At 46.0% G+C, this 144179-nt stretch overlaps 2 long non-coding RNA genes across 2 annotated transcripts; one reads left to right on the top strand and one right to left on the bottom strand.

Annotated features, from left to right (window-relative positions):
* Nucleotides 1-63615: 63615 nt before the first annotated feature.
* On the bottom strand, nucleotides 63616-69532 carry LOC109281473 (uncharacterized). Its single transcript, XR_002088128.2, has 3 exons — nucleotides 69217-69532; nucleotides 66686-66761; nucleotides 63616-64720 (listed from the first exon to the last, which is right to left on the bottom strand). It is a non-coding gene; the product is annotated as an uncharacterized LOC109281473 (long non-coding RNA).
* Nucleotides 64671-130595, top strand: LOC132250963 (uncharacterized). The gene is made up of 4 exons (XR_009462742.1): nucleotides 64671-64773; nucleotides 66704-66781; nucleotides 100136-100290; nucleotides 126544-130595. It is a non-coding gene; the product is annotated as an uncharacterized LOC132250963 (long non-coding RNA).
* Nucleotides 130596-144179: the final 13584 nt, after the last annotated feature.

Here is a 144179-nt window from a genome sequence, read left to right as displayed (position 1 = left end):
ATTTTCTAAAAAGGAATTCCAAAAGGGAATAGCTATATTTACATTTTTAATGGAACCCATTTATTAAAAACCTGCATTGTAAATTCAGGGAATTTCACACAACGACAGAGCAAAAGAAACCCCATAAATATTATTTCCAGCGAGCAACCGCGATTTCCAAATAAAACTGCTTAGTGTGGGAGACTGGATGGCTCAGTGCAGAGGTAATGGGGAAGGGAGGCTTCCCTCCCACCCTACATTTCCAAAAGCAATGCAACCTGATTTAGGACAACCCTAAGCAACAGAGCGTCCAACTGGGAGAAGTGAGCTCTTTTTTTCTCTGCCATCTCCAAGGGTTTTGTAAAGGAAGAGGAGTGTTACTATCCCATTTCACAGATAGGAAAGTGGAGGCAAGAGGAGCAACTCACTGGAGATCACAGGCAGGAGCAAGAACTGAACACCCTATTCCCTTTTCCTCCATGGCCAATACTGAACTAACCACAAGCCCCCTTGTTCTTACCTGGATTCAGGTAAGAAGGCACTGAATGGCAATGGCTATATAGCGCCGTGGGTTTACTCCTGCAGATCTCTCAGTCACTTGCTCGGACTTGATCTCTCCCTAGGTTCCTGCATGTCTCCCCTGCTGCTGTCTTGTATTAGCTTGTATCTGGAACCCAGGGCAGATGTTACTCTTAGATACAATATCAACCCTTCATTGATCAAAATGAGCTAATGGTTATGTTCTAGGTAGGGTTTTTAGGGGTCTTCCAAGCTACAGGGGCATGGGCAGATGACACACTCAAGCAGACACCTTAACACTCCCTTTCCCGCAGGCTCTCCTGGGGTAGCAGAAGCCTTTCATCAGGAGGTTATCTACCCAACCCTTGGGAACTCCTTGCTTTCCGGCCAACTTCACGTCCAGAATCCTGCCCTTTGCTGCCTGCAGACTCAGGCGGACACCTCTGGGCTTGTTTGCTCCTGCTGCACGGTTTCCAGTGTTTTGTCCCTAACCCCTGTTCCTTCCAGAGGAAAGATGACATTATAGAGCACTGTGGTGGGCCTAGCTCTTCCGTAGCACTTGTCCTTGGTAAGTGCTTTGAGATCTATTAAGAGGTCAACATCATTTATCCAGATGGGGAAACTGAGGCAGGGCTTGCCTATGAATGCAACATGCCACTGGCAGAGCTGGGCTTAGAAATCTCAAAGTTTCCTGCGGGCCAGTTGGAAGCTCTGCCCACTGGGTATCACTACCCGTCCTGTTGTCTGGCTCTCAGGACCACCCCGCTCTGACCCTGCACCACCCACCAACCCCAGCACAGATGCCCTCTGCTCTCCCTACCCATCCTGCTGGTTCGTTGTGCCTCCTTCACGCTCTCCTTACAGACCTCAACTGAGATCTCTTCACCTCTTTTAGCAGCATTGCAATAGCCGGGATGGCCCGGGGAGTATGTGAGAAGCAGGATGTGTTTGCTAATGTCCTTTGTGACCCAAGGAAAACCATTTTGTGCCAGAATACGTGTCCAAAGTCTCTTCCAACTGCACACTCGGTCCAATAAACAATACAAATACGGCCCATTGGTCCCCCTGCTTTACCTGTGCCAGGTTAGGGTGTTAAGTCTTATGTCACGTCAGGGTTGACTGTGTAGTGTTGCTAAGAGGTTAGACAGTGGATTTGTATGGGATGGTTTGGATAGGGTTGATCCTGCCTCAAATGACCTAGATGACCTCTAGAAGTCCTAGATGACCTCTGGGTGTCCCTTCCAGCCCCATTTCTCTATGATGCAGTGAAATCCTGCTTCTTAGCATCTTTGGAAGTCTCTCTGCCTCTCAATTTTCCCCCCTTAAAACATCCATAACGCCGCTCTAGTATTTAACCCCAATAATAGCCAGTGAGGAAGAGGGTGCCCAAAACAAAGGTGCTTTACCAATTGACTTCAGCAGGAGACTAACGGGAATAGTCATACCTCATTGATATTGGACGGTCTAGGTGAGGACTCTGCTTTCTGAGGTCTGTGTTGACAAGAAGGAGGTGCCTGGAGGATTTTTAATGGCATTGGCATACTCTGTCTGAAACAGCCGCTGAGCCTTGGGATGGCACCAAATGGGAGGAAGCAAACCCCTTTGCCAACCAACGTGCCATGCTGTACATTCATAATTGGCTGCATATTATTTACTAAAGGACCTTGCTTTTCATTGCTTCTGGTTGTATGATTTCCGGTTATACTAGGCTGTAATTATGCTAAGCTATAGTTCAACTAAGATATTGCAAAGGAGCTTGGGAATAGCAGGCTCTTCTAAGTGCTGAATGACTTGATAAAAGACACAGGGAGGAAAAAAAAATGATTCAAAGCAAAAATAGCAGCTGAACAACTCAAGGATTAAAAAGGAAGAAGTCGTTAGTAAAATAGAGATAGCAGAGGTGAGATGCCAATGCCTGAAGCTGGCAAGGGATGAGCTGCGGGTGTTCGTACTTGGAAAGGAGACATGTAAGAAAAGGGACATTTTGGCAAAGAGAGATAACTGGCACAGGGTGGGGACATCCCACCTATAAATATGAGGGTTGTAAGACTTGCCCCTCATGGGGACATAGTGGGTATCAGCTGCACGTAATGTGCCACTAACCAGAGTCCCAAGCAGTTTCGCTGAGCTGGTCGTATTGCTGTGCACACCTACTAGTGCGTTGTCCTAAGAGACAGTCAACCTCTCTGAGCTCTCACCACCACACACAGATTCAAGTCATAGTATCATAGAAAATGAGGGTTGAAGGGACCTCAGGAGGTGACATCTAGTCCAACCCCCTACTCCAAGCAGGACCAGCCCCAACTACGTCATCCCAGCCAAGGCTTTGTCCAGCCAGGTCTAAAAAACCTCCAAGGATGGAGAGTCCACCACCTCTCTGGGTAGCCTGTTCCAGTGTTTTACTACCCTCCTACTGAGAAAGTTTTCCCTAATATCCAACTTCAGCTTCCCTTGTTGCAACTTGAGCCCATTGCTCCTTGACCTGGGCAGCCTGGGCACCAAGAGGCTGGGAGCACTCCCACACCCACACCCCGGGACAACACCGGTTGGGGGAGAAAACTCCTCTAGCCAAACAAACCCTGGTGGGACAGAAGGATAACACATCTGCAGAGGCAGTCCCTGGCCAACTGTCAAATTCCTGCATTGTGCTTTCAGCACGCGGCCAAAATCAATCGCTTCCCCAGTGCCGGCGAAAACTGAGACGGCGTCCGAGATCCTGAACTCAAGATAGGTGGGTGACTGCATTTGCTGACCTGGAGTTTGGTGTTCAGCATCCTCATGGTAATCAGATAACAGCCAGTGCTCGGACCCAATCCAAAGTCGGCTGGCACCAATAAAAAGACTGCTGTTGATTTCAGTGGGCTCTGATTTGGCCCCTTGGGGCATTTGGAAGGAAAGAATAGATGGGGTATTGCTATAGGGCTTGATTCTGCAAGACACAGGAGCAGTCTTGAGCTAGCAAAGCTCTTAAACACATCAGTGTCCCCTCAGGCAGCCTCGGGCTCTGGTTCAGCAAAGCCTCCTAAGCAGAGGTTTAAAGTCAAGCACATGCTTACCTCTATCCCTATTCATCATGAAGCCTAAGCAAAGAGCCTGCTGATCTCACTGGGATGGCAGCAGCCCCTTAAATGCATTCCAGAGCTCAGCTGCATAAAGTGTAAAACCTGGATTGCAGCACAATTGCTTAGCAAGATCAGGCTGGTACAGACCCATAAGGCATTTCCTTTCTTCCAACCCACCTTCCACTGCTTCCATAAGCCAAAATACTTGTGAAATGGGGAGAGAAATCTCACTCTCAAGTTGTTACGGGTGTTTTTAGCCTGAGGAGAAATCAGGGATTCATCTTAACCCTTCTGCAATGAGTACAAAAATCCCAACATATATCATATCATATCATATTTAGGTCAATGCCTAGCTCTTCTATAACAGTTGTCCCCAGTAAGTGCTTTGAGATCTATTACAAAGTCAGTATCATTTATCCAGATGGGGAAACTGAGGCACAGAGAAGGGCATGGCTTGCCTATGAATACAGCACATCACTGGCAGAGCTGGGACAAGAAATACCCAGGACTCCTAAGGACCAGATTGAAGCTCTGTCCATTGGATCTCACTACCTACCATGGTGTCTGGCTCTCAGGACATTCCTAACCATTGCCATTTTCTATATATAGAAAAGTGAGCTGGCAAAAATCTGATCCTTCCTCCACAAGTTTGCACAGAATTTGGTGACAAAGGCATTAAAAAAAAAAAAAATCCAATAATTGAAAGGTGGTGACACAAATTCACTGACCCCATAACCAGCCAAGAGGCTTTGGGGCAACGGGGTTTTCTCCTCAATATTTTAAACTTGCAATTCCAAGCCCTGATGTAGCAGAGCACTTTTAAACGTGTGGATGAGACTGTTGCTTGCAATGAGGACTTATTTGCTTGCTTAAGAGTTTTGTAAAGGATTGAAGCATGTGGTTAAATCAGGCAGTAGAGTTAATTCTAGTCTTGCAGCACGTCGTGGTTTTGGGAAATGTCAGCTCCTGAACTCAGTGGTTTTTTTTATAATAGAATTCAGTTTTCGCCCAACAGGAGAGAACATTTCTAGCTTTGTATTGAACGGTTTGGAAGTTACCCCTGAAACCTCAAAGCCAGAAGGGAGACAAAGAACCCCTACTTTTTGAAAATCTTTTGAACATCAAGGTAATGTCGTGATTGAGCACACAAACACTTGGAACTTAATACCAGGGAGGATCAGTAGCAAAGAAGGAAATAACTGGAAAAAAAAAACCCTTATCTAGATAAGGAAATCAAAGGCTGCAGGCACATTAGTGTCAGCCATTAGGGTGTGAAATCAGGCTAGGCAAGGAACTTGGATAAAGAGCTGTTCTGTGTCCCGTCCTCTCCAGTTTTGTATCTCATATTGGTTTATACAACGAAGAAGCATAACATCAGTCCCATGTTGATAAGTCTTATAGAAGAACTCTACAACAATATAAGTAATAGCATCCTGCTTGACACCAGCATTGTGGAGTGGTTTGCAACATCATAAAATTGTAGAAAATGAGGGTTAGCAGGGACCTCCGGAGATCACATCTAGTCCAACCCCCTGCTCCAAGCAGGACCAGCCCCAACTCCATCATCCCAGCCAAGGCTTTGTCTACCTGGGTCTTAAAAACCTCCAAGGACGGAGATTGCACCACCTCTCTGGGTAACCTGTTCCAGTGCTTCACCACCCTCCTAGTGAGAGACAGTTTTTCCCAATATCCAACTTAAACCGCTCTTGCTGCAACTTGAAGCAAGGTAGGAATATGCCAAGGTTGTCTTCACTCACCATCACCAGGCTTATTTAATTTGTACCAGGAACAAATCATTTCAGATACCTTAGAGAACTTCACTGGGACAGTGCCAGTTGGAGGATGAGAAACGAACAACCTGGGTTGTGCTGATGACATTGATGTCATAGCTGGGACCGCAAAAGAGCTTACGGTAATAACAGAAAGGCTGCATAAGGTTACAAAGAGACTTTAGCGCGGAGAAGAGCAAAGAAATGACAACATCAGTCAATAGCAGTGATCAGTAAAAAAAATTGGTAATGAGAAGCTAGAAATAAGTAACACACTTTAAATGCCTTGGAGCAACCAGCGCAGAAGATGCTACATTAGAAAAAGTAGTAAAAATGAGAATAGCCCTTGCCATTGGACAACTAGGAAAGCTGAAGAAAACCTGAACTAGCAGCAACATCACAATGAAAACTAACCTCCACCTACTATATGCTGTTGTCATTTCAACAAGTCTCTATGGCTGCAAAACCTAGACTCTCACTAGGGCACTGGAGGAGCAAACTGAGACCTGTGAAACGTGGTGCTTCAGAAGACTCCTATGCATACCTTACACTGCACACAGAAGAAATGAATCTGTGAAAGATGAAATCAGACAAGAAGTCGGCAAATACGAACCCATACTCAAAATCAGAAGAAGAAACATGCAGTGGTTTGGACATGAAACAAAAGGCCAAGCATCCTTACCCATACCATCCTGCCAGGTGCTGTGGATGGAAGAAGAAAAAGAGGAAGACCTAGGAAGAAGAGGAAGACCAGGACAAGCTAGACAACCAACAGCAATGACTGAATGGGATTAAAAGTGACTGATTGTACAAGCAGTGCAAAAGACTGGAAAGAATGGAGGAACGTTGTCGCTATATAGGTTTCAATATACTGGGAGAAGACAACCCAGTATACAACCATTTAACTGTTACCAGTAGCAAAGGGGAAGAAGTTTTTCAAACCATTTGAGGCATCCCCTACAGTACTGGGGCAAAGAAATAGTAGCTACAATGCTGTGTTGGCTACAGAAAGCTAAAGGAAGTCACGGAAGGACTCTTATTCATCACCACCAATAGATTATACCTTACAGACTCTAGCATCTAAGTTTCCATGCTTATTTTAATAGTGGGTAACAGCAAAAAGAAACGAATCCAAAGTAAAGGAGGGAAATACTCAAATTCGTAGTGATTCACCTTGATGAAAAAGTGAAACACATTCACACTATAGCAACTCACAGCTGAGGCAGAAGTGGAGAAGCTAAGCAGAACCAAACAGAGCTGAAAACTTATAATTAGGGTCCAAGCTGATTGATTTAGGCAGCACAGGACTATAAAAGGGCCCTACATCTACTAGGCCATGCTTCTTTAATGCAGCTATTTCTGTGCTGGACTGTTTCTTGTTAAGTCTTTGTGCTGGAGCTGGCACGTCTGTAGCTAGTCCGTGATATGCCTAAGCCTCCTGAGCTGTTGCTGATCCCAAAGCCGTGCAAGCGATTTCCGAAAAGGTACCTTACCAAGGGCATGCTATTGGCCTGAATACACTTCTGCTGCGGTTGGCTGGAAATCTTTGGATGCGTGGTGTTTCACGGTAGACTTTGATTCGTCAAAGCCAAACTGTTTAGTGGGGATGTTTGTAGTAGAGGAGATTACAAAAAAATGGAGTTTGGGGTCAAAACAGAAAGAAGCAGACCTGACTATCCTAGAACAGCTGATGGCCCTCACCTGGCCTCAGCTGCTAGCAATTAGAGCCCTGCCCTAAAAACCCTGCATGCCTTTGCCTACCTAGGTAGTAGTTAGCCTTGATTGCTCTCTTTCATGAGCAGATGTGGAAGCTTAGCAGGGAGAAAGGACTCCCCTTCCCATCCCATCAATGTCTTCAACTTCAGCACTTCTCTTAGCCTGCAAGAGGGTGAATCCCCCATGACGTCTTCCATGGGGAGGGAAGACTGGCCGACCCTGGAGTAGCTGACGGCTCAGTCTTGCAGTCACTTCCCTGTGATGAGGAAGACTAAAGTCCATCTCTGTTTTGTCTAACTTAATACTGGGATTTAACACTTCGCTAGGCAGATCCTGGGATCCATCTCTATGTAGCAGGTCTCCCGGAGCTTTTCCTGCTGAACCTATTGCATTTGGAGTAAAATGACTAGATTGGTACAAGGACTTGACCCCCAACTTCTTCCGCAGCACATGGGTTGTGTGGTCAGCTGCTTTCCTGGGGCTTTTTTTTTGGAGGTTTCCATGAGGCTTCAAAGACCAGGAAGCAGTTTGAAATGCCAAACTTCCTTGCTTCCTTAGAAAGAGAAAGCTCACCCAGCTCAAATCTCCCCTGACAAAGAAAATAAAGGCTGAGCAGAACTGGCCAGCTTGCATGGTACATTTGTAGAGCTCTGCTCCAATTATAGAAAGTGACTTTTGCTGGTGTACCAGGATTGCAAACCCATTGCCCAGGCAAGTGAAGATGACAGATCATCTCATCGATCCACAGAGTCTGCTGCAGCATATGCAGAGTTGATTGTCCACGGTATTCCCTGCAACTAGAGAGGGTTGGATACAGTTACCCAAAGCTATTGTATTATAGACAGGACAGAAAGGGATGTGTAATTCTGGATGCTTCTCCAAGCACCTTGCAGACGCTGCAGCAACTCTCTGTATAGAGGAGCAGCACTATTGACCCCATTTCACAGTCACAGAAACTGAGGCATGGATGTCAAGTGAGTTGCCCATGGTTACACAGCAGGTTGGTGGCAGAGCCGACAACCTAATAGCCGGGAAGTTCTGCTCCTCCCCAGCTCTGGAGTTTGCCCCTACAGTGATCACACACAGTCTCTTCCCTGCTGCCCTGCCTCCAAGCTTGGATTTCTTCTGTGGCATTTTGCAAGTTCTCCTTACCCTCCGACTCCTGGCTACTTCTCAGGTTCAGGGATTGGGATGCCCCTTCTCTTCCCCTCAATACCATGGAGGGACTGAAGCTCGGCTCCTGCCAGCATGTGCCAGGGTTGCCCCTCTTTGATTTATGGTCCTCGTAACCTGCCAGCAGGATTCAAGGACATGCACCTCATCAGGGCTCCTTCCCACTCTATGGCTCTCACCCACCAACCTCGTTACTGATCCTGTCTAATCGCTCCCTGAATGATCCCAGTCTCCTCTTCTTAAGTACTGCCTCTGAGTGAATCACTGGATGTGTCTGCAGCCTGGTATGTGCGGGGGTGAGGGGAGATGCTTTCTAGCATCTGGCTTTAATTACCATTCTCTCTTAATTGCCTTCTGTGGTTTTAATTATTGATAGCACTGGGCTGGAAAGAGCCACCTGGCATGGATTCGCTCTCCATGTGGATACCCGCATGCCAGTTCCCCAGCAAGCACCCTCTGCTCTGCTCAAGCTCGCCGAATGCTTTTTCCAGCCGCTTCTGTTTCCCCTCAATTTTGTTGAAGGGCCTAGCTGGTGGCAGATTGGGAATGTCAAATCAGTCTCTCTCTCATCTCTCAGGACCAAGCTAAAATCCTGTCATCGGGCCTTGGGTCATTCTCCTTGTGGGCCAAATGTTAGTCCAAGCTAATGGTGATTCTGATACAGTCCAAGGAGTGAGGGGTCACCTAGAAACATCTGTAAGCCCAATGAGGCAAGCAATGTCTTTATTTTGTCTTTGTACAGCTCCTAGCACAGTGGCCTCCTGCACTAAGTGGGACTTCATGTCTTTACAGCCATACCAATAATAAAGGGTGATTTTTAAGGCTCATTACCAGAGGATGTTATTGAAGCCAAGCACCTCATATGATTCAGAGATACAAGGCATGTCTACACGTGCTTTTACATGCTCCTAAACTTAATGTGCATTTGCCTAATGCACATTAAGGTGATTTAGGTGGAATGTCTACAAGTGCACACACTAAGGCACATTAACGTGGTTTGCGGACCAACTTGGGACTCAAGTTAGTCCCACGTCAGCCTGCATGCCACGTTAATGCACCTTAGCATGTGTAGACACGCACCAAAAGTTAGGACTAAAGTTAGTCCCAAGTCAGTCCACATGCCATGTTAATGCACCTTAGCGTGTGCATGTGTAGACATGCACCTAAAGTTAGTCCCAAGTTAGTCAACATATACAGCATTCATGCACCTTAGCTTATCTACATGTGCATTAAGGCGTTTTAGCTATTCGCACTTAAATTTTATACCTGCTTTTGCAGGTATCAGATTTAGGCAAGAATAGCTTAGAATTGCCATTTTAAGGCATATTAGGGGCATGGATCTACATAAGGTCAGGAGGTCACATCTAGTCTAACCCCCTGCTCCAAGCAGGACCAACTCCAACGAGATCATCCCAGCCAAGGTTTAAATGTGTGGGCTGGCTCTGAATGTCACGCCATGCACCTGATCACTGGAACAGATGCATCCAGTGCCCTGGGCTTATGGGTGGAGTTCAGCATTATGAGTGGAACTTGAATAGTAATAATATAGATGCCAAAGAAGGCAAGAGAAGGGTGAATGCAGGTAAAAGCAGCCTGATGAGGTCGAGTGATGTGGGGCAGAAGGGACCAGATGTCACAACTAAGGGGACAACTAGAATTTGCTAGCCTGTAACGTATCTGGGAGCTGGCACCTCGCAACCCCTGACCTTAGCGTCTTTGGGAAGGTGTCCTGAGAAAATAATCAGAGGTGCTTGACAGCCAGACCAAGACTTTAGCCTGAAGGGGGAAATTCCAGTGTATAATTGTTTTTTTGGAGGGTGTGTTGGGGTTGCAAAATGCCCGCTGTCCAGCAGAGGTCACTGCCTCCCAACGGTTTGCTGCCGCTTTCCAACCTCTTCTAGAGAAAGGGACTGTGCTACGTGGTGCTCTGCGTGTGCATCAAAATGGGTTTGGGGGACTGTGTTACAGGTACTTCTGTGTGTTGGAAGGCACAAACCGACTGAGCGTGTTCAGGCCTCTCACGCTAGCAGTAAGCTGCCCGCTGGAAGGCAGCTGTTCACCTGGCCAGCAGTAGAAGTGAGTTATCTGATCATCGGGAAGGGTGCTGGGGTCTCCACTTTGGTTAGGAGGCTGGGGAGGGGATATTTGAGCATCAATGGTTTCCTTGTCTTTGCTCGAGTGTGCTCTTTCTTCCACTAAAAGCCATAAAGCACTAAAATGGTACCTCTCTGCAAACTTTTGAGAACAAACACCCTTCGTTGGGCTGAGGAAGCGTCTGCAGTTGGTCTGTGCTTTTGGAAGACTCCCCAGGGCCACCCTTTCCCCCTGGAAGAGCACAGACCAACTGCAGACGCTTCCTCAGCCTGATGAAAGGTGTTTGTACCTGAAAGCTTGCAAAGATGACTTTTCCAACTATTTTAGTCCATCTAATTATAAAAAAAAGTCAGATTTACCCAAAGAACCTCGTCTGCCTATGGTCCTTAAGCCAACACAGCTACAACCTACACCCCTAAAATGGTACCAGCATTAATGGTTGTGTACATTATAAGGGGTCTGGCTCCTTTAAAAGGCTAGGCGTAGTAACAGAGGTCTTTAGTTTAAGAGAAAAGACAGATCTTAGGAAAATACAGACACAATTCCTCTAACTTCTGAAGGGCAACTTGGCAGAAACAGTTTGTATAGAGCCTTTACTGTCTCCTCTGGGCCTACTGATTAGCTCAGGGATGCCAAACATATGGCCATGAGCTGGATCCAGCTCTCATGATATTGAGTTTGCCGGTGTAGTCTGAGATGAATTTCTAGCCTTCATGTTGGCAGAGCGAACTTCCCAATGTCATTATTAGACAGTGTAGCAATGTTTATTAGACAGTGTAACAATGGCTGCCTGAGTCTGCAGAGAGCCTGACATGTTGACTCTGAGATCTCAGCTCCCTGTTGATCTAATTGAAGTATCTGCTTCAAAGCTCAATGATATATCAGGGTCAAAGTTAGGTTTTCAACCTGTGTCCATTCAGGTGCGGGGCAGGATGAACAGGGATAGGTGCGTCAGTGAAGTTTGTGGGCTGTGAGCTGGCAGTTCTGCTGGGATGGAAATGTAGAGTGGGGACAAAGAAAATAAAGAAAGATAAGCTAGAGGAGAAGAAAGGTGGAAACAAAGGGTGGGAGCAGTGGGGACTGAAAGGGAAGCAGATCTTCTCTCTTTCTCTCTCATTGTGACATCTGTTCTTATGGCCAGTTCATTCCTGTCTTTCCTGGCTGTGTCCTTCCAGCTCGACCTTGGCTTTCCTTTTCCTCTCAATTTTCTTATTCCACTCCCTTCTTTAATGGCAGTCAGGGGTCCTGCCATATACCGGTGGTCCCCCCTCCAGTTGTAGGGCAGGTTGCTTTGTAACAACACCCTAGCATTTTCTACATCTGCTTTGATGTCCATATCACTTTGGCTCAATGTTTCATCTGGCCAGATGGCCTTCCTGATGCTAAGCAGACTGGCCCATTGAGCTGTGGATATACCAGCAAGACATGGGCCATCAATGGCTAGATTTTTAAAGGCATTAAGTTACCTGGTCCCTAGCTCAGTAAGTTTTCTTGTGACATACAAGCCAGTTTTCTCTCCTTGATCTCCATTTAAACCTCCCACTGACTTCAGTGTGTGCCTGCATTTAAGTGCAGGGGCATACAGTCTTCATCTTATACCTCAGAGAATTCAGCCTTTAGCTTTGAATCACACACACTCAAAAGTTCACACACTCCTACTCAAAAGTCAATACGTTACAATAAGAGTTGTCCGGCATCTGCTGAATTTTTGTTTTTTTAATGGAAAGCTACCTTGAAATTTAAAAAGAAGAAAAGATTTTGTTAGTATCTGGAGTGCTGTGTCCAATTTTGGGCCTCACACTTTAAGAAGTGTACGGACAGATTGGAAAGTGTCCAGCAGACGGCAAGAAAAAATTATTAGAGGCCTGGGAAGCAAGATTTATGAGGAAAGCCTGAAATAACTAGAGTTATTTAATCTGGAGAAGAGAAGACTGAGGGAGAATTTGATAGCAGTTTTCTAGTACCTACAGGGTAATTGTAGAGAGGATGGAGATGGACTTTTCTCTGTGGCTGTAGGAGACAGGACTAAGAGCAATGGCCTCAAACCGCAGCAGAGGAAATCTAGGTTGGAGATTAGGAGGAACTTTCTGACCATGAGGGTGGTCAAGCCCCGGGACAGGCTACCTAGAGAAGTTATGAGCTCTCCATCCCTGGAAATGTCCAAGAGCAGGTTGGACAGACACTTGGCCGGGATAGTTTAGATAAGGATAATCCTGTCTTGAGCAGGGGGCTTGACTAGATGACCTTTACAAGGTCTCTTCCAGCCCTACTTTCCTATAATCCTAATGCCATTGTTTTCAAGTGTAAAAATTTGGACAAGGGAAACACCAATCTTATACGTTAGCAGTAATTTCTCCTGGGTTTTTAGCCATGTCTCATGTGTAACAGAGCACAAGCTGTGCTGTTACTCACAGGGGCATGGGCAAGCAGCAGAGCAGCTTGCAAGTGGCTGCACTCCCAGTCAGGCACAATTGCCTGATTGGGAACAAGGCCCAGCTGTTTGTGATAAAAGGGGCAGGGGATGAGGTCCCAGTGTGGGGTCGAGAGGACCAAGAGGGTCCCAAGCCGGGCAGGGAGCCCAAGGAAAAGGGAGGGGCTGGGAGCCCCAAATGAGTGAGATTTAGAGCCCAGTGGGAGGGCATGGGATTAGATGCCGGGTGTTAGGCCATCTGCGAGGCATGGGACACAGTATAAGGAGAGGTTTGGAGCCATGTATGTAGGTCCTTGGCATCAGGGCAAGTAAATAGGCAGCCTCCTGCTGGGTTAAACATCTTCCAATGAGTATCATGAAAGACGAGGTAGGCGGGCAGTTAGCCCAGAGACAAGTGGGTGGGTCAACGACTCGACCGGCCCTGGGACGCCCACTTGTTACTCCATGACTACTGGCTTGAACAGAGCTCACTTGTTTAAATCCCTGGACAATTGCAGGCTCAAAAAGATGTGCATGCAGGTATATTGCAACTGCACGTGAAAACTGGGTATCCGTGCTCCTGCCCGACTGGCCAGTTGCATGCAGGCAAGAATTTGATGAGGACCCTTGTGCCCATCAAACTTGTATTGTTACCAGGAGGGGAAGGGCAGTAGTTCTTCCCCTGGAAAGGATTATTCTAGTGACTCAAGTCACACCATTTCATGGGAGCGCGGCGGGCACTGCTGGACTGAGACATGAGGTTGTAGAACTTACGGGCATTTCCCAAATGTCATTTGCTTTAGCTCTATATTAATCCAGTTACTAACATTTGAGCCATAAATGTGCTTTCTCCCTAAATTTTCTCAAAAATCACACTTTCTGCTTGGCTTGCTATTTACGTTTCAAAACTTCGACTGAAATAAATCTGCTGGAATTTAAATTTTGACCAGATTTTTTTTTTCCCCAGCCACCTTTTTCAGGTAGAATTTTTGGCTTTTCCACAAACATCTATGGTGATCTGAAGATACCTGCCCGATACCTAATTCTGTGTTAAGAAGTAGGTAAGATGATGCCTTTTGCTTAGTTCTTTAGGACAGAGCCTGTCTTTCACCATGTATCTGTACAGTATACTTCATAGGGCAGCACTGACTCTGATGGTAGTCTTCAGGTGTTACTGTGCATTAAATAACAAATTCAGTTATTGGAGAATCATTGGTTAGGCTGCAGCATTGAAGAGAAGGACCTGGGAGTTACAGTGGACACTAACCTAAATATGAGCTAAGTTTGCTCATATTAAAAAAAAAAAAAAAAAGCCAACAGCATCCTGGGTCATTTGCAAGTCAAGAGATGTGATTTTTCTGCTCTGTTCAGCACTGCTGAGGCCTCACCAGGAGTCCTGTGTCCAGTTTTGGGCCCCTCACTTCAAGAAGGATGTGGGCAGCTTAGAAAGAGTTTGGCACAGAGCAGCAAAAGTGATTGGGAGCCTGGGAAACAAGACTTATGTGGAAAGGCTGGAAGAGCTAGGGTTATTTAGCCTGGAGAAAAGAAGACTGAAGGTAACAGTTTAGTCCATATGGAAAAAATTTCCAAATGTCATTTGCTTTAGGTCTATATTAAGCAAGTTACCGATGTAACTACCTTCTGGGTGATTATAGAGAGAATGGAGATTGGCTTTTTCTCTGTGGCTGTAGGGGACAGGACTAAGAGCAATGGCTTCAAGCTACAGCAGAAGAAACGTAGGTTGGAGATTAGAAGGAGCTCCCTGACTAGGAAGATGGTCAAGTATTGGAATAAGCTACCAAGAGAAACTGCAGGATCTCCAACCTTGGAAATGTTCAAGAATAGGTTGGACAGACACTTATCTGGGGTGGTTTAATCAGGGATGATCCTGCGTTGAGCCGGGGTTGGAATAGATGACCTTGAGGGCCCTTCCAGCTCTACTGTCCTATCATCCTATATTGAATGTTGAATTGCTTAGAGGATGAAGTGATGTTTAGTTTTGGTAAAAGTGGGGCTGAGCAGACTCGGGCAAGTATAGCTTTTGTCTGCTTTAAAGGAGAGGGAGAAAGAAACAGTGCTCAGAGGGGAACATCACTAGATTGCAACTGTTATGTCTTCAGGCTCCTGTAGTGATACAGGACAATTAGCCGGCTCTCACATTATCCCTGAATGAAATGGGTAAAATGCTGCTACAGGAGCCTGCAGCCATAATAACGACCTTGGAGCAGCTTCTATCATTATCAGTTCATATCGATCCAACTGGAAACATGTTGTCCTGGAGAGTGATTTAAGGGAGAGAAACTCCTTTCAACTATTTTGAGATTTAAAAATTAAGAGTGGCTTGAGTTTGAAGGAGAAGAAAGGGAATTGGTTGTTTTTGGGTAGGATTCCTGGAGAAGTGACTGCTGAAACATCTTAGCAGCAAGAGGGCTCTGCTAAGAAATAGTCCTCCATCAGACAGGAAGCAGCTTGAGGAAGTGCTTTTTATTAGGTCGTTGTAACCAGTTAGCAGGGAGTTAAATCCCTACGTAGCATTAGAGTGATGATGAAAAGGAAAGGGAAGAAATCCCTTCTCTCTTCTTGGCAAGTGCCCTGTGCTGAGGAAGGATGGCTCTTGGGACTACTGGCCTGCAACATCAGAGCTCTGGGTTCAGGCCCTACCTCTGTCCCAGCCTTTGTCCTCCAGTGTCCCACTTTCTGGCAATGGGGTGGTACCTCTGCTTTTCTCAGCCTTGTCATTTGACTGAAGTAGGGCCCTGACTGTGGAGGTAGTACCTCTAGTGTCCCATTAGGAATGTCTGTTCTGCACTGCTGAGGCCACGTCTGGAGTACTATGTCCAGGTTTGGTCCCCACACTGCAGAAAGGATGTGGACAAGTTGGGAAGAGTCCAGTGGAGAGCAAGGAAAATGGTTCAGGGTCTGGGGCACATGACTTGTGAGGAGAGGCTGAGGGAATTGGGCTTATTTAGTCTGCAGAAGGCAAGCCTGAGGGGGGATTGAATAGCAGCCTTCAGCTTCCTGCAGGGGGTTGCAAAGAGGATGGAGCTGGACTGTTCTCAGTGGGGGCAGATGGCAGGACAAGGAGCAATGGGCTCAAGCTGCAGCAAGGGAAGTGGAGGTTGGATATTAGGAAAAACTGTCTCACTAGGAGGGTAGGAAAGCACTGGAACGGGTTACACAGAGAATTGCTGGAGTCTCCATCCTTGGAGGTTTTTAAAACCTGGCTCAACAAAGCCCTGGCTGGGATGATGTAGTTGGGGCTGGTCCTGTTTTGAGCAGGGGGTTGGATTAGATGCAACCACTTGAGGTCCCTTTGAGCACTTATTTTCTGTGGTTCTATAAGGTAATCTATTCATGAAGGCGTTTATCTCCTCCCTGCAGAGCGAACTCTGGGATCTTTCTTGTCTAATCGCTTCCCACTCTTTTTATCCATACATAAAACGTCTCCCGTGGGTTTAGTGGAGTGTGCAATCCTGCTTAGCTGTCTTGTCTTTGGCTTCAACTCTCATGTGCTACTTTCACTCAGGCTTATCACCTCTCTATTTTTTCAGTGAGGCCACAGGCCAAACCATTCCAGTGCTGGTAGTCCTCCAAGGCCTTCCCATATTTCCCTCCATGTGCTCAGAAGGAAATATAAGAGCTCATGATTCATTGGGAAAGTGTCAGAGTCGCTCAGCTTCCTGTAGCCAAAAGACCCATGAGAGATGTCCTCCTAAGACCTAATGAAACTATGTCAGGGAGCTTAGCAGCTATGAGGTCTCCGTGACTCGGGGTAGGACTTTGCAGTGCGGCTGAACACACCTAGGGTAAGCTCACCCAGGAGTATTCAAACCCAGGCATCACACACCTCAAATCTCCAAAGGTGTATCCTTCTTATGTAGGCTGCTTTAAATCTGAAGTACCAGATATTCTATCCATGTGAAAATCTGAAGGTAACATTTGTTATTGCAGATTCAGGGTTCTGGGGTTTTTTTTTCCAATCAATAGAAACACATGCTTTAAATATACATATATATATATCCATACAAGTCAGACAGGCTCTTGGCAAAGCTCATTTTAATTGAAGTTCCTTTGCTCAAACATATTTCATTTTGGAGCCTCATGCGTCTCCTCAGCCCTTTTCCTTCTGTGTCAGTGTGTGTCCTCCAATAAGCCAAAATGCCAGAAGCAAGACACAGAGGTTACATTTCCAGTGATTTAGGGGGACTAACAAGGGATGCTGTCTTGGTGGTATGTGGGCTGTGGGCTAAAGTAAGGGATGCCTTGGAACATTCAGCTTAAAATGGGGGTGGGAATCAATCCGGGCTGTAGCACTTCACTTATAGGGATAACGAAATCAGGAGAGAATGCCTCGATCCTCTTGTGGTAAAGCTGTTTGAGAGGTAACAGATCAGCTTCTGCTGTTGAGGCGGGAAATATTTGCCACAGAATCTTACTCCCGTGGGACGCTTGGACATGTGACGTGGGTAGAGTCCTTCAGGGTTGCATTCAGTGCCCCCTAAATTGAAACAGTGAGTTTTTAATTGAAACGGTGGGTTTTATTTTTCCATCATTGTACACATATCATTGTCCTAGCAGTCACAGGTGCTTGCTGGAGGCAGAAGCGGCGAGGGGCCCTGTGACGGGGGAAACTCCCAGGCCAAGTCACGGTACTGGCCTCTCCACCTGTCTAGGGCAGTCTGCCCAGTCTCGCCTGCCATGCCTTGTTAAGATAGTGGTTGTAAAAATGCGGGAGGCTGCCTATTATTATGTCAGGATGCTCTTTGCTCCCACTCGTGGCTGGGCCAAACTCAGCCCCTTGAGACCTCAACCCCCTGAGACCTCAGACGCAGGTCTCATACATTCATCCTTTCTATGCCCCATTGGGCCTCTCTCACTCTACCCGCTCTCACTGGGCCTCTCTCACTCTGCCTGCTCTTATTGGGTCTCTTACATGCTCCCTCTCACTGAGTCACGCTCACTCTTCCCTGCTCCCTTGAGCAGCTCCCGTAGGCCATCAGGCTTGCCTACTCGCACTCTTTGGCTGGCCTAGCGCACAGCCTCTCAGGCCTTCTCGTGACCCTCATCTGAATGGTGGTCAGCCAATTCACTTTTCCCTGGGTGGAGTTCTGACCCAATCCCCTCTCCAGGTAACTCATCACTCTCACTTACTGGCTGACTAGTGCCTATTAGTCACCCACTCAGCCTCTGGCCCACTTGCAGCCTCAGGCATCCAAGGACTTACCTGAGCCTAACTGTCCCTGTCCTGGGGCCTCAACACACGGCCCCATCTCTGGGGCCTTAACTCGCTCACCCTGTGGGCACTCGGCTGTTCTCTAAGCTTGTAGCCCCAGACGCTCCACCCCCTTACTGGGGTAACTGCTCTGCCCCCCTCACTGGGGCTTATACTCCACCCCTATTCTGAGGCCTTGGTGTCTTACATCCCCACAGGCTCAGGTGACTCTACCATGGGCATATCAGGCATTCCTAACTGCCTTTCACTGGGGAGGTAACTGACTTCACATTTCTGGGGAGCTCCCCTGCTGTGAACAGCCCCACCAGACCACCCTTCCCCAGCAGGGTGCAATTTTTGGTCTTATCCAGGACCAAGAAGGCCTATCTGCCATGGTCTAGTTCTCTCTCTCTGGTACCTGGATGTAATCCTTGCTCTCCTGGACCAATCTCTAATAGTGACTCCCTCCATGTGGAATCCTCCCCTCTAGAGGCTGGATTGCAGCCTCCTACATTGCAGCCAGCCTGCTGATTGACCTCTACCCTCTGTTGGCTCTGATGTCTTCCCCTTCGAGAGGACCTTCAGCCCATATAGGCTCTGGCCTTGCCTCCAGGCCAGTTGGGGTTCCAGATGGCTCTCTGCAGCCCTGGCCTGTCCCTCGTGGTGGGCTCAATTGCCCTTTGGCCATATGGCCCTGGCCCCTTACATGGACTGGTCAAGGGATTAGAAGGCCAACATGGCACCCACTGCCCTCCATACCCTAAAGGGGGTCCCGCTCTAGGCATCACCATAGAGCCAGCATCCCATTTGGGCTGCCCTAGTGCCTGCAGCAAGATTGCCTGAGGCCTATTTCTACTGGGCTTACATGAGCCCCCTGGTTTCACCCCTACCCAGGGCTGTCCTGGCCCTTTTGTAGGCCTACAAGCTGTTAGTCACCTTTGCTAGGATGCCTCTGGGCCTCATCCTTCTCCTTGGGGATTGGGACCCCACTGGGCTCCACAGGAACCTCCTGCCATCCCTATAGTTCCTCCCTTATCTCCGAGCTCTTCTGTGAGCACTGAAGGTGCTCTGCCACAGGCCCGATACTTTTTTTTTTCTTTTCAGCAGAGCCTGTCTATCTCTCCCAGGGCTGGGGGGGCCAGTCCTTCTTTTGGAGACAGCAGTGATATTCCCAAGGGCTGGCTGGGCAGGCTACTAGCAGGCTGGGTGCTTCCTGAGCTCAGAGGTTCCCAATCCAATTCTCCCCTGAGCTCACCCAGGCTTCCAGTGCCTTGTGCACTGTATCTGCCACCTTCTCCAGCCACCAGCATACCCAGCCACCATCCTGCCACCTCCCCACAGTGTCCCAGGGGCAAGCCAGCCCATTTCTGGGTGGCCCCAGTTGTACTGGTGGCTGCAGGCACCTGCTGAAGGCAGGAGCAGCAAGGGGCCCAATCCTTTTTTTTTTTTTTTTTTTTCAGCAGAGCCTGCCTGCTTCTCCCATGGCCAGGGGGAAGTTGACAGATTAATGGCTGCAACGTTCCATGTTGCAACAATGCAAACTAAACTGCATCAGCATGTGGTTTAGTTTCTGACAATGCAAACTCATTTAAGACCCCCAAAACTCGCATATGTATAAAGTGTGACACCATTAAGCCAGACAATGAGAAATGTTCATCACGTGTACATGGTAACATCATCATGTGTACAAGCACCCTTGGTGACCTGAGAGGCAGTTGTTCCTGCAATTCCCTGTCACAGTGATCCTGGGTTCAATCTGCAGATCTAATAGAAGTGTAAAAGGGGAAGTAGACTGCAGCTTGCTGCAAAGAATACACTGTTTTAAAATGTCCCCTGAGTACTCTGCTTTTCTTTCATCTGACAGAATGCAGTACAGTCATTGGAGGCCGTGATGGGCAAACTGCTAAAAGTTCGGCTGGATACTTTAAAGGTCTCCAGAGGTGGTTTGGTATTTTGAAGAGAACTGGCTGTCTTGTGAAGTTGCTGTTCCCTACCCCAATCCTGTTTGCAGATGGAAATGCAAGAGACAATTGTCTTGATATCATTGGGGTTCTGAGGGATAGACAGGTCTGGAAAATTGGAGTAAAGGAAAATGTTAGTCAAGACTTTCAGACCCTTCAGAAAGACGTGTTTCATTTTTTAAACTATTTACGAGTTCCGTGTCTTCTTGTAATCAGAACAATACTCTGCTTTTCTTTATAATCTTTCTGTTCCAAGGGTTAAACAAACATTCATCTATTAAACTTGGAAACATCCCCTGTGAAGTAGGACACATTGTTCATACTGGTTGGGCACTTTTCCTATCCCCTTTCTCCCTTTCCCTTTCTCCCTCTCCCTTTCTTTAATGTCCACAAAAAAGTCAAAAGTCTTTAATTTTCATAGTAATATTCTTCAGAGATTGTTTTCTATAATGCATTAAAAAAGCTAAAAATTTCTTGGCACACATTTTTTTTTTTCCCCCAACCAAAAATAGCATCTTTTCACACGCAACGAATTCTGCCAAAATGTCATTAAAAAATCCTATTTTCTTTCCACAAATAGATTTGGAGGGGAAACATTTGATTCACCCTATTTATGAGTCCTGTTTACAGATGAGGAGGTAGCATGAAGAGATATTTAAGTTTTTACATAAGCTACAAAATCCAGTCTGTGTTAGATGGGGTTAGACCTATTTGGACCCCCTGCTTTGCAGCTCAGCGATTCTCACCTTGACACAACACCCTCTGTCTAGACACGGCATGTCTACAGTGGCCAATGCCTTCTTGGACAAACTGATTATCTTACTTGTTTTCCCAATGCTGAACGCTAGTTATGTGTCTGACAGCACGCATGTATCTGACTCAGTCTGGGCTCAGCTGAGATAAATTGCAGGGACAAACCTAGGTCATCAAACCCCACTTGGGCAACGATGGAGAGATGTCTTGTGTTCAACCACAAGGTACTGTCTGGTGATGCTTAGAGAACCACTTAATATTAAATACTGCTTTCTTCCCTAGTGAAGACAAGGCCCAGGCACAAGGATTTCTTAGGGTGAGATTACACATTACAATTAGACCGCTGAAAACCTGAACAATTGCACATTACGGCTTGTTAACAATAAGCTCCAGGTACCTTAGTTATGCTACTTGGGGCAAGAATTATCTTTGAGCTGTGCTACCCAGCTTCGGTTAAGTTAACTCCTGGCTGTTCATCTGAGATAAAATCTCCAATTTTTGGTCCTCCAGTATCCCAGGTGAACTAGCTATCATCCAGGACTCGACAGCCCTGGACTGACAGCTGAGGACAGCCAGGCAGCAGGTGAGTGAGGCGGGAGGGGGAAACATTGAAGAGGGGACAGGGAAGGGGGCTTCTAGTGTCCAGCCATCTTATGATTTTTTGTCTCCAAGTTCACTTTTTAAAGATGTTGAGTCATTTCCCTTGAGCAAGAGGATAGTGAGGTCAGAGAGGGAGCAGCTATTCTGTGAGAAGTGTGTTCCTAATGATAGGTATGTCTCTGTCTTTTATGTTTTTGTTTTTTGTTTTTTTTTCTGTGAGACAACCAAGGACTTAGTGACATTGGCTGTAGGCCACGTTATAACCTACCCAAGTCCTGAATTCTTCCCCCACATTGAAAAAGTGATAATGAGCATCCTTCCTCTTGGTAGGCCTTGCTCTCCCATTAATCAGGTTCTTTTCTTCTGCTCATGGTTTGCCTGCAACTCCTGGGAATATCTCTCCCCACCCATCCAACTCTTTGGGCCCTGTGCTGGCTTTTCTTCTTGGACCTGAAGGATATCTTGCATTCGAAAGCTTGTCTAACTCTATCCCAGCTTAGTCCAATAAAAGATGTCCTGAAGAGATCCTTGCCTCTTGCATAATTCCCAGACCATCATGGTTACAGCATCACTCTAACACTACCATACCAAGTATTCTCCGTCAGGTGAAAGCTGCAGGACCTGAGTATCACCAAGAAGGGGCAGCACCTCCAGATCTCTCAGGGCTTTTGATTAAGACAGCTTCCAGTACCAGCTTCCCCTCCCAGTTTGTCTTTTCCACCATGTGCTCCATCAGCATCTGACGGTAGCAGCTTAGCACTTGCATCCATGCCAGAGACTGCTAGAGCCCATCTCCTTCCTTGCAGGGACATGCAGGCTGCCTGCTTTTCCCGTGCAGATGCTGCCTCCGGAGTCAGCCGTGTTCTCCATATCGCCCTCCTCTGCTGCACTCGTTTTCCTGGCAGCAGGGACAAGCTGCCTTATTTTAAAAATTCCTCCCTTCCCAAGCCGGGAGCTCATTTATAAATTTACAATCTCAGGGGCTGCTCCCCTGAGCTGCCCACCCTGCCCCCAGCATCTCCCTGTATAAATCACTTCTTGTGGTCTGCCGCTCAGTTGGAAAACTAACAAAACGGGTCTATAATGTCACCAGCATCTCATTTAGTCGATTTATGGTGCTGGCCTTAAGTGCTTGCTGCTTTACAGTGCCTGAGCTCACTCCTCAGTAACTCCCCCTTTCCTCCCAGTTTTCATCCCTGGGATGCGGCTGTCCAATGGCTCTCTCCCTGTTGGCAACTGGGTGCCCTCTCATGTCTCTCCCCCTTAGGGGTGCCGATCCTCCAGGATTGCCCTGGAGTCTCCAGGAATTAGATATAAATCTCCAGGAGACTGCTGAGAGTCACCTGGGAGATCAACGTTTGGGCATGCATGAAAATGAATCTGATTTATGGAATAGTCGAATGGGTTTTTAAAACGTAATCGTCATGTGCATTTGCCTTCCTGATGTAAATCTACGCACTGTAATCTGTAGCTGATTGGGATGAGCTGATCTGGCTGGGATGATGTCATTGGGGCTGGTCCTGCTCTGAGCAGGTTGGACTAGATGTGACCCCCTGAGGTCCTGTCCAACTCTCTTTTTCTCTGATTTTGATGATTTGACGTACACAACCTGTGGGCACATTAGAGTGTCATGGGCACGTTGGCATTCTGGAAACCTCCCAGAATAAATTCAAACAGAGTTGGCGATCCTACTCCCCCCGCTGCTTTTCCTCTCTGTGGAGGGTCTCAAAGCACTTTCCCAGCCCTTCTGGTGAGGCAGGCCAGGGCAGCAGCCTGGTCTCAAATGCATGAGCAGCCTGAGGATCAAGTGAAAGAAGCCAGCTGTTCCTCCTTCCCTTCACTTGATCCCTATGCTGCTCATGCATCTCAGACCTCCAATAAAACTAAAGAACTTTTAAAGAGATTGATCAGACCCATCTGGTCATCCTCACAAAGTACAATAAACAGGCACAAGCATGTGTAACAAAATGCTCCAATGCGGTGTAGAGACCGGGAAAGGAGATCTGGTCATCCTGTAGGGATCCACTGCAGGATTTCTTCTTGGGGTACATTGAGTGCTTCACCCAGTCTATCTAATGGATCGTTCTGTTGTGATCCTGTAGGATCTCTTGGCCAGCATCTTGTTCTCACATGTGCACGTGTCAGGTGGAGAGAACAGTGACTGCAGCGGTGAGCCCTCATAACCAGCTTACCTGCATGCAGGAATTACACGGGCCAAATTTTGCAAGTAGGTGTTTGCAAGTCAAGGCCACTTTGCAAGTATGTGTTTGCAAGTCAAAGCCACTGGCAGTCCCTGGGCTGTACCTATTCCATATACTGTTCTGCAGACACCTTGGCATTGTTATTTCAGGCAACTCATGGAGCTTTCCTTGTTGTTAGCCTTGGAAAGCGTAGCCCTTAAGATACCGCGTAAAGCTGATTTGTGAGAAAAAGTGGCCTGGGGACATTGGAGGTCTGGGTTTTGTCTTCAGAACCGATGAATGCTGCCTCTCATCACCTCGGACAACTCATTTAGGGTGCTGAAGTACGTGCGTGGGGCTCTGGAAATCATGCAGGTGCTGGAGTACGTTGCTGAAAAGGGGCCTTAATCTCAGTCTGAATGATCCATTAGCAAAAACGGGCTAATAATACTTTCTGCCTCCCACTCCTGACATTGTCCATCGGGACTCTCCAAGATAGAGGCATCTCTTAGCAGGTTATGCATGGTGCCCACAAATGTGGGGTAGCAGCATAGGGTGGCTTCAGTGATACAAATAGTGATGTTTGAGATCCCTAAAATCTTTCTTTGGAGCTTTCTGGAATTTGTGTATTTGAGACAGTCTGGATTTCTGAGCAGTTTTTTTGTTATTGTTGTCTTTGATGTATTAGTCAAAAGAGATTAACTGGTTGGACCAATGCACACACCCACACGCACTGTTTTGGATTAACATATGTGTGTATATATACACACATACACATATGTATATATGTATCAATCTGAATCAAATACTTGCTCCTTTGTACAGCCCTAATCTACATGTATATGTGTGTGTATGTATGTGTGTGTGTGTGTGTGTATATATATATATACACATACACACACACACGTGTATATGTGTGTTTATATGTGTGTGTGTGCGCGCGCTGTTGTGGAGAGACAAAAACAATGTCACACATTATTGAGGAGTGTCCCCTCTACAAACTAGGAGGCAGATTAATCACTTTGAACTCAATTAACAAGGAGGATATTGCTTGGCTCCACCGATTTGCATTCACTAAATAAATATATAAACGTATGAGCATGTATTGTTTTGTTCATCTTTTTAAGGTATTTCCAAGAAAAACAGTGCCTAAAGTTTAATTAAACAGCACTAAATTACAAATGGAAAACCACTGTCAATTGAAAAAAAAGAAAAAAAAAGAAAAAAAGCAGAGCAACTCCCACCCCAAGCCCTCCTCTTTTCCAGCATAAGCCTTCTGAATTGCATGCGAGGGATAAAAGAATTATTGAGGATGCTAAACAATGGAGCACTTATTCTGCAATAATCAGGCGTGCGGACTGAGGAGTGTAAATCTACCTGAGTGAATCACGAGCTGCCCGGGCGTTGCTTGCAGCCGACTTCTGAATATAGAGAGCTGCCTTGCTCTGTGCATCAGTCACATATAGGAGGCTATTCCAGGCAGCTAGCTGGGAGAAGGTCTTGGGGTAGGACAGCTTGGTGGCTTTACATAACAAGGTCCTCAGTGCCTGGCAGGGGAAGAAGGTAGTATGAAATCAGTAACAAAGCCCTAGAAACTATCTATATTCAGCATCTGTTCATCTTCCCTGCCTTTTACCTAATCTTTGGGTTTGGATGCACCTTTTTTTGTTTTTCCTTAGGCCTGAGCACTGGACTGGGGAAGGGACCAGAGGGAAGATTATGATCAAATGGTCATCTTGTATCATTTATAAAAAGCTGGAGGCCTTTTCCTCTTAAATATGCAACCCTCCACCCCGTATAACTTCTTTATCTAGGCTTTTCACTTCAATCTCAGCCGCTATCTCTCCTGATTAAATGACCTAAACAGATCAAGGCTACCACCTCTGAAAGTAAATTCCTGCTACTCCGTCGGAAAAGAGAACTGAAGCCAAATGCAACTGGGAGACAGAAAGTGAGGGACTTCTCAGGCCAGCACCATGCACAATATTCTTCTGTCCATTTACTCTGCATCTCCCAAAGCAAAATTCCCTTTGACTTCAGTAGAAACAAAATCAGATCCTTATTAGTAACCTGCATCTTTAATACCTAATCTACCAGATCTCATTTGCTTAGTTTCTCTACAGCATTTCAATCCTTCAGCTGTCTAGCTTCTCCTGGGATCAGTTCACTAGTTGGGTAAGGAGGCATTTGAGCTGGAAATGGTTGAAATATTTTCAGTGGTTTTTTCTCTCATTAAAAAGAAAGTTTGATCAAATGTCACATTTCATTCCTTTTTAAAAAATTGATTGCCAATGATTTTCTTTTTAAATTTCAAAATTATTTGACGTGTACACTTTGGGATGGTAAGAATCATCCCAGTTTCTCTTTGGTTTGTATTTTTCCAGTGTTTCCCCACTTAGAACATTACATTTTTAAAAGAGATTTCTGAGGAAGGGACTGTGCTTTCTTCTCTCTAGCTCTCCCCTCCCCCCGAAATATATATATGAAAACTTTGTGGATGGTTTGTTCTTTGTTTTGTTTTTAAAGTTGGTAAGCTTCTGGGAAAAACAAAAAAAACCTTGAATTTTTTTCTAAAAATAAAAAGAGCTGGTTTTCCATTTTGTTTCAGATGAAGATGTTTGAAATGTTTGAAAATGAAAATTTCAAAAAAAACAACATTTTTTTTTTCTGTAAACAGTAAACCCACAACATTTTGACTTGAAGTGAACACAAGGGAAATACCATGCTGTTAGGGCTGCTTGGAAAACGTCTACCCCAATGCAGGCAGACAAGGTTAGTTGGGTAAATCTGGTATCTTTTATCAGACCAACTCAAATAGATGGAAAAATTCTTCTTTGCAAGCTTTCGGGTACAAACGCCCTTCGTCAGGCTTGCGATGTTTCCTCCGCCTGATGAAGGGTATTTATCCCTGAAAGCTTGCAAAGGATTTTTCCAACTATCTGATTTGGTCTATTAAAAGATACCAGCTTTACCCAAAGAACCTTGTCCACCTATGTCCTTAGACCAAGACGGCTATAACCTACACTCCTGTACCCCAAAGAAGATCATTTTGATTTTTTTTTTGAGCCCAAAACCATTAGTGAAATATTTCAGCTGAGAACCAAAACAGCTCCCTTCATCATAACCCCCGTGAGGCACTGTGAGGGCAATGGTTTGGGGGCCACCTCCTCCTCTGCAGAATAATCGAAAACAAAGGCTGGAAGGGAGCTCGGGAGGTCACATCCAGTCCAGCCCCTTGCTCCAAGAGGACCAGCCCCAACTACATCAGCCCAGCCAAGGCTTTGAGAGTTGGACTAGATGTGACCTCCTGAGGTCCCATCCAACCCTCATTTTTGATGATTCTATGATTTGCCTGCCCGGGTCTATATTTGGGGTGCATGACAAGAATTAAATCTAGTTTTATTCAGGTTGGCAGTGCATGATAGGAAATGTGGTGCAATGGTGGCGCCTGGCCTGGGGGGAGAATGGAAGCAGGAGGAGCATGTATTATGCTTCCCAGGAGGCACTTGAAGCAGGGTGTCCACATTAAAATATTTCAAGTTTTGGGAGCTTCAGTTAAGAAAGAAAATCGGCTCTTGCACAGGCAGCAGACGCTCTGCTCTTGAGAGGGTGTTGCTGGCACACAACCAGCAGATGACGGCAAAAGGAGACAGTAAAACCCCAAGATGTAGAAGCAGAGAGAGCATCCCTGAGGTTGTCAGGCCTAGCCTTGGAGAGCTACACCTGTCTCATGTTCGCCTTCGAGCCAGGCTCGTAAAGCCGCAGCATTTTGCCTTCTGGCCCTCTCAGCAAATGCAATTTATTCTGGAGGGGAATCTCTCTCTCCCCGACTCCTTTCATGTCGATGTGAAAGGCAGGTCAGCCCCAGCCATCCCTCCGCGGCTGCGGTTTGATGCCTTGGGTACATGGTGATAACATTATGCTGCTGAAAGGCAAAAGGGTGATTAATGGGGACATAATGAAGGTACGTGCTCCAAGAGGAATGCTTAGGTTCGGTATCTTAATGATCTTTTCAAAGGCACTATTGTTGCTAATCCCGAGGTTAACAATTTGTCCCTATGAAGTGTAGAGATAACGATCGGTTGCCAGGTCTCTGTTGAACCCTCTGACTGTGATTATTGAGGAGGCAGATAAAAATCGGCTGCTGGGACTCGTTCAGCGTGCTGGCATGCCATCAGAAGGCGCCCACTGCTAGAAACACAAGGGAGATTCCCCAGCTCGTTACGCGGGAGCCTCATCAGCTTCTGTTCCTACCCAGAAGCTTTCTGGGCCTGGATGATGCAGGTTCGGGGCACAATCACGGAGAAGTGAGGCTGGAAGGAGGTCAGATCTAGTCCATCCCCTGCCTGAGACAGGATCAGCCCTGTGCAAGCCATCCTCTACAAATCCATTGTCCAACTCTTAGTAAAACTGCCTGGTACAATGCACACGGTTGTCCAACTTCCTGCTGCTGCAAAGCTGGTCAAAATATGCTCAAGAGATTGCAAGAAGAGGACCACACCTCGTAGCTGCAGAGGAAGGCACAACCCCTTGCAGTCCATGCCAATCTGACCCCAGGATAAAATCCCTTCCTGACCTCAAATATGGTGTTAGGTCTGACCTGAACAGAGGGGTAAGACTCTGTATCCAGGAGCTTCTGGGTTTACATCCCAGCAGGAGCAGCGGCACAGCTCACTCATAATCCGCAGCCTTGCCTGCAGCCAACACCCGATGTTTCTGTTGCAGTTTAAATGCATTCCCCCTCCCCAGGATGAGTCTCGTTGTCTCATCTTTAGCTAATCATTTCTAAACATTTTTTAACCCACAATGTCTTTCTCCACAGCTGCAAGTAGAGGGCAGCTCAAGAGATGGCTGTGGGGCTTGCTGAGTACCACCAAGAGATGATCCTTGCACTCACAAGGGCCATGCACACAAGCCAGGCCAAGGAGATGGCTTAGCCACATGCCTAGACAACGCACAGCCTCTGGTACTCGATGGCTAGAGAGCCTGAGCATAGTGCGGAGGAACCTCCTCGGGGCTGCTTGCGCCCAACCCAAGCTCAAGCATGGGTGAAGCAAGCATGAGTGGGTGGTGCTGATCTCTTTGGCACTCCTGGGTTTGCTCCAGGGGCTGGAGAAATGCAGCTTTGGGAAATGTAGATGTGATTCATCAGAGTCTGCTCCAGTTTTATACTGGGTTCATTCCTTTGGCTTCACAGTGGTGATTTTATTTATGGTGTTTTATTAGCAAGGCTTCTGTATCTGGGAACTGTAGGCCTGGAGATACTAAAAATCATTGGCTTTGATACTGCTGGAGTTATTATTAACCAGTCTGACCACCACTTTGGTCCCCCTCCAGCATATCTGAAACTCTCTTTTGCCCACACCTGCACTCCCAGCAGCGTGCACATGGACAAATGCAATGTATGAAACTGCTCTCATGAAGTCCATGGACCACCTCAATGTGGGCCACGCTGGTGTGGATGGAAATCACGGCTGACTTGAAACGATTCTCCTGCATGTTAGTGGAGTATGTAACCTAAGTAGAGTCTGACATGGTCAGGGCACGGAGGGGAGGCTTCCACAGAAACTCAGGTACTGCGGGAAATGTCGGCCATGGACCAGGTGGATTTTTATTTACTTATTTTTTTTCTGGGGAGACAGCAATGGCCTTTCAGGGAACCCAGCACTAACCTGTTAGAAGCCAGCATAGGAAGTCAGTGGAGTTTTGCACACTGATAGCAGGTTAGGATTTGGCCCACCGCATTGTGCTAAAGATGCCAGGTAAAATCTTGGCTTCTCTGGAAACCAACAGCAACTTTATCACTGACATCTCAGCTTTTGCATTTCTACAGGGGCAACCACATTTAAGAGCCTAGCTACAGTTAGGAGACATGGGGTGCATCTACACAAGATGGTTTACTGCTCAGCAGGGCAAATTACTGCGCAGTAAATGGCCGTGTTTACACGTGCAGACACTTACTGTGCAGTAATTGGCTGTAACGGTGAGTAAATTTGCTACCTGCAAATGCAAATAGGAAAATTTACTTGTGATTAGTAGCTGTACAGTAACGCACATGGTAGGTGCCTGACTGGGAGCACGTGCTCCTGGGCAGCTGGAGCCGGGAGATTGCTCCCTGCACCCCAGATCTGCCTGCTGCAGGGGTGGGCTCCACCACCGGTGCCTAGGTGGGGACAATGTCCCCCTCCCCAGCAGCAGGGAGCTCCGTGATCATCTCCCAGTTCCAGCTCCACAGTTGCGAGACTGGCACTGGGAAATAAAGATCTCCCAGCCTGACTCCGGTGGTTTTGGGGTCCAGACTGGGACATCCTTATGGGATGGGACATCCTTATGTCCCAGTGCCAGCTTCATGGTTTTGGGGCTGGCACTGGGACATCTCTTAGCCTGGGTCCTGCAATTGTGGAGGCTTGGAGAGGAGGATCTCTCAGTGTGGACCCCAAGACCATAGGGCTGGATCTGGGAGATAAAGATTTCCTAGCCTGGGCCCTGCAACTGTGTAGCTGCCGCTGGGAACTCCCTGGGGGACATTGTCCCTGCCCAGGCAGCTCCTGGGGGCAGGGAGCAATATCCTAGTCCCCTGCTACGAGACAGCTGTCTCCTGGCCACTGGGCTAGCACCCGGGGGGAGCCTAGACCTCCTCCTGGCTGCTGCAGGGGCCAGTTGCAAGGCCTCAGTGCAGGAGAGCAAAATGTTCCTTGATTATTTGCACGTGTAGATGCACCCCCTGGATTTTAAACTGGAGGAAAACTTAATGAGATGTCCCTCCTTTTCAGCCTATCCCCTCTCTGGGAATTGCAGGAGAACGCAGTATTTTTCTCATGTCCTTTTCTCAAGAAGGCTGTCAGCCTGGCTAACGTACCAAAAAGTAGGACCCCCCAGTCTGAAGCATGGATGTCAAACCACTCCACTCAACTTAGAGGGGGATGGAGGCTGCATGGGTACTATACTAACTTCCTCCATGCTGGGTTTTTCATCTTCTCAGTGTGAATTTATGGCGGATGATTCAGAATCTGAATGGGTGTTTATTTTCCTTTTTTCCTATGATACTCCACACTGCCTATGTTCCAGGAAACATGACATAGCTGTTATTGCTAGAAATGAGTTTGCTGCCAGTGGTTTACGTTCACAACTGGATTTTGAAGGAATTCCTGGCACGCCTCCCTTAGAGAGGTATCATTTTCTCCCTTGCAATATTCCTGGGCCTGGTTGTCCTGCTCCTTGACATGACAAGCAAATGGAGAATTAAGTATTGCTTGGGAACGGTCATTGCACATATTTTTGTCTCCTGTTTTCACTCTGGTTATTCTCCAAAACTGCTTCATGCTAGATTGCAATATACTGTAACCTTCATGGGCCAGATTCGAAGTTGGGGGTAAACTGGCATAGCTCCATTGACATTGGTGGGGCTGAATCCCAGCTGGTGTAAATCAGTGCAGCTGTCCAGAAGGCATAAGTGCCAGTCCTCAGCTTATACAAGCCATTTTCTGAAGTTTACAGTGTATTCCTATCTGGCAGTAGGCCATTTTAAGGAATAACTCAACTGAACGGGGAAAATTAAACATATGCACTTAAAAAAAAGACTGGCTGTGATGGGTGACTTCTAATGGTTTTCCCTGTTCATTCATGGGATATCAGAGGCAAACTAAACAGCTGAAGGAATCTTGTATGGAAGAATATGGTGCTTTCATGGAGGAGGGTATCTATTCTGGGGCTTTGTGATGGGGTAGATACACTGGTCCCAAAGCTCTTGATGTAAAAGGATTTGAAAACACACACATGACTATTTCAGTGTTTCTCTATCTGGATTCTACTTCACATTTCTTTTTTTTTTACTATAAAACATGCAAAGGAAGCAAATGAATCATTTTATCCACCGCCCAGAGTTGATTATCCTTTTTTTCTGGCCCTTTTATTTTCGACAATGACTTGTCATTTGCATTTGGAAACAATGCAATAAAACAAGAAGCCGTAACCAAAATTGTTCCTTTGCGTTCCTTTAGATCAGCACTATTTGCCACTAACCATGGTCCAACTGAGTCCCTGGGAAACGGCAGGTGATCAAGAAATGGAAAGCTAATTTTGGAGGGGAAAAGAAGTCATTTCCGGCTGGTCAGAGTTTCAAAAGGTTGGAAATGGATTGGATTTGCATTCACATCACATCACAGAACAAAACAAAAATTCAAAAGCTATTCCGAAATATCAAAAGGGTGATGTTTTCAGTCAAAACAGTGTATAATTTCACAAAATAAAATACAAATGGCATATTTTTGCTTTGAATTTTCCAGGGAAAAATTGGGGGGAAAAATAATTGAAAATGACTTATATTCTACCCTATAAGAGACATTATGATGGAAACTGATTTTTTCTTTGGGGAAGTTGTTTCAATTGGAAATGGTTTTGGTTTTGTTTTGTTTTTTTTTTTTGTTTTTCCCCCCTTGCAGCAATGAATACAAGGAAATAGACCTTTTGTTCATCGTCCATGGTTTTCAAGATGCTTTACAGAGGAAGGAAGTCCTGTTATCCCGTTTTTGTAGATGAGGGGAGATGCATCATACAAAATGGAGAATGCAACTGAAGGCCTTGAGTTTGCGATCCATTTGAGGATCTGCATTTTGAGAGATTTCATTAGGGGAACATTTTTGCATGAGTCCTCGAAGGCCTTCAGGTTTACGAGTACTCAAGGTCAGCCTGGGTCGCCCTCCTGTCCTCAGGTGTGGATGCTTTACCCCAGAGTTTGGTATCATCAGCAAACTTGGCCAGTCTGCTTCTGACTCCAATGAAGTTGTTGAACAGTACGGGTCCAAGGACAGAGCCTTGGGGGACCCCACTGGTCATAGGGCACCACAACTATTGACTTCCGTCAACCACCACTCTCTGGGTCCCATCACAGAGCCAATTCCCCAGCCAGCAGATTGTGGTGGAACCAAGGCCACAGTTGTCCAGTTTTGCCAAGAGGTGATCATGGGATACCAGATCGGAGGCTTTTTTGAAGTCAAGATATATGATATCAATCTCCTCTCCCTTGTCCAGGTGATAGGTCACCTGGTCATAAAAGGAAATGAGATTGGTCAAGCAAGGTCTAGCTGCAACAAACCCATGCTGGCTATCCCTCAGGATCTTGCCGTCAGCTAGTCTATTAAGGATGGCCTCCTTGATAATCTTTTCCAAGACCTTGCTCAGGATAGAGGTCAGGCTGATGGGCCTGTAGTTTGCTGGATCCACTTTCCTCCCGTTCTTGAAGATAGGCACCACATTGGCCTTCTTCCCATCTTCAGGCACTTCACCAGGGCACCAGGAGCTCTCGAAGATCCATGCCAGGGGCTGGGCTATAATGCTCGCCATCTCCTTGAGTACCCTGGGGTGTAGATTGTCAGGGCCGGCTGACTTCAAGGTGTCCAGCCTGTCAAGGTGTTCCTTCACGAGGTCAGCATTGATGGAGGGCAGGGGATCTTCCTCACCTGGGCCTCCCTGTCCCGTAGTGGGCGTGGGTGTCCTGTTGGACTGATGAATGACCGACGCAAAGTACCCATTTAATAGGTTGGCTTTTTCTTGGGCGTGGGTTGTCAGTTGTCCCATCTGGTTTAGCAGGGGTTCAATGTTGCCCTTGCTTTTCCTCCGGCTCCCTACATATCTGAAAAAGGACTTTTTATTGTCCTTGATACTTGTAGCTAGCTGGAGTTCAGTCGCAGCCTTGGCTTTCCTGGTTCACTCCCTGCAGGTCCGGACCAGTGCAGAGTATTCCTCCTTGGAGGTGGATCCCATCCTCCATCCTTTGTCAGCCTTTCTTTTTAGCCCCAGGAGGTCTGCTAGTTCCCTGCAGAGCCGAGGGGGCTGCTGTGTACTTTTGCTGCCTTTCCTCCAAGACGGAATAGCCTGAGCTTGTGCATTGAGGATCGCTTCCTTGAGGAGCAACCACTCGTCCTGAACTCCCCTCCCCTTGGGGTCATGGTCCCTTAGGGCCTCACCAACAAGCCTCCTGAGCTTGTCAAAGTTGGCTTTCCTAAAGTCAAGGACTTCTGTATTGCTGACTGACTTGCTAGCTTTACGGCGGATGGTGAAGTTGATCAGCTCATGGTCGCTGTCGCCTAGCTTCCCATCAATCAGTAGGTCACTGATTAGGTTTTCCCTGGTTGCCAGTACCAGGTCAAGCAGCGCTTTACCTCTCGTTGGCCCGTAGACTTCTCGAGTCAGATAGAGCTCATCCATGGACATGAGGAAGCTTTGCAACCACTTGGATTTAGCTGAGAGCTCTTCCCATGAGATGTCTGGGTAGTTGAAGTCTCCCAAGACAACCATGGAGCGGGAGCATGTGGCCTCAGCCAATTCCCTGGAGAACTCCTGGTCAAGCTCTTGACTTTGGGTGGGAGGTCTGTAGTAGACTCCCACCATCATGTCCCCTTTGCCGTGTTCCCCACGGATTTTAACCCAGAGTGTCTCCAGCCGTCTACCCTGGTTGCCAGTATCGGCTTGGAGGGAAGCATAGGTTTCCTTGACAGAGAGAGCTACACCACCGCCCCTTTTGTCTACTCGATCTCTCCTGTACAGGGTATAGCCATCTGTACCCGTGGTCCAGTCATGGGTGGAGTCCCACCAGGTCTCCGTTATCCCTATGACATCGTAATTATTTGTGTTAAGCAGGAGGACAAGATCCTCCTGCTTATTCCCCAAGCTCCTGGCATATGTGTACAGGCAGCCAAGTGTCCCCTTGGAGGCCCTCGCCTTGCCCACAGATCATTCCAGGGCTGGGGCAGGGGTGGGCTCCCTTAAGTGCCTTGGCCTGCGGCTTTGCAAGGGTTGCTCAGCAGGCCAGCAGTGGCGGCAGTCCCCCCATCCCCCGGTGGGCTTAGTTTAAAGCCCGGTGAAGCAGGTCATCCAGTCTGGCTGAGAAGAGCCTCCTCCCCAGGGGAGAGAGGTGGAGGCAGTCTCTTCCCAGCAGCTCGCTGCCTCTCTCACCAAAGAGCAGGCTGTGGTCATGGAAGCCAAAGCCTTCCTGATGACACCAGCACCTCAGTCTTTGGTTGACTATCTGGATCCTCCTCTCCCTCCTCAGCCCACTGGGAGGATCAAAGAAAACACCACCTGTGCCCTCAGACCCTTTAGTCCTGCTCCCAAATCTCTGTAGCACCTCATGACCCAGCTGGGAGCACTCTGAGCCATGTCATTGGTGCCCACATGGATGAGGAGCATGGGATAGTGGTCAGTGGGATGGAGGACTTTAGGAATCTTCTCCGCAATGTCTTGGATGCAGGCTGCTGGGAAGCAGCAGACTTCCTGAGCTAAGGTGTCAGAGTGGCAGATTGCCCCTTCCATCCCCCTCAAGATGGCTGGTTATGTCCAGGACATAGTCTTCCTGGACTTTAGGAAGGCCTTCGACACTGTCTCTAACCCCATCTTCGTTAAACAATTAGGTGTCTGTCATGTCGACACCTACACAGTCAGATGGGTCACAAATTGGCTGAAGGGCCGCACCCAGAGAGTGGTGGCAGATGGGTCATTTTCGACCTGGAGGGATGTGGGCAGTGGGGTTCCCCAGGGCTCGGTCCTCGGGCCCGCACTGTTCAACATCTTCATCGGCAATTTGGACAAGGGGGTGAAAAGCACCTTGTTCAAGTTCACAGATGACACTAAGATGTGGGGAGAAGTGGGCACGCTAGAAGAGAGGAACAGGCTACAATCAGATCTGGACAGGTTACAGGGGTGGGCAGATGAGAACAGGATGGGTTTCAATAAGGACAAGTGCAAGGTGCTGCACCTGGGGAGGAAGAACCAGCAGCACACCTACAGGCTGGGAACTCCCTTCTCGCCAGTGCAGAGGCAGAAAAGGACGTTGGAGTCATTATTGATTCCAAAATGAACATGGGCCGACAGTGTGGGGACGCGGTCAGCAAGGCCAACCACACCTTGTCATGCATCCACAGGTGCATCTCGAGCAGGTCCAAGGAGGTGATCCTCCCCGCCTATGTGACACTGGTCAGGCTGCAGTTGGAGTACTGCGTCCAGCTCTGGGAACCACACTTCAGGAGGGATGTGGACAGCATGGAGAGGGTCCAGAGGAGGCTACTCGCATGATCAGGGAGCAGCAGGACAGACTCTACAAGGAGAGGCTATGGGACCTGAACCTGTTCAGCCTCCACAAGAGAAGGCTGAGGGGGGACCTGGTGGCTGTCTATAATCTTGCCAAGAGGAACCAGTGGGAAATGGGAGAGTCCCTGTCCCCCTGAGCACTACCAGGGATAACAAGGAATAATGGCCATAAGTTGTCTGAGAGTAGATTCAGGCTAGACATCAGGAGGCGCTACTTCACTGTCCGGGCGGCTAGGAGCTGGAACCAGCTTCCAAGGGAAGTGGTGCTGGCTCCTACCCTGGGGGTCTTCAAAAGGAAGCTAGACAGCCACCTAGCTGGGGTCATTTGACCCCAGGATCCTTTCCTGGGGTCGGACTAGATGTTCTGCTCAGGTCCCTTCCAACCTTATCAACTATGAAACACCTCTCCCTTTTGCAGGCAGGTACGTCAAGGCATAGTTTTAATGCCCATGTTTGTAAAAGAGCAGAGCAGAATGGGTTCCCAGTTGTTGTAAATCACTGCACTGTTGAAGTGAATGGGGAGAGACCGAATGGACATGTGCTTTTTGCCATGCCTAAGTCAGGTTTATCCTGGAGTTGCCAGTTCTCATCGGCATATATATTTTGAGCACTGTCTTATTGGGGACCAAAGCTCTTTGATTCCCGTTCAATGGAAATGGAAAAATGAAGGTGCAACTTTCCTGTAGCCAGCCATAATTTGCATGTTAAACTCTGGCTTCTTCCATGAGCACACATGGGATATGTAGGGTCTGTGCTACATGCAGCCAGGCTTCATTTACATCCATCTCCATGTCGTTTCATGAGCGCTTCAGGACTTATTACTTGGGATGTTTTTTTTCATCTGTTCTTTGGAGCTGATTGGGACATGTCTGCGTGTCAAAAGATGGATGTGTGTGTGAACTGAGGAAGGTTACCGCCCTGCTGTCCGTGTCAACGAGATCAAAACATGCAGTGGATCCCAAGGTGGACTGAAGAAAAGTTCTCTTGGAGGGTATAACTCAGACCTAGACATCAATAGATGTCTTCCAGCTAAGATCTTTGACCATGGACTTGTTTTATTTTGTACAGCAGCTAGCACAAATTGTCCTAGAGGCACCATGGAGGTTGCAGGGGGAATAGACTATATGCATCATCATATAATCAGGGGTCTAGGTTGTAGCCGTGTTGGTCTAAGGACATAAGCAGACAAGTTTCTTTGTGTAAATCTCATCTCTTTTATTAGACCAACTCAAATAGTTGAAAAAAAAAATTCTTTGCAAGCTTTCAGGTATAAATATACTCTTCGTCAGGCAGTTGGTGTGCACTCTTCCTGGATGAAATGAATAGCAAATAATGCTCCTTTCATGTGGGAGTTGCTTATTCTTTAGTCAGAAAGCTACTAAAAGAAGCAGGGAATCCGGGTGCTTGATCACGTCTCATTCAGCACCTATCTGAATGAGTTAGTCAATAAAGTGAGACCCGACCCTGCCACTTTTTTATCTTTCCAGCATGGTGCTAGCACTGGAAAGATGCAATCTATAGGGCCAGATTGTTACAATTTTCTTTTGATGAATGCCTGGCTTTGGTTCGGCATGATAGCAATTAATAATAATGACAGCAATGCAGGGAAATATTTTTATTGGGCCCAAAGGGCGCATGGCATCCTGCTCAACGTCATAAACAACATTGATCCAATAAGACAAACAATAGATTGGGCCCATTTGTCATTTGATTGAAGTTAAATACACACATCTGTCCTCAGGATGGGGGAAATATTTGAAACACAAATAGACAAATGAGAAGGTTTTAATTACTGTTAAAATATTTCAGTGAAAGAATTATAGGGAAAATGGGGAGAGTGGGGGGGAGGTTTGGATTCTACAAGCAAGATGAGAGCAGCAAACCCAACGCCATATACAAATCGGACCAGATGTTGTATGATGTTGGGATAGATGTTGTATGAAGTTAAGAATTTCTTTCACGATGCATTAGGTGTTATCAGTCACTCAGTCCTAATCATAATTCTTTATTACTAAGGGATTGAAAACTAGTTAATTGTCCTCGGGTGTGAGGGAGAATTGCGTCATCCTGCTTTTTCCAAATACAAGACACATATTTATTGAATATTTATGCCTATTAGTATCAAATTTAACCATCTCCATCTAGTCCTGAGTCCTTTCTGGCGGTAGGATTTCTTTTTCCCTAGCCTCTTTAAAAATTCCTCCTTGCCCTTATCCTACCAGCCATGGATGTTCCTTTATGCCTTTACCTTACCTTAGCAATTTTCTACACTTTACAGCCTCTAGTTTTATATTGCATGCTATCTGCCTTCCCTTTCTCCATTTGTTATATTTATATCCATATGCTATACATACACGATATCTATTGAGTATGTGTATGCATATGCAAATATAATATGTAGCAAATAGTTACAATAATAAATATCTGTTACTAACTGTCCTTACTTCTTCTCTTTTTCCATTTGTTATATTTATATCCATATGCTATACATACATGATATCTATTGAATATGTATATGCATATGCAAATATAATATGTAGCAAATAGTTACAATAATAAATATCTGTTACTAGCAGTCCTGACTTCTTCTCTTAACTACGTTGCCTTCTAGAGAGTGAACCACTTAGTTGAAGAATCGTGGCTTTCTGGCCATTTGATATACACTTAACTCCTAATTTTGATTCACATTTGTCTGATTTCTTTTTCTTAACCATCACTTTACCTAATAATTGACCTCTGCATTTGGGAAATTAGCCCTTGCAAAGCACCTAGGGTCAGGTTCTTGGCTTGTATAAATCCACCAGCTGGATTTCCTGCATCCATGCCCAGTGTTTTAAACACTGATCAAAACAAGACATAGGTCTTTTTTACTGAACGTTGCATCCATCAAACTCAAACCACTTTTCAGGGTGCAAGCAGCATTGCAGGGAAACTGAGGTATAGAGGAGGAATTGCTTTCTCTCAGCTGGCAGAGAACTAAGGATTAGAGTTAGGTGATGTGCATATTGTGTGGTCTATCCTGTAGGACACAAAGCCAAAGGACAGAGCAGCCAAGGGATTTTGGCTTTAGTAGCAGCGCCTGAGTGTGAATGAAGGGCATGAGTCTAGCCCTCTGCAAAGGCCAAGGCAGTGGACAATCAGATCCATTGTACCTAGATGCAGTGACATATTTAAGCTGTCACATTCCCAAGGATGCAGGCCCTGTCATAAACTACCTCATATGTAACATGTCTATGTAATGTGAACTTTTTCCCCTTTGCCTATAAAGTACTCGTATTTCCCCATTAAACTGGGCTAGGTTTGGGGAGGCATAAAACACAGCCTGGTGTCTCTAGCAAATTTCCTGGCAGGAGCAGTGAAATATAACCCTGAGCAGGTAGCTTCTCTTTGAAGACCTAGGGAGGGACCTTCTCAGGCCGTATAGTCTTGTAGGATGGGAAGGACACAGAGTGCTAACAGGAAGGGCCTCTTCACATGAAGAAATGGAAAGACGATGTCAAACTAACAAATGACTTTGACTTCCCACTGCCTGTGAGTGTTCACTTGGAAGCCCTGGAGTACCGTTCATTTATGATTAATTTCGAGCTCATTTCTGGATATCTGATTTGAGATTTACATAAGTCTTGCCCTTCCCCTTTAGCACATGAGCTAAGCTGGAATGAATCACATCCAAACCTGCAGAGAAAGCTGACACACGATGGGCGTGTGGTGTTCCAGGGTTTGTTTTCCTTTCCGGCAGCCAAGGACACAGAAGTGCGGCAAGGGAGGATGATACCCAACACACGACATCAAGTCTGAAGGTGCAGCTAGGGTGATACCCAACACACGGCATCAAGTCTGAAGGTGCAGCTAGGGTGATACCCAACACACGGCATCAAGTCTGAAGGTGCAGCTAGGGTGATACCCAACACACGGCATCAAGTCTGAAGGTGCAGCTAGGGTGATACCCAACACACAACATCAAGTCTGAAGGTGCAGCTAGGGTGATACACAACACATGACATCAAGTCTGAAGGTGCAGCTAGGATGATACTCAACACACGACATCAAGCCTGACGCTAACAAAGACACCATCTTCCAAGCGAGGTGGCAGGTCGGAGACCAGGTCACCATCCAGAAGGTAATGAGGCAGTGTGCTTTAATGGAGAGGACACTAACCAAAGAAGCAGGAGATGTAGTTCTCTTCCTGACCTTCCATCCACCATAAACCAAGCCAGTTTGCTTGTTTTCTCCAGTGAGGTTACGAGCTTTGGAGCAGAGACTCACTCTTCCTGTGGACATGTGCAGAGTTGAGCACAACAGGCCCTGAGTTCAGTGAGGGCCTCTGGCATAATATAAGCAATAGTGCAAAACACTTGGGATTTAAAATCTGGGGGGGGGGAAGAATGTAGTGTTCATCAGGCTGAATAAATATAATCATGCATAAATGAGAAGAACTAAATGACTTTTACTGTGGAGCAGTAGGCAACCTTCTGCAGACCTTTGATCTTTACTTAACCAACTTCTGAGAGGCCATCTCCCAATTCCTAATTTCTTCAGCCTTCTAAGTTTGGGAGCACCTCTAAAAGATTACTCCTATCATGAATGATGCATGCCCACTAGAGGCTGGGGGTAGGGGAGCACAGCGAGCTCCTGCAGGCGGCAGTGCTGTCACTGGTGGGAGCATGGCGGCGGCCAGAGGTGAGCTCCCACAGGCAGCCGCAGCAGTGTCGGTGGTAGTGCTGGGGTGGTGACCACCCACAGATGCCACCGGGGGTGCACAGGGGGTGTACTGCCATGCTCAGGGGTGTACGTGCACCCATGCGTCTTGGAGAAACTGGCCAATTGTCGCCTTGGGTCCTCTACGATCCACTGGCTGGAAAATTGGCTCCAGGGTCGGACCCAGAGGGTAATAATTGATGGAAGTCACTCATCGTGGTGTCCTGTGACCAGTGGGGTCCCCCAAGGCTCTGTCCTTGGACCCATACTGTTCAACATCTTCATTAAGATGTGGACACTGGAGTCAGAAGTGGACTGGCCAAGTTTGCCGATGACACCAAACTTTGGGGCAAAGCATCCACACCAGAAGACAGGCGGGTGATCCAGGCTGACCTGGACAGGCTCAGCAGGTAGGCGGACGAGAATCTGATGGTGTTCAACGCCGATAAATGCAAGGTTCTCCACCTTGGGAAAAGAAACCCATAGCATCCTTATAGGCTCGGCAGTGCTATGTTGGCTAGCACTATGGAAGAAAGAGACTTGGGGGTCATCATTGACCACAAGGTGAACCTGAGCCTGCAATGCGATGCTGCGGCTAGTAAAGCGACCAAAACGCTGGCTTGCATCCATAGATGCTTCACAAGCAAATCCCAGGACGTCATTCTCCCCTTGCACTCGGCCTTAGTGAGGCCGCAGCTGGAGTACTGCGTCCAGTTTTGGGCTCCACAATTCAAAAAGGATATGGAGAAGCTTGAGAGAGTCCAGAGAAGAGCCACGCGCATGATCAGAGGTCAGGGAAGCAGACCCTACAATGACAGGCTGAGAGCCCTGGGGCTCTTTAGCCTAGAAACGCGCAGGCTCAGGGGTGATCTGATGGCCACCTACAAGTTTATCAGGGGTGACCACCAGTATCTGGGGGAACGTTTGTTCACCAGAGCGCCCCAAGGGATGACGACTAGGTCGAACGGTCATAAACTACGACAAGACCATTTCAGGCTGGACATAAGGAAGAATTTCTTTACTGTCCGAGCCCCCAAGGTATGGAACAGCCTGCCACCGGAGGTGGTTCAAGCGCCTACATTGAACACCTTCAAGAGCAAACTAGATGCTTATCTTGCTGGGATCCTATGACCCCAGCTGACTTCCTGCCCTTTGGGCGGGGGGCTGGACTCGATGATCTTCCGAGGTCCCTTCTAGCCCTAATGTCTATGAAATCTATGCACACCCCCTACACATCACCAATGACTCCTCTCCCTACCGGGTGTGGAGTGGTGGGAGAAGGAAGAAGAAGCCTGGAGACTTCTATCAGTGTAGAGGAAGGGTTGGGTTACAGACCATCAGCTAGTCTTTTCCACACTGCATTCAAGGAGAATCAGGAAGGCCCCTATCCTAGCAAGTAACTTCTTCATAGCTCAAAACCGCAGTCTTAGCCTGATATCACCTGACTTTACCTACCCTGACTCCCTCACACACAAAACTTCATCTTCCAGGGCATCGATTAACCTCTAACTATAGAGAATTAGGAAGATATTGCCTCCTCAGGCAGGTTATTCCATTAGTTTTCAACTTCAAGGTATCTTGCATTTTGCTTCTAAAGCCACTGATTCTGGCTAGTGTCAGAGACAGGATACTAGGTTAGATGGGCTGCTTGATCTGATCCATTTGACAGTCCCTAGACTGCAGTAGTGTGAGTCTCTTTTTGTTGGGGAGGAGGATGAGATGCCTGAGACATGGCAGATTAGTAGCTAGGAGAGGTGATGCTTTTAGCTTGGGAGTGCAAAAAACCTAGCAAAGGTCATACCAGTTCTGCTATATTCAGGTTCTCCCTGATGCTTTCTTTTGAGGTTGACCATTTACAGGTGGCTCTAGACCTTTGGCAGGTTTTAGATGTTCTGAATGCTGATGTTATGAGGCCACTTTTTAATATGGCCTTTGCGTAGGCTTACAGTGATGCAGCTGGCTTGCAAAGGTTCCCGGTATTGAAGCTCTGTTGCAATTCACAGTGGTCCTGAGGAGGCACCTTACCTTTCCCTCCATCCCTAAAGAGTCACCATGTGTTAATTGTGCTTGGATCCCACTGAGTTCCTGTCAGCAGCATTGCGTTCAGCTCTGAGGAGGGAGAAGGAAGTCTGCCACCACCCACCTTTTGCCCAAGAGCTTCGGGGTCAGAGCCCTTGGCCAGGAAGCGGGGGATCTGGCTTCTAGCCTCTCCTCACCCTATGGGGATTGTAATCTGCATCTCTCCTCTTCCAAGAGAGTACCCTAATCATTAACTTACAGCGTAGGCTGAATGCGGGAAGCCTCCACCCCGCCTGTTTTGGAAACTATTGGGTAACCCCATAGAAAAGCAACCAGAAAAAAGGTAGCATGTCTCTAGCCTGATGGTCACAGCAATGGGCAATTCTGATCCCTGCTAGTAGGACCTCTTATGCATTTCATGTTATAGTCATCGATTTAAAAAAATCCCATAAAAAGGTTCTCATAAATGTAACCCTGGGAGCAGGGGCTGGGTTTTACAAAACAGGCCAACCCTCCTAGTGAAGAAGCAGTTTATCCCTGACTTGAATAAATCAATGATCCCCAAACTTTCTAAACCAATGGGCCACTGTCAATCCTCAACATTTCTCCTGGATCTCACTGTATGTATGCCCATCACCAATATTTTAAGTGGAAGTGAGGTGCGGCATTTGTATCCTCTGACCTGCCCCTGTGGCTTGTGGATCACAGTTTGGGTCATGGGAATAGGGGCAAGTAGGACTGGAAGGGACCTCATGGGTCATCTAGTCTAGCCCCATGCTCAAGGCAGGAACATCCCTGACTAAAGTCATCATCCAGTGTCTGACCAATCTCCTCTTGAACATTTCCAGGGACGGAGAGTCCACAACTTGTCTAGGCAGCCTGTTGAAATGCTTGACCACTCCTAGTGAGAAAGTTCTTCCTAATGTCCAGCCCAAATTTCCTGTGCTGCAGTTTGAGGTCAGGGGGTCAGACTTGATGCTCTGTTCAGGTCCCTTCTGACCCTAGAAACTGTGAAACTAATTGCTCCTAGTCCTGTCCCCTGTGGCTTCAGAGAACTACTGCAATAAATCATACTGATAAAAGTGCTTTATTTGAATGGTGTAACTTCTTCTCTTCTAGAGGCTTTGATGGAATAGAAGTGTTGTTTGAACCAAATCCATACCCCAACCGATGTATTTATGTGTATAAGATCCGTAATATAGGGTAGTGGTTGTACCAGCAAAAAAGCATTCCCATAACTGGTGTTTATTTCTGTTGAGGGCTGGGTTTGTCCAAAGAATTATTTGGCTGAGAAAAGTCTGTATCTTCACGTAGTCTTGCTGGCACAGGTTACTCTACAGCTCTACTAGTAAATCCTTTTATGTGCAGACAAGGTCTAGAGCAGTTGTTTTCCACCTTTTTTTAGACTCAAAGTACCTTTTGTTAGACTCAAGGCATGTCTTGGAAAAAGCCAGCTCTTAGTTTTCACTTGTGGAAAAGTAATAGAGCAATTCTTCTGTTGCAAAGCACCCAGAAAGAACATCATTTTTTTAGCACTAAGAATTCCTATTTGAAATCTCCAGGTTTATCTGGTGAATTGTGTTTGTATGAGTAACAACACTAACATTGAATGGCACCCAGCAGTATCCTTGAAAGATTTTAAGGCATCCCAGGGTGCCACAGCACCTAGGTTGAGCATGTGTTCTAGCTTAAATGAAACTAGAGCTGGTGCAAAAGGGGACAAACTTGCTTATTTCATGGATATATCCCTTGTACTCTTCCATTTCAAGGACCCAAAGCTGCTTAGCCCTTATTCTTTAGAAAACAGAATATGAATAGTATGATGTCAATCCAAGGGGGAAATCATAGTGGTAGCACATGTGCTGGCAGGTCTTGTTGCAACAAGCCGTGAAAATAGAGTCTACCTTCAATAGGAAGGGTCACTAGCTACCTGTGGTAGCAATCACAGTCTGCTCTGGTTCTTTGCATAGCATAAGGACTTATATAAGACTGCCATTTACTGGGTCAGACCATAGGTCCATCTTGCCCAGTATCTCGTGTCACATTGGCTCAGCAGGCCCCATGGTGCTCCCCACCATACCATGTTAGCAGGCTGCGGGATACCACTTCTGGACAGCCCATCACCACCAGCTTGCACTTTGCGCCCTCCACCAACCTGTTCTTGCATCTTGCATGGATACCAAGTGGCGGGACATGCTTGGTGAGGATCCCCAGTAGACAAGCATATACTCCACCCTGCATGCCACTGGGGACTTCAGTTAGCAGCTCCTCCATGGAGCATCACCATGGGCGTGTATCTGGCATAGTTTCTGGACTCCCCCAACACTTGCCTCTTCTGTGAGCAGAGGGAGACCCAGGCACACACCTACATGGAGGTCACCAGGCTGCAGGCCCTCCACCACCTTCTCCAGAATCTCCTGATGAGGTTCAGGTTGCACAACTCCCTGCAACCTTTTGCTTATGCACTCCTTATCAACGACCCCACCAAGTCCTGGGAGTTCCCGGTCCCTCTCCTCCTGGCCCTAGCCAAGTTGGCAATATACCTGACCGGGATGCAGGACCTCTAGTGGGAAGGACCCCCTGGAGACTGCAAGGACATTTTCCTGTCCCTGATCCATTTATGTTTCCAAACGATTTCACTGGGCAATGTCCATTGGGTCTTTGGACTTGTTTGAGTACTGTCAGGTGTACCCTACTCAGTGCCTCCCTTTGGTGCACTCATTTTGAACCTCTGACCTTCATTCCTGTCCCAGTCTTGTTTTGTAGTTATCTCAAGTGATCAATGATAGGCCCTTAGTGGCCCCATTTATCAAGGGGAATTATACCTCTACTTGGTTGGCTTTGGTCCTTGTTCAAGAATGGCATATCAAAAGGCCTATCACATAGTGGCAGAGAAGGGATGCTGCAAGAGAGAGTGATCAGGGTATAGCCAGAGGATGACCAGCACCCTTAAGGGAAAAAGCTGCAACCCTGTCAACTTAAGACACTTAAATTGAGACAGGGCAAAGAAATGCAAAATGTACTATACAGGGTCTTCATAAAGTCCCTTTTAAACTTTAATAACTTAGGTTGTAAGTATGATGGAAACAATCTGTAAACGACATTTAAAAGCAAATTTATTAAACTTTTAGGACAACTACAGTACACAATGCCAGACTTCTAACCACCATTCATCATGGTACGGTGCTCAATCCGATCTTCCAACTCCTTGAAAACGTTTCCCAGTTCCTCTTGAGTTACTGCACTAATTGCACTGGTGATCCTAGCCCTAAGGTCCACCAAAGAACGTGGTTTTGACAAGTAAACTACACTTTTAACATGTCCCCATAGAAAGAAGTCCAATGGCGACAGGTCAGGTGAACGAAGTGGATAACTGGTCCACCTCTGCCTATTCACTTCTCTGGGAAAACGGCATTTAGGAACTGTTGTACATTCAGAGCGTACTGGCATGGAGATCCATCTTATTTAAGAATAAATTCATTATTACTTATGAAGTCAAGCATTGTGTATCCTCATTGTCCTAAAACATTAATACATTTGCTTTTAAATGTCATTTACAGATTGTTTCTATCATACCTACAACCTACGTTATTCAAGTTTAAAAGTGCACAAGGACTTTATGAAGACCCTGTATATCTCCGTGGAGATGCTTTTACTTGCCAGGGAGTAGACTAAATTGGAGGTAATAGGGCATCTCTGTCTTGAAGTTTCTGCTTCCATAGACTACCCAGAATGGTTGAGTTATAAAAAAACCTTTCTTTATATATGGGGCAGGGGAAGGAAAACTGAGTATACTATGTCTGCTTTCATGAAGGCATAACCTACTTCCTCTTCGCCCAGCATGGGTGGAAAAAAACAGGCAGATCTGCCCCCTTCTTTCCCTTGGGCCACAACTTTCAGAAGTGACTACTGATTTTGGACATCACCTGTGTTGGATTTCCACTAGAGATACCATAGAGGGGCCTGGTTTTTAAGAAAGTAGTTCTTAAAAACCCACCTTGAAGGCATCCCTAGCTGGATACCCCAAACATGGTGATAGGTGAAGTCACTTGGCTTTGGTGCAAATATGAGTTTAATTGCTGTATTCCCATGTTTCTGGAGAGAGCACTTTTAACTCAACCTTTGCTTTTACGTGTGGCCTTCAAGATGTTCCACATTCTGAGTCATTTTTTTGCATTAGTTGAGCCAAAGATACCAAGAGAGATATCTGTCGTAGGAATAAAATTCATGACCAAAGCCACATTTAATTGCAATCATCAGCATGGCTTCATGTAGTATTCATATGATAGGAACTTGGGCTGAGAAGCCTAGAGCAATTGGCAAAGGGAAAAACTATGCCAAGAATGTATTCCACAGTGTGTTGTCTGCCAAAGGCTGAGCTCTAGGATTAAAGGAAATAGTCAACGCTCAATTGGCCCAAGAAACATTGCCATCAAAGGGCAGTCATGCCAATGGCCAGTCAGCACTGACACGACTGCCAAAGAACTGTCCCTGATTCATAGAAAATGAGGGTTGGAAGGGACCTCAGGAGGTCACATCTAGTCCAACCCCCTGCTCCAAGCAGGACCAGTCCCAACTACATCATCCCAGCCAAGGCTTTGTCTAGCTGGGTCTTCAACAGCTCCAAGGATGGAGACTCCACCACCTCTCTGGGGAACCTCTTCCAATGCTTTACAACCCTCGCAGTGAGAAACTTTTTTCCTAATATCCAACCCAAACTTCCCTTGCTGCAACTTGAGCCCATTGCTCCTTGTCCTGTCATCTGCCCCCACTGAGAACAGCCAGCTCCATCCTCTTTGCAACCTCCTGCAGGGAGGTGAAGGCTGCTATTAAATCCCCCTTGGTCTTCTCTTCTGCAGACTAAATAAGCCCAGTTCCCTCAGCCTCTCCTCACATGTTATGAGCCTGATTCAAAGCCCTGACCAAGGTCCAATTAGCAATGAAGATCTCTTCTAAAAGGCTGGCTGTGGGAGTTTCAGATCCATCCATCACTGGACACCAATGCCTCAGAATAGCTGTTGCTTTTAAAATTGCTGAGTTTGCCAAATTTCCTCTAGTTCCTGCAAGGGAGCAGGGGAGGTGTTAAAAAATAGTCCCCCAAATTTGAGTTGCAGGTCATAGCTTCTAGACAGGTCTTTGGAAATCACTTGTTCTGCTGGACTGCATAGGGCATGTAAAGCCTATAAAGACTCTCAGTCTCTACAACAGCGAGATAGAAGAGGATGCATGAGATGGATAGCGAACCTGGAGTCAACCTCATGGCATGGGAACACTGGACGGATCCGAGTGAGAGCGTGCTACATCCGGGTGGAGGAAAGCCTTACACCCATCCTTCCAGCCATGGTGTTTACTCCACAATCGAGAGCTCAAAATACTTCAGAGCAAATGCGATGTGGAAGGACGGGTGGAATCGATTGTGAGCTCACACACCTCAGGGCACAAACCGGGCTCAGGAAGGACCCCTCCCTGCTCCCTTCAATTCTCAGGAGTGTTTTCTTAGAGTTCATTGACTACAGCCATAAATATACTAGATGTTGAAGTCACTACCACATGTAGACTCATTGCATTGATGTCCTGCTCCAGGGGTACGAAACTTGAATTCCTAAAGAGCCCTTACATGCAAGACACTGGGCCACTGTCTTTCTCTGTTCCTGGATGTAGCTCTGAGACCTGAAAGCATCCTGATTCCCCCCCAAGGAACCTAATAACCCCACCATAAGAGCTGGGAAAAAATGCTACAAAAACTAAACCACAAGTTGCCATTGCAGGGAAGAGAGATGTATGATTAAGGAGGATGGAACGGCATGCAGCGCTCAGCGACTGGACCGGCCCCAAGTTGTCCGTGTCTAACTACACTCACTAAAACCAGATGCAAAAATCGTGTTGGCTTTCAACATCCCAGAATGCCAAGGGTTCACTCCACCCTCCCCAGGGATGGCTAGCTGTAGGAGGGGGTGGGAGATATCAAGGAGGTCGAGAGGGACATATCCCTCTGCAGTAACTTCAGGAGTCCGGATTTATGTCAGCGAGACAGAGCAAAACGAATCAGTATGCACGGAGGAATGTGTTTTCCCATCTGTCGCACAGACGTGGAGCAAGATATGCTGGGAGAGAGGCAGAGAGAGAAGTATTTGCCGCCTTAATGCCAGCTCATGGTTCTGGCACATCAGCTGACCTTCCAATTTTTATCACGCCCTTTGAACAAGGCTGCCTCTGCTGACAGCTCTTTGGCTCCTGCCCAGCTCCAACATCACGTCTCCTGGAGAATGTGACTTGCCACATGGACACTGTGTTTGCTTGTTGAATTTTAAAAGCACAGCAGGATGCCACAATAGCACTGCAGAAAAGTCAGATGAGGTGGGCAAGCCTCTCCTTGGACAAGTGTGAATGTAACCTGGGTAATCAGATTCTGCAGGCACCTCCTTTCCAGTAAGGAAAAGCTAAACTGAGAAGGTTTGGGTTTGCCTAGGTTCACCTTGGGTCAGATCCTCAGTGTTATAACTCATTCTGACTCCACGAAAGCGGAGGGAGTGATGCTGATTTCTACCGGGGGACCAGTCCAGTCCCTCGTATCTCAGAGCTGGATTAAGTCAACCGGCAACCTGAAATTATACCTGGAGTATTTAAGCTTGTAAATCTACTTGCTTGTAGCTGTGGGTAATATGAACAAAATTGCATGACAGCCATTGTTACGTCACAGTGATGATTTTAACCTGATAATGCAATCTTTTGAAATATCTATAAAGCAAGATAATGGTTGAGGGTTTTATGTACTCATTTAGTGAGTAGCTTAATCGCAGGCAGAACGCTCCTGTAACTCATGTAGTAAAAGACCAGGATTGTCCTGCTTCAGGCCCCAGGTCCAGTCCCTTAGGACAAGCCAGAATTGCGATTAGCATTTAAAAAAACAACTCAAGCTGAAGTATGAGGTTGGTTTGATCCAGCATCTTTGATTTGGGGATCCCAATGTGCACAAGATCCCTCAGCACCACTCAGCCCAACCTCCTATCCACAGATATTATCTGAAACCATGAAACCACCTATTGCTAGACTGCAAAAAAGGATCGTGTTGCTAGCTCTTCTGCAGCATTTAACCAGTTAAAGAAGTGGAACGTCACCCTGGAATCAATCTAGTTCCTTTTTAATTTGCAAGAGATTGCGAAAGGCATGAACGCTTTCTCCAAAGACTCTCCATGGAGTGAGGTTTATGCATATTAGATTTATGCCGTGTTGTAACTGTACACTGTAAGGAGACCAATCTGATAAAACGGTGTTATTTGCATACAATATGCAAGTAAAATCAAAGAGGGTTTTCAATCACCGGTGACATGCTGTTCATGACTGGCACGGAAGAATTCTCCAGGGTAAAGTTATTGCAAAATGCAGCTGTGAGTGAGCCTTTGGGACTGCTGGGGAAAAAATGGAGAAACCTCAAGAAATGCTTGAGCGGTTGAGGTTTCAATGTGGTGCCATGGTTGTAGCCAAATCACGCTGAAATATAAATAAAGGGGAAAAAAAAAATTGGATGGTTAGTATCTTTCATTCCAAAGGCTCTCGAGGTGGTTTAAAAGTTGAAATGACTATTCTTTGCTACACACAGATTTTTTTTTTCCCAATCAGTGACAGTTGGCCACCGTGGAGTGAAACTCTAGCGGCTTCATATTTTTTTAACTATTTTTTTCTTCTTAGATTTGAGCAGAACCAAACATGGACCAACAAACAGCCCTTTATTTTAAGTGCTGTGCTCACGCACACATGCACAGATGCACACACACGCGCACACACAGCAACAGTCTCTGGACAGGGAGTGAAGACAACAGCATCCAACCAAAGGTTTAGGGAGGACTGAAGGACATAAGATATAAATACCTAGGTTTGAATTGGTTTAGTTCATGTTCCTGACTCTTATAAGAAGTTAAATGATTTCAGTAATGAACAGAAGCAATTCAAACTTCAGTTTTACTCTAGGAGTAGATAGTCCTTGCAATAATCCAGTGTTCCCATAGTAGCATGGTTTTTGCAGCACTGGTTCCAATGCAGACTCAGAGGGATGACTGCTATATACTGGTCATGTCTACATGTGCAAGTTTACTGCACAGTAACTTAGGTTACTCCCCCCTGCACAGTCCCATCACTCCTGGAAGGTATGATTTGCTCCTTGTTAGCTCACTCACCCTAATTAGGGCTTGAACTGAGATCTCTCACATGGCTTACTGTACAGTAACTGAAAGTAACTGCATAGTACGGGTACATGTCTACAGGTGCATGCCCGTACTGCGCAGTAACTATGGTGACTTATGCCAAGTTGGGCGTAAATTTGCTACCTGCATGATGCAGACAGCAAATTTACACCAACATAGTTACTGTGCAGTAACACCGTGTGTGCACTCTGACTTGAGAGTAACTATTTCTAAGTCGGAGCTCACACAGCATTACTATGCAGTAGTTCCTACATGTGTAAACACCGATCTAAAAGCTGCTTACTGCGCAGTAACTTATTGAGCAGTAAGTTACTGCGCAGTAAATGCACATGTAGACATGCCCACTGGGTGTGTCTACATGACAGGCTAACTGCACAGTAATCTAATAACACTGCACAGTAGGATGCTGGGCAAAACCCATCCTAATACGCTGCTGTGCAGTAGTATTAGGCTACTGCACACTTAACAGGTGAAAAAATCTGTGCACCAGCACTACTGTGCAATAGCACAAGTTATTGCTCATTGATTTAATACTTGGTTATCCCAGTGACTTAGCAATTCCTCTTCCCATCAAGGTGGTCCTTAGTGGTCTCTGAGCCAAATATGCCAGATACTGAGACCAGTCTGGGTGAGCTCTAGTAGGAGAAGGAGCTATGTATTGGAGAGAGCTCCAGCAAAGTTGACATGAAGTTGAGGTGCCAGTTCAGGTCACATTTTCTACAGGCAGATTCGAAAGAAACTGGAGAATTAACAAAGTACTACTGAATGCTTGTGAGCTCCTGACTTCTGGCTTGCATTGAGGGTCATAAGGCTGAAATGCTGTAGGTCTGGATACGTGTGGCAGTAGCCCCATAGGGGTGCCCCTGTGAATCATACCATGAACTCTTTCAAGGGCTACTCATTCCCCTTGAGACGTATAAGTAGCTGGGAAAGATAGCCCAGACCTAAAGGTAAGGTGTTTGCTTAAAAAGCTGGGAGTTGTAAGTGCTATTCCTGGCTCTGTTCCTGATCTCTTCATGACCTTAGGAAAAATGATTCTCTGTCCTTTTGGCTGGGTTGTAAGCACTTTGAAAAAGAGAGAGACTGTTGTGTTTGTTTTTTTTTTTTCTTTTCTTTTTTTCCCCCCATGTTGTGTATGTATTCTGCCTAGCTCAAAAGGGCTGTGAGCTTGGTTGGAGGTCTCTAGCTGCTACTGTAATATAAGCATAATAATCACGAGCTGGAGGGCCCTGAATGGAGTCGTTTCTCCTCCACCCAGGCCCAAAGGAAAGGGGCTTTTGAGGTGCAAAACGGACAAACAATCCATAGTTGGCATGTGGCAAGCACAGAAGATGCCTCCCCCCCTTACATGCACACACCCTTGAAGGAAGCAGAGGGGGGGAAGCTAAATGTTTAAAAGCCAGTCTCTTATTAAAAACACTCTAAAGAGCTACAGAAGCAAAGATATGACTTCCAGCTGTGTAAAGCCACAAGTGCTATGCTATATTTTGCAAACATTTGCCCAAGAAAAATAACCAGGCCAGGTCATCCTTGTTTTGCCCCCATATTAAAATGAACAGCTTCTTAAAAGGAAGCTCTCAAAGACAAAATATGGGTGGAACACACATGTTTGGAGAGGCTTAGTCCTTAGATGACAGGCTTGCTTCTTTGTAGCCTGGCCAAGGATGCAGTAGGTAAGAAAGCAGCAGCTGGAGGGAATCCAGGCTGGCCACTACACAGCCAGATCAATGAAGCATTAGCATCTAGGAAGCACACACCACGGTGAACAGGTTGCATTCCTCGCAAGTCTCCCAGCCTTTAGCAACAGCTCTGGGATTTGAGATGTGTCAAAACGTTGCCCTGCAGAGGATGGGAAAACTCCAGAAACCCATATCCTGTGTTCTTTGCTCAAGCCGAATCTCCATAAACTTTTAGCTTTGGGGCCAGATCTGCAGCTGATTGTAAATTTAGCATAGGTCCATTGGCATCGGTGGAACCAAATCTTCAGCTATGCATAAGTTTGCATAGCTCCACTCATATACATAGAAGAATCATAATTGATGGCAGCTGAGCTCTGGCCTATAGTTTATAGAACTGAAAAAGCTGGCAAAGTTTGAGGCAGGAAAAAATAATCCAAATTGTGCCCATGTTACTACCAGTAATGACAAGATCTTATATCATCACAGCAACATAGGAATTGTGGGGGTGGAATTTGATTTGTTTCCTACCATTTTTGCTTGTGCAGATAGAGGCCATGTACAGACATCCAGTTTATCCTGGAAGAGTCTCTGCTCTCCCAGGAGAAACAATGAGTGTACAATTTTCAGGCTTCTTCTCCCAGAGTAAAAATGGTTGCTCCAGGAGAAAAATAACCTGGGAACAACCGGAGTTAATCACTCCCAGGAGAGTTTCTCCTGGGATAGTGAATGTCTGTACATGCTGAGAGATTCAAATCCTTGCTCCACTGACAACAGAGGATGGATTTGCATCTAGGTTTTCCACATCCCAGGCTCATGCTTGAACTAGTGGGTTGGTTGTTCTGCAAAACCCAGTTGGAAGGAGGGGCCTCTTCCCTTCAGATTGGAGTTAGGCACCTTCAAAATTATGCAGCAGCTGAGCAGTGGCTTTGAGGGGTGATATTTAACACCTTCTCCTTGGCACATCCTGATTGGCCTCCCCCACCCCCAGCATGCTAGTTTTTTGGACTCCATGTTTAGGTTCTCATTCTTCCTTCCTGTTCCTGATTTCTAATTCTGCACCCCACTTCCTGCCTCTACTGCTCCCCAGTGGACCAGCCCGTATTCTGCCCTGATCCCATGTGCCACCAGGGACCGAAGTTGGTGGCTCCTGCACAGAGTTACGTCCACAGGTCTGGGTCTGGTGCACTTCACAGGCACCCCTGACCCCTGTTCCTTCTCCCAGCAATGGGAGACCTTGGTGCACACCTACCTTGAGTGTGCCAGGCTGCAGCTCCCACATTGCCTCCTCAAGACCCTCTTGCTGAGGTTCTGGTTTCTCTTCTCCCTGCACCTTTTCCTTTATGCACTCTCCATCCATGGCCTCATGAAGTGCTAGGACCTCCTGGTCAACCTCCTCCTGACTCTGGCCATACCTGCCATCCACCAAACCAGGAAAGATGCTTTGGTTAGGGGGAACACAGGCAACTTTTGGGTTGTTTTCTTGTCACCCTGTGTTCATCTCCAGACAGAAATTCATTGATCAGTGTCCACAAGGTCCTTGGGCTCCTTCCAGGGTCTGTGGGCACTGGGCACTGGCCATTGTTGTCTGCTCAGTGTCCTCCTTGGAGCTCTTGCTAGTAACCTATGACTCCCATCCTTGTTTTCTCATTTGTTGTCTTTGTACTGAACTGTTATGTATGCAGTGGCCTTGCTAATTGAGGGAGTCTTATAGTTGCCTCTACTGACTGCATTAAGAGTCTAACACAGATTGAATGACAAGTAATGGCAGGGTGTATTCTAGAAGGGCTCTGTCCATTGAGCAGGAACCTTTCCCATCTGGGAATCAGTCTACTACATACTTGCCTCTTCTGTGTTTTCAAGTGGCCGCAGCAAGGAAAACTAGAGGGGGAATGACAATGTGTATGCTTGAAGGTGAAACTGAGGGTTGTCCATAACTAAAAGGGTAGACATACCTTTAGAGCCAGAAACTGAACCCTTTGTCAACTGACTGTACATTTTCAAGATTTCCTCAAATTTGCCTATAGAAAATGTGACCCAAATGGGCACTTCAATCTGAAGCCAACTTTTTTCTCTTCAATACATAGTTCCACTATAAGGTCATCCTTCTCACTGTTGTTTTTCTCTGAAAATATGAAATCACTGGACAATTCAAGAAACACAAGGAATGTAAATTTGTGTTCAGAGGCATTAATTTAATTCTCTCCTTATGGAATTGTTGTAACGAGATGCTGTATTACATATGCCCAGATCCATGGGAGGATCTATGATTTTGGAAAAGGGTTGCAGTGTGTTATGACATATAACACAGCACATTTTTCTCCAGTTACAAAGAAACTAAAAGCTTAACTCATATGCTAGGGGGCTAGCACTAGATTATTCAGTTTAAGATCAAAGCAAAACACACACACATGCACACACGCACACGCACACGTATATATATATATATATATGTGTGTGTGTGTGCGTGTGTATATGTATGTGTATATATGTGTATGTATAGATGTATATAATTATGTATATATATGTATGCATGCATACATATATATATATGAATTTATTAACTTTATTGCAATAGTTTGCTAGATTATATATAAAATTAAAAACAAGACAAAACCACAAACTAGGCAAGAATAGTGCAAAGCTATTGTTTCATTAGTCCTGTAGTTGTTATACATCTCATGTTCAGATTCTTAAAACAAAATCTAGCTTTCTTGAATGTTTTGACAGTGTCTCCAATACTTCACTGTCAGTCATGTCTACACCTGAGTTAATACTACCACATTTGAGTTAACATTTTTAACTAAAGCTAACAACAGTCTGCAGGAATGTGAAATAGGAGAGAGACATCATTAGGAATGGCTGACAGACAGCAAGATTACAGAACAAAGGATAGCTTGCATAGTTGAACATCAAATCCATTGCAATGGAGAGAGGGTTGCTACCACTTGTGGAGTGAAGAGAAATTAGCAGGAATCAAGTAGATAATAATGAGCCATGAAGTAAAGTGAGTTCTGCACTGCTGCCTGAATAGAAATGCTGCTGCTGCTGCCAGGCAGGTGGTTTTAAAGTTGAGCAAGAATCAAAGTGAGGTGCAGCTGTAATACTGAACACCCCTGGATCTGCCCCTGCCCATATCCTTACAATGAACAACTGCAGCATTAAACCATGGCTGTAACATAATTATTTTAGCCATGACTGCGAGTAAGGAGGAAGAAATAAAAGATTGACACACTTTCATTTATTTTTTTTTCAGTAAAGCTAAAAGATTTGTTCTTCCCTTAGTGTACGTGGAGATGTTTCGAAGTGCAATAGCTTGTTGTATAAGTTAAAGTTATAATGTGTGAATTGCTTCATCCTCCTTAGCAGGACCAATGGGCTCTCAATGATGCAACAAATGCTAAATATGTTATTATAAGTGATCAGTGTGCAGGAGGTGATATCTTGTATTAGACTAACTAGACAGTTGCAAAAAAAAAAATTCTCTTTATTTGCAAGCTTTTGGAGACACACACCCTTCTTCAGGCATAGGAGAATGCAGCGATTGTCAAATTTCTCCCAGGTAGAAATGAAAATTCATATTCATATTTCACAGGAGAGCAGTGTAAGATCTTTTGGCTGGAAAAGTTCATTTTTCATTTTATGCAAATTAGGCTTGGACAAAAGTTGGACCAGGTTATTTACCTCAAAGATGTCTGATGGCAAGCAGGATGTTGAATTATGCTTCTTTCTTGTTACAGTGTTTAATATTTCACAGGAGGATTGGTGACGGAAGGGTCTACTGGCTAGGAATTTCTCTTACATTGAGGTTCTTTTGCACATATACAAATTTGGCTCAGAACAAATGGCTGGAGCAAGGGTTTCAGCTTCCAGGTTTCAAGGTGTTATATTTGCTTCCTTCTTGTAAAATTATGAAGTTTTCATTTCAAACTGACTCCCTGAAATAAGTCATTTGCATTCATTATAGCTAGTGGCTATTGCAGAGGCACTTCATCATGGGAAACAAAAACGGCATCCATCCAATTATGCAGTGTAGTCCAAAGTCACTCCTTGCAATGTCATCGTCTCCAATGTGTTTAACAGTGAAATCAAGAAGAGGGAAAGGGATGGCTGTGAGACTAAGATGCAAGCTAAGGAGTCGTCAGATCATTTTCTGGCTCTGTTGTAGGCTTTCTGTGCAGTCTTTGGCAAGTCATGTAATGCCCCTGTGCCTCAGTTTCTCCAAATGGAGACAATGATTCTTACTGGGGTAGAAGCAGGGATGTGATGTGATGGGGTCTCCAAGTGTCTTGTGAGGGAGCGGCAAGGGTTTCTTAGGGTGATAACTTTTATCAGACCAATGGTACAGTTGGAATAGAGTTAGGCAAACCTTTTAATGAAAGACTTTCTTCATCAGGTCCAGTAAAATATATTCCCCTATGAAATCCTGGCATCTTGCATAATTTCTGGACCATCACAACTACATCACTCTGGCTTTTCCAAGGTATCTTCAGATTTGGAGCAGTGTCATTATATTGGCCTACTCCAGTAGGCAGCTGCACATCAAGAAGTTGAAAATCTGTTTAAAAAGGAACCTGGAGACATTTGAAGGACTCCAGATTTTCTCTCACAAGCTCTTACTTTTTCATAATGTTCATCTTCCTTCCATTCAAGCCTGCTTCTTAGACCTTGTCTGTATGGGACCAGTTCTCCAGGCATCACCACTGATCATTTCACCAGTTGGGTCAATGCAAGATAGGAGTAGGTGAGACCAGTATGGCCATGCAAATGGTTTCATTTATTGTCTCTGCAAACAACCTGTGCTGGCACAGCTAATACTGAAGGCTGGAATTGGAGCCAGTCCCCAGATTTAGGGCTTAGTAGAGGGATATTACTGCTTTTCTTTGTCCTCTGTTGACAGAGGAATCAGACACATGACTGGCGCATGATACGTGCTTTCCCTAGGGTTGTCCTAAGTTAAGAAGCAAATTGATAAGCCACTTTTCATTGTTGCTCCAGTTACAACAACTATTTCACTACCTTCCTCTAACAGGATAAACACGTCATCGTAGACGGAGTGAGATCTTGTCAAAACAAAGTGGCTTCATTTCGATACTCCCATGTGGTAGGGCTGTGTGAAGCTTTGATCCCTGATTCAATTTGTTGGAGGTTCGACCTGATTCAGTGGTCAAATCTCCAAATCCGAATCCAATCAGAGGGCCCTTTAATCTCTCCAAATTGAATCGGAATCCTCTGAATCGATTCGGAGAGATTCGTAAAGATTCAGCAATTCTAACATAGACACAGCTTTAAATGTTTTTTCTACATACCTCTAGGTAGCAGGTGCTCATGGGTGCTGCAATGCTGGGGTGCATGGAGTGTCCCACAGAAGCGTGGAGGGCTCCCCAGCGCACTCGACAGGAAACCTGGAAGTGGACTAGATGTGCTTCTGGTCTACTTCTAGGTCCACCGGGGAGCACATGGGAGCCCCCCCCACGTCCCCCTGACTCAGTGACTGGTGCCTCCTGGGTTGGGGGGGCACCTGGGGTCCCCCCGTGGCTGATCACTGAGCTGGGTTGGCATGGGGGGGGGGGGGCCTCAGCGCCATCTCTGGCGGACCCAGAAGTTGACTGGAAGTATTTCTGGTCCATTTCTGGGTTTGCCGCCAAGCACGTGGAGGGTCCCCCCATACTCCTGTGGGACACCCCATCTGCCCCAGCATCACAGTATTCACAAGCTGCACTGGTACTTTAAGGTATGTAGAAAAAATGTTTAAAGCTATGTCTATGTCCGAATTGCTGATTCTCTGAACCAGCATCGAAACTTCAGATCTGGATTCGGCTGAATCAAATCAGAGACAGTGATCCGAATCAACGAATTGAATCACTGTCCCTGACGTGGGCCAAATCTGAATCTGAATCACATGGGGCCCGCTTCACACACCCCTACCATGTGGTCATCACACTTCAGGGTTATTTTTCCCAAAGCCGATGTTGCCTCTGAAGGTTGCTGCAATGTGCTGTGGTGCTTTTTTTCCCCTGATGAGCAATTTGAGGACTTGGAAACATGCCCCAGGCTTTCTTGAAGGATCTCCTTTTAAATCAATGCACTCCCCCAAACACCATCTTGATCACCGGCTCTAGCATTGTCCGTCTGCCCTGTGTTGTTGATTGAATTGGATAAGCCACTTTTGACACCCCAGCCATACCGACTGGGTAGCCATGAAGAACTAGCTGTGACCTTCAGCACAAGTCCACAGGAAGTCTCAGACTCATTGATGCTGCAATGAGACACTTGAACTGTTTTGCCTTGATGCCTCTCACGATGAGGGAGAGTAACACAGAAGCACAGCATAGAAATATGAGCCAGAACGGAAGTGTGTGCATCTTGTAGAAAGCCTTCTCTTCTTGAGTTAATGCTTTCAAGTGACAGCGAATGCACCCTATCTCATGGGGACTTGTTTCAGGCTGGCTTGCCAGTCTTGTGTTTGTCTAGCTTCAAATGCCAGCCACTGGATTTGCTTTTTACCTCCAAAATTAGAGGGCTCTGTGGTAGTTCCTCGGTTACAAGTTTTGCCCTGTCTTTACATTCTTAAAAATATGCAACTTATTCTTCGTTGTGTGCCTAGATCAAGGGTTTTCTACCTTTTTGGGTCAGTGTACCACTGGCAGCCAGATGCGGAGCAGTGACTGGACATGGAGTGAGGAGGGGGGGCAGGGTGTTACACATGGCTGGATGCAGATCGGGGGGGGGCAGGGTGTTGTACATGGCTGGATGCAGATGGTGGGGCAGGGTGTTGTACATGGCTGGATGCAGATCAGGGGGAGGTGGTGCGTGGCCGGATGCGAAGCAGCTTCCACCCCCTGCATCCGTCCGGGTGGGCGGTGCCTGTGCGCAAGTGCGGGATGGTGTGTGGCAGCGCTCCATCCCAACCCACCCACACGTACCCCCTAGGGCCTTCTCAGGTACCCCCAGTTGACAACCCTTGGCCTAGATCATGCAAACATCCATGCATTTTTCTTTATCATCCATGTAGATCCATAGGACATGTCCATATGATTGACTTCCTGAACTTTGGTTGCCCGCAAAATAAACTCCGCTCATTGAGGTGCCCCAGAGACCTGCAAAGAGGCGATGTAAACAACTCGATAGCAGCCCCTTTCAGCCCTGTTATCACACTGGCCTGAGGCAAAGAGCCTAAACAATGCTATGGGGTGGGTCACTCTGTGCTATCTACTGTACTGAATTGTTGGGCTCTGATATTCCCATTAGGGGAAAATTGTTGGGACTTATTTTGTCTGTAGCAAACCCAAGGCCAAGAAGTAAATTGATATGCCCACAGGCTCTAGTGGGAAAGCTCATCCTAATAAAGATGATGTATGTATGTAAGTGCTTGCAGAGATGGGGGTTTAGAGTGAAGCAAAGGTTTCTTTAGTCAGCCGTGTTGATTTGTGATACCCGCCTCCCCCCGGAAATGTTCTAAGGCTAAGTACAGGCATTCAAAAAGCCCGAAGTGGCATCGATTTAAGTTATGCAGTTTTCTGTAAGCGGCACAGACTAGATAGGTACGGAACAAAACACACATTCACCCTTTGGTGGTGGGGGTGGGGGTGGGGGGGTGTTCCCCATTTTTAAACCAGTCTATGTATGCCAAACTTCTGCTCTGTTATAGGTATAGACTGGTTTTTGTGTGCCAAACTTCTGTTCAGTTATGTTTCTAGGCTGGTCTCCAATCATTTATACCAGTAAAAGTGTAATGTCTGTACTTGGCCTACGAGTGGATATTCAACAGTTCTAGGTTGGTTCTGCAACTACGTCACCTGCAAGTATAATTAATAAAAAAATGCTTCATTGTAGCCACATCTACACAAGCAGAGGACTGTGCAGTCATTTAGTACTTACTTAACCAAGTACTAAATGACTGTGCAGTACCAATGTTACTGTGCAGAACTGTCCCCACACATTTTTTTGGATGCTATTGCACATTAGCAACAAGCTGCTGCTCAGTAGCTCATTACTACTGCACAGTATCATTGCCATCACCGTTAGTGCCTGCCAACACTATAATGCAGTAGCAATGAGCTATTGCTCAGTAGCTTGTTGCTGCTGTGCTGTAATGTCTCATGTAGATGCACCCTCAATGTAGGACTTTGCAGTTGCTGAGTTTAAAGCACCTTAGAAGGAGTAAAGGCATTACCTTTTTTACACAAGTGGAGAAACTGAGGCACAGGAAGGTGATGCGATTCACCCCTGCCTCCTGCTGAGCCAGGAACAGGTCTCCCAAATCCTGAAGGATCCTACCCTACAGTTGCACTCTGTCTCCACTTTAAAGCATTATTAAAACAAGGTTTCCTTTGCTTCGATACAACTTATTATGCATATTTTTGCTATTGAAATGCAGCTTGGTTGGAATGCTGGGGTTAGCCGGATTACATTTCAGACATGCCTGACAAGTTCAGTTACCTAATTCTTGTATTAAAAGGAAAAATAAGTCAGTGCCCCTTTCCTACAACAAATGGATCCCATTAACTCGAACCAGCCTTGGTCTTAACTTTACAGCTCTCAAGCTTCATTGTTTCCTGCAGGGTGTAGCAAGACTCATACTTCAGATAGTTCAAGCTGAAGTGCAAAGGCATGGGTGGCATTGAGCTGGGCCCTGCGTTGTCTTTTCCCAGCCTTATAAATTTGCTTCTGCTTATTGATGCTGGATGCTCCTCGAGCAGTTCAGAAGTTCAGCTCACATCGTCACCCAAGGTTCGGGGTCACATATCGCCCCATCTCTTTGGTGTGCAAATGAGCCTGGTTGAAATTCGGCCCACTGCTGAGGGCCAACACAAAGAACAGATGCTATTAGCGTCCTAGGGAGGCTCAGACAGTTCACAGGCTTCTGCTCCAGGACAGATTGAATACTTCAGATTGGGTTTTCCTGCTTCTGGGTTTTAGCCAGGCCAGATGCACTTAGGATGAGAGGGGAGATAAAATATTCTTCTCCAATTCAGGGGTTGTCTGAAACCAGTTTTCCCCTCTAAAGGCTTCCCTAGCTTGTACCCGTATTGCCGCGACCCCTCTGGGAGGTTGAGTTTGCAAAGCACTGGGATCCAGTGACATACTCAGGTACCAACCTATCGCTTCCCTTTGCTGGCCTATCCCTTCTCTGCAGTACATTTTGGCATACACTCCTGCTTGGAGTCTGTAGGCAGCACTAGTCTTGAAATGTCAGCTTCCATGTGGGTGTCTTGGTAGTCTGGTCCTTTCGGGTATGGGCAGTCATGAGAACCCCCTGATATCAACCTTCCCAGAGTTTACGGGTCTTTGGTTAAGGCTCTGAAGGTCCTGATTTAGGCCCATGATGGAGCTTCCACCATGCTCCTTCTCCATGTTGTGTCCGAGGCGTAGGGTGTGCTCCCCGCTGTAAAAGAAGCAGGAGTTCTGGACCAGACCCAGTGGATCCCAGGAGAGACATGTTCATCCTGTGAGTCCCTCGCCACTCCCCTATTCTGACCCACCCATAATTAATATCGGGCATGGCAGTGCTAAATTAGCCTTTGAAGGCCCGTGGGCTTGTTGGAATATGACAGCATCCAGCAATCTTTTCAGGTTGTGGGTTGGAGTGACCTAGTTTGGGTCTGAGGCAATGGGTGGGCTCCAAGACCCAAAGGGGAGTGGCGGATTAAGATTTATTGGGGGCCAGGGCTTCAGTGGGGCTAGGAACCCCTTTCCCTCCTGGTGCTGCCATTGCCAAGGGTAGGGCGAGCCTCCATGCCCTGCAGAGGAGGCTGAATGCACCTGGCCAGGCTGGGTGGGATGGCACATGACCACCTCTCCTCCTTGCTCCCAGCCTATCACAGCCCAAGGGGGGCGAGGGCAGATGCAGGCTCAGGGCTCTCCGCTTAGGTGTTTTTGCCTCAGGGGCTGAGCACCTCCTGCCTTCCCGGCAGCAGGGGGTCACAACTCACCGTCTCTACTGCAGCCAGGAGGGCAGGGGATGCACAGCCTGTGTGGGAATCCCGAGGGAAAGGCACCAGAGCCAAGAGTCCCAAGCCCACAGCAGGCAGCCCACATCTACCCCATGTACAAATATGGGAGGGCCACATGCCCCACCATGCCTGCCCCATGGGGTGTGCACAGTGGTGGGAAGCCACCCTGCCTCTCCACCCCTCTGTGCCCTCACTGACTCTGTCCTGTTCCCTGCCCTGGACCTGGATCTCCCAGCCCCAACCCCTGCCCCATTCCCTCTGTCATTGTGGGGCCCTCGATTGCCCCCCCCACCAAACCCCCTCCCCCCCACAGACTTACTTGCAGGGAGCTGCTCTCCATGCTGCCTGGCTGTTTTCTTGGCCATGTACATGCACGCAGCATTCCTTGCACCCCCAGGCAGGCAGGATATTGTCCGCCTGCAAGGGGAAACCCACTGTTACCTGAGGGAGCCCAGGCATCCGCAGCCCCCTAATTGGCAGGGGCCCCGAGGCCCATTCATTAATCCACCTGCGCCCGTGGGCTGGATCAAATGGTTGCTGGAATAGGAGGTTGTGGGGAAGATGAAGAACACTTCAGCCATCCCCGTACTCCTGCTATTTTTATTCTATTTAAGCATAAATGCGACTGTAGTCCTCTCTACCAAACTCTGCAGCTGGGGTCTACTAGATCTCCAGGCCTTTAGTCGTAGAAGAGGAGAGCACCATAAAAGCCGTCATCTGTCTAGTTCCTTGGAAGGCAAACAGATAGTAAATAAGCCTAATTTTTAATTCCTATAGGCTGTGTTCAGTCACTGCAGTGGAGTGATTCCTGATTTGCACAAGGGTAAAGAGAGTCGGGCTGCTTATGTTTATATTCATTGCCACTGAATGAAACCGGAGTTTGACTTGCATAGGATTTGGGGTTCGGCCCTTTAGCACCTTGCTTTTAACCACTAGCATTCTGGTTTCTGCAAGATTTAGCAGGACACCAACTATGAATGCACCTCAATGGAGTGAGGCCACAAACATGAGTCAGTATTTTTAGTGGTGATTGGTGGTTTGGGGAGACCAACCTGAGGATCCATAGAAAGACTCTGTTTTCAGAAAGGGATGAGATGCCACCCTCAAAAAATAATTAAAAATAGATATATAAGCCCTCAAAATAGATAGATAGATAGATAGATAGATAGATAGATAGATAGATAGATAGATAGATAGATAGATAGATAGATAGATAGATAGATATCAGTGCCCCCAAATGATCAGACCCTGCTGAAATTCTTGACTGCTGGGAATGAAAAACCTCTGCTGGCTGGAGTTGCAAAATGGGTCTGCCACAAGGAGCAGTAAAATGAATTGGCTTTTGGAGATGAACTGTTGCTAGATAGAGTGCAAATGGATCTGGCTGGATATTTTAAACCAGTGTGTTTTTCTATTGGAAAACATCAGTTTGCGAACAGCTAAACACTCCATGGGCACATCTCAATTAATGGCAAATATCAAAGCAGAGTATTTCAGTCAGGCTGAAACCTGCCATTGCCACGTTTTCAGAGAGGAATGAAAATGGCTGGATCCATTTTTAGAAATGTTTTTTATTATATCAAATTAAACGACAATAATAGTAATAATAATAACAATAATAATAAGCTGAAATGGAACCAAACTCTTTCAGTCAACCAAAAAGGATCCCCCTCCCCAATGAAAATGTTGTGTACTGAGACATTTTGGGGTTTTTTGTTGTAGTTTTGTTTAAATTCCAGGGCAAAAAAAGGGGAGGGGGGGATTGATAAAGTGGAAGTTTCTAGGAAATGCAAAGTCTATTCCCTTCCCAGCTTAAAGAAACTGTGCATTCTTCCAAGATATGATGAATGGTTAAAAAAAGAGAATAAGCAGGGCTATCTGTCAAGGGGGCAATGGAGCTTCTGCAGAGGAGTGTCTATTTAATGAATTAAGCCTCACCACACCACTAATGTAGGGGTTCAATCCCAATTCCCAGTGAAATCAATGATAAAAACAAAACAAAACAGTGATGTCCATGGAACCAGGATTTCCCCCGAGACACCACTGATATCCTGCCAGTCCTGCAGTAATAAGGAATTTATCTCACAGCTTCTTTGCAAGCAAAGGGCATATCACTTCCCACCCCTCCTTCCCCTGGGGAGGCACAGAGTTTTATTCTACCGTCTGGAGGAACTGGGAAGTGATCCCTGGAATGGATGGGCATGGATTCCCCTGCCCCTAAGGAAACTATCTTCTTCATCAGAGATCTTCATCATCGCCTTGCATGTTGTGTCATCATCCCAGCCCTCGGCAGGGAGTACAGCGAGCGCACCAGGCCTCCAGACCAGAGCAGTACCGTTTTGCTTTCTTTTCGCACAGGTGTTACTAATTATGTGCATTGCAACCATTCCTCGGTGCCAAGGTCAAGACAGGGGCTTTATTAGGCTGGGCTCTTCACCGCACTAAACAACACAGTTGTGACCCTGAAAACCTGGCAATCCCAGCAGACACCGCAGACTGAAAAAGAGGATTCCTGGCTCCCTAAGGCGGTGCAGAATCAGGCACGGAGTACTCGCAACCCATCCAAAATTTCGCTGCCTCCCCTTCAGCCACGTCCTGTTCCTCTGCCTTCTATTTTTAACCGTTGTGCCGAGATCAGGATAACGTGCATTGGTCATTCTGTTTTGGTTAGAAACGAAAGATGGAGAAATGAGAAAGGAACCCAAAAATAAGTGAGTTGAGCATTGGCTGGCGGCCAGGGAATGCGGGGAGGATTGGGCTGCGGGGTGAGAGGAATGCAGGGCTTCCTATCTCTTTTCCCAAACATTCCCTTCTGCAGCAGACTAAATATTTTCACATGCTGTTGCTGGAACACCCAAGTTCACGGTCATGGAAAGTCGCAGCGGTAAGGGCCCTGACACTGTTGTAATGATGGTCTTCATTAAGCTTTGGCCTCGTGCCAGTGGCTGGCATCGTATGTCACATTGCAAGTCCTTTTCCTTCATCTGATGCTTATCTGATTTCCATCTCTTCTCCCCTTTCCCTGCGCTTTCCCCCTCTTTTACCCCTTCACTTCTTTGCAGCATCAGTTCATTGCAACCCATTGTTTTAGACTCGCCGTCCCATCCATTTTCCCCCATTGGGAATGGGCAGGTGAAAGCAGGGGAGCATTTTGGCTCTTAGTCCAGTCTCTGCCACCCACCGTTTGACCTTTGCAAAGCTACTGTGTTTTCCCATGAACCAGCGTCCCTATCGACATTATAGCCGTGAGCTGTGGACCAGATCCATGAAATGAATCCGACCACCAAGTCCTACCACCTCCTTGATCCAGTTCTCTTGTGTAGGATGCAGATAGATAACATTACCTGCTTCACTCTACAGGGTTTCTGCAAGCATGTGTGTGCTTATGTTTATGAAGGGCTTGGCTATTCTCCTTGCAGAGGCAACAGCATCAGAGGATGGGGCATTTTGATGCTTAATGAACAAGGGTGGTATTTTAGACACCACTGGATGCGGGGGTAGAAGACCTCCTTTGGGGACTCTGGCCCTCCAGTAAATCACTTGACCTCTTTGCATCTGTCGTCTTTACCTTCTGTTGTGTCTATTTAACTTATACGAACTTTCATTTTTACCTAGGACAACTTGTACAGTCTTTTCTCCAATGCCTGATGAAAGGTGTTGGTGCCAGAAAGCTTGCAATTAATTATATATATATATATATATATATATATATATATATATATATATATATATATATATATATATTTTTTTTTTTTGCAAAAAGCTTTTTGGTCTAATAAAAGATACCATCTTTATGATGAGTCCTGATGGACTTATTTAACTTATAAGCACTTTGTGATCGGCGTATATACCTATTGCAGGTATAAAACTGCAGATCCTGTAGAGCTGTGGAAGGCAACCCTTCCTCTCTCTGAGTGCCTCTCTGATCCCCTTCCCCTGCCTGATGCACTACTCTGCTTTCTGCTCCCTGCCCTGTGCTTCCTGACACAGCTGCCTGTCTCGTCCCTGCTCTACGTGCCACACACAGAAGCTGTCTGTGCTACAGTTTGGCCATCCCGGCAGTCATCCAGCGTCTGCACGAATGCAGGATTTGCTGTTCCTAACTCATCTGAGGCAGATGCCTGTCTAACCCCTTCTTGAGCCCCCAGTGACAGCTTCCCTAGGCAACTCATTCCCCTGACTTATGAGTCTGACAGTGAGAAAGTTATTTAGTTGATTTATATGCTGCCCTACTCAAAAGAGGCTCAGGACAGACTACGATGGATCAAAATCTGCTTTGTAGCCGTTTAAACTCACACCACCAGCCCTCTGTGGCAAGGGAGCAAATGCTTTCATAATATTGTGAATAGCATCAAGATCTGGAGTCTACTTGGGTCTAGTACAGACATAGCACTTGTCTCCTATAAAACAAGTCCCTCTCTTGGACGTCTCTCCATCTCCCTCCACTTTCTCATGTATATGATCTGCTATAACAGACATTAATCAGCATATTCTCAGAAATAGAAATTTTAGAAATTATAGAATTTTTTTTGCTGCTGTCAGTAGGTCTGTCATGTATATCCCTGGTGTAATGATGTGATTGAGGCCTTTTTGTTATGGAGAAATGTCAACCGACCTACTTACTGTTTGTGCTTAATACAGGAGACGAAGATATCACTTGAAACTTTGGGGTGCTCCACAGTACCGATGGCTTCGATACCTGTTGGTGAAAGATGCTTGGTAAGAGAGATACCACATCTTTGGAGAGTCAAGAGCCGTCTGTCATCCCTTGCCATGAGACTTGGTTCAGGGCAAACTATCCTCATGCATTTTGTAGCTTTAAAGGCTGGAAGGCACAGCTGTAATCCTCTGCTTTGATCTCCGGTGTAACACAGGCCAGAGAAATCTTTCTGGTAATTTGTGTAGCAGAGGGAATTGCTTTCCCTTAGCATGGGAATGCATAACATATTTTTTTTTTTTTTCTAGCATACAGTGCACCCCTGGAATAAGATGCAAATCTTATTTTTGAAAGGCAGAACGAGGAAAAAAATGTTTTCATTAAAAATACTCATAAGTAGTAGTGACTGAGTAGCAACAGCTAGGGAGCCTGGTGTGCTCATTGTCCTACTCCCTGTAGAGCATCATAGACAATGAGGGTTGAAGGGAGCTCAGGAGGTCACATCTAGTCCAACCCCCTGCTCAAAGCAGGACCAGCCCCAACTACATCATCCTAACCAAGGCTTTGTCTACCCGGGTCCTCAAAACCTCCAAGGATGGAGACTGAACAACATATCTGAGTTGCCTGTGCCAGTGTTTTACTACCCAAAGTTCTTCCTAATATCTAACCTGGACTTCCCTTGCAGCCTTGAATATGCAGCTTTACTTGTTCCCCAACTTCCAGAGGCTTATGTTGGAGAAATTGCTATTACCATATTTCCTCACTTATACCCAACCCATTTCCAGCAGCTGATTTTTGGGGAAAAAGTATATGTGAGACAATATGGGCTTGAGTAGCCCAGCAGATCTCTTTTAGGAAACCATCCAATCTCCACGGAAAGATGTCAGATGCTCATGAATTTAACATTCGGCTGATCCCACTTTGTTACCGTCTCCGAATTAGTGATGAATGGACCCTATTCAGAATGAATAAGAACTGGACCTTTGCTGACAGCTGGACTCCAGTCTGCTAGATAGAGATTGTCGAGGGTTTGATTTGTTTTGTTATCAACTGTGGATTTGGGATAAGAAGTAAGATCAAGGTCAGAAGCAGGATGCTTAAGGTGCTGGGGGAAAGGCTTTCCTTGCAGGGTTTCGGACATAACCAAACGCCAGGAATAAATCAATGAAAATTGTCAGGTCTGCTTAGCTGATCAAAGAAGGCCTTGCTTAGCATCCAGGTTTTAGGGCTGAATTTTTTTAGCCTGAGACTTTTAAAACCAGCTAGAATATGTGCATGCTTATCTCCCTGCTCAGCAGCTTTCTTCTGCTCCTTTACCTGTTTTTCTGCTCTCCATAGGATCTCATCGCACCCTCATTGCTGGAGCATCAGGGCACATTTCAGCACTCCAGGATAGTTCGGTGCCCTCGCTAACATCTGTCCTGTGTGGTGTGTTAGCCCTCATGGCCTCTCCTTTGGTATAGGGCTGCGTACGAACCGGGATAGTTTGCTTTGGTAGGGTGTTGTTTTCAGAGTACACCCCTCCCCTTGCGTTGGAGAAGGCATGTCAAAACACTGGCCCCTGGACTTGGTGCCTCCTCCATTCTGGTGGGAATTCATCCCCAGACTCAGATGCATTTATCCAAAGCTGAGCTTCCTGCTCTGAGAAATTCAGCCCTGGCCCATTCATGCACCAAGACCTCTGGCCTCGTTCAGCAGGCTGTAAATTCATGCAGGCCACAAGGAACTTGTTCACAGCCCAAAACTGGCTCCCCCCCGGGAACAGACAAGCCAGGCCAGGCAGAGAGACTTTGCACCTCTTGAAACTTTGCTCGCACTCGGCACAGGAGAGAATCCCGAGGGTTTGATTCCCGTCCCCTGTGATATTTCAGGATAGACAACACCCTCTGGGTGTCACCTGCCCTGCTCATCTCCATTGAGCTAACCAAACTACTCATTTCCTCTCCTAGCAATGCCCTTTTCCCCTGCTTCTTTCCCTCCTATGTACAATCTTTTCTTCCTGTAGCATCTAACAAAGTAGGTTATTGCCTACAGAAGCTTGTGCCTCTCTGAACCAGGTAGTTTTTAAGGGGTGCTATCTTCTGAAGGCATATCTTCTGTTGATGTACAGGGACATATTTAGGGTTGGAGAGGCCTCTTGGCAGTGACCCATCTTCTGGCCTGTACGGGTGTTATGGGTCCACACAATACAGCATCTGTATGAGCTAGGCAGGTCTCAGGGGTGTGGTAACCCCTTCTTACACTGCCATGGGCTCTGAAACCATCACAGTGTCCCCAGTTTAGAGAAAGCACGGTGATATCTTCAACAGGGACCTCATCAGCCCCTGGCTGTATTATTGCTCATTCTGCTATAGATTTTTAGACAGGTTTCTTTACACGACCTTGGTCCTTTGTAGCTCAAGGAGATATCTCCAGCCCTTGATGAGCTCGCCCATCCTAGTCTAAACAGCCCGAGCGATTTCTTCAGTCTCCCCCGTCATTAGCTACACAAACTTACCGCCTGAAGCAATGATTGCATGGAGGCTGGATGTTCCTGTGGGCCAGGCTGGGCTCCTTATAATCTAAAAACGTTCAACAAATGAGCCCTGTTGAATACTTCCCCACAGATGAACAGCTCTGTGTTGTCCAATGTAGCGTCTAGGAAGTCTCGCTGCTGGGAACACCTGCAGCAGGAGGAAAGATATACTTAGAGCAGATACCGACGTTGTTGTTGAGAGATAACCTTCAACAAACCATCTGTCTCCACTTTTTTCATAGCTTTCGTTCTCGCCCTGCAACTCAAACAGCTTGGTGCGTGCCTGGCCAGGAGGGATGTGAAGCCGAGGAGCAGAGATCCCTGTCATTGCCAGCTCTCTGGGTGTGTGTGCATTTTGCAGCTTTTGCTAGCTGGAGAAAAGGAGATTTCTAACAAGGGTGATCTTGGTAGACTCTAGTCACTATATAGGGGAAATAGGGACCTCAGCGGTAGCTGGATATGATGTCCCCGTCATATAGCTGTGTACGTGCACTGCATGTACCTCTGAAACCAAGGATGGACAGTGCCCCGGACTGGATCATAAGCGATCTGGATTGAACCCCTTCTCTGCTGCAATGGTTACCCAGGGTGGATCAGTAGGCTGGATTTCCCCTTCCCTTCTCCTCACTTCTCCCTCCAAAATAGGAATTGTAGAACTGAGACAGACTTGAGGCACTGAAGTCCTAAAATTCAATCCCCATAAAGCCCCGCTGTGTCACTGCCTCACCCTGGAAGTGTCTAAAACTCACCTTTGTGAGCTGAAATCCTGTCCTCCCACCCTGCATCTGTGCTTCTGCCTTCTGTACTGGCCCAGCCTGAGCCTGCGGGTGACTAGTTTCACCTTAACCACATTGGGATCCAGGAACGGGGTGAAGCAGTGCCCAAGTCCCCTAATAGGCCTGATCCAGGAGTCTCTGACAACCCCTAACACCTACTGACAGTGTTCTTCATGTAAGAATGCAGTTATAGTTGCATTTCTTTTTTAAAATGCACTGGGATGATCAGATGAGTCCCCCAGTTTGGATATAATAAGTGGTATCACTCTCCCAGGAAGGGGGGAGAGGGCAGTTTCATACAGCCCATGGAGATTCAATGCCACATCTCCCAGCTGCTAATGGCATGTCCAAACCAGCCCTCCGAGTGTCCAACCCACCCTCTCTTTGGAAACTGGACCATGGTGGATTGCAAGATTCCCTGGGACAACGGGGAGCAAGCAAGGAAGGGCCTGACTGTGACCTACTAACTTGTCGCTCACCTCGGAGATGGAAATGCTCAGTTTAGGTTAGACACTTACTGCATTTTCTCTTGTATAACACACCCCTTTTTGAAAACAGCTGCTGGGAATCAAGGAAAAGGAAATTAAAGCTGCATACAGGGCTTCCAAGTTGCTGCCTCGGGGTACCTTCTCTCCCTGCTCCCCAAGTCCCCTGAGGCTCTCAAGGAAAGATATAGATATATCTATCTATCTATCTATCTATCTATCTATCTATCTATCTAATATCTAGAATAGATAGATAGATAGATAGATAGATAGATAGATAGATAGATAGATAGATAGATAGATAGATAGATAGATAGATAGATAGATAGATAGATTTTTTTCATTCTCCTTTTCTAAAACAAGGTGCAAATTTTATATGGGGGGTGTGGTATATGAGGACATATGGTAACAGGCAATTGTTGCACCGTGGGCAGTGATGGTGGATGGGGCAATGACTGCTTGAATTAAATAGTCCTTAGCTAAAAATCAGGTATGACTTGGTTACTAAAAGCACGGATAGCCAGGTGGCTGAGACACTTTCCTCTGAGATGTATATCTGACTCCCTTCAGGTATGGAAGGGAATCATTCCTTGGTCATCTCTTCCTCTGATAAGGGCCTCATATATTACAGAAAAGGTGGTGGGGAATTATCACCACCACCTCCCCCTGTGTCTTAAAAGAAAGTGGCACAATACTTAGGTCTTGTGAGAGGGCTAATCCTGTAGGTGTATGGTAGGTCTGCTGCGGGGATCATAGCATTCTGCATTTCAGAGGGCATTGGGAAGATAAATACCTTAAAGATCACCAGGCAGTGAAATGATAGTTCTTCTTTCTGGGCATGTCTACACATGCATTTACGCCGGCTTAAATTTACTGCTCACTAAATTACTGCACAGTAAGCAGGAATAGGCCGGCGTCTACATGTGCAGGTGACCCGGGACTAAATTTAGTCCCAAGACAGAGCAGCCTGGCAGGTGCCCCTGAGGTCACCGGGTGGGAGCTCCAGCAGGTATCACACTTATGCTCCAGTCAGCATAAGTCACAATAATTACTGTGTAGCACAAATGTGCATGTGTAGACACACGCCCATACTGTGCAGTCATTTTGGTTACACAGTAAATATGCACGTGTAGACACCCTCTGTGTCTTAGCCCCTGCTTATAAAGTTGAAGTAAAGCTTCATCCACCATCCTTGCTCTGTTTTGTCTCCGAGCTTTGCAAGGCTGCGATGGTCTCTGATACCGTTTTTGTACAGTGATTTGTGCACTGCGGGCCCAGTTACAGTGTTAGAGTTTCAGTAAAACACTTATAATCGTCAGTGTTTCAAGAAGAGCATTTACGGGCTCATAAGACATAGTTGGTAGTGCCGTTTTAGCCAGCAAATCCGAGAACAATGGCTTGAACCCAAAAGTTGTCAAGCTGTATTATGTAAAACCCTCACCCCCTCTTTCTTTCCACATGAACATACCTTGGATTTTTCCCTGTTTTCAATCTGTTTGCCGTTTCCTTCATTCTCCTTTACTCAGAGCAAAGCTATGGGAAGGAGGAGCATTTCCCACTGGTTCTTATCTCATTGCAGGGTACAGCAGAGTTCTGGCTTTGCGTTCTCTTGGGAAGACATTTTATCTTAAGCAAATATTGAATTTCTGGGATTAATATACCAGCTGGTTAGGATACAGAATCAATCCGTTCCAAGAAGCAAGTGCTTAGAGATAGCCAGCTAGATACAGCTTATTGTTTCGGCCTGGCTGACTTCTAATTATAGATGGTCAAATTATAGACATTCACAGTCTGCACGTTATATACTAGAGTGTCAGCTGGTATAAATAAGTACAACACCACTGAAGTCAATGCAGATATGATGATTTACATTCACGGAGGATTTAGCATCTATAACCTGTAAGGTCCTGATGTTCAGCTCATTGGGTCAACCTCTAATAAATGGGAAAAATATATATGTGGGAAGTGTGACATAGCAGTTAAAGCACAGAGCAGTCAGTCAAAACTAGGTTTAACCCCTGCCTCTGCCACATAATTGTTATTTGGACTTGGGTGGATCACTTCACTTCTTGTGTGCTGTCTTCCCCACCTATTCAGGGGAGCTGGTAATATTGTTCTGCCTCAGTAGGGTGCAGTGAGATTAAATTCATGAAAGCAGGGTAGTTTTGAACCTTATAGACTAACTGAATACAATCTATATAAAGAGCCAAAGCTTTCACAAAAGTTTCTGTATCTCATGTACTTAATCTATAAGGTGTGTATCTACCTTCTGCCTGCCTTTCAGACTAGTGACTTCTCTAAGCTCACGAATGTCAGAGATCCTTAGCATGCAAGCATGAGCCACAGCTTGCGTGGAGTCTTCTCTGACACCGTGCATTGCCCATGTGGGTCCACAGATGTTGAGGAAAGGTGTGAGCATGGAAAGAAAGAACTGGCTGAAACTTTTCACCCAAGAAGTACTCTCTCCCCTTATAGCAGGCTCAGAGGAGAGGAGTTCAGACTAATTTCCAGGACAGTGTCTTCTACACAGAAGGAAGGGGACTGGTCTGGGGACTGGTTCAGGGAAGGGACTGGTCTCCCCTTACGTTTGCCCAGGCGCACACTAGCAGAGTAAAACCAGGGGAAAGCCTGGCCTCAATGCCTTTCTCCATTGTATCAAACAGGGCGTGTCTACATGTGCATTTACACCAGCTTTAATTTACTGTGCAGTAAATTACTGCACAGCAAGTGGGACTAAGCAGGCATCTACACATGCATACGTTAAAGCACATCAACACTGTGTGTGTGGTCTGATTTGGGACTAAAGTTAGTTCCAAGTCAGCCCACACACATGGTATTACTGCGCAGTAAGGCGTCTACATGTACGTTACTGCGTAGTAACTAACCCAATGTAAATTTGAGACCTGCATGATGCAAGTATCAAATTTACACTCAAGTCAGCGTAAGTCACCGTATTGACTGCACAGCTTGGGTGTGCTCTGTAGACGCATACCCATACAGTGCAGTCATTTTGGTTACTGCACAGGAAATGTGCACGTGTAGATGCATACCATGTTAAGCACTATCTGTGCTCCTGTATTTACAAGGCAATGGTTTCATTCCCACGTGAACAGACTGCCAGCGTATCTAGGGAGACAACATGTCTGACACAAGGCTCTAGATTTGGCTCTGGAGTTGGGCACTTTCATGGCCCCATAAGCAATGATATGTAGCTGGATGTGATTTGGGGACAGAGGGAGGTATCGGGTTCTTCAAGAGCCTGAAGTGGCAAAGGAATCCAGATGCTCCAATGGCGTGATGGTGATCCCTCATTCCCATTGCACTGATTTTCACAACAGACAATTTGGCCCACAAAAATCTCAGCTCTCTCCAGGCAGCAACTTCCACTAGAAAGAAGGACTCGGTGCACCCAGCTTGCCGTCCTGTCGTGGAGCAATCCTTCTTATTGGCTGAATTATTATAATTCCTTCCATGAGCAGTAAAGCTACACATATGGTTTTACTGCTTTGGAGTTATTTTAACAAGGATTCCCTGAGGGCTGTCCAGATGGCAGATGGCATCAAATGTGCAAATGAAACTCCTGAACTGGAGGCTCTGACCATATTACGAGGTTTATAAAATGCACCTGGAGGTTTTTCGGCAAAATCCTCATGCTCCTCATCCAAGCTGCAAGCGCTGCATTCGTAGAGGAAACATTCTCGTTTCACATCTGACCTTTATATCGCACTCTGTTGTGCATCAGTGACGCATCTCTTTTTTTCCTCTTCATTGGCTTCAGGGCACAGTTGGCTCAGAGGAAAAAAATACTCTCTCATTTCTTGCACTCTCAGCATTTCATGCAGCCTGAATCTAAGAGCAAGCCATGCTTTTTGTTGTCATTTGCTGAAGGAGAGGCATGGATTCAATTAAGCAGCACAAATTATGGAATGATAGCATGAGGGTATCCATCTGAAGCGTAGAAATAAGGGGCAAACATATGCTGTTGCCGAGGCAAGGTTATCCAACACTGAAGACTGATTCTATCTTTGTATTGTAGGAATAAAAAGCACTTGCTGAGCAAAGAATGGCTCTCAGGAGTGTTGCATTGCAAAAAGGATGAAAGTGAGACGCCCCTCTGATTTTAAATGCAAGCTGTTTAGTCTGTATGAATTCATTTTTCATGCAACCACCAGATTCTAGTAGTGCTATCAGTTTATCTTCCGTGTTTTCTGGGATTTTAGATATTTCAATGGGATATTTACCAAATAGAAGATGATGATTATTAGTTCAGTTCAGATGATGATATTAATACAGTCCAGTGTTAATCCAGTCCAGTATGTTGGAGCCCTGTTTGCAACCAGAACATGCTGTTGGCTCATATTCAGCTTATGGTCTGCTGTAACCCTCCAGGCCCTTCCCTGAAGACTAGCCAGCCATTCCCCAGTCTGTATTTGTACATGCAGTTCTTTGGTCCCAAGTACAAGACATTACACTTGTCTTTGTTAAATCTCATCTGACTGATTAAGGACCATTTCTCCAGCCTATCCAGGTCATCTTGGACCATAGCCCTACCTTCTGGAGTATACGCAACTCCACCCAACTTGACGGTGTCCACAAATATGCTAAGTATGCACTGGATCCCATTGTCCAAATCATTAAGGAAGATCTTAAACAATACCAGACCCAGGATAGCCCTGTGGGGAACCCCACCTGATACCTTCTCCTAACTAGACATTGAAACTTTGATGACTTCTTGTTGAGCACCATGATCCAACCAATTATATATCCACTTTATAGAGTCCAGCAGAGGGCAATGAAAGTGTTTAGGGCATGGGGAACATGACTGGTGAGGAGAGGCTGAGGGAACTGGGCTGATTTAGTCTGGAGAAGAGAAGACCAAGGGGGATTGAATAGCAGCCTTCACCTCCCTGCAGGTGGCTGCAAAGAGGATGGAGCTGGACTGTGCTCAGTGGGGGCAGATGGCAGGACAAGGAGCTATGGGCTTCAGTTGCAGCGAGGGAAGTTTTTCTTGATGTTCAAACTAATCTTGCTGCAGATTCAGGTCATTAGTCTGTGACCCACTCTCTGCAGCAACAGAGAAAAAGTATCCTCCCTCTTCTTTATGGCAGAGGTATTTGAGGACTGCTCTCATGTCCCCTCTTCATTTCCTTTTGCACAAGCTGAACGTGCCCATTTCCTTCAACCTCTCCTCACACGGCTTGCTGCCCAAGCCCTTTCTCATCTCTGTCACCCATCTCCGGACCCTCTGTAAATTCTCCACATCCTTTTTACAGTGTGTGTAGCCCAAAACTGCACACACTACTGCAGCTGAGGCCTAACCAGTGCTGAGTAGAGAGGCACTGTCACCTCCCGTGTATTTTGAAGGATGCTGTTTCCATAGTGTCATTGAGTTGGCTGCGTGTTGGTTTTGCATTAGTCAACTACACTCATAATGAAAGTTCACCCTTTATCTCTGATCTTGCAAATCTGCCCTAGTATAGAGGAAAAGCAGAGGGAACATCACAGACACTTTCTACTTGAGACTGGAAAGTAAATGGCCAGGTTCTCTTCCACCTATTAGCTGAGTAAGTGGACTTAGGTGCCCAAGTGTGATTTTATTCCACCTCGTTTGAGTTCCCGAAAAACTGTTGATACAAAAGGGGGTTGGATCCTTCCCTCCTTGCTGCTTTTTTTGTTACCCAGTCTTATGGGTTAGATTATGATGCACTCCACAAGTAGAGGGTATCGAGGTTGTAGCCGTATTGGTCTAGAGGAAAAGGTAATCAGGACTCATAGTAGAGATGATACCTTTTATTAGACCAATAAGATTTTTGCAAAAAAAAATATTTTTTTTTGCAAAAATCGTGTTGGTCTAATAAAAGATATCATCTCTACTGTGAGTCCTGATTGCTTTTACACAAGTATGTGCACTCACGGATTTTCAGGGATGAGGAGAAGCAGGCCAGCCCTCTGTTATGGAGGACACTTCATGGGGAAGTTACACAGCTCCACGGAGCATGGGTCAGAGCCACAGCTCATATAAACCACCATTTCCATTGATAACAGTGGTGTGCTGCAGGTTTATGCCAGGGGAGGAACAAGCCCAAGCCATGGGTCTATGCGAGATGTGAACATTTTCTCTTTGGCATACACGTCACAGAAAGCTGTCCATTGATGTGCAGGTAGAGAGTCTGGGCCAGGAAAGCTCACCCCTATGCTTTTCAGCTGTAAAACCCACAGTGAAATCCCTACCTTCATCTCTGGTAGCATCAGCTGAGTTTCCAGCTCAGCATCTGCTGGTCCAGACAGTGCTTCACCTTTGTTGGAACGAGGCATTTGTGCCGATGATCTTAGCCATGCAGATTTGGAGACCCATAGTCCATGGAGCAAAACCACTGTCTATTCCTGTGGACGGAAGTAAACTCCACACTTCAAAAAAAAGAAAAAAAAAATCAAAAAGTATTCTCTGTGCCTATATGCACCCACCAGAAACCTCTCCATCAGAGGAAGGAATCAAGGCCCCAAAGCAGTTGGATTTGGGCAGCACACACAACCTTTTTGAGCTCCTGCAGTATTACTGAAATACCCTCAAAGAGGCTGAGCTGCTCTTGGCAGGCCTCTTCCTGCACCAGGCAGAGCACAGGGACATCCACATGGCCCTTTGGGTGGACGGATTAGCACCGCTGGATGACAAGGGATCATTAGCCTGCCCCTGGATAGATTAACCCACCCGTGTCACGGCACGAATGCAGTCAACACTCGTAGTTTCGGAGCGTGCCCTGGAACCGCCTTCGAGAGACACAGCTCGAGCTGTGCGTCTGCCACGATAGATGGCCACGCGTGACTTGAGTCCTTCCACTTCGCTGGGGATGTTTCATAGTTTCATAGTTATTAGGGTCGGAAGAGACCTATTAGTTTGCTCTCAGGCAAACAATGCGAGCACAATGGATCTGGACTTTCCATTGGCAGAATCCAGATTTGAGATTTTTGCTTGACACATTTGCGGGACCTGCCAAAAGAAACGCCGATCCCCAGCATATTTCATGCAGCTAAATAAATAGTGTAATGTGAATAAACATCATTAGCCATCCCTGATTGAGTTTGAGCCCCACTGGTTTTGTAGGGGAAAATTTTGATTGCAAAGTTCAGCTAAGTCTAACCCCATACTGGGTGCCTGGCCTGAAAAGGGAAACATTGTGCAGTGAAAATTGCTGGCACACTAATCATTTTACATGTGAACAGCATGTTTCTTCTTAAACTATCCCAGGCCTTTACCATGAAAATGCAGGCTCTGCTAGGATGGGGTAACAGTAGGGTGACCACATTATTTTTGAGGATATCCAGGACACTAACATGACATATGTACAATTAAACACTTTGGCTTTCTTCAGTTGGCTTCGGTTTAAGTTACATAGACATAGATAATGATATATTATAAAGTATATCATAATATCATGGCTTCATATTTGCAGTTAATATGACAACTGCCTGTATGATATTAATACTGATATCATAATTATTATAATTAATTATTTGATAACCATTAGTTTAGTTTGTGTTGTGATATTATATAAGTATAGACATGCATACTTCAATGGTTCTTAACCTTACTGGACTCAATGGACCCTTGAAAACTTGTGTGAATGAAGTGGCACTCCATTTCAGGAATTAATTTATACATTACAGCATTTACCTCCTTGTAGAGAAACCAGGCATTGGGGTAGGGGGATGGATTAGATAGGGATAAGCTTGAGCCTGGGCTTATCAGCTTATTTTCTCACACTTCCCTTATCTTCTCATACCTCTTGGCCTCCTAGTTGAGAATCACTGGCATGCAGACACAAACCCACCTATAGATTTGCAATGGTGGGATATGTATTAATCCAATTATTAAATTAAAAGGCTAGATCTTTGGACCTAGTAGACCTATATAGTGGACTTAGTAGAGCCTATATAGTGGGCCTATATAGTGAACCTAGTAGAGCTGGGTTTTTTTAAAAGGAAGTTTCCATCTCATGGGACATTTGAGTTAGTCAACATTTGCACTCCTTCCATGCAACGACCAAACAGTCAAAGTTTAAAGTTTCCAGGTGTGGGGAGAAAATTCTGAAAAAAATGGGGTTAGAAATGTGTGGAAATGTTTCAGGCTAGGTCGCCAGCTTGAACTGCTGCAATGCCTCATGGGGGAGACTGAATTTTGGGTCCCTCGTGCCCCAGTTGGAACGCTAGTTTGGGGTTAGACAATATTTCCCATCACGTACCTTTGTCCCTGGCTGTAGGTTCAGTTGGGGTCAGCTCGACCTTTGATTAATCACTTCTTTTGGGTTTTCCCCCATGGAAAATTGTGCTACAACAAATGATTTTCCTTTGGAAAATTCAGAGTTTCATCATACCTTGTTTTCGGATGGACAAATGTTTCCTTGGGAATTCTTCACCTGGCCCTGGCGAATAGCAGAGGGGGGTGTGCACGTGTATGTGTGCACATGTGTGTGTGTGCACATGCATATGTGAGTGCATGCATACATGCACATAGACCAGATTCTCAGTTGGTGTAAATCAGCATATATACATACACTCCTCCCAAATGTTCTCCAGGTCGCGTCCTTCTCCTATGCTTTGTGCTATGTGGTTTATTAAGAACAGTTTCTTCCCATGTAGCCTGGAATCCCCTCCCCTCCTGTTTTTCTCAGTGAATCGACCTTTCTGCCAATACTTTCACCTCTCATTATTACACACAAGATGATGAGTCCACATCAGAAACTCACCTTCCACAAACAAGAGCGGTCACTATTCTGCACAAGCCCTTATACTGCTTAATCAGTTTTGCAACAAGCCCCTCTAAGTAAAGGCATCCAAAGGACCCTTTGCCCCACTCTTGCACACACACAGAAAACCCAGTCCCCATCCCCAAAGCACTGTGCAAAACTCACTGACTGCTTCATGGCTGTCATAGTCATGAGCAAGGATCCCAATTTTCAGTGATTTAAAAAAAAAACAACAAAAAACCCAATTTTTGGTTTAAAAAAAGGAACCCTAAATCCACATTTTTCCATCATTAAAATGCAACACCACTAATATATAGCTATCTATATAGTGGCATTTCATGTTAATCATGGAAAAAGGTGGATTGAAGGTAACTTTTTTGTTAACTGGAAATTGGGGATTTTTTTTTTTATATCAGAGAAAACCAGGATCCCTGGGCATGAGAGCAAGGGAGGCCAGGACTCTCCACTCTCTGACTCTGGACAGGAATGAGCAGGTGACGGACGAGCAAGGCCTCATCCCACTGGTCCTTTTGTCCACAAATCCCATCCTGCCCCTGGACCTTTTGTGACAATGAAAGCTTAGTTTTATGGCAGGTTAATCCATCTGTAGCACCAGCACAGTCATTAAAGCAAGCTCAAGTGACCCATTCAAATGGAAAACTTGCAGTCTTCCTCCATGGGTCTCAACCCTCCTTGTTCCCGTCCGGGTTCTCTACCACTATAGAGGAGTCAGCACTTTCCAACAGGGAACCAATCGTCTCAGAACCAATGTCAGGGCTTCCCCTCCTGACATGATGCCAATTAGGGACTGATTGAGTTAGACCAATATCTATTGCTTCTCTTCTTTCAATCTGATGCAGCTTCTGAGCTTGCTACTTTTGGAGAGATATCATATTATATTATCCTGTAATCACTTTTACCAGCATGCTCTGTATATCCACAGGGATTATTGGAGTCATTTGGGATTTCAAATGGTGCAAAAAAAGCAGGATGTGTTGTTTTTTCAATTAAATTCTCATTGCTTCCTCTATTAAAAAGAGCTAGGTGCAGAATTGTCCTCTCATCCTGGATGAACCTGAGATCACAACATTTTATTCCTGCCTGGAATCAGGGCAAGAAATCAACAGCTCCAAAATTGCCCCTGGCCTGAAAATAGCATGTAAAAAAAAAATCAGATTGAGCCCACTGAAATATTTTGACTTTTTTGGATTTAGTAAAAACTCCACTAAAGCTTCAAAACAAGACATTTGTTTTGAACCAAGAGACTTTAGTTACATACTTGAAAACCAGATGTTTCAGTCATTTCAGAACCTGTTCCAAAATCACCCCCACCCCTGGCCACCAGATCTGTAGCCCAACTCTCTCTGCAAATAGTTTTGGTTTTGACAAATTGGCATGTTTTGAAATTTTCTGAAAGATGAAACTTCACCCTTCCAAATTTTTCGGCAACATGGTGGAAATCAACTGGGCGTTCAAGCCAAAAAAGGATATGTGTATGTATAGATATATGTATATGTGTATATATACCTATAGCTATATCTATCTATATCTATATCTATGTATATCTATACATACATTATACATATAGATAGATAGATATAGCTATAGGTATATATACACATCTATATCTATATAGATATAGATAGATATAGATATATAGCTATATAGCTATAGCTATAGATATAGCTATAGCTATATAGCTATAGATATCTATATCTCTGTCCATATCTCTATATATCTATATCTCTTTTGATGCCAGCTTGCACAGTGAGACAGGACTATATCCAGAAGCTTGCATGTGGCCACCCAAGGTTTCCCCTCAAGGCTACAGAACAAAACTCCTTCTGTACAGGAAGAGCTCAGGCTGGGAGGAAAGTGCTAATCCAGAAGTTCAAAGCCAGTATAAGGAAATGTAATGCTTCCTCCAGGGACCGTGCTGGGGAGAGTGGTTGACCACAAGAAAATAAAGGCAGAGGCAGCCATGCGTCAGCTTGTGTAAGGGATACAGGAGTCACCTAAGGCACAGTTGATATTCCAGCTACGAGCACTGGAGCCATCGGGGAACATGCAGCTAAGCCCAGCTTCTGATCATGCGCGTGGCTCTTCTCTGCACTCTCTCAAGCTTCTCCACATCCTTTTTGAATTGTGGAGCCCAAAACTGGACGCAGTACTCCAGCTGTGGCCTCACTAAGGCCGAGTACAGGGGGAGAATGACGTCCCGGGATTTGCTTGAGAAGCATCTATGGATGCAAGCCAGCGTTTTGGTCACTTTACTAGGCGCAGCATCGCATTGCAGGCTCATGTTCATCTTGTGGTCAAGGATGACCCCCAAGTCTCTTTCTTCCATAGTGCTAACCAACATAGCACTGCCGAGCCTATAAGGATGCTGCGGGTTTTTTTTCCCAAGGTGGAGAACCTTGCATTTATCGGCGTTGAACACCATCAGATTCTCATCCACCCACTTGCTGAGCCTGTCCAGGTCAGCCTGGATCATCCGCCTGTCTTCTGGTGTGGATGCTTTGTCCCAAAGTTTGGTGTCATCGGCGAACTTGGCCAGTCCGCTTCTGACTCCAGTGTCCACATCATTAATGAAGATGTTGAACAGTATGGGTCCAAGGTCAGAGCCCTGGGGGACCCCACTGGTCACAGGACACCACGATGAGTGACTTCCATCAATTACTACCCTCTGGGTCCGACCCCGGAGCCAATTTTCCAGCCAGTGGATTGTGGAGGACCCAAGGCGACAATTGGCCAGTTTCTCCAAGAGACGATCATGGGACACCAGATCGAAGGCTTTTTTGAAGTCAAGATATATGACATCAATCTCATCTCCCTTGTCCAGGTGATAGGTCACCTGGTTGTAGAAGGAAATGAGATTGGTCAAGCAAGACCTACCCGCAACAAACCCGTGCTGGCTATCCCTTAAGATGTTGGCGTCGGCCAGTCCATTAAGGATGGCTTCCTTAATAAACTTTTCTAAGATCTTCCCCGGGATAGAAGTCAGGCTGATGGGCCTATAGTTACCCGGATCCACTTTCCTCCCTTTCTTGAAGATAGGCACCACGTTGGCCTTCTTCCAGTCTTCGGGCACTACACCAGAGCGCCAAGAGTTTTCAAAGATCCGCGCTAGAGGCTGGGCTATGATGCTCGCCAGCTCCTTGAGTACCCTGGGGTGAAGATTGTCAGGGCCGGCTGACTTGAAGGTATCCAGCTTCTCAAGATGTTCCTTCACGAAGTCAGCATTAATGGAGGGCAGGGGATCACCCTCACCCAGACCTCCCTGTCCCGTAGTTCACATAGACGTCCCATGGGGCTGATGAAAGACCGACGCAAAGTACCTATTTAATAGGTTGGCTTTTTCCTGGGCATCAGTTGTCAGTTGCCCCATCTGGTTCAGCAGGGGTCCAACGTTGCCCCTGCTTTTCCTCCGGCTCCCCACATATCTGAAAAAGGACTTTTTATTGTCCTTGATGCTCAAAGCTAGCTGGAGTTCAGTTGCAGCCTTGGCTTTCCTGGTCTGCTCCCTACAGGACCGGACCCGTGCAGAATAATCCTCCTTGGAGGTGACTCCCATCCTCCATCCTTTGTAGGCCTTTCTTTTTAGCCTCAGGAGGTCTGCTAGGTCCCTGGAGAGCCAGGGGGGCTGCTGTGCCCTCTTGCTGCCTTTCCTCCGAGATGGAATAGACTTAGTTTGTGCATTGAGGATCGCTCCCTTGAAGAGCAACCACTCTTCTTGAACTCCCCTCTCCCTGCGGTCACAGTCTCTTAGGGCCTCACTGACAAGCCTCCTGAGCTTGTCAAAGTCGGCTTTCCTGAAGTCAAGGACTTGCGTGTTGCTGACTGACTTGCCAGCTTTTCGGCGGATGGTGAAGGTGATCAGCTCGTGGTCGCTGTCACCCAGCTTCCCATCGATCACTAGGTCGCCGACTAGGTCCTCCCCAGTAGCCAGCACCAGGTCGAGCAGCGCTTTGCCTCTCGTTGGCCCATAGACTTCTTGAGTCAGGTAGAGGTCATCCACGCACGAGAGGAAGCTCTGCGACCGCTCAGATGTTGCTGAGCGATCCTCCCACGAGATGTCTGGGTAATTGAAGTCACCCATGACAACCATGGTCCTGGAGCAAGCTGCCTCAGCCAGTTCCTGGGCAAACTCCTGGTCTAGCTCAGGACTTTGGGTGGGAGGTCTGTAATAGACTCCCACCATTGTGTCCCCTGTGCCGTGTTCCCCACGGATTTTAACCCAGAGGGTCTCCAGCCGTCCACCCTGGTCGCCAATATCGGCTTGCAGGGACGCGTAGCTTTCCTTAACATAAAGAGCTACACCCCCGCCCCTTTTCTCTACACGATCCCTCCTGTACAGGGCATAGCCATCTATCCCCATGGTCCAGTCATGGGTGGAGTCCCACCAGGTCTCCGTGATCCCTATGACATCGTAATTGTTTGCACTGAGCAGGAGGATGAGCTCCTTGCTTCCTTGCTTCCAGGCAGGTGGGGAGCAGGGCTGTACCGTGTGCATGGATGCTATGGCTCTATGGTATTGGCTGGCACCAACCTTTTATTAGACCAACAGGTATTTTTTTTTTTATCTCTCGTCAGCTTTGGATAGAGGGCATCCTAACCATGAGATGTCCCTTTGAGATACAGGGCTGACACTGAGACAAAGCTTTATCTCTTAGGACAGAGCAGAGCCGGGTACTGTTCAGCCGTGAATTTGCCAGTTCAGAGACATTTGTGGTACTTGGATAGTAGTGTTTAAAGAGGAAGGGACCTCTTTTAGCATTGTAGCATTTAGCAGGCTGTTTATATGTCAGATCCTGCAGCTTTTAATCCCTGGGCACACAGAACCACCAAACCATGAGCTTGGGACTGGATGGTATCTGCAAATTTCATTGAATGGATCCATAATAATCCCAACTATTGCTAGGGTGTATTTCTTCCATAGCAATCCTGTCTTTCTCTACTCTTTACTCTCAACTCTAGGTTTTAAGGTAATAATCACATAGGTATTAATTTTGTCCTGCTGGTCAAAATAAAGCATGACATCCTCGGTAGAGGCTACAGCACCTTTCAGAGACATTAAGGAGACTTGGAGATGCAGGTAAAAGAGAAACTGTGGCTTGAAAAGTCAGGGAAATGGTAGAGTGACTCAAGAGCATTTTCATTATTTTTCTTTTAATGGAAAAAAATGCTGATTAATCAAAAATGGGCCCTTTTCCTAGGGAACATAGCAGGTTTCAAGGTAATTTCCATCAGGAGAAATTTCAGGGAATGGATCCTGATCAAAAAGAGAGAATAGCAGGTAGCCCAAATTGAAGCAGGCACCTAAAACTTGGCATTCACCCCCCATGTGACACTGTAACTACCAGGGGACTTGCTGGTCCAGAGCGGGCCTTTTGTTGGCTTCATTTTTGGAGGGCAGGGGGAGGGACAGTTCACTGGGTCCTGGTTTCTATATCAGTGCAAAATGAGCTAGTGTTTAACAACTATCTATCTAGCGAGCTAGCTAGCTAGCTAGCTATATATATATATATATATATATGTGAGACAGTTTTCCCATCCTATATATATATATATAGGATGGGAAAACTGTCTTCTTCCCAGCGGGTTACAATCTTGGAAAACAAAGCAACAAAAAGCAAAGTGTCTCCATTGAAATGAAGCAGCTTCTCTGCCTATTGGATTACAATCTGGGTTGAAGCTGCCTCAGCCTGGTTAAAAATAACTTTCCAAGTGCATTTTCTCAGCGCAACGTCCATAAAGTGCAAACAGCAAGACTTAATGGTGCATGGAAAATAGAAAAATAACCCCCCCACACTCATTTGCTCATGATAAATGATCTCTTTGGAATCCGGGCAGCTCTGGCGGTCTATCAACACGCCAACCCCTGTCCCCCCCCAAACGCCAGGTGAATGGCGGCAGTGGACGAATGGGAGTTTGAATGATATTGTTGATCTTGGCAGACCTCGGGGAATGTAACAAGGCTGATAGATACTAAATAAATGTTGGCTTTGCAATAGGCTCACCACTGTTTGTTTAACTTGTTAAGTAAAAGAGGCCGCAGCTCTTGTTGCACTGGGAGATTTAGCAACAAACAAGGGGTGGGGGGGGGGGTGCATGTGTGCATGTGTGTGTGCATGTGTGTGTGTGTGTGTAAGACTCATTTAAAGTGTTCAAGGGAGGATATGATGTTTCCTCTGATAGGCATATATCTCATTCCTGGTCATTTTAGAAAAGCAGTGAGATTTTCTTGTATTCCTAAACCTCTCTCCCTCCACCCCCACCCATCCATTAACTTATACGCCAGTCAAATTGAAAGCCCTGTTCCCTTGATTAGGTTAGGAGCCCATGCAAGGTGAGCTATAGCACTATTAAACCTATTGTACAGATGCTTCCACTGAGGCATGAAGTCAAGGGATATGCCCATGGCTGTGCCGTGGATCAGTAGCAGGCACTCAAGGGCCAGGGAGAGAACACAAGTTTTATTTCTGAATCCGGGGTCCCAGTCCCCTCCTGTTATGACAGATTGTCTAAGGCAGATCATTTATCCCAGACCAGATGTTCAGTGTGCATTTCAGTGCAGCCCTGCTGAAGCCCATGGAGATCTCCAGATGTGGATTCGGCCTTCCTTGTGCTATAAACTGTGACAACGCAGCTATCAGGATGGTTTTCAACCATACAGACGGGCCTTTCTAATACACTAGCTTTCCCTTCATTGTGCTTCCAGTAAAAAGGGCTATTTTATCATATCTATTTTCTCACGGGGGTTCACACAACTAAAGAAAATGGACCATATTGGCGCATGCCAGTGTAGCTCTGTTAACTTCATGGACCTAACACTGATTTACACCGCACCCTGTGACTTGAATTTCCCAAGGTTTCCAATTAAATTCTCTTCATCCTGTCATAGGTTTTGCATCTGCCGTGAGGCTCTGCTGGGTTTCTGTGAGCCAGGCCTGTAACGGGGTGTCAATCAGCAGTGACACCATCCGTTTCAAATGGGGCTACATCAGTTTGCAGCAGCCAGACATCCAGCAGGGATCCAGGCCATCCTAGGATCATGCCCATTTCCATTAATAAACCTAGACACAGGACCTGCGTAATCCAACCTTTGGCCCAGGGACCCTTTTTAGCACCCTAGCAATATAGGCTAGTTACGGACCAGGCAGTTCAACATATTCACTCTTCTCCCAGCCCCAAATAAACCTACCATGGAGACCGATCTGCAAATAAGTGCTGAGATTAAGTGCGACCACAGGTGTTCATGAGTCTTAGTCTTTCTATATTAGACCCTCCACGATCGCGAAACCTAGGCAGCCCCCTCTCCCTGCCCCCAGCCTCCTGCTTTTCCAGCATCTCTAGTTTATTAGTTCCAGTTCACGAGGAGCAAGTGCCGCATGAACCTAAGGGATGTGCTTGCTTTCATTCCCGGTGGCAGCGTAAATCATACAAAGCAAAGCATTACCTAATGCATTTAGCTTGTCACGCCTCACTCTGCTCACAGGGAAATGCAAAGGTCCCTAAACAAGCACTTGGGTTTCTGCTGGTGGGTCCTGTTCTTTTTTATTTTATTTTCTTAAGATGGGGGCACATGCTGTAATGGGCTCGGGAGCGGCAGGCCAAGCAGCGGTCTCTCTGAAACTTCAGGTTGGAGGATTTCTATCTGCCTGTCACTGAATGGGTGAGACCGGCCAAGATGGATATGGTTGGGAGCTGGCCTGCTTGTGAGTACCTTTGGGAGGAGGAATAGTTCACACCACTTAGGGCACCATGATGTGTATAAAACACAGGTCATTTATTGCCAACTGATCCTGGGCTAGTTCCTTTACTTGGCTCTAGTTCTTAACCCATAAAATCATTGTTTAATGACTGGGCCATATACTCTCTTTCCTTTGCCTTGGGGCTGCCAGGAGGATTGTTTGGGAAACGGGTTATAAAATAATAGAATAATAGGTCTGGGAGGGATCTCAGGGGGTCACATCTAGTCCAACCCCCTGCTCAAGGTAGGAGCATCCCCATCCAAACCACCCTAAACAAGCGTTTATCTAACCCATTCCCACAAACTTTGGGAACAACCCTCATGCTCAGCTACCAGGCATAATGTAGGGAACATCAAAAGCGCCTTTAAACTTGCCGCAGGTAGAGCAGAGGGACGAGGGTGCTGTCAGCATCCGGCGACTGGTCCCTGGCATTTGAAGACACAGCCAGTGTAAGTCCATCTTCACACCTGTATTGTTGGTAGCCCTGCTGGCAGTTGCATCCATTCCAAAATCTCAGCCCTCGTTCTTCTGGGGGACAGCATTACTCTGAATATCTAGTATAAGCAGCCATGTTAAAAGTTTGGAGAAGACTTCCTGCTCATCTGTGATTGCAATCTCATAGGAATGTGCTTAGCCCTTTGCTAGTAGAGAGGAGTGGAAACCCAGATGGTCTGGACCCCTGGACAGTGCGTGTTATGGGTCTGTCGCTGAACCTACTCCACTGGGCTGACTTACAGCTACCAAGGCTGGTGCCTGAGCTCAACTTGCAGAGATGCATACGTGTAGTTCTGGAGGCTGAGATGGGATCAGGCCGAGCAGAAGTCATCGGCTTTTGTTATTCCATCTCATACAAGCCCACGTACCTTTTACCTTTGCATGAATGAAGTCTGTCAATGGTATGGCTTGGCCCAGATTCAATAGCCTAGACTCTCACCTGGAGTAAACTGGAGTATTGCACTCATTTCAGTGGAGGTGCATACAGTGATAACACAGGGAAATGTCACCGTAAGTCTTCAAGAGAAGCAGTATATCAGCTCAGAGCCCAGGGACAACACTGAGGATAGGATTTGGGCTACCAGATCATTACTGTTGCCCCTCCTGACACAAGCATTTCCTCTTCTGTTGGGAGGTTGCGAATGCACAGAGCTTTGCAGTCCGGCATCTCAGCACAGAAGAAACCAGTGATGCAGAGTGAAGGTAGAGTCCGAGTCTAACCTCTGCTATTTGTGCATCTCCTGTGTGAAATATTTGGAATCGGACTCCGATTCCCAAGGGTTTCACAGGAGAGGAAAGCAAAGCCATGTTCACCTCGTGGGGTGTCATGGGTTTTGCATGACACCCCTCATTAAGGCAGGTGGGAGGTGGATTACTTAAGAAGGACGATGGAATCAAAGCTCATGGTAGAGGTGATGATACCTTTTATTAGATCAACTCGATTTTTGCAACAAAAATATATATTATTTAAGAAGGATGATAGCACACGGCTATTTGGTAAGATCTCATGTGAACCTCTGCATGAAACAACATTTTGCTTATCTAAGGTTCCCCCTCCTCAGCCCTGGAACAACTGTCTGGTTTTGGGCCCTCTGCTACAGAAAGGATGTGCACAAATTGGAGAAAATCCAGCTGCGGGCGATGGAAATTGTTTGGGGGCTGGGCACATGACTTCTGAGGAGAGATTGAGGGAACTGGGCTTATTTAGTCTGCAGAAAAGAAGACCGAGGGGGGATGTAATAGCAACCTCCTGAAGGGTCGGTCCAAAGAGGTTGGAGCCGAACTGGTCTCAGTGGGGGCAGATGACAGGACAAGAAGCAATGGGCTGACGTTGCACCAAGGGAAGTTGAGGTTGGATATTAGGAAAAACTTTCTCACTAGGAGAGTGGTGAAGCACTGGAACAGGTTACCCAGAGAAGTGGTGGGATCTCCATCCTTGGAGGTTTTGAAGACCTGGGTAGAGAAAGCCTTGGCTGGGATGATGTAGTTGGGGCTGATCCTGCTTGCAGCAAGGGGTTGGACTAAATGACTATCTGAGGTCCCTTCCAACCCTCATTTTCTACGATTCTCTGATTCGATGACTCAATATGTGACTGAAATGGAAAGATCTTTCGATTCTTATGAAGAGAGCATGTGACCGGCCCTAGTAAACTTATCAGCTGTTCGCTCTGGATCCGCTCAGATTTCAGCAGAGACACAAATGGTGTACAGCCTCCGGCTGTGTCCCCTTAGCAGCTAAGAGCTGTACCTGAAGAGTGACACCATGATGGGGTTACACCCCATGCTTCTCCACTGCACTTCTTTCTACAGTAGCATCCTTCACCGCTACTCTGCTTTTCTCCAGGGGCTAGGCATTTCCAGGCCTGGGATCTGGCTCCTCTTGCTCTCCCCTGTATCAGATGAAGATCTGGTTCATCAATTCTCCAGACACCCTCCCTAAATGTTCCAGACTTCAGCCCTTTCTCCCTGGGCTGTACCCTCCTCTTCCTCAACTTTGTGTACCAGACCACTCATCCCACTGCTGCCCTCCTTGGCTCTCATCTCCTTCTGCCTTTTGATCTTTTCCGAGGCTCCTACCCTTCCTTATGGCATGACTGCTCAACATGATTCCTATGGATCACTCCAACTTCTACACTCCCAGCAACAAAACTGGGGAGAAGATATGTCTGGGGACAAATACACCGTGAAAGAGAAGTGGTGTAGGGGGCAAGACCACTAGCTCCTATAGGTTACAGCTTTGCCACCAAAGAAGAATTTTTTCCAACTGTTTGATGCTTCCTCAGCCTGATGAAGGGTATTTATACCCAAAATCTTGCAAAGAAGAATGTCTCCAACTATTTGATTTGGTCTAATAAAAGGTATCAGATCTACCCAAAGAACCTTGTTTGCCTGTGTCCTTAGACCAGCACAGCTACAACCTAGATCCCTGAATCTTTGCCACCGGACATACATCTTGGAGCACAGCAGTCATCCCCTGGAAACAGCCAGACAAGGAGTGCATTTCTGAGGCCTGCAGTCATATTTGTGGGGTAGGAAAAAACCAAAGAGGTCGTAGTTGAGATGGACTTTTCCACCCCCGTCAGTCAGTGATGGTGGCAGCGAGCCTCTACAAGCCCTCCTGTTGAGGATGTCTGCGTCAGGGTCTCTGAAAGAGCTGGAGGATTGCAGAAGACCGGCCCATGTGTGCATGGATCGCCTAGGTGACATGCCTCTTAAACCGGTATTGAAACCAGAAGTTTATAGCGTTTCACTGAACTCCCTGCATTGCTCTAAAAGTGAATCCCCCCCCTGCACACACACACTTGATTGTTCCCTGCCCCTGCTCTGCTCAAGCAAAGAGCAATGGAAAGGAAAAGCCAAGGGGTCGAACAGCCTGGCTTTCTCACATGATTTCCAGCCCTGCTCCCTCGGGCTCAATCACTGTAAAAACAAACCTTTCCCACTGACAGTGCAAATCCCTGTGGAACGTATAAATTTAATTACAAGCAGCCGCTCTCGCCTGGTGCTCCCTTACACCTGCTGTCTCTGCACCGAGGTAGAAAACCCCGTCCTAGTCGGGGCAGGGAGGGTGAGCTCAGGCCCTGCATTTCCTCAGCTGTCAAAGACCTCCCTTCCCCCACATGTGCTCCCTCGGCCAAGACGCGGGGGGGATCTGTTTGCAGAGCTAGCCCTATTGGAGACAGCTAAGAAGAAAGAAGGCAGGATTATAGCAAGCAGGCCCGCAGGAACACAATTAAAGTCCACTGGTATAAAACACATTGGCTGTCCTTAGACCTTGCATTGACCTTCTGCTCAGAACGAAAGGGATGGGAGAGACCAGTGATGAGTACAGCACATCAGGGAATCATCACTATTTGCAGGATGGTAGCAATGAACCCCACGGTATTGGCTAGTGAGACTGAATCCTGGCTAGCTAAAAAGCCATGCATCGGTGCTACTGTGCAGTAGTGTGAGTTACCACACATTGCTTTAGTACTGATTATACAAGTACTAAACTTAATGCAGAGTAACTATAATGCATTAATGAATGTGTAGATGCACCCAGTATGAACCAAAGAGCAACAAGGGTCGTGTATTGCAGCAAACACTGCAGTTCAAAGGAAAAAGTATGGAGTAGTGTTGCATGTATTGTATTATTCCCGACAGCAGGAAGGATATGGGCAATGCATTCAGGGAAAAAAATAGTAGATGGCACTCTCTCTGAAGGGCCACAGTTGATAAGTTGAGGAACTATGGCGTGGATATCCTCATCAGCATAGGGGATACGATTTAGAGTTGCAATAGAGATGACAGATAAAAGGTGGGGGCTGGAAAAAGGGAATTTAGGGAGTACAGACTGGAACAAAACTGACTTCCCCAAGTCACTTTGCACCTTTGGAGCCAATGTGGATTATTGCCCAAGGCCCTAAAGTTAATGAAGATCGTTCATTTGAGCCATCTTATATGGCCTGATGAGTCTCTTCCTGGTGACATCAATCAGCTTTTGATCAGACCATTGGCTGACACCTATCAAGTACTTTGCCTATGTAAAGCTCCTTACATATGCTAAGAATTAGGCTGATCATAAGGAATGGACCCAGAAATTAATTCTTTCCATGAAAAAAATTGAAACAGCAGGAAGACCTGGGAGAAAACTGGAATAAATCTTCCCTTAGGTCACTAAAAGTGAGGAGGTTTTGGCCAAGTGGTGGCAGAGAATTCAGATTTCTCTTCCCACCACCCCTACTCTAAAGACCCTTCAAGCCTTGGGCAGGACCAGAGCTGGATACAGTGCTGAATAGTTCAGATCTCCCCCAGAGGAGGGCAGTACCAGGCCAACTAATAGTGTAAAACAAAGCCGTAGCAAACGCTTGAATTAATTTCTTTGCAGGATAGTTTATTACAAATCTGAAATCCCTGGCATAAATATAGCCTTTTCCAAGACACAAAGCTTAGATCCATATCCGGATCTGAACTTTCCCAAAGCCTGAATATGTCCATAATTGATATTTGTTTGCAGATGCCTCTGACAGTAGCATGATGAAGGAATGGGACAACTCCCGAGTTTAGCCAACATGTGCTAGGGACCGCCCGTATCCTTCAGTGCATATACAAGGCCTCTGGGTGAGAATATTTCTAATACTGGGTAAAGTATTCACAGCATACAGATGCTCCATCATACATTATCTCTCTTGCTTAGTGGATCTTTATTTGATCTCTGCTCTAGAGGAATGTTTGGGTATCATCGCCTACTGGATGTACAGGAAATAGTTGGCCCTGATTCCTTCATTAAAAAAAAATACAAAAAAACCAAACAAAAAACCAGGAATCTTGTGAAAGAAAAGATGATGTGTTTTAGAAAAAAAGGCTGTCTCATATCTTCAATGAATTATCTTGGAAGCAGTGCATATGGGAAGACTCTTGGCATCCTTACTCACCTTGTCCTGTCCTTGCAAAGCCATCATGCACCTACATGTTATGGCAATGGGCACCATCATCATTCATCATCATTGGTAGCCATCAGTCCTGGGAAACCATGGAGATTGTCTTTTTGGTAGGTTACTGGGTAGCACCACAGCTTCTTGCCAATGGACACCATACGCTGATCTAAAAGATGCACTCAGGTGTCAACTGGAATGAGACTGAGTCTTGTCTGCCCCTCGCAGAAATGCAGGTAACACCTCAGTCACTCTGCTCAGTGTGCTAATTTAAAGCTCTCCAGCTACATCAAAATCCACGCTTACCGGATTAGCAGGAGTCTTGCTCACCTTTCTGTTCTGCAGAAAGGGAACCTGTTTATATCTCTGCCCGTTTCCCAGCATACCTTGCAATAGCCTTGGCCATGTCGCCCAAGTTCTCAAAAGCATCTTGATTTTGTTCTGCTCAGCATTGCAACACCTTGCCTTGTCTTCGTTGTCTTCTTCTTCATTGTTGTCTTCATCTTTACGTTGTTGTTGTCATCTTCGTTGTCGTCATCTTCACCTTTATCTTTGTCTTTCTAGTCTTCATCTTAATCTTCCTCTTGACCACATTAGAATCACAGAATCCTAGATAATGAGGGTTGAAGGGACCCCAGGAGGTCACATCTAGTCCAACCCCTGCTCCAAGTGGGACCAGCCCCAACTACATCATCCCAGCCAAGGCTTTGTCTACCCAGGTTTTCAAAACTGCCAAGGATGGAGAGTTCACCACCTCTCCGGGTAACCTGTTCCAGTGCTCCTACTACCCTCCTTTTTTTTCCTACTATCTAATCTAAACTCCCCTTCCTGTAACTTGAGCCCATTGCTCCTTGTCCTGTCATTTGCCACCACTGAGAACAGTCCAGCTCCATCCTCTTTCAAACCCTCCTTTCAGGTAGCAGAAGGCTGCTATTAAATCCCCTCTCAGTCTCCTCTTCTCTAGACTAGATAAACCCAGTTCCCTCAGCCTCTCCTCACAAGTCATATCCCCCAGCCCCCAAACCATTTTTGTTGCCCACCGCTGGACTCTATCTAATATATTCACATCCTTTCTGTAGTGGGGGCCCAAAACTGGACACAGGACTCCAGATGTGGCCTCCCCAGTGCTGAATAGAGGGGAAGAATCACTGCCCTCCATCTGCTGGCAACACTCCAACCAATGCAGTCCAGGATGCCAGTAGCTTTCTTGGTGACAAGGGCACACTGTTGGTTCATATCCAGCTTATTGTCCACTGTCACCCCCAGGTCCCTTTCTGAAGAGCTGCTGCCCAGCCAGTCAGCCCCCAGCCTGCACCAGTGCATGGGATTGCTCCATCCTAAGTGCAGGACTTTGCACTTGTTCTGCTTGAACCTCATGAGATTTTTTGGTCCAATCCTCAAATTTGTTGAGTTCACTCTGAATCCTATCCCTACACTCCAGCGTATCTTCATCTTCACATCTTTGTCTTCTTCTCCTTCTTCTTGAGTTCATCACAGTTGAGGATGATTGTCTTATCTGTGGGTCCAAAGATGTCTGCCAGGGCCAATCTGGGATTCTCACTTGTCGGGGTGCTGTGAAATCCTTCAGCTCTGGGTAGGAACCCAGGCATGGGAAGAGCTAGATACCTAAGGTGTGGACCACCGGAAAGCATCCCGGCAGGGAGCTGTCCAAACGAACAAGGGCTCAAATATGGTGGGGCTCAAACATGGAGGAAAGGGGAAAAACTAGCTTGTGTATGCCCCTCTGCTTGGGACCCTGAGCCACAAGCTTGCTCCTGGATATGGTCTTTGAGCTGTATGGATAAATCATGCCTAGTTTTTCCATCCCCTTTGTGAGAAGCCAAAGAGGAACTCGAGAGCAGCCTAGCTCTGGAGCACTTAGGTGGAGTGTGCAAGACAAAGCTTCAGACCTCTCCTCAGCTTGATACCAAGCAAAGTCTTGAACCACTAGTGCTCAGGCCACTAAGCAATAGGGTATTGTAGTGTAGGGGTCTCTCTTAGATCTGTTATGCTTTGTGTAGATAGTTTAGTGTGCATTAGTGGGGACAAGCAAACCCTATAGGACACAGATAAGGGCATCAACCTGAGATGTGGGTTTTAGTTCCTGCTCCAGAGCAAGGCTTTGAATCCAACAATCTTACTCCTTCTGTACACCTGGTTGGGTGTCTCATTTTTGGCAGGCTCAGAGTGTTACAACCCATTGTCCAAAAAAACAACCTCTTATCTAGTAAGAGCCCCAATAAAGGACCTTTGGGTCACTGGATGGAGAAAGGGCCCTGTGTGGCTGATGGCTCAGCACCTCCCAGAATTTCCTAGGCCTGTAGGACTAGATGACCTCTGGAGGTGCCTTCCAGCCTTACTTCTCTACGAGTCTATCTGTAATTCAGTCAGGGCCCAGGCAGAGCCGTGTCTGCACCTACTTCAAAGGGACAGCTCAGCCTGCTGCCGTGAGAGATGATCTAAAAGTATTTTTCATCCTTATTCATCCCATCACAACCTCGCCACAGTAAAATGCATTCTTGTTGCAAACTGAGGAGTGGTAGCACCCCTCAAATGGACTCAGCAATTAGCAGGGTCAGGTGTTGGGCCGGTGGGTTTTTTTCCACCACAGGGTAGGGTCATCTTGCACGCAGTTTTAGGAAGCTGTCAGGTGCCCTGTGAGGCTGCAGGTTGTTAACAGGTTGGTTTAACAGCCACATGTGGTTATTGCTCTTCTACCCCCTTCACTGAAGTGGGAAACAGGAATTCCTGTCAGCGTGTGTGTATCTGCTTCTGGTCTCTGTTGACAATTTCCAACAGCATTAACCCATGAATTCTCTCAAAGGACTCCAGGCTGGCTAGGATTTTCAAAAGATGCAGTAGCTGTTTTCATAAGCTCTCTCTGGTAAGGGTGGTGCTAGGTATATCTGTAGAGACCCACCTCCACAGGGGCTGCAGTCTGTTATAAGACTGTGGGGTGAAAAGAAGAGTAGGGAAAAATCCCATGAGGTTGATCAAGAAACAGGGCAAGCAACATTTTTTCCAGGCTCAAACTTCTGTCAAGCTCGTTGTCAGAGGTCCCTCATCTTGGAGGATGACTGTGCCATAACGAGAGGCAGTTAGATAAGTATGGTGGGTTGTACAGATGATTGTGCAGGTCCGTGCACCCATTTTGCATTGCTAGCTGTTGTCCTGGCTCTCAGGTGTGCCTTTGGTGTTCGACAAGGCCCATAACTTCCCTCACCTTGGCACACCACTGCTGCCTATGTATGGCCAAAGGCTTAAACAAGCTATTCACTGGGCATATCCATACATGTGTTTACTGTGCAGTAAATTTACAGCTGTCTACACATGCATTTACTGTCCAATAAGCAGATTTAGGCCGGCATCTGCATGTGCAGGCATTAAAACGCAGTGATGCTGTGTTTGGACTGCCTTGGGAGTAAAGTTAATGCTAAGTCAGTCCACACACACAATGTTACTGCGGAGTAAATTTGCTACCTGCATGATACAGATAGCAAACTTACACCCAAGTCGGCACAAGTCCCCGTAGTCACTGTGAAGTACAGGTGCACACGTATAGACGTGTGTCCATACTGCACAGTAATTTTCAGTTATTGTGCAGTAACTTAGGTTGCAGCCTGTACTGATGCATGGGATACTTAGGTTACTGCACAGTAAATGTGCACGTGTAGATGTGTCCAGTAGGTTGCAATCAATTGACCAGTGCAGATGTCCTTGTAGTACTTTCCTTGGGCAATCACACTTCCTCTTCCCACAGACTAGTTCACTGTTTAAGAACTGCTTGAACCTTCATTATCAGTGCTTCAATGGATATGGAGTCGACACCAAAGACTTTGTCATAATTATTTTGTCATGCTGCCTCACATGGAGTTGGGTGTGAGGGTGCCACTGGTGGAACTTCTTCAGGGGGTGAAGATGACCTTTGTATGATGCCTATTGCCTAATCCTCACACCCAGCACCCTTAATTTGATAGAGAGCTTGACCCTATGCTGAATCTGTGCTCATTTCATACCATGGCCAAAGACCACAATAGCATTCTGCATGCTAGAGTCTAGTCCCGTTAATGTTAAATGATTATTCAAGACACTTCCCAGAGAACTGAAATCAATGGCTCAAAATTCATTTCCACCAGTCAATGTGGAAGGGGAAGCTTATTATCTTCCAGACACTGATGCACACAAAACCCAGTTTTCCTTAAAGCGATGGTTAGCCTAAAGAGGTTAAAAAGACTAAACCAATATATAATGGACCAACATATAATATACAATATCATGTAGCCCAACGTACGATATTTAAAACCATAGGTACAAAAAATGGTGGGAGGCATTGGTGTCTCATGGATAGAGATCAGTCATCCTGGGTTCTGCCCACTGGCCTGATGAGTGACCATAGACAGGTCACCCGATCTTTCTGTGCCTCAGTTTCCCCACCTGTATAATATGGCCAATGACACTGACTTCCTTTGTTGCTTTGAGACCTACTGACCCCAAATTCTGTGTGAGAGCTAAACACTGTTAATATAAGCATATATTATCTTATTATTCATGCTGTTATTGCACTAGAGCAGGTCAGCTCTCTTACTAAGTTTTTCTTTAAATAGCTGCTAGTATTCCAAAGCCAGAAATCCTTTCCAACCTTGTTTAGAAGGGAAATGAGCCATTGCAAATAAACAGTGTTTTTACATAGGTTTCTTTTTTTTTTTTTTCCTTAATGAATTTTGAGAGAAACGCTTTTTTATCTTTTTCAGAGATGCCTTTAAGGAAAGTCCACTAGCACATGCAGCCATGGTCTGGTCTGTGCATGCCAAACCCAGCGTTCCAGTTGTGCTCATTCCTACAATTGTCTTTAGGACCTAAGGGCTGCTCAAACCTAGGCTGGAAGCTGGATGGGATTCAGGATTGAGGTAGCTGACTTGGTCTCAAATGTGTCCTGAGATACACTCAGCATTTCTTAGTTCCCAGCCTAGGGTCAGGCGCATGTTGTGAAGCAAGAGACTTCTGCAAAATAAAAGCAGTGTCAGCTGTGCCTTTCATTGCAAAGCCTTTCGTTTGGGGGCTAAGCGCGGTTCAGTGCCATGCAAGAGATCCAGGTTTGATTCCCAGATGTGCATATAACTACCGCCATCATGGCGCTGTGCGTGTCTGGACTCAGTTGACCTTTGCATTCTGCCTTGATGGTCTGAGGACAGGATGGAAAGTCTGGGCAACTGCCCCTTCTCCATACTGCTGCCTAGGCATGCGTGGCAAAGGTCTGGGTGACCTCTCATGTGTCCACCATGACCCAGAAGGCTTGACTGTCACCTACTACATGGGGGTCATGCTATTGGTTTCAAAAGAAGCCAGACCTAGGGGTCCTTACTTGTTCCACGGTGAGGGTAGAAACACAAAGCAGAGCCGCACTGGGAGGAGAGCTGCTGTTTTCTGTAATTGCATTCATTGCTGGTGCTCTATTTGTCTTCAGTCAATCAACTCCTTTCTTAATTATACTTTGGAGAGCCTAAGGACACCAGTGTTTTCATGGAGGATTCCCAGGAGCATTGACTATTCTGCCTTGCTTTTAAATGGGCTGAATTGTGTTCCCTACTAAAATAAACACCCTTGTCAAGTCCCTTTCTTCATCAGCCTTACCTTACACCTTTCTTTGACAGTGTAATAATTTTTGTGAAACAGCAGAGAGGCCACTGCCCTGCCCATGTGAGTCACCGGATGAGGGGGGCAGGGGATGGGGGATGCAGGAAAAAAAAATGGGACTGAGTGTTTGGGAGATCAACGTGACGCCAGATGTATTTGCCTCACTTTACACTTCTTGGAAAGTTTGTTCCTCAGAGCATGTAAATCAGCAGAGCTGACCTTGGAAAAGCCACGGGAGTGCTCCATGCCTCAGTTTCCTCCTTTGTACAATGTGGGTAACAGTGCTGAGCTCCCTTGCAAAGCACCACAGGACAAAGTGCTGCAAACGAGGCAGGGCTTGCTAATTGTATCACCTGCCATTGACACAGTTACGGCCCCCAGTGCTTTGGCCCACCAGTCTTTCCAAGGGAAGAAAAGAGACGTATGAGTAGTTGGCCCTGGCTCTGTGAATGAGCCGGAGATGCAGTATTTAGGACGAGAGATATCTCCCCCCCGCCGCCATGTTCTAGGCCAAGTTTTGATGCATGGCTCTCCAATCTGCCAAAGAAAAGCTGATTGTGACTTGATGAGTCTTCAAGCTGAAAAGCAAGGTGAACCTATATAGCCCCACATCCATTACATCTTCTGGAGAAATATATACATTACAGACACTGCCAGTGTGGTGACTGCTACTTAAAAGGTACAGCCAAGAGCCGAGCGAGAACACACTTACACCAAACTCATCCTCTGCCATACGTGTGCTGACAGAAATCATTCCTTGGATTTCTCTCCTATGGCTATAGGAGATACAAATATGTATGTGATGCTCCTGTTGTGAATCAGTGGTCTCCCCACATCCACTCCCTTTCCCTAAAGCTGCCCACTGTTTGCATTTCTTTTGTAGGACAATGGAGAAGTGGCAAGGAGTGGGGTGACCGCGTCTCAAAGATGCTATCTTGTTGTGACTTTACTTCATTATATGGTGGCACCGTGGGCTAACAACTCCCAGGGTTGAAAGGGACCTCAGGAGGTCAAATCGTCCTGCTCAAAGCAAGACCATCCCTAACTATACCATCCCAGCCAAGGCTTTGTCCAGCCGGGTCTTGAAAAAGTTTGGGATAAGTTAGGATGTGTCAGATGGTTGAGATCCCAAGCTCACGTTCCTATTTGATTGAGGCATGGAGCAGGGGAGTGCCATGACTCTCCCAAGGTTACCTACTAAACCAGATTGCTTGAGCTGAAAACCCTACCCACAAGGCCATACTGCCACTTCCTGGCATCCCTTTTCTACTCCTGAAAGTAGGTGCATTAAAAATGGAGGTGCTTGGATGCTGTGATGAGGAAGTCCATATCTACCAAACACTGACAGATATAAGCTTCTTGGAGCAGCTCAACCCTCACCGTGTTGTTCTGCTCTGTCTGCCTGTGGCATGATAGATGCCAGATATCATATGATGGCTCACTGTGAGAAAAATAATAAGTATTAGGAGCCCCTGAGCTGTGGATATAGAGAGGAGATTCAAGCACCTAGACATTCAAAGGCACTTAGGCATCTAACTCCCATTGCCTTCAATGGGAGTTAAACCCCTCCAGATCCAACAGAAAGGAGAGCAGACCTCCATAGACATTGAATTGCTCCTCCATACACCCTGGCTGGTGTTGCCCCCAAGACCCTGGGTAGTAGTATTAGGTTTCCACACCTTTTGCAGCATTTATCTGGGAGACAGAAAGTAGTATAAGTCTGTCCCCGGGCTTCTTGGACTAGCCCCAGTATTAAATCAGTGTTTGAGCAAGAGGCAGAAAAACAGCCTCTGCTGTCACCCTCAGCAGCTGCTCATGGAGCCTGGTGACAGCTTTATAAATCACACCTGAAGCAAATAAAAAAAGCAGCGTCCAGCGTGAGCCCTTATCTCCACATGTTTGTGCCGGGCTCTTACTTTTCTAAAGGTCACTGGAGGAAACAGAGGGAGCTGTCAGGGGATGATGTATGTTGCCTTTGGCACCGGGTGACTAATTTGCTGTTAGGACATAGTCACACCGCAGAGGGAGGGAAGTGAGGGAAGAAGGGGGTGGCGTGTGGGGGACTTGCAAAGTAAATTGATGCTTTTTTTTTTTCAGTTGAATTGTGTATCTACATAGCCCCTCGAAGAGCCTGAGAGCTGAACCTGTCATGGACCGATCAGGAAATGATGACATTGTGCATCCAGGTCACTGTGCAACAGTCCCGGGCTGGGCTGACGTCTTAGTACATTCACCAGGAAGGATGGGAAGAGGTAGAAGAAAAACAAAGCACTGAGTCCTTGTGCATTTTGCTTGCTTGCAGGTGCGGTGGGGTGGGGTGGCACAGGGATGAAGGTGTCATACTGCAGCTTAGGGGTGGAGGGGGGGGTGCATGTGAACAATGGTGGCTGGATGGATGAATCTTGGGTGCCCCTGGCCCCAAGGGTGGGGGGCACTGGAATCGAGCTGCAGGGGTGCCTCCCCCTCCTGTCCCTCCCCCACTCCAGTGGCTGAAGGAGCAGTGGCCAGAGAGAAAGGGAGGGAGGTGTCACCTCCTTTTTATTAATCATCCAAAAATCGGTGATTAAATAGCAGCTCAATGCATGTCAATGGCAAAAAAATTTAAAAAAGGAAAAGGAATGGCTACTATGTTCAAGCCCTGCTGTAGGCCCAGGCTGTCCTGAGTTCACTCAGCTGCAAATAGGTACCGGGTCAAAGGGAGCCCAGGGAGGGGGGTGTCCAAGATGGTTAGATATGGTGGTACCCCTATCACTTCCTTGGCTATAGACAAAGTGTGCCTTCAACACGCTATCGTCACAGGCCGCTGGCTCAGATGGACCTTGCCCTTGAGCTTTGGAGGAAGCATTTTGGTTGTATCACTGTTTTGGGGGCATTTCTTTCTATCTGCTCTCCCAACTCATTGTGCCCCGTCATATATTCAAACTGAAAGCTCTTTGGGGCAGTGAGTTTTAGTTTCTGTGTGCACACTGGGACACTAACGTCTTGACCAGGGTCTCCATGTGTTTGGTAGTGAGCATCTGTCTGTCTGTCTCATGAGACACCAGACTTGTGCTGAGTGAGGCATCAGCTTGCTGAACATCTCTGTGTCTGGCTATAGAGCCCACTTCTTGAGAGACATTTCCTTCCACACTTATCACCCGTGGAGTCTGTATCGAACAATCCCGAGTATGGTGTGGGGTTCTTCCTGAGGCGTCTTTTTTCCTCTGCATGTTGAGCTCTTCTTTCCTCAAAAGCTTTCATTGCACGCTTAATAGACTGTTTCCAAGATCTTTGATTATCAGCAGTTTTCTCTCTGTCATTTGGCTCAGTATTCATTGCCTTCGTTTCTCTCTTGCAAGCATCCTTGAACCAGAGACAAGGATGCCTGTGTGGTTGTCTTCCTGTAAAGGGAGGACTCTTTGCAGACATCAATGGGGATACAGCCATTATGCATTCTCTGCACATGGCCAAACCACTGAAGTCAGCGCTGAGTGAGAAAAGAACGGATGCTTGCAGTGTTGGCACATGACAACACCATCGTAGAAATAATAAGAGATTCAGAGATCTAGGGCACTTGTACACACCACGGGCACCTGAGCACACCACGCAACACTTCAAGATATACAAGTTTATATTTTATAAACCTATTTAATTTAAGGAGACCAGGACGGTCCAGTGCTGCCTGAGGCCCCCCACTCTGCGCCCCTTGCCCGTGCCGCAGGGAGCTGGCAAACTGCACAAGGGAAAGAGAAAAAAAAAAGCAGAAGCAATTTGAAAGCGAGAGCAATTCAAAGGGGTGAACTACAAAAAAAGTTGCAGCCATCTGGTGGACAAAAAGGCTCATTGCGCGTCTTTGACTGCCTTTGTGTTTGCACACAACAGACCAATGGACGCAACGCTTTAATTCCCGGTGAGCCAAGCTAAACTACACCTGAGGAGTTTTATTTTAATGCACCAGACAGACTTTTAAAGCACCTGGAAATCCTGCTCCTATAAACAGGTGCAGCACGAGAAAGGGCAAAAAAACATGGTGTGTACAAAGGCCCGTAAAGGACATTTCAAGTAGTCAAGCAATAAAGGGTTTCCCACATCCATAAGTAAATTGTTGTAATGGTTAATTACCCCCCCCCGTCAAAAAAAACCCTCTGTCTCATTGTTTGCCTGACTTTGTCTTGCTTCAGCCTCTCATCACTAAGTCTTCTTGCTCCTTTGCCAACACGACTGCAGGACCCTCAGCTGTCGGGCACTTTGATGGTAGCAACAGAAAGTGGCATTCCAGCACCCAGAACCCATGATCTGTGCAAAATGAGAGCACGGATCTTTGCTGTCCCCACTGTTGAAAGAGGCTGATGGGAAAATCTATGGGCTGATAAATGCAAATGGATGTATACCCTGCCAGCACATTACCACTTGGTATTTTGCCAATGCATAGAGTCAGAGGAGGGTCATGGGACCCCAATGGTTTCTTGCAAGATGAACTCTTCCTAAACCACCCCAGACGAATGTTTTTTCCAAGTTCTTGAAAGCTTCCAGTGAAGGAGATCCCAAAGCTTCCCCAGGCAGCCTGTTCCATTGGCCTACGGTTCTGTCATGGCTAGTAATTTGGGGGTATTTTCTAAATGCCTTAACTGAGACACTTTCAAGTTGCTTTGTTTTAAAAACTCGATAAAAAACCATAACACCTAAAATCATGAGGCACTTCTGAAAATGTGAGCCAGTGCTTTTAGGGACTGTTGCCCTTTCCTAGCTGAGGAACTTCATAGATTTCATAGACATTAGGGCTGGAAGGGACCTCGGAAGCTCATCGAGTCCAGCCCCCCGCCCAAAGGGCAGGACGTCAGCTGGGGTCATAGGATCCCAGCAAGAAAGCTTGGAGAACTTGGAGCACTCCGAAACAAGCAATCATTATTATTTGCTAATAATCCAAAAATTATTAGAGACCCGGGAAGCAAGACTTATAAGCAAAAGTTGAAAGTACTAGGGTTACTTATTCTGGATGAGGGAAGACCTAGGGGAAATTTGATAACAGCTTTCAAATACCTGAGGGTGGATTATAAAGGGGATGGTGATGGATTATTCTCTGTGGTTGTAGAGGACAGGGCTAGGAATAATGCCACCAACTGCAGAGAGGAATTTGGGTTGGAGATGAGGAGAGACTTCCTGACTGAGGGTTGTCAAGCACTGCAACAGGCTGCCTAGAGAAAGTGTGGACTCTCCATCCCTAGCAATGTTCAAGTGGAGCTTGGACAGATATTTGGGTGGGGTGATTAAATCAGTGGTTGAGGAAAGGGTTGGCCAAATTGACTTCATGAGGCCTTTTCCAGCCCTACTTTCCTATGATCCTAAGTCAAGCCTCAAGTCCTGTCTGAGGTAGGTGAAGTATTATTATCTCCATTTTTATGGCTCAGTGAACTCCCAACACCGCAGGGTTAAGTGACTTGCTCTGTGTTGGGTAAGGGCAGTAGAGAAAGGTATTTTGCATTTGGCACTTTCCCCACCCATCACTTTTCCTCCATATGACTGAGAGCAAATACCTTTGTCACATGGAGGTGGGGAAAGAGTCAGTGAAAGCATGAAGTGAGGAGAGCTCACACGCAATAGTGGGACAACTTGGCACCATGGTAATTACAGAAAGGGATTAAAGAGTTGGCGGGATTGTAAGAAGAGGAAATAGTTCTGTTTTGAAGCCCGTGAAGTCAATTCTTAAATCCTTCATGGGATAGAAGACCTTTGGACATAGACATGACAAGACAGATCTAGAAGAGATGTTTTGTTGCGAGGAGGCATATGGACCCAGGCCTTGAACCATCAACAAGCTCTAGAGAGGTTCCCTGCTCCACTCTGGCCTTCCTGTGTGACCTTGGGCAAGTCACGTAAGGCAAAAATCACAAAGGGACCCAGACATGAGGAGACTGAATTTCCTCAGGCTTATAACTAGATGCCCTAAGTTAGGTATATATGTGTGTAACCACAATTCCCACTCTGAAAACCCCTGTGCCTTCATGTCCAGCCAGCTGGCTGGGAGTACCATCCCCCAACGCCTTGCACAATGGTTTGGTGGAAGATGGAGGTACCACTTCATCCTCTGCTGTAGGAGGTTGAAGCCCATATCCTCTACCTAACCAGCAAGCTAGAAAGATATGTTTGTCTGAGGGATCTCTCTCTCTCCCCTACTAAAGCTGAGCCACATACACAAGATTTATAGGACCAGAGGGGATGAGAGAGATCGAGCAAGGGAGAATGTGACCCTGTAGTGTTGTTTTGATGCATGAGCTGTGCCATAATCTAGGAGTGCTGAGGACACTCCTAAATTATGACACAGCTCATGCATTTTGTATTAAATAGTCAGTAGGTAACATGCACCAGCAAGACCTAAAATGGGACTTATGCATAATTTACATACCTAAGTCCAAGGAAGTGATTCACAGATGCCCAGCCTCAACCACCTGGATGTTCAACGTTTCATATTTGATACCTGCATCCCTTTAGTGTGCCTGTGCCTCCGTTCCCGCTTTCAGTATCATCAGTGCCCTGCCTCATGGGGAGTTGGGATCAAAGGATTAAAGACTGCAAGCTGCAAAGATACTACAAGAATTGGGGAAGTAGAAATGCTGAGCTAGAAGAGGAAAAGGGAAAGAAAAGCATCGGTTAATGAGCCTGATTGCACTGTGGAGCAGCAGCGAAAAGATGCTGCTTGGATCTAGGGGTGTAGGTTGTAGCCGTGTTGGTCTAAGGACATAGGCAGACACGGTTCTTTGGGTAGATCTGGTATCTGTTGCATAGATCTGCTTTGATCTATGCACATTTGAGCTGAGGAGGGAGAGGCTGGGCCTTTTTAAAGACTCTCATGTACCAGAAATGACAACAGGCCACTGAGCGCTGTTTTGAATGAGGCCAAGCAACCAGAATGAGTGCACCTCTCCAGCGGTTGTGGTTAATGACTCTTTATTAACCTTTGTGGATCAAACCGATCCCGGTTCTCTCCTGCCTGTGAGAGGCCGGCTCGGTGTTGCCGTCTCTCCTAATGCCATTGCAAATGTCATGATATTTAATGCTCCAGCTTCTGAAGCTAAGGGTCTTGTCTAGCCTTGATAACATTTCCTTGCTCTCAGGGTGGTTGGGAAAAGCTCAAAAATGTGAACAGGATTTGAAGACAATCTCATGATTTTTTTTTTTAATATTAGGGACTGGCGAGGCTGGAGAATGGGCTCACTGGTGGGTTCAAAAGAAGAGACAAAACTAGGGTCACCATTACCAACCCCCTGGGACCTGAAGTCTCCAGGAATTAGATATAAATCTCCAGGAGACTGAAGAGAGTCACCCGGGAGAAAAATGCTAGGGCATTCATCAACATAAATATTAAATGTTGAATCCAATTTATAGACTAGTCCATTGGCTTTTTAACATTAAATTGCATTTGCCTTCCTGACATAATTTGCCTTCTTGACATAAAGTCGCTGTGCCATAAACCATAAGTGATAGACACAAGCACATGGGCATGTTGGCATTGTGTGTCATAAGCACGTTGGTCTCCTGGAAACTTCCCAGAATAGATTCAGAGTTGGCAACCCTAGACACAGCATGCAATCACTCCTTGCTCTCAGTGGTGGGTTTGACTTCGGTTCAACTGGGGAGAGACTTGAGACCTTATAGCTAAAGACAAGGGGTCTAATCCCACAGCAAGACTTTCCATAGGAAAGGTGGATGTTGTCTTCCTGATAGCAATATGGAAAAGGACCTTGACTCAAAGCCCTGCAGGGGCTGGAGGGAGTGGACAGGGCTGCACGTTGCAGTTGAAGTTGTCACAGTCCTCTTTGAAGATCCCGCTGCGGACGGTAGGATACCAGGATGTGTTGTAGGGATAGAGGCATATTTCTAGATGTCACTGAGCTTTCGCAGGGGTGGGAGCGTTTCTGAATCCATGCTTGCTCCTCTGCATGCAACCTGGTGTCCTTGGGGCAAAGGCACTGGGCTGGAACCCAGGAGAAGTGAGCTTCCCCTCTGCCACAGATGGCCTTGGGTGAGTCTACTGACCTCCCTGGGACTTGTGTAAAATAGGGACGATGAGCTTTCCTCTGCCTTGTCCGTCCTGAATAGCGCTCCCTTCCTCAGTGCTTGTACATCACTGAGCTTTGTGATCCTCATTAGAGGTGTTCATGCTATAAATATAACCGTGCGTTGTGGGACGGGCTGATTTCATCCATTAATAGTGCCCTCACTTGTTAGTTCAGAGCTGAGCTGTACAAAGATAGTTGTTCAGCATCCTCTCTGACAATTTAGCCCCTTCAAATCTTGGAGCCAGGCCAAGCAGCTGTTGACAGCAAGGAAGGGGATATATCAATACCTGCACTGTGAAGCCTCCAGCCCTTCAGACCGAACATGAATCAAGTGCAAGGCAGCAGTACCTGCCGCCGACAAAGGTGGAATCTCTCCAAACTTTAATGGTAGACGGGTGTGTGAGATTGGAGAGACAGGCAAGGGGGCTTGGCAGCCTGTCTCCTCTGACAAGAGCTAACTGATGGATGGTGGGGTCTGGCAGGAGTGGGGGCTGGGAAAGGCGAGACGTGACTAGAAGAGGAGCAGCAGAAAAACACTTAGCACGATTTTGTAAAACACGCGGGCGTTTCTCAACCCGTTGCATAATGCACACCTCTCTTAACACGTCCCGCGTAAGAACAGGATGACCCAAGCTTTCTAAAAGAGACTGCTAATTACCACTTGAGCAACAGACCCTTGAGCATCAAGCTGAGAACAAGGAGATTTAGGGACCTGGTGAAGAATATTTTGCATTCCCCAGGCAGTTGCCCCAATAAAGGGTATCACCCCAAAAAACCTTGCCTCTAGAGAATTAGGAAGTGAAAATGGGTAAAAATGGGGGTGAAATTCTTTGGGCAAAAAATTGCTCACCGAAAAAGAATTCAGTGTCGGTAAAGGAGGCTGGCTGAAACGAGTCATGAATAAAAACAAATAGTGCAGCAAAACCGAATATATTTTTTTCAACCATTTCAAAATGAAACACGCTTCACCTTCCTTTTGGCTCGAAATGACGTTGAAGCCAAATTTTGCTAAATATAATTGAAAAGCTTTTTTTAGATGTGAAAACCTATAAAAGGAATTTAAAAAAATAAAGCCACGTTGAAAAAGATTTTCTTTCAGGTTGAACACAGTAGCTAATTTGATCTCCAATTAATGTACATGTGTTTATTTTGGGATCGGGAGTGGGAGTCATCCCCAAATATGCATTTATTTATTTGTTATTATGCGGTTTGGCCAATGCAGTCATAAAAGAGTTAATCACATAGTTCAAGTGCTCTGGTTTTATTGCTTATCATGAACACGTTCATATAATGCAGCCATGGAGGGCATTTGAGGGCACAGAGAGATGGGGGAGTCTCCATCCTTGAAGATTTTTAAGATCCTGCTCAACAAAGCCCTGGCTGGGATGATGTAGTTGGGGCTGGTCCTGCTTGGAGCATGGGGTTGGACTAGATGTGACCCCCTGAGGTCCCTTCAACCCTCATTTTCTATTATTCTGTGATTCTATGATTGTGATACAAGTACATCTAAGTCAATGTGTGAGATGGAATGTGAAGTTTGCATTTAAATTCTTTCATCATTTAAAATTAAGAAAACATGACTTTCCATACTGAAAGGGGAACTCATGGCAAGGGGCATTCTGGACTCTGTTTGACATATGACTTTCATGGGAAGGTATTAAGACCTAGAACTGGGGTGACTGGGATAAACTTATTCAATAGACAGAGAGATATTCTAATTTAATCTGTTAAAAATGGGTTTAAAATCATTTAAAAAGAATTGGTTTGTATCTCCAAAGTAGGGAATTTTTATTAAAGGTTGCAGTTTTGTTTAGTTGCAGCAGAAAGTGTATGTCTACATACACACATATACGCACACGTGCATGCACACACACATGCATGTGCACACACAGCGTTATTTTTAGTAGCATTGCAGTAGCACTTCCAAGCTCTGATTTATTCTGAAGTCTGACTGACCCTGACAGGTAACACAGCTTAAAACCCAAGCAAGCCACTGGCTGATCATACAGTGATATCCAATGTGGCTAAAACATTCACACTTTTGTTCCTAGGACAAGGTTGTAAGCAAAATAGGCCAGATCCTCAGCTGGCAGAAAGGTAGCTCCCAAGTGATCCATAAGAAAAGGTCCTTTTCCAACTCATTTTACAGTGTTGTTGCTGTGAGCTGTTAAAATAGCTGCTATGTTTCTCTCCAGAACTGGTTGCTAGTTGATTGTGGTGCAGTGGTTTCTAAAGGGCCTTGTTATACGTTACACTTCGTGCATGCCAGCTGCACTTACAGTGCTAAGCAGTCAGGATTCATAGTAGAGATAATATCTTTTATTAGACCAACCAGATTTTTGCAACCAAAAAAAAATATTTTCAATTTTTTTTGCAAAATTTGTTTTGCAAAAATCTTGTTGGTCTAATAAGAGATATCATCTCCAACTGCATGCGGTGCAGCGCAGTGCACGTCAGCTCATGTGTGGACGAGACTGGATTAATTGGGTCTGCTTGGAAGTGGCGGATCTCCCATGCATTGTGGGACACAAAAGTATGTGTATAAATGCTCCTAGTGTCCAACCAGGGAAGCACGTGTTCAAGCAGGGAAGCATGTGCTAAGTACCATCAGAGCATAGCACAGTTAGGCCTATGCCGATGAGGAGTATCTCCAGATCGTATTACTAAACACATGCTGAGTTAACATCAGACTGCTCCATGGGTTTAATACAATCAGGGGACTCTGGTGCAGTGTGGGGCTGGAAGCTTAATAAAGCTTTTTCTTGGTCTCCCAGCCTCCTTACTGCACTGGAGCCTTGGTGCGGAGAGCTGGGGGGCATTCAGGACCCCAGTGCATACTACACATGACAGTCTATATTCAGATCATAGTAAGCCTCAACATGTGACTGCTCAGAAAACTTTCAAAGGGTGACATGACATGTTACACATAGGCTGTACTAAATCTGTAGACTGTTAAATGGTTTTAGTTCAAATGTGTTGTGACCAGACGTACATTAAGGATCAATACTGTTTCTCGCCTGCACAGCTCTGACTTGCCACTAAAAAGCTGGTGAGCAGGAGAGTAGCAAGGAGACGGGATGCCTGGGCTCTGTCCCTGTTCTGGGGGTAGATGGGGGGTGGAAGCAGGAGAGATGCATTCTGGGATGCTGGAGGACTGCAAAGTGTTCATTTCATCTCGGTGGAGCCGAGTGACGTTATCTTAACACGAGCTAGATAGCGCAGCCCAGAATTAACCTTCCACTGAAGTGGTATAACTTTGAGATGCTCGGAGAGCATGTCTACACCTGACATTTAATGTGCAGTAGACTAATTAGCTGTGCAGTAAATGTTGTGGTGTCTATATGTGCACCCCTATTAGGCTGGAGTCAAACTAATTTACTCCGCAGCAGGACAGTACTTGTAAATACAAGAAAATACATGCATTTGGAAATACAAGTACTATTCTGCTGCAGAATGAAAAATGGCACAGCCCACACAAGTAGACACTGCCCCAGGTGTCTGGGGCACAAGGGTGCTTTGGTGCTGGGGCTGCTTGCCGACTAGCCCCACTCTGAAACACTCCCATGTCCCAACCAGCCCTTCGGTGGCATGTTGAGTCAGGGGGAGCAGCCCCAGGTGGGCAGGTTGACACCCCAGGACCCCTGCCAGCTGAGGCTGCTCTGACCCAACTCAACATGCTGCGCCCCCAGACTCATGTCCAAATGGCAGTAAGCTCCAGAGTTTATCGTTCTGGAGTTTATTCCTCCCAGATGCGCATTCAAACAGCATGCCTAGGAGCAATAAACTCCAGGGCAACAAAGGCCGAAGTTTATTGCTTCACATTAACTGTGCATGTAGATGTGCTCAGAGGGCACTTAGCATGAGTTAATCAACTTTAACGTGCAGACGCTTGGAGCGTTTATAGACATGGTCTGGGAGGTGGGGAGGGGCAGTGCTTTGAGTGGCTCTGAGAGCTGCTTTAATGAAAGCACCCAGAGCATCACGTGTATCAGTATCCCCGCGGTCAAAAATGGTGGTAAGGGTGCTTTAATTAAAACTCGTCAAACAAACTTTATTTAAAGCACCCCTGCAGCCATTTCTTAGCACAGGGACGCTGATACACATGGCGCTGGAGTCTGCTGGAGCACAGTAATTACCACGCTCCAGCAGACTCGACTAATCCAGTCTGCTCTGACACACTGCAATTACAGCACGTTGGAGCAGCCTCTCTGCACGTGTATAGACGCCCTTGCATTTTAAGCGTCCTTAGTATGGTCTAAGTGCAATGTGTGGCATTGCTCTAAGTTGTATTAATTCTTACTACTATCTAAATATGAGACATGCTGAATGTAATGTGTAACAAGTCCCTAAAATCCTGTTCTTTACTATACCCCTCCAGTATAAATAGGCTTGACTGAAGAGATTGGGACTATGAAAGAACGCATCTAGACTATGCACCCACGCAGATCCAAAACCCATCTGTGCATTTTAGCACACCTACACTGGCTATTTGCACTGATGTTGCTGCATCGGTGTGAACTATCCCCGTACCACCATCCCTAGCAAAGTCAGACCCTCATAATTAATTTGCCAGCCCTTTATGATCTCTCTCTATGTCTGGGTATGCAAGAGAATTTTTTTTTTTTCAGGGGGTGAGGGGAGAGTTGGGCAGGTTATGGCAAAACAGCTACTTTCTATGGCTATTTCCAGACCTGGGACAGAAACTCAGTGAGATTTGCCAAATGAGATAGGCTACAGTGAAGATCAACTTGTGTGTCCTGTCTTTTGGTTGATTGTATGCTAAAAAACATGTGTGCTGTTTGAACTCTCGTACCACATACAAGACGCACACAACAGATGTGTTCTCTTAAAGGCTGATTCTACCCCATCCTCCAGCTCCGCACAGGTTTGGAGGGTTACTTTTCTGTGCTAAGGCACAGAAACCTCGAGATTCTTGGGACTTGTGAAACTTGACTTGCTCATATGGCAAAAAAGAAATCCCTTCAAAGTTTCCCAGCTTGGTAAGGAATAAAAGCCATCAAAGCAGAGCTGGAAAACACTGCAGATTGCCACCCTGGAAATGAAAACAGGAGTAGGACTGAAGCAACGTTGATTTAAATTCCACATGGGTGATTATATTTTGGAGTTACATACTTTGATGGGAGCATTAATCACAGGAACATAAAAATATGGGTTTTTCCAAGTTATGCACCAAACATATGTAATTTAAAACCCCAATCTTCCACCTAGTCTATTAAATGTGATACTTTGCTCACAGGAAACAAACATTCAGTAGGGAAACCCACCATAACAACAAATATAATAATAATAATAATAATAATAATAATAATAATAATAATAATAATAATATACAAAATCTGCATAGGTTAAAAGCTTCTTCTAGAGAAACTGTTAAGGGGTAGCTTCTCTTTCACCTTTATGTATCTCATTGCTATGCTAGCTAGCCCATAACTTGCCATTTTTGTCCCTTAGGTTGCTTAAATTCCATTTCCATCGGCATAGCTACACAAGTGTCTACACCAGGCACTAGTGAAAGCTTAGCCCATTCATTTGTATGTCACCAAATCATTGGCTAAACTGTGAGATTTCTCCAGCTACTCAATCCAGGAATGAAGATATTACCATACACGTTAGGTGGCCAGTCATTAGGTGAGATGGATCATAGCAACCAGGCCACAGGAGAAGTCCAGGGTGAATCTACAAAACCAGCATGTTCACGCAACAAGCACAAAAAATAGACAAGCTGATGTTGTATTCAGAGATCATTTTCAGACAGAAAAACAGAGTTGAATTATTTAGGTGGATTGTTTCCAGTGAATAATCTGGAGTCCTGTGTCCAGTTTTGGGCCCCCTGCCATAGAAAGGTTGTGGACAAGTTGGAGAGAGTCCAGCGGAGGGCAATGAAAATGGTTTGGGGGCTGGGGGACATGACTGGTAAAGAGAGGCGGAGGGTGTGGCGGGCCAGTAGGGGGTGCTCCTGCGTTGAGCCGACCACCTTCCAGGCTCTGAGTGCCTCCCTGGGGTGCCTCACGTCCGGCCGACCCCTTCCCTGGAGCACACCCACTAGCCTGGGGTTCCCGCTGCCACCATCCCAGGCTCTGGACTCAATTCTGGCTCTGTGCACCTTGGAGAACACGGGCCTGATAGTCCAGTGAGTACTCGACCCAATACCAGCACTTGGGGCACTTTCCCAAGTCAGGGGCTTATTAGGAAAGTCTCCCTTAGTCCGCAGACCTAAGGGGCCTCCTCGGCATAATTTAGACCCACCCCTCAATAAGTCTCCCACACTGGTCACAAAGGAGAACTTTATTGATTACAGGGGGTAGGGCAGAAACAGGGTAAAAGGTAGAGCAGTATCATAGAAATATCAGAGGAATCCCATAGAGCAAACTAGAGTGGCAGAGGTAGCCGTTTAATCATGCATCTGAGTTACTGAAGCTAAATATCTAATCGGATCTCGAGTAGCTTACTCACTCGCATCATCCAGAGGTGGTTGGAGTTTCCTATGGAGGCAGGACACTCTTGGAGCATGCGGTTATGAAGAGAGAGCCAGTTTCAGATTCACCTGGATGACCGCATGGCTAATGGCTGCCTTTCTTCCTGGCCCGGGCCTTTTTATCACCTCTCTGACCTCAGCAGCCCGGTCCAATCGAAGCTGCCAATACTGGCCACAAGCCAACCAATCTACCAAGCATCCCTGGCTACCTGGGTCCGCGCACAGGACCGGGCTTTCCCCCCTGCCCAGGTGACCAGAGCATCCGCCTCCCAGGCCCCAGGCTTTTGTCATGTAGACAAGGTAGGAGATCCCCGCCCTGAGGGATTCAACACCAGCCTCTCACGCTGGCAGAGACAGGTCTCTGGAGAGGGGTACCGATGGTGGCATTTCTGCCACAGAGGGAACTGGGCTGATTTAGTCTGGAGAAGAGAAGACCGAGGGGGCACTGAATAGCAGCCTTCACCTCCCTGCAGGGGGGCTGCAAAGAGGATGGAGCTGGACTGTTCTTAGTGGGGGCAGATGGCAGGACAAGGAGCAATGGGCTCAAGCTGCGGCAAGAGAAGTTGAGGTTGGATATTAGAAAAAACTTTCTCACTAGGAAGGTGGTGAAGCACTGGAATGGGTTACCTTGAGAGGTGGTGCAATCTCTATCCTTGGACATTTTTAAAACCAGGTAGACAAAGCTTTGGCTCAAATGATGTATTTGGTGCTGGTCCTGCTTGGAGCAGGGGGCTGGACTAAATGTGACCTCCTGAGGGCCCTTCCAACCCTCATTTTCTATGACTCCAATATGACCTGCTCTCACATGCTCATGGACTATCGAGTCAATAGACTTCAGTCCTGAATAAAGATTGCAAGAAAGAGTATAATGAATTAACGTTATCGGTCAGAAGAAAAGATGGCCATGTGGTTAGAGTACAAAGGAAGCATCAGAACCTCTGAGTTCAATTTTTGGCTCTACAGTGGAGCCTTCACTGTTTCTCAGGCTGTAAACTGACTCTGCATTTGTCTCTGGAGGAAGTCTTTAATCTCAGCATCCTACAGATGTAGAAGTCCACTGTCCCACTTCAAGTCCCTCTGAAGTATGTAGGATAGAACGTGCTAACACTTTTTCCCTGGGCCTGGCTGTGTGCATCTGTAAGGTTATTGTGGGTCATTCCTGAACAAGCTGGCCAAGCTCTGTACTCTTGCTTGCCCTGTACTCACAGGGTAACATGTACATGGCTGTGCCATCCTGTTCCGATCTGGATCAAACCCTGGGATGAGGCATGAGTCAAATAGGATGTCCATTCACAGCCTCAAGACATGAATAGACAAAGCCTTGGCTGTGATGATGTAGTTGGGGTTGGTCCTGCTTTGAGCAGGGGGCTGGACTAGATGTGACCTCTGGAGGTCCCTTCCCACCCTCATTGTCTCTGATTCTATCCCATCTGTAAAATGCTAATTCCTTTCTCATGCTCTTTGTCTATTTAGCCTGAAACATCCTGGAAATCTTTATGTACCATGCCCAGGATAATGTGTCTCCATCTTAGCTGTGCCTTTAAATAGCCAGTATTGTCAATAATAATCTATTTAGAGACCATTTTGCTTACGAGCCAAGTTTTCCATCCTTTGCTTATACTGATTTATTTTATAAGCATCATCGTCATCTTTGACGCATTTCTTTTTGTATGGGCTCAAGAACTTGCCTCACAGTTGTGCCGTCCTTGCTGTTTATTGCACACCTGAATTCAATCTCCATCCCCTGACTGTGACATCAGTCGGTTGCCATGGAGGCAGTGATGTCACCAGTGATGGATTAAACAGTTCAGGTGGAGTAAAGAAAAAAAACAAAACAACAGGAACAGATTGATTGCAAAGAAACAAATTTCCTGTTTAACTTTCCGTGTGAGCGCCTCGAAAACTATGGAGTTGCAGCTGGGTGGGGAGAGATTTTCCATATTGGAAAGGGAGGCAATTCAAGAGTTGGGCAGCTTTGCTGGCGGTAAACACCTCCTGCCTCAAATTTAAGCAGAAATCATTTGAGTGGCTATAAAAAAGCAAATGGCATGGCATTCAGAGAGGAAGGATGGGTCAGTGCTAAGATAATTAGAGAAGCTGACATTCATTTCCATGCCAGGACCTTAGACGCGTCCCTTTGTTTCTCTTTGACTCAGTTCCTTCTCTGCCATCTGAGTAACATAGCCCTTCCTCACCTGGAAGGACAAATACTTGAAAGGCTGTGAGATGCTCAGGGTGCCTATACACATGCTCAGAGGTGGGGGTGGGGGGTTTAAATTAGATCGGTTCCTGGAGAGTCACGTTAACTAATGGACTATTGATTAGTCCACTTTAATTAATCCACTTTAATTAATGGATTAATGGATTATTGTCACACGTATGAAGCCTCCTTGCATTTCCTTCAATGCACTTTAGAAGTGCCCCCATAGCCATTTTGAAACAGATGGGGCCTTATACATGTGACGGTGAGGTATGTTGGAGCATAGACTCAATTAATCTCCTCGATTAACCTGCTCAATTAATCGAGTCTGTTCTGATGCACGCTAATTAGAACACTTTGGAGCATGTCTATAGGCACCCTCAGATTCTCCAGACATGGAGTTTGTATAGGAGCCAGAGACATTTCTACCCAGCATTTTACCTCCAGCTGGATTAGACATGATACAGATTTGTAATCTATGTATCCAGAAATCTCCCAAGGTGCTTTGCAAGCTCATATATCACTTTGCTAAAAGATCATTTCACCACCACTGAACTTTAGCTACCTCTAGGGAGGATTGCAGCTGCTGTTTAACAGATCAGAACAACAGTGCAAAATGACTTAAGTCAGGAAGGTGAACTGTGGGTGGGGAAATGTTGTATCCTTTCTCTTCTATTACTGGACCTAGCTCCTATAATAAATATTAACGAATACACGAAGAATGCAATATCAGTACATGTGGGCTTTGGCAAAGTCAGTGCAGGGAGAAGGCAGCTGGAGAATGAAGCCAGCACAGCCACTGGAAAGAGTAGTTCAGACGTGGGTCAAAGGATACTTATGATGCCTTCAGACTCCTCTCCACAATGAGAGTTTTCTCCCGTTTGTTGATTAGGTGTTTGCTTCAACCTTCTGTCTTCAAACATAATCCACTGGAAAGATTTAAACAGCAGGACAAATGCTAGTAAAATGGAGTTGCTGACATGACATTTGCCTTCACTGTGCTCTTTATTCCCCCATCAGGGCCTCTGGGTGGATAGGTGGTGTGGCATGGTGCTGGTCCAGGTGGAGAGGGTGTCCCAAGGAGTCACCTTTTATGGGGCAGACTACCTCTGATCTCCTATGAGAAGGGCCTGTCCAAGCAAGGTTGGCCCTGGTCCAGAGGGCTCCAGGTGTTCTTACTGAGCATGTACAGCCTGGCACAATGGTGTGTTGCCTCATCTTGAATGCTGGTGGGTCCAAGGGCTGGGTCATTGGTCCAGGCATTGGTGTCGATGGTTCGGTCATTCAGAGGGAGCTACTTTTAAACCTACTGCCATTGTCTCTCAAGCACCCTCATTCAATCCCATTCATTCAGGAACCAAGTTACATAGGAGGGATAGGCGTGAGTCATGGGTTACACAACCGGGCCTGGCACAGGATGGAGACTTGACAAACAAAATGGAAACCTGACATGATTTATGCTAACTTACATGTGTAGGCCTAAATCATATAGCACCGGTAAAACAGTAATATGGAAAAGTAAAAATCAATATAAACATAATAATTATACAATATAAAGAAGGAGAAAAAACAAAACAAATACAACTTGCTACCAAAATAAAATGCTGAAGCTTATCCTATGTCTTAGCTCACTTATACTTATCAATAGGGAATAGAGAGGGAAAGAAAAAGTCAGAAATGGTTGGGGAAGCGGAGGGAATGCATTTTAAAAGAAAAAAAAAAAAAAGAAAAACTGGGGGTTTTGCTACAGGAGCAGATCTTTGGGCTGCGAGCGATAACTGAACCTAATAGATGCTTTAGGAAGAATCCAATTATCTAAATTAAATTGGCTAGACAGGTATCATAACCAAGGGCAAATGTAGCACTGTGGCCTGGTGGATAAGACGTTGGCTGCGGAATCAGGAGAACTGGCTTCTGTTCCTGACTGTACCACTAATCTTGGGCAGTCACATCTACAATGCGACTCTTCTCATATTTTCACCTTTTGTCTGTCTATCTTCTTATACTAAAAGCTCCTTTGAGTCTGAAACACTCTCTGATTAGGGTTTGTATGCCATAACTAACTCAACAAAGCCACAAACTCTTCTAAACTCTTATTATTATATTTTAAGGAATATTGGCCAAAAAAAAAAAGATATCTGGCAGAAACTATGTCAGGCTGAGATTACACATTACGTTTGGATCATGTTAAAAGCACTTAAAACTTGAATGATCACACATTAAGGTTCATTAACAAGTGCTAAGTGTTTTTTTAAGGTATTTTAAAGTTATGCCGCTGTAGGCAAGGGTTCTCTTTGAGCTATGCTTTGAACTTGAGTTAAATTAAGTGTTCAGAAAGATGTATCCCGAATCCAATGTGCAAACATAATTTCATCAACAGTGTATGCATTTAAAATGCCAAGTACAGTGCTTACTTTAGCCATATACTTGTGATTTAGAAATTTGAACTCAAGACCTTCTATTTCCAAAGCAAGACCTGGTTTACCTGAGCTATCAAAGTTCAGCCACTTAGAGTTATAATTTCTGGGGGCCCACCACCAGGGAGCGCACACACATGCGTGAGATGACCTGAGACTCCATCTAGAAGAGGTCACTTACGTATGGGCTGATCGGATAACAATTCAACCATTTCAGCTGTGTCACAGTCAGCAAAAAGAGAGTTACATCCCTCCCTCCAAGACAGTGCCTATGCTCACAGGTCCTGGGTTAAACAGTCTTGTGCTAAGCATGCGAGGAGCTTTTCTCCAAATATTAGGCATTGATCTGTACCAGATATGTGCATAACCAACAAGAGACTCCAACAATATAAATTGGACACATGGGCCTGTGGCTCTGAAATGAAGAATCCTGGGCGGTTGCATGTCAACCCATAAATGTCACTCATGTAAGCTGACGACCATGCAACTACCTTTCTGACTTCTACCTCCAGGCCCATCACTGACCCTGGATACAGGTCTAGTATATTGAAGGAAAGCCTTTCCTGCTTCATCAGTATGCTAGCCATAGAGACAGAGGACTACAATCATATATGATCTAGCCCTTTGCTTCCAGGAAAATCAGCTGTAGCCCAGGAAAGTTTACCCTGGTTTTAATTCAGGGGCTAATTATCCAGGAAACAATAAGGTTTTAAAGGGCAAAATACACTGAGAAGTTTAAGGCCCGCATGATTAAAGGAAGCCTTTCTGGGGCCCAGATCAACCCTCATCTTGAGTTGTAGGGTTTCAGTCTAATCTTTGCCTATTGGCTTCCACATTTGGGGTGCGTTTAGAGGAGAAAGTGTCACTCTCATCCTTGATTTTCCCTCTGCGGATGCCAAGTGGGGGTCATCATTACTAACAACAGTCTGCCTTACGTAGGGGCCCATTTATTCAGGACCACCGGCTTGTCTGACTGAGGTCACCAGCCCTAGTGAGCACTGAAGAATGCCATTTCAGTGCTGCTGACCCTTTGCTACAAGGAAACCATTGACCTGGAATGGCAGATGGGACTAAAAAATCACTTGCTAAGTACCGGGTTTGCCTTGTTTTGCAAGATCTTCCTTTGCAAGGAGGACCCCACTGGGACAACTAATTGAATTACTCGCACCATGTCTGACACCGGGGCGGTAATTACGGAAGATCTGGCATTAGGCTCTGTTTCTACCCAGGCTGAGCAAATAGGATTAGAATTCTTCCTTCCAAATCAGCAGTGCAAATTAAATGTTTATTCTTTCATGTAGGGAAAATGTCAGCTGTTTCAAATTACCTGGGAACGATCTCAAACCATCGGGAATGGGAAAAGATAAAAGCCCCGCTCCTTTGCTGAAAACATGCTCTGATTTTTTTCTCTCTCTTGGTTTAGTGAAATACTATTAATTGAGCACATTAACATGATTCATTTTTAAGACAGGAAGTTGACCCGAGTCAAAACCGATCATTTTTTACTTTTATAGCCCTGGAATTCTAGGCTTAAAGGGACACTGTCAAGACAGATTTGGCTCCAAATTAGCTCTTGGGCTGGGAGTCAAGAGAAGCCCGTTCTAATCCATATGAACTGCTGTGTTGACCTTACGCAAGTCATGTCATCATACTGAGCCTCAGTTTCCCCATCTGTTGTAAAGAGTCAGGCAAAAAGCAGGGTAGAGGTGCATCTTATAAACTAACCGAATTGGAGATATATAAGCTTTTGTGAGCAACAATTCACTCCATCAGAAGCTATGAAAGCACTTGCAGGGAGCAGGATATCAAATAGGAGAGATTTAAATATAAAAGACAGGGCAGGGGTGGGGGAATGAGAGGAAGGAGTGAGCAGGCAGTGCTGAGAGAGGCAGAAGGTGTCGAAGAGAACAATAAAGCAATAAACCCATAGGGATAAAACGCTAAATTACAAAAGCTAATCCAGGTAACAAGATAAAAATCTGTAGTCCCTGTTCAGACCATAATTAACAATCCAGTCTATGGGTGGTTTCTTTTTTTGGTAATTATGCTTTCAAATTGATTTTATAAGTTCTGTTGCTTCCAAACAGCTGCTCTCAGGGTCAGCAACAAAATGTCCAGGGAGGCTGAAATATTTTGCCATAAGCTTGTGTGTCTATCTGGACTTGATGGTGGGTCAGCACCCATTTATTCTGGCATGTAGGGATCACCTTGTCTGCCCAATGTAGACCACAGATATTGCAGACACCAGATCCCCACGGTGGGTGGAGGATGGTGTCGATGACATTGGCAGACGAGCCGGTGAAAGAGCTCCAGATGTTATCATCCACATTATTTGGTCCAGTGGTGATGTGGTGTGCGCTGATGAGGGGGCAAAGTTGGTGTCTGGATCCATTGCAAGGTCTGGTGGCTCTATAAAACTAGGAGTAGTAATATCTTTCATTGCAAAGAGCTGTGTCACCTGAATGGGTGCTGTGCTTCCCTACCTGACTGAAGACCTTGGCCACCTCTGATAAGGGCAACTTATCCTTGAAGATTTTTCAGAGGTCTACAAATAATGCTGTATGGCCTCCTTCAGCACAAGAGCTAAACAACTCTTTTATGACTGCTGATGCCAAATGGAGCTGAATGGGGTCCCATACATCCACTGTGCTTCCTGGGAGAATGAGGGTCAGTTATCAAATGCAACAAGACATACACCTTTGCACTGCAGCCGCATAGACAAGCTCTCTTACATCCTTGTCTGCAGGATCTCTAACTCTGCTTCTACAGCTTTGGAGGTCATAGAGAAGAGTGGTCCTTGCAAAGCTGGTCCTTTGCAATCTGCAGGCTTCAGGCCCAATATAGCACCATCCTTCCTCATTGTGGTGCAATCTTGAGGGGTTGCAGTTGTGACTGGGGAAAGTAGGTGACTACTCAGCATCAGAGAGCCAGGTAGAATTGGGCAGCTCGGTGTCTTGATTTCTGAGCATGCATTTGCATTCGTGGTGATCCGGTGCAATTATGACAGTGTGACACCTCAGCCTCATGATCTGCTGCAATGATGCATGGTCACATCTACATATGGTACTTCAAGGACTTCCTGGTGAACTTTCATAGTTCAAGACACAAAGGTTAATCACATCTAGATTGCACAGAGTGGCAGAATTGGCAGCTGCCTTACTCCAGGTATTGTTTCTTAGTGTGTGTGTGTGTGTGTGTGTGTGTGTGTGTGTGTGTGTGTGTGTGTTGGCCGGGGCGGAAGATTGACCTTCAGCTGCTATTGTCTCAGACAAACTCCATCTCAATCCCTATCTGTGTTCCAAAAATGCCATTTTCTTGGTTGAATACCAGCACACACAATCCTTGCTAGCTCAGCGAAGTTTCTTTCTCCCTCATAGTCAGACTGTAGATGTGCATCTTAATGAAATTGCTCCTGGCTCCATGAATGGGGCTGGTCCTTTAGCTCTACCAATAGACAAATACCCTTTTCAGTTCAGAGATCCCCAATTCAGTCCCTGTACATGGATGGAGGAAGTTGCATGCAAATGGAGAGGCTCAACCCTCCCATGAGTTCCCCTGCTCCACTCTGGAGGGGAAGAGGAATTTCCCCAAGAGAAAAGCAATGAAAGGCAGAGTCCCCTCCAAGAGCTCCAGTGGAGTTTGTCAGAATAAGAACCCCATAATTTAGAGCAGTCCCCATCTCTGCTCTACTGTAGCCCAGGGGTGGTGGAAGAGGCCCCCAGGCCAACCCAGAATCAGCACGGTGCAAAGGGGGCGTTAAGTTGGTGACAAGCTGTTAAGACACAAGGGACAGAATCTGAATCCCTGTCTCCCAATCCTTGCAGGCAGGATACCCTGGTGATGGGCTTTGCAGACGACAACCCAGAGTGACTGGCCCCCTGAGTCTCTCAGCACCCCAAACCAGCACCGTTTCCCCACAGCCTTGATTTCAGCCTTTGTCCCAGCTCCGGTAGACGTATTGGGCCACTTTGAAAGGAGCTGGCTCTGAGAAGGAGGTAGAGGAGAAGGTCTCCAGGCAGCTTGGGGACTACAAAGACTGGTAGGAAACTTGGATTACCTTGCCTGCTTCCAAGCAAAGCTCTTGAATTGTGTCTGGACTCTCCACTGCCCCCACACCCCGTTCCCCCAGGAGATCTGTAGACCGGTCATTCAAGGAGGAAATCGGCACCAATTCTACATCTCATCGGCCCCCACACAAAACTGGGTTACACCCAAAGGCTGTGAAAAACTCTGACAGATATGGCTTGGGGCCAACCAACAGCTTGCACGGCGGCAATTTTACAAGCCTTTCCTTGTGTTGCTATTTTCATACCCCCTTCCTCACTCGAGGAAACACTAGGGGACGGCCATAAATTTGCGATACATCATCGCCAGCACTCAAGGCCGAATGCAATATTCCCTTAGCGAGGCTTCATTAAGAGGAAATGCATGCTTTAAACACCTTGCCGCCCGCATTTTTGACAAGTCATCACATTTTTGTGTGCCCTGCTTTATTTTAAAGCTCCCCTAGTAATGACATTCCTGAGCAGGGGCTGCTTTGCAGATTGTAAAGGGGACCCTTTGTCGGTCGGGGCTTGTGGCCAGCTTAAAATAAAGCCAAACCTGTGCCAGGGCAGAAGGGAATCATGGGCCCAGCCCTTCATCTCTTCTCAGAAGATGGAGACTTTCAGGTCTGGATTAAGGCGTCCATAGCAGGAGAGCTACTGATTTGCTTCCCGCAGTGGGCCAAGAAGACAGCGTGGTATTGTTGGGGGAAAACTAGACCTTGTATATTCAGGGTAAAGGAGCTTTCATCTATATGAAGTGAAGGCCCAATGCAGGGCTCAAGGAGAAGTCCTTCGGGGAGCCCCGGTTTAATCAGCCTCTTTCATTCCCAACGAGCTGATTTTCTATGCATGGCCCAGGAGGTAGCCCCTTCATTTAAAAGCCCTCTGAGCTCAGGTGCTAATAGCATTGATGCCATTTTAAGGGGGAAATTGAGATCCAACCTTGTCCCAAGTCATACAGTGAAGGTGGAGAAGCACGGAGAACCCAGTCCAGCCATCCTGCGACTTCCAGTCACTCGAGAAGTTGTGGGATCGCCATCCTGGGAAGTTTTCAAAAGGAGGGTGGACAGAGACTTGGCTGGGATGGTTTAGTTAGAGGTGATCCTGCCTTGAGCAGGGAGCTGGGCTAGGTGTGACCTGGCGCGGTCCCTTCCAGCCCTGCTTTTCTATGATCCTATGATCATAGGTCTTTCTCACCCATCACTACAAAATTAACCCTTCAGCCATAAAATCAAGCAAAAAACGTTGCTAGGGCAGCCTGTAAAAATGCATTCATTTTTTGAGAATACTTTCCAGTGTGGCTGCTTAAGGTTACCTGCCCCTTTAGGCACCTGAGCACGGGGGCCTGATTTTGAAAAGGTGCTGAGGATCTCCATACTCTGCTCTTTGAAGTCAGTGGGAGTTACTGTGTGCTCAGTACCCCTGAAAATCATCCCATTTTGTATGGACTTATAGGCCTAGCTGTGAGTTGGAAAGAGCTGGCCTTAGTGTATAACCCACACATACAAATGCTTGGGCCTGAGTAAGTTCTTAGTTCCCTGGTACCATCTCCCAGTCATCCCTTGATCCTCCTTGAAGCAGGGTGCTTGCTGTGATATTACAAATGGCTCGGGAGGTAATTTAGATTTGAATATACTTAAGTGAAGTGCTAGGCACACACGCACATATACTTCTCTTACCCACATATAGTAATAAAACTCCAGCAGCTGAACTTGCATTTTTTTCAAGACGCAGAACCTCAAATATCTCAGATATTCACCACTGGGAACTGCCTCAAATATCCTGGATATTCACTACTGGGAGCAGCCTAGCGCCCCGGAGCTGGACTGGTCTCAGTGGGGGCAGATGACAGACCTAGGAGCAATGGGCTCAAATTGCAGCAAGGGAGGTTTGGGTTGGATATTAAGAAAAACTCTCTCACTAAGAGGGTGGTAAAGCACTGGAACAAGTTACTCAGGGAGGTGGCAGAGTCTCCATCCTTGGAGGTTTCTAATGCCCAGCTCAACAAAGTCCTGGCTGGGATGATCTATTTGGGGATGGACCTACCTTGAGCAGGCGGTTGGACTAGATGACCCCTGAGGTCCCTTCTAACCCTAATGTTCGATGATCCTATGATGCTCATAAGATCTCCATGGTGCCTTCAGGACATGGACAGTTAAACAGTTTTAAAGAGAGAGGGACTTCTTGGTTGATAACATGTGCCAGTTGATCTGGTGTAAGTCATTCATCTATCCACTCCTAACCCAAGGTAATAATACCCAAAATGAAACAGGTGGTAAATGCCTGTGATTTAGCTCCCACCAACTGTGGGCTACAGCAGTTGCAGCAAACCAAACTGCGCAAAGTTAAGCTGACACTTTTAAAAGCGGCGTACTTGTTTCATCTATCCATGCCCTCAGCTTTGACCTCTGCATCTTCTACAGGTCCTCCCTGAAAATGATATGGGGACTTGCAGAGCATGGGCTCTGGCAGCCACCACCTCTGGCCTTTGCAAATCAAGGGAAGAGATTCTCCCTCTCTATTCAGCATAGGTGAGGCGTCACCTCGAGTGCGGTGTCCAGTTTTGGGCCCCCCACTTCAAGAAGGGTGCAGACAGTTTGGAAAGAGTCCAGGACAGGACAACACAAATAATTAGAGATCTGGGAATCAGGACTTATGAGAAAAGGCTGAAAGAACAAGGGTTATTTATTCTGGAGGAAGAAGGCTGGTAATAGTCTTCAAATAGCTGAAGGGTGATGACAGAGAGGATGAAGATCGGCTTCTCTCTTTGGCTGTAGGGGACAGGGCTATGAGCAGTGACCTCAAGCTTAAGCAGGGGAAATTGAGGTTGGAAATTAGGAGGAACTTCTTGACTCTAAGGGTGGCCAAGCACTGGAACAGGCTGCCTAGAGAAACTGCAATCTCCATCCTTGGACGTTTTCAAGAGCAGATTGGACAGACACTTGGCAGGGTTGGTTTAGTCATGGACGATCCTACCTTGAGTAAAGGGCTGGACTAGATATAATGAGGTCCCTTCCTGCCCTACTTTCCTATGGTCCTATGATCCTACCCGAGGTAAGAAGGGAATTCAAGTGTGTATGCATTGATATATGAAAATGCTCTGTCCTGCTCAATCCCACGGAGCTGGGCTGTGCTCAGTGGGGGCAGATGACAGGACAAGGAGCAATGGGCTCAAGCTGCAGCAAGGGAAGCTGAGGTTGGATATTAGGAAAAACTTTCTCCTGAAGAAGGTAGTAAAGCACTGGAATGGGTTACCTAGAGAGATGGTGGAAGCTCCTTCCTGGGAGGTTTTGAAGACCCAGGTAGACAAAGCCTTGGTTGGGATGATCTAGTTGGGGATGATCCTGCTTTGAGTAGGCGGTTGGACTAGATGTGACCTCCAGAGGTCCCTTCCAACCCTCATTTCTACGAGTCTACGATCCAGTATGCTACATAAGCCACAGCACACCATGAGTTAGAGCAGTTTGGATGATATCATTGACTAGAAAGGATCTCACTGGGAAGGAAGTGATTTCTCAAGCAGACAGTAGGGCTTAAAACATTTAGGAAGCCAGAGGTCAAACCCCCTCTCCTTCAACTTCACCTGGGCATTAAATTTGTCAGCTAATGAAGATCATGGTATCACTGATGCAACATGCTTCCTTCAAAACACGCACCTTAGCGGGCAACTTAACTCCAAATACTAGAGCTGCCATAGCCAAAAGATCTGAAAACACAGTCCAAGACCAAGTGCAATGCAAAATCCTCTCAGGTAAACTGTAGGGAGTCCTTCTTCATAGAGGGAATCTTGCTTAAAACAAGAAATAGGTGGGGCTAGGCCCAATCTTGATAAGCTATAAAGCAACAAAGATCAATATAGATTTAGGCTGATTGCTGATCGAGCCAAACATTTTGGTGCTTTCAAATCCCAGAGCCCACATCTTTTGCCTAGAGTAAGAAAGGAGCAATGAATCTATGAATTCATGGTTTAGCATGGATTTTCAAATGCATTTCGAGGCCAAGGGGCAATTGGGACCCTCAGCAACTGGGAGGATATGGACCCTGGTCTTGGGGCAATGGGTTCCAATAGCAAATGGCTCTTGAGGATGTAAAAAAAAAAAAAAATAAGATCTGCAGTGATTAAATATCAGATGCTTTTACAGATTAAACACCAGATGCTTTTACAGAGAACAAGAATGTCCCTAGTTAGAACAGCAAAGATGAAAAATAAAGCAAAGATTGGGAAAGAGACAGAGAGGCTTTTGGGCAACCTTGAACTAAAAGGGTATAAGGGTAAAAACTACTTTCTATGTAGTGCAATGCCTTCCTCTGCAGCAGCTTATCCTAACCCACTGTCAAAACCAGGCTGAGATGGGGAACTAAGATATAGAGCAGGCAAAGTGATTTGCCCAAGGTCATGTAGGGAACCAGTAGCAGAGCAAAGAGTTGAGCCCCAAGCCTGTCGCCTTACAGCAATGCTTTGTCTGCTAGCAGATGTGCACTAGCCCATTTCTGATCCCTGGGGGAGCAGAGATTCAGCTGAGTATTTATGGTCCCCCCTCAGCCTACTTCAACCTTCCCGTTCCCTATTTCTGGGTGGGTGTCACGCAGCTTCGCTCAGTCCGAGATTCTCTGCTGCTCCTCTCCTCCTTTCCTTCAGCAGTCATCAAAGGCATGGAATAAATTAGCAAGCGGCCCCTTCACTGCAGCACTCATTATTTCCACCGAACTATTACTAAGCCTATTAAGTTTATCCCCGGAATTGTCCTGCGCTACCCTCCCCAATAACTTTTCTGTCCGGTTGCCTTCATTTCCTTTGTTCTTAATCATTTGCTTTCAGCCCAGGCAAGTGAGCCGTTAGATTCGTGCTAATTAGCTGCACTAACATCCTCCATTATGCAGCAAGCTGGGGGGATGTTTGCTTAGCGTCCCACAGCAGGGCAAGCTTTTTTTAATAACAGCCACCAGGTCAGTCCTTTTCCCCGCACAACCCCAGCTGCTCAGACGGGTATTTGAGGAGTAGTTTTACAAACGGATGGCGTGGGGGCGGGTAGGGGTGTTTTACCTAGAAAGTGAGTGTTTGCAAATAGGGTGATGTGGGTGACATACCTCGGTGACCCATGAGGGGCAGGGGGGCAAGAAAATGCGATACCCCTGCCCTTTCAACACGCATGCAATGAGTCGCAGATCCCCTGACCATGTGCCGAGTTTGCCGGGTCGTTTTAGCTGGATGAGCCACAGCCTGTACCAACCCCCACGCCACAGCCCGAGCCCAGAAGATGCAACTCGTTGGCATTCAGCAGTCACCAGGTGTCTTTTCTCCCTTTGCAGGAAAACAGGAAATGAGTCAAATGCATGCACAGAGGAATCCGCTCGCTCGCAACCCTTGAGAAGAGCCAGACTCGGAGGTGTTTATTATTCCTGTAGAAGGATGAGGCATCTGGACACCGTTCCCCGAGGCGACAGGGCTGCGGGCTGTCAGAAAGGGGTGGGGACAGGTGGAAAAAGCTGGTAGCTTATGACACCGTGTTTATTTTAACCCGTCCAGGCGGCCCTTGGTTGATGCAAACTGGTTTCACTCCTATCGGGTGGACTGAAAGAGCATCCAGCCTGAAGTCCTCAGACCAGAGTGCGAGTGGGGCAGGAGCTAAAGTCTCCCCCGGGCAGCTTGCAGATGTAGGGCCCAATTTTGCAAAGTGTCGTGCATCTCTCAGGAAGGGGGCAAGCTCCCTCCGTTGGGTGCAAGGGAAGACACTCAAAACCCGGCAGGATAGGGCCTTGGTATGTCATACAGGACCTTCTAGGCTCTGGCCAGAGCCAGGACAGGGTGTGAATGGCTCTATATCCCCCTGTCCCTCAGCGGTACAGATGTGTTCACAGAGTTAGGGTCTCAAGATATGGGGCTCCCTGGAGGCATTGTGCCCGGTCGGGGAGGGAGTCCTTGGCTGGTGGCCTGAGGCAATAGCTCCTCCATATCCATGCTTGAGCTTCAAGTCTCTGCTTCTTAGGAGAAGCCTGGTCATTGGCAACTGGCCTGCACCAGCACTAAAGCAACCATGTCTCCTCACACTTGGTCTCCAGCCTGCTGGCCAACCAGGCCACAATCGAGACCCAACACGTTCCCTGTCTTAGTCATTTCTTCACAGCAGGCATGTCTACACGTGTAGGGATGTGGGTTTCAACTTAATGTGGCTTTGGTTAAGGAGCATTAAGTGGATTTAGACACGTTAAATTTAGGCGCATTAAATTTAAGCTGTCATAGCTAAGTTGCATTAGCCCACATGTAGCTGCGCTAACACACGTGAACATAGAGTGCATCCACTGATGCGCTCCATGCTCATGTGCATTGAGCATGAAAGCTAATCGCACGTCAGTTAGGTACTTGCTTTAAGCAGTTATCAAATTTAGGTGGGGTTAGCCTAAAATCACCATTTTTAAGCACATTAAAGGTGTGCATGTGTGGGCATGCACCCTTCACGTGCCTTAAAAATGGCAATTTTAGGCTAATCCCACTTAAAAGGGCCACGTGTAGACAAGCCCAGTCAGATGGAGTTGGCAGCAGAGCTGGTATCCAACCCCCTTCACCACACCGCTCTCCTGCCTCTGAGCAGACGGTGGCTGTTTTACTATGAAAATATGAAACTATGATACTATGAAACTGTTGTGCCTGGGCAATGGGACCTTTTCAGCTTTGTTTTAAAGGAGGGGAAAAGTTGGCCTGCAGGTCCCTGTGTTCTTTCAGGACCCGACAGGGAGCAAAGCCCTGATTTCAGTTGAGGCCACAGAGATACTAGTATGATATAACCCTATTAGTGACTGTCCCATGCAGGGGTGTGGATAAATGAAGGCATTGCCATTAGATAAAAGGGGGCATGTACTTACAGGCCAGCTGCTTCCCAGTAACAGCATCTGCCCACCCTTAATTCATAGTAAATAAAAGATATAGCAGTTAATTAGTGCTTTGAGCCTTTGCGTACTACAGGGTAACTGCAGACACATGAGCAGTTATCACAGAGCAGATAAGTCTTTGGCCTCTGTTAACCTACAGGGGCCTGTTACATATATTACGTGTTACGTATGTCATGCAATTAATGGGTTAATTGGGCAGTACATTTAGACCAGCTACACATAGGAAGTAATGCTCCCACCAGAAAAGTGACAATGCAACTATAAAAAAAAGCTCAGTGCTTGAAAAATATACAACAACTCTATAGCTGGTTTCTATCCAACTTTGATTTGAGCACGTGGCAGGGCTCCTAGTGGAAGTGGCTCATCTGTCCATACCCTGCAGGTATTATTGGAATATCACAAAGGATTCTGGGAGGCAGATGAGAGATGCTGCACAGTGCTGACCTGCTGTGTGCTGTATTTAAAGTGCACTCCAGCATCTTCTCTAAAGGGTGAGGCTGCTGGGTGCTTCCACCTCTTTACGTTTCCTTTCTTCAATGACCCTGCCTGTGAGCTCTTGAGATGAGAAGGAAAAGGAAAAGCATAACCGTGTTTCCTGAGATATGACTCTTATCATCACTCTGGGCCTGGGTCAGGAGGAGAGAGGAAGGCAAACCAATGAGAAATGGTCCCTGGTACATCCAAAGCTTTTGCTAATAATAAACACAGAAACGGCAATGAGCCAACATAGATCTTCAGGCTGGCCCAGAGATCTGCAGAGGGTCCCTGAAATACCCAGCCTGCTGGACTATTTTTTTTTTTTTTTTGCAGAGGCAACACTTTTAGAAGCCACCTTTATGGCAAATATTGTGGGATATCTATCAATTCATTAGGGCACCCAAGCTGCACCCCTAAATAGCCTCCTATTGCCAAGAATACAACACACCAGCTGCAACCTAGTGGCAGCTTTTAACACCAGTCCACTGCTTTTGCCACTGTTTCTTCCTCTGCATCACACACACACACTCTTCCTCTGGGTCCTGTGGGCAGCTTGAATTCCAGGTTGCCTCTTTCAGGGGTGTAAGTTGTAGCCGTGTTGGTCTAAGGACATAGGAAGACAAGGTTTTTTGGCTAAACCCAATATCTTTGATTAGACCAACTAAAATAGTTAGGGAAAAAAATCTTTTGTAGCAAGCTTTTGGGCCTGAAAGCTTGCTAAGAAAAAAAATGTCCAACTATTTGAGTTGGTCTAATAAAAAATATTGGATTTACCCAAGTTGCCTTTTTAGCAGCCTCTTCTCTTTGCCTTTCTTGTGAGTGAGAGGGCTGGTAGGGGAGGGGAAGTATAAAGGGTGAAGAATTAGTTTTCCCCTCACAAAGCTGCAGGCAGATTTCACTATACCTAGGCTGGCCTTATAATAGTTAATCCAGGTAAACTTCTCTGGGATGCTGTAGTCAGTGATGGTAATGCCCTAAACAGGGGGCTGGATTAGATGACCACTCAAGGGCCTGGATAACCCTACTGAGATTTTGAGAAATGGAGGATTCTAATAATGCATACCAAGCACTGCATATTATTGGGATAGAGATATACCATATTTTCTAGCATTTCATATGCCCCCCAAATAAGAAACATGATTTCTTTTGAGAAAACTGAACAAGGGAGTGGGAAAAAGATGTTTCCAGTCACGCTCAGCCAAAAGCTGCTGTCAATTTGTCAGGAACTGTGAAAAGGTTAAGACTAACTGGGACATTGCAACTGCATTTTTCCCCTCTATTCTTGATTGGGAAAGGACAGCCCTGGGAGTTATTACCCATCTCCATGCTTTAATTCTAATGCAGAAATCAGCTTCCAGACTTCAGAAATGTTTCCCAATTTTAAATGTCTGTTTTTGGGGAAAAGTTATGTGCTATGCAAGTAAAGCTGGCAAGCTGTCAGAAACTGGGCAGTAAACCTTTACATAGTTCGGGAGCCCTCTAGACACACCTGTTGTGTTCTGTGTTTTGAAACTCTGCCAGAACCCCACCCAAACAAGAGTGCATTTTACACTGGTAAGATTTGTATCTAATTTGTTAGTAATTAGTAACCATGGTTATTTGGATCTACTGTATCTAAGGGAGTCCTTCTTATTACATTTATTCCTTAGGAGCCAAAGGTGCAACAAATGTAAGTGACGTTATTTATTTATTTATTTAAGTGACCTACACAATTTGGTTGACAGCTCAATTTTTATAGATCATAGAATCATAGAAAATGAGGGTGGAAGGGACCTCAGGAGGTCACATCTAGTCCAACCCCCTGCTCCAAGCAGGACCAACTCCAACTCCATCCCAGCCAAGGCTTTGTCTAGCTGGGTCTTCAATACCTCCAAGGACGGAGAGTCCACCACCTCTCTGGGTGACCTGTTCCAGTGCTTCACCACCCTCCTAGTGAGAAAATTATTCCTAATATTGAACCTCAACTTCCCTTGCTGCAACTTGAGCACATTGCTTCTTGTCCCATCACCTGCCCCCACTGAGAACAGTCCAGCTCCATCCTCTTTGCAGCCCCCCTGCAGGGAGGTGAAGGCTGCTATTCAATCCCCCTCGGTCCTCCCTTCTCCAGACTAAGTAAGCCCAGGTCCCTCAGCCGCTCCTCACAAGTCATGTCCCCCAGCTCCACAACCATTTTTGTTGCCCTCCGCTGGTATCTCTCCAATTTGTCCACATCCTTTCTGTAGTGGGGGCCCAAAACTGGACACAGGACTTCAAATGAAGCTTTGCCAATGCTGAATAGAGGGGATGCTGGCAATGCACCTAATAATGCAGCCCAGTAGGCAATTAATTTTCTTTGCAACAAGGGTACACCATTTGTTCATATTCATCTTATTGTTCTCTGCAGCCCCCAGGTTTCAGGCACTTTAAAGGAATACCCTGATTTTCAAAAGGGCTGAGATCAACAATTGCTGGCAAGAGCTCAGCATTTGACCACTATGCTTAAATGTGTACTTAGGAGTTAAATTTAATGCACCTCTTTTTTGAACATCATGACCTGTTTGGCCATCCTCCCCTAAAATTAAAGAACAGCAGTGGGCAGAAGCTCAGCACTTCCTGGGAATTGTGGTCCTGAGATGCCAGCCTGGACCCAGTGGATGAGAAAACTAGGTGAATGAGGCAATTTGGCTCAAATGCTCCTTCTGTTTCCAGTTCACTGAGAGACTTCATGCCTCTGTGCCTCAGCTTCACCACCTGCACAATGGGACTAATGGTACTTGTCCTTTTGGATAAGGAGGACAAAGACTAACCACATAAAAAAGCATCAGAGGAAGATCCTATGGCTGAGCACTAAAGAGAAGTCCCCACATTTTAGCTGATGGACTTTAGCCTGGATTAAGGTGCCTCTCTACTGCTTGTGTTGGGGTGAGATTACACGATAGAGTTAACAAGTGCTAATTCTCAGGAAGGTTCATCTGTGTTAGGGTTAACTAGTGCTAGTAACTAGTTGCATGTCCAGGGTTCATGAACTGCTCAGGAGGGCTGGAGAGCAGGGGCTTGGCTAGGGCCTGCATGTCTTCTCCATGCCTGCCCAACTCACTGGCTCTCTAGGCAAAGTAGAGGTCAGGGAGGAGTGGGGGAAGGGCTTTTGGGTCACCCCCTCAAATCACTGCCTTGCCCCCCATCAGCTCCCAGATCCACCACTCTCCACCCTCTGATTAGCCCCTCCACTCCCGGCTCACTTCCCTGCTGCCCCAATGAGCTCAAGAGAAGCAGAGGATCTGGTAGGAGGTTCCACCTCCTTGCATGCTCCCAGGCTCCCTGCAGCCGGTGTTGCCCCTACATACCTGGATCCAGCCCTCACCATGCTCCACAGCTGCATGGCTGCTCCTTGCATAACCTCCTTCCCAACCCTGCATCACCTTCAGTTACTGGGTTTGGGGGTGGCTGGCTCTGGGCACTCAGGGGTGGTGTGGTCTGCAGGGACTCCAGGAACAGCCAAAGGGGGGAGAAAACTACCTACCAGTACCTCCTCCAGTCTCAGGCTGATGGGGCAGCAGGGCACTGATCCAGGAGGGGAGGGACCAATAGTGGTGCAAAAAGAGCAATGAGGGTGGCAGAGAAGTGATCTAGAGTGGAGCAGGTGATTTGGGTAGCAGCAGGTCCCCACCCCACCCTCTTCCTTCCTTCTCCCTCTTCCCCTCCTCCAAACTTGACTCCCCAATCCTGCCCTCCTCAACTCTTCCCCATGCTCCCTCCCCACAGCTGCCCTACCCTCCTTTCACCCCTTTTCCCTCCCTCTGCATTCATCCCATGCCCACCCAGCTATTGCCTGGCTATTCCTAAATTCATAGAGATCTGGATGACAGCTAGTCTATCTTGGAGCACAGGGCCTTCTGGGATACTAGAGGACTGCAGATTGGTGGTTGCATCTCAGTTGAGCACCCAGAAATTAATTTAACTCAAGCTAAATAGCCCAGCTCAAAAATAATCCTGACATAACCTAAGGGCACTTAGCACTCATTAATGAGACGTAATGAGTGATCATTCAAGCTTTAAGTGCTCTTAACATGATCCAATTACAACTGGAGACAATGTGTAATCTCACCTTTAATTCCCTCATATTCAAACCCTGCTTATTTAGCAATTGCATGAGTAGGGGAAGGCAACTAACTCACTAGGCACAGTAACCTCTACCAGGTGCTTTAGAAGCAATAGGTAAAAGCCCAGCAATGAGCATAATAGCTTTCTATTTCTAGCATACCCTTAATTTTCCCCTGATCCCCTACTGATAGTTGTACAGCAGGTTGAACACAGTACCTGTACATCAGCAAATAAGAGTAGCAAGGTCCATTTTGCAATGAGTTGCTGCACAGTTGCTGGGTCTACATGAAAATATGCAAATCCCAACAGTTCCAGAAGTCTTGGCATCAGTGATTATTTGGCCAGAGAGCATATCATTATTTTCTATTTGCCTTTTCTCATAGCCTGGTTTAAACTGTTTCACTTGTCTCCAAGTTCGGTGCAGGAGCAATACCCAAGAGCTTAGATGAAAAAACTGGTGGGCAGATGTACAACAACAGCATGTAGCTCTCTTGCTGACTCATCCTGTTAACAGGATTTAGCATCCTGCAGAAAGCCCCTGATTAAAATTGTGCTGACTCACAGCAGCAGGTCAAGTTCATTGGCTCCACCTGAGTATAAGAGAGGGCGAATAACAGAGGGTGCTTGTAAAGGGGATGGAGATTGGCTATTCTCTATGGCTGTAGGGGACAAGACTAGGAGTAAGAGTCTCAAGCTGTAGCAGAGGAAATGTAGTTTGGCTATTGAGGAGTTTTCTGACTATGAGGGTAGCTAAGCATTGGAAGAGGTTGTGGGAATCTTCCTCCTTGGATATTTTTACAAGGGATTTGGATAAATGTTTGGCTGGGATGGGGTAGATAAGGTATTTTTCTACCTTATAGGCTAACTAAATCAGAGATGTATAGCATGAACCTTTCCTAAGTAGAGGGTTTACTCTGTTAGGTGCTGAGAGAAGATTATAGAAAGCGGGGATCACAGTACAAAGGGTAGGGAGGGGGGAAATAAAAGGAAGGAGGGCTGCTGGAAGAGGCAAGGTGGGTAGGGTGGGGGGGAGAAACAAGTAACCCATTGAGAGACAAAAGGCTTATAATAGCTAATCCAGGTACACCTCTCTGGGATGCTGTAGTCTGTGAGGATAATGCTCTAAGCAGGGTGCTGGATTAGATGACCACCCAAGGGCCCTGATAACTTAACTTTTCTATGATTCCTCTGCTCATCCTGGTCAGAGGGACTTTTAGGGCAAATATAGAAAATTCCTGAAGAACATTTTAGGAACAGCTGAACTTGATGAGAGAGCATGTTTTCTACCAAATGCGTTCCCATTGAAGCTGGACTCCAGGACAGGAGCAAATTTGACCTCAATCTACATGCACACACTCACAGGGAAGGAGATGGGAAAGGAATCACATGAGTGACTGATTGTACAACACTACAATGGGAGGTGGGGACCAAAGCAAATATTTCTATAAACTGAAATAATGCAACTGGGGAGGGGGCCAATGAATGCATTTGTCAGGGATAGCTCACAAGCCAAGGGGCCAACTTCTTTATAACAAATTGATTGTCCACTTTATGCCCTGAAATGCCATCACCTTAGGCTAGATAAAAAGCAATAGTATAAGGATCCATGCATGTCCACATCTCTTTATAAGAGGCACATTTTACAAGGCCAAATATTAATATCGCAGGGTCATTTGCTCGCATACAGGTGACATTTGCAGCTAGAAATATAATCCTAAGGTTTCTGAGTGGAGCGTGTTTGATACCCGAAATGAAGGATATGCCTGGTAGACACCCACAGCAATTCTTCATGGGTCTTGTTCCTCAGAGCCACATCTTCCACTAACATAAACTCGGCTTCACAGTGGATTATGCCATATTGCATCTCATCAGTTGAGGAGGAAGCTGTAGAAACCTGGCCTTTCCCTGTGATTTGAAGGATAAGGCATTGGGTTTAGATGTTTAATGACCCTATGTGCTCTTTCTGGTGTTGGGTTTAGATGCTTAATGACCCTACATGCTCCTTCTGGCATAACTTCGCTATTTGACCGTAAAGGTGATGCAGTGGTATAATTTAAACCGATCCTCCAGCGCATATTTCATTTGCCATGTGATTACAATTTACATGCCATCAGAAAGACTTGGGAACAGGCTTCCAACATGTAGGGCTGGTGCTTGAGATCACAGGGGAAAATCAAGGCAGTACCAAGGGAGCTGGGCCTGTCCTCATACAAAAAGGCATTATTATACATTTAGCCCTCTTCACAGTTGCCTTTATTTTTAGGTAGCTCAGGTTCATGGGAAATGTGGTTGGAGCTGAAGCAGTTTATAAAATTGCTTTGCCAACTGGTATGGGCAGGGCCAGATAGGATTACAGTGATTTCTCAAAGCTATATTTAGGTCCTGTATTGTAAAGCTCATCTAACAGGTTTGTGCCTTCTCAAGGACCTTGTGATTGTTCCTATGCTGTGCACAACATCGTGGTGGCAACAATAAAAAGATCCCAGAACAACTTTGTTCCAAAAATCATGCTTTTTACCCTAAAGGAAAATCCACTGACTAGTTGCAGTATAGGGACAAAGACATTCACCTGGGTTATTCTTGTTGCACACACTAGAGATGGAGACAATACATAAACATTGCTAGCCAATTAATCAGAGAATCACTTGTTTGAAAGGCACCTTGGAGGTCATTTAGTGCAATCCTTTACACAGATGCAGAATTCACTATTACCATATGCATGATATAGTACACTTATGTGTTGTTCTAACATAGGTTGTCCCCAGATCCCAACTGATAAGTCATAGGCCCAGCCTAGCAAGCATTTACTCACGGGACAAGTCTTATAAAGGGATGTAGCCTCGGAAGGGGGCATCCGAGCCCGTCTATTGCAAAAGCATGTCCATTGGTATCAGTAACAATTATTTGAGTGAGCCAGGTGGCCAGTTGGAGGTAGGAATCAGCTTAGCTGGAACCCCTGGAGCATGGTTCCCAATCACATAAACACGCCAGTAGAGGAAAGGTTTTATTGCACACATGTCCAGGGGGGATTCATTTTATTAGGTAAGAAGATAACTCTGGGGGAGTAGGGCTATCTCGGATGCATTTCCTCCAATTGTTTAAGCCCTTGCTCTTAGTATCAAGCCCTCTCCCCTCCCCTTCTGCAGGATTGCTCATTGCTATGAGCCTTTCAAAGGTTGTAGGCATTTGTCATCGACGTGGCGCATTAAAGGCAAAGTGCCAGGGTGTTGACAGGGTCTTATTTAAAATGCTTTGTAAACACTTTGGCTTGCAGATCAGCTATTCTTTTTCAAATCAACCTCCTCTAATATCTTGGCCATTTCCTTTCTGTGTCTCATGATGCTCCCTAAGTCTTTGGCATTTATTAGCTGCGTGGAGAACATTTTTGAAAGAGCTATTCAATCATTTTCGACCTCTTCTCCTTCCTCTCTGCCACAATATCCTGCGTATCTCCAAGCAATCTTTGTCTACTGCTGTCATCCTAGTGTCCTTCTGCTCAGGCTCAAGTGATAGCTCAGCTTCGCTTCAAATCAATAGCAGAAAACACCTCATTGATATACACTAGGGACTCCAGACACCAATGCAAATCGCCGTATGATGCAAACATAGTGTAAGATAACCACCCCCACCTGGAAGAGCCTATAATTCAAATAGGCAAAGGAAACGACTGCGACTGAAACCAAGATCTCTTGAGTCTCAGGTCACCAACCATAATACGGAGGTCATTTGTTTGTTTGTTTGCTTGTTTTTGTTAAACAGGAGAGTTTGCTCCAATGAATCCTGTAGTCCAGTTGTACATGATCCCAATGACATAGATGATTGCCATGTCCACCCCTTATTTTGAGAGACTGTTGTGCTTTCCAATGGACCTCAAGGTGTCGGCAGATACAGCAGTTACACTAGTGTTAGATTATATCTGTTTGCTGTAGGTCACATTGAAAATCTATAATTGTTCTAGCTGTCTGACCATATACCTTTAAAAGTAGAGTTAAATGGCTGAAACTTTGGGTTTGATGTAAAAGTGAACAGGCAAAACTGCATTCCCAAATGGGAAATCCTTCTCTGACTTCTAAAACAGTATATAGTCTGGGTAAGTTATGGTTTTTCGTGTTCCTATAGTTTCCTTTGCTTTTAATTGTATCCTATTATTTACTGATGCTGTAGACAAAATAGCTAATATGATCCTTAGGTGAAGAATAATGCATAGGAATACAGAGGTTACATTATGTCTTTTTTGGCACTATTATGGCTGGTACAGGAATATTATGTCTAGGGCTGTTGTCCACCAAACAGGATGGACACTAATAAATGTACAGGGTTCAGAGAAGAGCCATGAAGATGATTCCAGGATTGGAAGACATGCCTTACCATAAAAGATGCCAGGGTCTGCATCTCTTTAACTTCACAGGGAGACAACTAAGGGGTGACTAGATCATAGCCTGCAAGTATCTTCAAAGTGAATATAAATTTAGTAATAAGGGACTCTTACGTCTAGGAGAAAAAAAAAAAAAGATTAGGAGAAGATCCAGTGGCTTCAAGCTGAAACTAGACGAGTCAAGATAAGAAATAAGGTGCACTTTATTTTGACTGCAAGGTTCATTACTGAGTGGAACAACTCAGCAAGGGTGGTTCTCGAATCCAAAGGAAATTTTAAATCAAGTTGGACAGGAGGTACTGTAGTTTAAGCACTGCTGCTGAGCATGAAGCAGGGGTTAATACAAGGAAGTCCTTTGGCTTGTGGTCTGCAGAAGGTCAGACTAGACCAGCAAATTATTTTGGGCGGAGGGCCGCTTACTGAGTTTTGGTAAGCCATCAAGGGCTACATGAGAGGCAGCCAGGGGCAGATAAATATTAATTTTCTAAATTTTTTAGGGGCCCCGCGGACTGGATAAAATGGCCTGGAGGACCACATCCGACCTGCAGACTGCATTTTGCCCACCCCTGGACTAGACCATTACCCTAGTCTCTTCAGGTCTTAACAGCTGTAAAACTGTGAGAAATGATTCTTGGCTTTCCTCTTACTCCCCTATTTAAAGTTTCACCCCTGAGAACTGTGGATAAATTCAATCACTGTGCCTGATTTGAGGGTTAAGAATTACAACGGGTGCAAGGATGGGCAAAATAATTTGAGATCTTCATCCACAACCTGTAACCATTTTGGGTAGTGGAGTTTCTCTGTCATCTCTTGGTCAATGATTCACATTCAGGTCTAGTTGCTGGTGACCAGAAGTAACTGTTCAGCTGGAGAAGCTGCTGGTGTAAAATGTAATTGCAACATCAGTTTATCTCAGCTAAATATCTGCCCCTAAGACTTAACTGCTGCTTGACCTCTCTGGGAGCTCTTTGCTGACTTGGGCTGGGTTGCCTGAGCTGTGTGAGGAAAGCTTAGCACTTGTCCATCTGCAATATGGACCAAGTTGCAAGGGTGTCAAAACTACACTTTAACAAACTCTAATGATGCCCAGGCATCAGGAAAAATTGCAGTAGGCCTCCTTAAATAGACTGGAAATAAATAAAACCTCATGGGTTGACCTGGGTTCTCCATGAAGCACTGCTTCTTCTAAAGCTCTGGGTTCATAGGAGTCCAAATAATGTTCCAGTCAAGTAAACCTATTCATTGCAGCCCTGACCAACTTTAAGAGTCTCCCTCCTTTTTGGATCTGATTTTTCTAAGGCTGAAATCTCAAGAGACTGCTTTCCAGCAACATGAAGACTTTCATGATTTTTTTTAGTCAAATTTTGTCACCATTAACCTAATTTCCCCATTTTAAATGCATATTAAGGGTGTGCGTTTGTAGATGTGTGCCCAACATGCGCATTAAATTAGGTGAATGTGCATTAATGCATCTTGTGTCTCTGTGTCCCTTGTGTCCTATTTAACAAGGATTGAACCATAAGGCTGATTCTATTTAGTGGCAATTTCCAGCACAGTAAATATGATTTGGAGTAAAGAATCGTCCTTTGGCTTGTAGACACCGTCCCTTTCAAAGGTGTGTAAGAAGGTGGAGAACTGCGGGCAGCCGTTGGGTGCTCTATGGATCAGGAGAGACTCCCCCCGCCTCCAGTGCTAGGAAAATTCCACTTTTTTTGGGAAAAGCAATCTTAATAAGACCATAGTCTAAATTTGTGTCTCTCACTGTTCCTGCAATTACCAGTGCTCCCAGTATGGTAACTCCTGAGAATGGGTTGGGAACAATTGCAGCCCCTCTGGTTCTGAACATCACTAATAGTCAAGATCCAAGTAAAACACTAACTTGATGCTGCTGCCTTTTCGCAGAAAAAAAAAAACAAACTAAGGAAGCAACAGAGTTCATGTTGAAACACGTGACTGCTGGTTCTGTGGAAATGTGGGGACGGCAATGGGTTCTGGACTTAATAATTTAATTTATATGGCTGTGGAGGTGAAATTAGCTGAAAACTAAAGTAAGACCAGACTTGCCATCTTGAATCAGGATCATAGACAAGTAGGGCTGGAAGGGACCACAGGAAGTCATTTAGCCCAAGCCCCTGTTGGAGACAGGATCATCCCAATCTAAATCATACTAGACAAATAGTTGTCTCACTTATGCTTAAAAAGCATGCTTGCACAAACTACCAGGAGCGGTACTCAAAGCAGCAAGACATCCTAACAGGTAAAGCAGGGAGACCAATCATTGCCAATGTCCTGCCGCTGTAAAGACTGGGAGTAGTTATTGAATATGTTCAAGAGATCCAAAGAAGAGGACCATGTCCCTTCACCCAATGCCCCCACCCCAAAACTACAGAGGAAGGTAAAGAGAAATTTAAAAAAACACAAAAAAAATGGAGTAACATTCCCAAATACGGCAATAAGTCTGTAATCTACAGGCAGTTCCATGCAAAGGGTCCAAGTTTGGCTCTGAAGATCATTTTCTACATTGCTTTTAGGAAAAAGAGCAGTGTTTGGTGTTCTGGAGAGGATGGAGAAGCAAAAGTTCTTTGGGGGAAAAAGCATTTAGATAGAGAGAGAGAGAGAACCTGTGCAGTCCCCAGTAAATCAGAGCCCTAATGCTTGAAATCAATGTGCTAAGCGCCTAAATACCTTTCAAAATTGGATCCTAAATCTCTCCCTGGCCACAGCCTAGGGATACTTTGGTGAAATATAATGATCTGCAATATGCAGGATACACATTAGATGATCAAGTGGTCCTTTTTGGCCTGAAACTCTATGCATTGATGATCTCACTATCTATACCCGGGGTTATTAATCCTTCTTTTCTTCAACACGTTATCTGACTTGTCCATTGGGACTGCCATCTCTGAGGCAAGGACAGTCACCTGACATATGTGCTTAGAGTGCCTACCAATATGGGACACTGACTTTGATACTTAAATAAAAATAATGATCAATAGTAATTCAGTTAATTAATGAAAAAAATAATTAATTTCTTTTAATGAATGAATGAATTAAAAAAAAACAACAACACACAACCTGTTTAATTTGGGAGGTTGAATCTATTTGCACCCCCAGAACTGTATGGATAAGGACTTTCCTCATGTCTTGCCACTAGCACTGCAGTTGGTTTGGATTTACAAATATATGAAGCATGAAAATATCATGGCTTAGAATTAGGCTTCTGCTCATCTTGCTTCCCGGCTTTGTCTCCTGTGTTTACCAGAGGTCCCATCCTGCCTAGAATAGTAGACAGAAATACCCTGTGGCTGAAATTTAAATTTTCTGACAAGTGGTAGTATGGTATAGCCTAGTTGTGATGGCAATGTGCGTAGTTAAAAATGTTGTGAGGTACTTTAGGACGACAGATTCTATGCAGATTAATTAATTAAGATTAAATTCTAACACACCCTAGAGTGAGAGAACAATTGGCCTAGTAACCCTATAAAAACACTGACTCTGAGATAATGCTGAATGTTTGAAGATATGGTGATAAAAATGTAAAAGACTTCTTTGTTTGGTTTTTTAAAATGCAATCCTTGGAGGAAGGAGGAGCTTGATAAAGAACCTGGCTGGAATTCAACAAGAAACAGGAAAAGCACAGTGGGGAAAGTGAGAAGTCATTAAGATATACAGCAGAGAAAGCAGCAATCAAAATCTGCTTGTACAATAAAAAATAAGCCTGAGGCATGAGACCTAGATCAGTTTAGAAGAAGAAGAAACCCCAAACAGGAGAAGGGAGAAGCCCCTGTTTTTCTATAGCAATATGACGCACGATGATTACTCTATGATCTGAGGATGTAAGAGGACAGACTTTGGCCACTGAACTAGACAGCCACTTAGACATTACAAGCTTAAAACCTAGCTGTGAGAAAAGGTGGCTAGAAGGCTGCATTGGAACAGAGAGGATCTGGGGAGGCATTCCTGGCTCTAGGGCTAAGTACAGACAGTCAAAAAGCCCGAGGCTGAATTGATTCAATCCCTGCAGGTTAGTCTGAGCTTCGTAGATTGAACCGATAAGCAAGTGAACAGACATTCACTTTTGATTCTGGAAATGCAGCCATATGCCTGTAGTGACCCAGGTCAGAAGCCAGGGGGCACTAGAGCATGCCTCCCTGCTTGGCTGAAGCAGACAGTTTGGGCTAAGGCTAGCCCGCCCACCTCTGACAGGGTTTGCAGGGGAGGTGCAAAGCATCCTGGGATGCTGGAGAACTGTGAGTTAACTTGAATTTGGAGGGGATCTGGGACAGAAGTTCCATAAACCTTTTTAACCTAAATCAGTTCAGTCTGATACTACATCCATCCAGGTTTATCTTAAACTGGTTTTGCCGTTTTGAAATCAATTAATGTGCACAGAACTTCTGTTGTGTTACAGATTTGAACTGGTTTCTGATCACTTATACCGATTTATGTGTAACTTCTGTCCCTAGCCTAGTAGCTTGCTGGGTAGCTTTGTCACTTCATTCCCAGCATTGTTACTAACTTTCCATATGACCTTAGTCAAGTCACGTTAGGTCTCATGTGCCATGCAAAGTCATTAGGTGTCTTCAACAGCCATGGAGCCAGAGGTATAGAATAGAAGAATCATGGAAAATGAGGGTGGGAAACAACCTCAGGAGGTCACATCAAGTCCAACCCCCTGCTCGAAGCAGGACCAGCCCTGACTACATCATTCCAGCCAAGGCTTTGTCTAGCTGGGTCTTAAACACCTCCAAGGATGGAGACTCCACAATATAAAATCATAGACAACGAGGGTTGGAATGGACATCAGGAGGTTGCATCTAGTCCAACCCCCTGCTCCAAGCAGGACCAGCCCCAACTACATCATCCAGGTCTTCAAAACCTCCAAGGATGGAGACTCCACCACCTTTCTGGGTAGCATGTTCCAATGTTTTACTACCCTCCTGTCAAGAAAGTTTTTCTTACTATCTAGCCTAAACTTCCCTGGCTGCAACTTGAGACCATTGCTCCTTGTGCAGTGGTCTTTGACCCCCTCTGTGTTACCTATAAATCAGCGTTAATAATTCCATCATCAGTCCTATCTCTATTTGGATCCTGTGTTCTTCCTAGCAGAGGGACTGTATGTCATGATGTATCTGTGCTATAACCTTGAACTTGGTCTGAGCCTCTCACAACTGCTGTAATACATATAAAGTGCTGTATTTTTCTTCTCCCTGAAGCTCATGAGCTATACAGCCCTGCTCCAGGCCATAAAGCCAGTTAATCAGAAAACCAGCGCTCCGTCCCTCTGTTCCAGCCATCCTCAAGCCTGGCGTGATCTGACGAGCAAAGCAGAAACCAAAGTGACAAATGAGGGTTTGATGATGAGTGCTTAGGCAGGACCTGCAGGGGCAGATCAGTTTGTTCCCTGCAACAGGAAAAGGCATTTATCTTCTTCTCACTCCTCAAATCTGCTTTCACTGGAGTTGAAAGCTGAGGGTGATTAATACCAGGGAGGAGAAACTGTTGCGCTCAACAGATTTGGTTAGTGCGTGACAGGATCTTGCTACAGAAGGGACCTGAGAGATAATGCTGTCAGCCTCTCTGCAGATGCACAGGAAGGTCACTTAACCCAAGGGAAGTTTAAATAAAGTGTCCAGGGCTGGGAGGACCCTGTGATGGGATCAACACTCTCTGAAGCATGTTCTTCCAAAATGAGTGTTTATACAAAGAGACTCACCTAAGAGACGGATCCAATTGCTGCTGTTAAGGACACGGGGGTTTATTGCTGTCAGACCACCTGCGGGACGGACCAACTTGCAATCTGGAGCTGAGCACAGAGCCACAAGGGAAGCCAGTTAATCCCTGTCTTACACGTTGAGCACAGTGAGGTCTGTAGCAGAGGGAGGTCTGGCCATGATTAGTTGAAGCACAAGGGAACAATGTTCATGTGGTCTAGCATGGAGAGCTAGGCTTAAATCTTGGCTCTGCCACAGCCTTTTTGTATGGCCACGGGTGTCTCTCTGTGCCTGTGACAGCACCGAATAAGAGGAAAATCATCAATTCTTGAAAACTAACATAGAGCAACATTTTTTATTTAATTTTAAACAAACTGAAAACTTTCATTTACTCAAAAAAATTGAAGGAAAATTATATTGTGTGTGTGTGTTTTGCTTTGGGCTTTTTCAAACCTATTTTTTCAGCAAAAGCATTTGACCCATGATAGCTAAAACAGCCTAGATCCTCCAAAGTAACAGGACTCTCTGTTCAAATTCATTTCAACGGGCATCTGGTACTTAAAGATCACTGAGGATTTGGGTCTTAGATCTGATATTCAGGAGTGCCCATTCTCTTTGCGTGCCCTCCCCTGGAGATGCCCAGATTTAGCAGGTGTAAGGTCGTATCCTGATTGATTTTACAGCAGATTTGAGTGCTTAGCAGCTCTAAAAATTCAGATCATAGCATCATAGACAATGAGGGTTAGAGGGGACCTCAGGAGGTCACATCTAGTCCAACCCCCTGCTCCAAGCAAGACCATCCTCAACTAGATCATCCTAGCCAGGGCTTTGTGTAGCCACGTCTTCAAAACCTCCAAAGATGGAGAGTCTACCACCTCTCTGGGAAGACTGTGGAGATGCTTCCCCAAGAGACCCCAAAATGCCTTTTATTTTAGCAAAAATCCCTGATCCAGTCTAAATATACGTTCACATCTGTATCAAAGCAGCATCCTTTAGTACAGCTTCAGAGCATGGCTTGACTCTTGTGTCTTCAGAGCTGTAGTGAGACAACTTGACCACCCTGCTACTGCACCCCAAAGCAGTGGATGGCTTCTGGCCGCATCTTCTCCAGCCTAATCGGTATAATGCTATTAAGCAGGATCCCTCACAGAAAATGCTTTGAGATCTGCTGACGGGAGGTACGGTATGTGTACTAAATATTGTTACCAAGAGCAGAATTAGGTCCAGGCAAAGGCTTATCAGGACACTGCATCTCTCCCTTTCTGCTACAACATTGTCATAATAATATATTCTCTCTTTTTTCCAAACTAGTTTTAAAGTACAGTATTTTCCAGCATGGTATTTTCCACCCCCAAGGGAAACTGAGGCACACAAAATTGAGGCTATGTACACTGTGCTTCTTCACAGCACAG

Source organism: Alligator mississippiensis, chromosome 5 (assembly GCF_030867095.1).
Source record: "Alligator mississippiensis isolate rAllMis1 chromosome 5, rAllMis1, whole genome shotgun sequence".
NCBI classification, from domain to species: Eukaryota; Metazoa; Chordata; order Crocodylia; family Alligatoridae; genus Alligator; species Alligator mississippiensis.
This window is presented reverse-complemented; position numbering and strand designations above follow the sequence as displayed.